The sequence below is a fragment of the Rhinopithecus roxellana genome, chromosome 6, assembly GCF_007565055.1.
Source record: "Rhinopithecus roxellana isolate Shanxi Qingling chromosome 6, ASM756505v1, whole genome shotgun sequence".
NCBI classification, from domain to species: Eukaryota; Metazoa; Chordata; class Mammalia; order Primates; family Cercopithecidae; genus Rhinopithecus; species Rhinopithecus roxellana.
This window is the reverse complement of record NC_044554.1, coordinates 58,633,147-58,759,833: the sequence shown is the minus strand read 5'-3', so window position 1 is coordinate 58,759,833 and position 126,687 is coordinate 58,633,147. Positions and strand designations below refer to the sequence as shown.

The 126,687-nt window shown below is 43.1% G+C and overlaps 3 protein-coding genes and 1 pseudogene across 4 annotated transcripts; 3 read left to right on the top strand and 1 right to left on the bottom strand.

Moving 5' to 3' along the window:
• The first annotated feature begins 43,959 nt into the window (after positions 1–43,959).
• Positions 43,960–57,829, top strand: LOC104657861 (aldo-keto reductase family 1 member B10). The gene is made up of 10 exons (XM_030932577.1): positions 43,960–44,361; positions 47,329–47,496; positions 48,612–48,728; positions 49,718–49,795; positions 53,359–53,481; positions 53,766–53,872; positions 54,307–54,388; positions 54,949–55,032; positions 55,677–55,759; positions 57,466–57,829. The coding sequence occupies exons 1-10, from the start codon at positions 44,296–44,298 to the stop codon at positions 57,506–57,508; spliced, it is 951 nt and encodes a 316-aa protein (XP_030788437.1). The 5' UTR covers positions 43,960–44,295; the 3' UTR covers positions 57,509–57,829.
• A 12,446-nt stretch (positions 57,830–70,275) lies between these two features.
• On the top strand, positions 70,276–84,455 carry LOC104657860 (aldo-keto reductase family 1 member B10-like). The gene is made up of 10 exons (XM_010357731.2): positions 70,276–70,638; positions 73,270–73,437; positions 74,548–74,664; positions 75,610–75,687; positions 79,564–79,686; positions 79,974–80,080; positions 80,515–80,596; positions 81,129–81,212; positions 81,861–81,943; positions 83,653–84,455. Exons 1-10 carry the CDS (start codon positions 70,573–70,575, stop codon positions 83,693–83,695), a joined length of 951 nt encoding a protein of 316 aa, XP_010356033.1. The 5' UTR covers positions 70,276–70,572; the 3' UTR covers positions 83,696–84,455.
• Positions 70,474–118,378, top strand: LOC104657859 (aldo-keto reductase family 1 member B10-like). The gene is made up of 11 exons (XM_010357729.2): positions 70,474–70,528; positions 104,867–104,976; positions 106,811–106,978; positions 108,055–108,171; positions 109,161–109,238; positions 113,929–114,051; positions 114,335–114,441; positions 114,875–114,956; positions 115,488–115,571; positions 116,221–116,303; positions 118,014–118,378. The coding sequence occupies exons 2-11, from the start codon at positions 104,911–104,913 to the stop codon at positions 118,054–118,056; spliced, it is 951 nt and encodes a 316-aa protein (XP_010356031.1). The 5' UTR covers positions 70,474–70,528; positions 104,867–104,910; the 3' UTR covers positions 118,057–118,378.
• LOC104657871 lies at positions 98,083–99,030 on the bottom strand (annotated as a pseudogene). Its single transcript, XR_004057996.1, has one exon. The product of XR_004057996.1 is annotated as a ferritin heavy chain pseudogene (transcript).
• Positions 118,379–126,687: the final 8,309 nt, after the last annotated feature.

Below are 126,687 nucleotides of genomic sequence, written 5' to 3'. Positions count from 1 at the left end.
CCTCTAACTAGGGATTTTCCACTTGAATCAATTAAGTATTTTCTTTGTCTTGCTTCTATAAACACCTTACAAAAGTTTTCCCTTGTGATCTCTCGGTAGAGCCCGGAACTGCTTGGGATCTGGTGCTGCCGAATTCATGAATTGCTGCTTGTTCAAATAAATGCTTCAAATTTTTTATGTGTCTAAGCTTACCTTTTAATATCCCCAAGGCCCTACCTCCAAATACCATCATATTGGAGATTATGGCTTCAATGGGGACATGGGGGAGTGGGGGTGGAAGGGGACAGTTTTCACAGCGGGGTCCTATTTGTCCTAGCTCTTGAGTAACACTGTGCAAAGAGTTTGGGGACAGCATCTAAGAAGGTACTGGGGAAAGGGAGAAGAAAATATGGCCAGAAAAGTAAACTGGTACAGATTACTTAGTTCTTGAGTGCCAAGCAAAGGAGCCTTAACTTCTTCTTGTGGATATGGAATATTCTGGGAATTACATCAGAAAATCAGAGTGTGTGCATTGCAGAGTAGTAAAGGCGATGCTGCCCTGAAGAAACAGTGATGGAATTTTCACTAAGTAAATAGATGGTTCTGTTGATTCAGCACTGACTGGTGTGAGTGTACATACCATTGGTTATTGTAGGTGTCCTTCTCTTTGTTTGAATGTTGGGGCTATTTCTTTGTTCAATTCTCCCAATGTTTTCTAAGTAGCTGGCAATAATTTCTAAAATTCTTGCCTAGCTTAGCTATGCTACGGGAATCCAAAAGAAAGGATATTTTTGTTTCAACTTGAGCTAGAATTGTAAACTGTACTCAGGGAAATCTGGGCATGGTAGTGATGGGGATGGGAACACTAAATATTAGTACTCAAAGTGGAAGGAGAAGCCTAGGGGACAGAGGTAGCTTCTTGGTCAACTTCTCCTCCCTGTCTCGAGTTTCCATTAATTAATTAATTTATTCACTCCTCAATAAGTGTGTATAAATATATTTGCATTCAGTTTTATAAATAATTTATATTATTTATATATAATAAATATCAAAAATGCAACTTTGTGGTTTCTCTTCTCTTTGTTTCTTTCTTTTTTTCTTTTCTTTCCTTTTTTTTTTTTTTTTGGAGACAGGATCCTGCTCTGTTGCCCAGGCTGGAGTGCAGTGGCATGATCTCAGCTCACTGCAACCTCAACCTCCTGGACTTAAGCAATCCTCCCACCTCAGCCTCCAGGGTATCTGGGACCACATGTGTTTGCCACCATACCCAGCTACAACATTTTTAAAAACATGTATGTATGAGCCATCTTTTTCTTTATGAAAAATTGTGTGGTTTTCTGATAGTTTTTTATTTTTATTTTTTATTTTATATTTATCTGTCGCCCAGGCTGGAGAGCAGTGGTGTGATCTTGGTTCACTGTAACCTCTGCCTCCCAGGTTCAAGCAATTCTCCTGCCTCAGCCTCCTGAGTAGCTGGGTCACAGGAGTGCACCATGACACCCGGCTAATTTTTGTATCTTTAGTAGAAACGGGGTTCCACTATGTTGGCCAGGCTGGTCTTGAACACCTGACCTTGTGATCCACCTGCCTCAGCCTCCCAGAGTGCTGGAGTTACAGCCACTGCACCCGGCCTGTTTTCCCAGAAAGCCTGACACCCGTGTCTGTAGTCCTGTGGCTGTGCTAGTCGCTTTTAACTGTCTGACAGGAGCCTGGTGTTTAGCCCCTGAACTCTAAGGAAAAATAGGACAGAATAGCAAGTGAAAGGGGTCCGATGGTACTCACCATGTGGCAATATCCCAGACAAGCCCCAAGATACGTACAGAGTTGGTTCCTTTTGCTGGGTTTGTGGTCTTGCTGACTTCAAGAATGAAGCCATGGACCTTCGCGATGAGTGTTACAGCTCTTAAGGGTGATACGGACACAAAGAGTGAGCAGCAGCAAGATTTATTGTGAAGAGCAAAAAAATCTTCCACAGTGTGGAAGAGGACCAGAGTGGGTTGCTGCTGGTGGCTGGGGTGGCCAGTTTTTATTCCCTTATTTGTCCCAGCCCATGTCCTACTGATTGGTCTCTTTTACAAAGTGCTGATTGGTCGATTTTACAGGGTGCTGATTGGTCCATTTTACAGAGTGTTGATTGGAACATTTTACAAACCTCTAGCTAGCTACAGAGCACTGATTGGTGTGTTCTTACAGAGCACTGATTGGTGCATTTTACAAACCTCTTGTAAGACAGAAAATTTCTCCAAGTCCCCACTTGACCCAGGAAGTCCAGCTGGCTTCATCTCTTAGTGGCACATGCCTGTAATCCCAGCTATTGAGGAGGCTGAGGCAAAAGAATCACTTGAACTTGGGAGATGGAGGTTGCAGTGAGCCAAGATCATGCCATTGCACTCCAGCCTGGGCAACAGAGTGAGACGTTAGCAACAGAGCAAGACTTCATCTCAAAAATAAATAAATAAGTAAATAAATAAATAAGATCACTAACTATAATGGCAAATACTCTGTAACCATAGACGTATCAGACATGTTCTTTGCCACACCAATAGACCAAGAAGACCAGGAATATATTACCTTTACCTGGGAACGCAAATAATACCAATTTAAAAGATTACCACAGGGATATTTAAATAGTCCAATAACAGCTCACTCCATTTTATTATCACACATAGATCAATCAAAATACACAAACTAATGATATTATACATAGATGACATTACAATGGTAAACAATGGCCAAGAAAAACTTACCCAAAAGAAATCTCAACACACTTGAGATCACTGAGATAGATTATTAATATAGATACAACTACAAGTCCAGACACCAACTGCAAAGTTTTAGGAGTACAGTGGTTATCAGAAGGGATAAAAATTCTGACCACAGTGACAGATGGCTCAAAAGCCCATAGGGCACCAAAAAATAAACAGGAAGCATAGACTAGTAGTTTTCCTTGGATACTGGAGACAGCCTATACCTTACCTAAACATCATCCTAAAACCAATAAGATAACTAGGAAATCCCAAGACTTCACATGGGGACAAGAACAAACACAAGCACTTGAAACACTCAAAGACTACATCACCACATTCCAAATGTGACGTTACCCATCTCCAGATTCAGAACTTAGGTTGGAAATTTTAACGAGCAATGAACATGGAACATGGTCATTATAGACAAAGAAATCAGATTCTAAATCCTACTGGTTAGATTTTGGACAACAAAGTTTCCATATTCTAACAACAAATACAGCCCATTTGAAAAATGTATATGGGGCTGGGTGCAGTGGCTTATGCCTGTAATCCCAGCACTTTGGGACACCCAGGTGGGTGGATCATGAGGCCAAGAGATCAAGACCATCCTGGCCAACATGGTGAAACCCCGTCTCTACTAAAAATACAAAAATTAGCTGGGCATGGTGGTGTGCACCTGTAGTCCCAGCTACTCAGGAGGCTGAGGGAGGAGAATCGCTTGAACCTGGGAAGCGGAGGTTGCAGTGAGCTGAGATGGCGCCACTGCACTCCAGCCTGGTGACAGAGTGAGACTCTGTCTCTCAAACAAACACACGAACAAAAAAAAAAAAAAAAAAAAAAAAAAAAAAAAATATATATATATATATATATATATATGGCTTACATATGAAGCCCTCAAAAACACTGAGCCTCTGACTGGCAACAGCAATATTACCATTAGATACCATACGCCTCTCCTTCATGGAATAAAACTGAGTCCTGAAAAATAAAAAAAAAATTGACATGTATCCAAATTGACCCAAAGCTGTTCACATGAAAATGGTATATTCAAGATGGAGACACAGGCTTTAAGGGTCAACCAGGTCTCCTCACTGAAGAAATTCACAACACCGAAATAGATGTGCCAAAATTTATTCCGAGAGTAGGTACAATTTATGCTAACATAGGAAAATTGGGCCCAGGCTAGTCAAACTTCTTACTCAACACCTGGTTTATAGACAAAAAGGTCTCTGTGACCCAAGGCCAGGCCCAATGGACAGCAGCAGCACTCAGACCTCAGGACCAACCAGTCCTGAAGGAGGCAGGTCAATCACTCTCAGCAGAACTAATTACAGCTGTTCTAGCAGTCAGGCACTCAGAAAATCAAAATAAAATTTACATTTTTACAGACTTGCGGGCATAACCCTGCGGCCACATAAAAGAAGACAAAATAATTTCAAAATTAACTTCAAAAAGAAGACAAAATGGTAAAGATACATGGTCCAAATCTTACTGGGAGCAACTATATGAATTATCAAACAGAATTAAGATATTTGTGGCACATGTTTCAGCACACCAAAAAGTTAATTCAGAGTCCATAAAATTTAATAAACAGGAAGAAGCATAACCATTAATTAACAAGAAGCATAACCATTGATATTCAAAACATACCCAAATTAAAACTACACAGAAATCCAGACAACTCAGGGAGACATTCATTACACCTCCACAACTCAGGAGAAAAATCAGATAGTGACTGGGAGAAACCTTAAGTAACCCTGATAACTAGAGTGAAACAAGATATGACTTTAAAATTAAACAGACACCAGACACCATTCCACAAACACTCCTACCATTACATAAAGAAAAAGGACATTTAAGCACACAGTCAACGTATAGGTGGCTATCAGACAGAAATCAAAAAGTGACATGGCACCAAATTAAAAAGGCCAGAGCTAATTGTCAGCAATGTAAAACTAACCTAGACAAATATAGATATGCTAAATTCATAGATACATAGTAATATACACCTGATGTCTTTAATTTCCGCTTCAAGATAGATTTTATAGCATCATTAAATCACTCCTATCCACAAAAATATGCAGTAACAATGATGGATACATATACAGGAATTGGTGCAGCAATAGCAGCTAGCCACCCTACTTACTAAATAAACCATCTCACCCTTAGAAAATTGGGCAGCTACTATAGAACCCCTAAAATAACTGAACATGATCAGGGAACTCATCTTACATTAAGGACAACAAAAGCATTGGCAGATCGATGGGATATACAATGAAATATTACCTACCCTATAATCTGACAGCAGTGGGGTATAGAGAAAGACTGAACGGACAACTAAAAAGAGAATTAAAAACCTTCGACAAAATGAGTACATTCCAATAAGCTTTTAACCTGGCATGTTTCCATTTAAATCAAAGAGAAAGACTTAACAAAAGCAGCCCCCACTTATATCTTAATCAACTGACCTTAATGGTCACAAAAGATAAGGAAAGACGTAATGCAAATATTATATCTTACAAGGCAAGCACTAAACTAAATGACAACACTATCTCCCAACAGGACATTGTGGCCAGTGGACACAGAAACACTTATTGGACAAAATAATTTCAAAATTAATGGTAAAGGTATATGGTCCAAACCTTACTGGGAGCAGAGGAGAGGAGCAGAGGAGAATCACAATTACACAAAATCTTCCATCTCTCTCCAAATTCTCACTATACTTAGACATGTTATCACACTTTCTGCAGTATTGTTACACTGTTTTCTTCTAGTCATGCATTAATATTTTCCATAAGAATAAGTGAAGGCATGCTTCAATTCAATCCCATTTTACTTGCCACTAACCTAATATTTTTAACTTCAACATCACTTCAGCCAGGTGCGGTGGCTCACACCTGTAATCCCAGCACTTTGGAAGGCTGAGGCAGGTGGATCACTTGAGGTCCAGAGTTTGAGACTAGCCTGACCTATATGGTGAAACCCCATCTGTACTAAAAATACAAAAATTAGCCGGCCATGGTGGTGGGTGCCTGTAATCCTAGCTGCTCAGGAGGCTGAGGCAGGAGAATCATTGGAATCCAGGAGGCAGACATTGCCGTGAGCCAAGATCACGCCACTGCACTTCAGCCTGGGCAACAGAGTGAGACTCTGTCTCAAAAAACAAAAAACAAAAAACAAAAACCAAAAAAACCCCCCAAAAAACCAATGATGACTTCTAGTCATCACCGAAATAATTAAATACTGTACCCACTTAAGACACCAAAATGGCTACAAATTAGTGTCAATTCTCAACTGGTCTTATCACCTTTCTCATTCACCTCATATTAGCCATCATAGTGACTTTGCTGTCTTGTTACTTACATTGTCACCAGAGAGACTGTAAACAGACAAATGAGACTAACACAAGTAAATACATCCCTTGCAGGCAAATTACAAATTACACTGTCTGCTTCTTAAGAGTGTTATTTGATTAACCATTTGCACACTGACAGCTGTAGTGCACTCCCAGCATACAGATTTAGCATCTCCAAGATCTCCATCACCCTCATGTATCCCGTCTTGCCCTCTTTCCTCTTCAGTTTCAGCCTCATTTTCACCACCTACAGCTCTCAGACCCACTTCACTGATTTCTTTCAGGAATTAGCTAAAGTGGACTGGCCCATGCAGGCTGGCAAAGACTGGAATTTCATACCAGACTTTGCAGAACCTAAGTGCCACTGCCACCTTCCTACTCCTTACATTTATGAATTAAATGAAGCATCAGCAGCCGTTCAAGGTTTAGCTGAAAGTGTACACCCCAATGATTGCATTGGTCTTGCTTGAATGCTAACCCTTTCTAGAAGTTGTATTGTTAAACTGCTTAATAGGAGAGAACAAACTCCACATAACTACCTTACTTTGTTGAATCTATGCCAATCTAACCCAGCAGCCATACCACTGCTGGAAGCAACCCTTGACTATAATATTAAAGAAGGAAATAATTACAATGAGACTTATACATAGATTATCATATCTTTGTTTGCAGTTAATACTACTTTGTTTGCAGTTTAATGCCTATATATCTGATCATTAATACCAAATACAGGATTGATATAAATAGCTTAAAATATGTTAGGCGGTATAGAAGGGAAATAGTAGATACTATCACTACTGCTACTATTACTTCTACTTCTAAAGAGACCATTAAAATCCCTAAGCTTCAAACACACACATATCCAACAATGCCAACTCATACAGCACCTGAAATTATAGGATTAACAGAACACATTTCATAATATATACTTTATGAAAACATACCATTTTTGAACAATTGTTGGAAAATCAAGGGACTGATAAAGGAATACTTAGAGCTTCAATTAGACCATTTTGTTCATATTTGTTTGACCAAAGCGATGCCTGAAGAATTTCTACACATGCATCAAATCAATGTATCTTTTTTTTTTTTTTTTTTTTGAGACAGAGTCTCACTCTATCACCCAGGCTAGAGTGTAGTGGCACAATCACTGGCACACTGCAGCCTTGACTTCCTGGTCTCAAGTGATCCTCCCACCTCAGCCTCCCAAGTAGCTGGGACTACAGGCACATGCCCTCATGACCAGCTAATTTTTTGTACAGGTGAGGTTTCACCATATTGTCCAGGCTGGTCTCTAACTCCTGGGGTCAAGCGATCTGCCCTCCTTGCCCTCCCAAAGTATTGGGATTACAAACATGAGCCACCATCCAGCCAATGCGTCTTTATAGAAGCTTTGCACACATTTCTAAACACCCCTTAGAAGAATGTATAAATGACGTGACTAAATGTGACACACCCAATTTATGCAGCTACAACCAAGCATTCAATAACACCTCAAACCAATAGACAGCACACATAATGGATACCGAAGTGCTAATAGAAACAGACATATCAATCAAGATAGATCATTGCATAAGAAGCAATAAATCAGACCAAACAGCAATCACAATACCACAGATGGAATCATATATTGCAGGATCTAACATGACATGCTTGAATATAACACACTTCTACAAGTAAGTCATTTGTTAATACTTGATATGAACTATGAAGGAAACGAAGAAATCCAGGCTTGAAGGAAATGAAGATGATGATTATGAAGTAGGTCCAAGGGATGATACTACACCAGATATTGCTACCACATGAACCACTTCATATTACATATACCCACATTTCATACCTCCACAGGAAAAAGTGCCAGTGTTACTGGGATACACATGAGACTATGTCAGAACAACAAGGATATGATAAACAGCTAATTTTACCAAATTTATCTCCACTAGGTAAATATCATCTAAGAAAACAGCTACAGATATTTGTAGCAATTGGAATTATTTCAATTATTACTTCAATTCTTTCCACAGAGATGAAAGACATAATAAGAGGATAAGACACATTGTAATTATTATCTAAGTAACTTTTGTTCACTTTCCATTTTTAGAAAGTTTTGCTTTCATCCAGCCTGTTCATCTTATGATTACTATGCCAAAAGGCAAGATTATTTGACAGGACCACAATTCTTTAGTAAGGCAAAAAAAAATTCTTACCAGCAGAACTAGATTGTAAACAAAGATTGTACCCCATAATCTTAACTGATCCTATCACTTTACACACACTACTTGTGAAATACACACTAAAACAACTTAGGATTATGTAGATAAAGCTTGTCCTGAATACAAGTATATTGCTTTCAAGCGTACAAGTTAAACACCACAACCGACGAACTTACAATGTACAGAATCAATGCTACCCAACAAGATATATATTTTGAGGCACAACCAGCATTAATATACTTTAAACTTAACTTGACATACACTAAAGCTACATTTCATTATCCCACGGGTGAAAAATCTTAGCCTCATCCATTCTTCAGTATAAATTACTTATCAACATGGCTACAGATGCCAAGACCAACAGGCTTTAAAAATCAAACTGAACCAACAGACACAGCCCAATTCAGGCAGCTTTGGCACAACACAACACATACTAAATTTACATTAGATAGAAAACTTCGCTATGATATATCAAAACTACATTTAGGCAAAGAGTTTATAGAAAATGTAGACAGATATGTTACCGTAACTGGAAAGTCTACTGTATCATGGGATGCAACAGAAACCAAAACATGCTCATTTTGGACACAATTGTGAAAACTACACTGGCTCCCCATCATCATAGTAGATATAGCAACATACAAAATACCTGCTAAATTTACTGACTGTTGAAAGTCAACATCTTCTAGAAATCCTGGGTGGTCTTGGACATCATTGGAAACAAGTATTTTTGATAAATTATGACAAACAAAATGGGAACAATTAATATTCACATGTACTTACAGACCAGACAACTATAACTTGCTATTATCTAAGTACTTGGACCATTTATATCCGCATACGAAACAACAGAGATTATTAGCATATTCTGTACAGGAAATGAACCAAGAAATATGACTATATTAAACAAATTTACCAGCAAAACCAAATATGCACAAAATCAAGATATTTTTCCAAAGTGTCCATTGAAAATTCAGGGTGATTTAAACAACAATATATAATTTAAATCAATTGGTTGGAAACACTAGGAACCAAAATAAATATGAACAAAGTCATAAAAATAAACCCAGATATGTCAAATTACTTTTTCTCCATGATCTAGCCATCTAATGGATCATGGAATAAAGTTACGTGGTCAGTGCAACATCCTATTTACCAAACCATAACCAGACTAGACTCCCACTTACCTATATTTGTAGCTAAAGACACCTCTTTTGCAAAATGCTCTGTTAAACCCTGGAACTCTGGACTATGCATAATTGACAAAGGATGCTGGAATGAAGCACATTGCTTGTGAACACACCACTGGAAACCACAGTGGACCAAAGGCATAACAAACTCTCCACCTAAATTATTAGAATCAAATTTATTGAAACAAATTCTAATTAACTCATTAAAATTAATTTACAAACCAACAGCTAGGAGAGTAAGAATAAATTTCAAAATAGAAGAATTTAAAGTCACATATGTCCAACCACAATGTATACAGTTTGAGGGACAAGGATATGACAAAAAGGGACAAGGTATGACAAAAAGCTCATTTTACCAAATTTATCTCCACTAGATAAATCTCACCTAAGAAAAGTGCTATGAATATTTGTAGCAATTGGAATTATTTCAATTATTGATTGAAATTATTATGTCTACTATTTCCACAGAGATAAAAGACATAATCTACAAGTAGCTGGCTTAGAAAATCTACAAATAACTGCCCCAGTCATTTCAGGAATACAAGAAGCAGAAATTCAGGAAGTTAAAACGGACCTATTTGATCTTTAACATAAACAACTTCTACATAGAATAGCAATACCAAACACAAATAACATAGCATTTAAACAAGATTTAGATGGTTTACACAGAAGATGCACCTTTTTCCAAATGATTAAAAAGATCTTTAGCCATACCTGTTGTGAAGGCTCACGGTCAAATTGAAATTCAATGGATATATTAAAACCTGGATTCTGGAATTGGCCTAAATATATTTGGGAGCATTCACAGAACTTTGCCATCTTCATTGTAACCACCCTGTTTGCTTACTATTTACTTAAAACCTGCCTTTGTAAAACAAAATTTGTAAACAAGCTGCCAAGAGGAAATTAATTCCCATGGTGACTTGTCATTTTCGATTTTTGTAACACTCCCTCAAACATTGTTTGCATTGTGTTTACTAAAATCACAGGGTGGATTGTGTGGAGCCTCCTTGACACAACTAACTCCACCTTAGAAAAATACTCCAGTGTATATTTCATAGGGCACTTCGGCAACATGGATAAGACGTAGGGGTTATTTCTTGGTTCAATTCTCTCAATGTTGTCTTAGTAGCTAGTAATAATTTCTAAAATTCTTGCCTAATTGAGCTATGCTAAGGGAATCCAAAGTAAGGGTATTTTTGTTCAAACTTGAGCTGGAATTGTAAACTGTACTCAGGAAAATCTGGGCATGGCGATGATAGAGACGCTAAAAGTTGGCCTTCATGAGATCAACATTTTTAGCTCCCCACATGAGTGAGAATATACAATAGAAATATAAAGCCTTGAGTAGAAAACATTTGTGGGAAAAATTTTAAAGTAATTGAAATGAAGTGCAGGGTTATTTAGAAATCAGATACTGATAGTAGGAAAAATCAGATGACTAGGTATGAAAAGAACACGAGAGATATGTAGAAACTGACAAAGTAGGAAACTGTTGGCAACAAATGAGGAAAAGCAAAATGAGTTTAGGAATTAAATTGTTTTGGAAAATGATTAGATGGCTTTCACTTTTACTATACCAATATTGTAATTGTTATCTAATTACAGGCTGTGGACTAGGCTATAAACTGGGTTTGTTTTGAGAATAATCTAAGTAATCTAAAAATATCAGTACTAAAAAGTAGAGAAAAGGATTTGTTTAGTTATCTGGCCTTTGTAAAGATCTAAACACTAAACAACTAAACAGATCTAAATTACATTAGAACTTAAACAGTTGTGAAACAATATCAACCACGTAAGTTCAAATTTAGTTAAAATAATTTAGTTTGCGTTGCAGTGTTCTTCTTTTTCAATTGTAATTAACTTTGCATTTATTCCAACATGTCAGTAGCACAATTATGATAAACCTTATATAGAACCAATAAAAAAGTAAAAATGACTTGGAGATTGAAAATTTCCCCTTTGGTTCTTTTTTGGACAACCTCAAATGTAAACTTCCTCATAGATAAATCAACTTTGACATGACCCATTATAATCTTTTCCAGATAGTTTCTTTGCAGGTAAATAATAGCCTTTGCAGGTAAATAATATGATGCTGTCAAGAGTATCAAACTTTTAGCTGGGTATGGTGGCTCATACCTGTAATCCCAGGACTTTGAGAGTGTTGGAAGCCAGGAGTTTGAGACCAGCCTCAGCAATAGAGCAAGACTCTATCTCTATTGAAAAAACAAACAAAAAATACTATTGAACTTCTAGTTGAGGATTAATGAATCTTGATTATGGCAAAAAAAAAAAAAAAAAAAAAAAAGAGAGAAAGTAGAATGATGCTTTTAGATTCTGATGAATTCCCATGTCTATGCTTTGTACCCAAGTAGCGTCGTCTTAGCCCTGCCCTGAAAGGGGAGAGTGTGGCTCATTCATGCAATATTATTAGGTTGATAAATTGGGTTGATGATATCAGACTACAAAGGGTTGAAGTGTATCTGGGATCTAGAGATACTCTCAGAGGGATTCAGGAGACTAAAACAATTTTTTATAATGATACTAAAAGCATTTTTCTTTTTTATTGTCATTCTCTCACAAGTGTATAGTGGAGTTTCCAGAGGCCACATGGTGTGTGATATTCCAATACAGTGAATGAAGAAGGTATGAAAATCCAGCTGTCTTCTATTAAGCCATACATTAATGAGTTTTATAAAAATGCAAAGTAATGCCATTCTTCTCACTAAAGTTTTGTTTTGGAAAATATAGTTGCATTTTCATAAAACGTTATTTGTATAACATATAATGCTTATTTTAAAAAAGTATTAATACATAAATTTGTTTAAATTTCTGAGTTTTAGTTTTTAGTATGGTAAGTATTGATATATAACCCACATTAAACAAAAGCTCCTTGGGGTCTTCAATAATTTTTTTTTTTGAGGTAGAGTCTTGCTCTGTCACCCAGGCTGGAGAGAAGTGGTGCAATCTTGGCTCACTGTAAGCTCTGCCTCCCAGGTTCAAGCGATTCTCCTGCCTTCAGCCTCCCCAGTAGCTGGGAGTACAGGCGTGTGCCACCAAATCCAAGTAATTTTTGTATTTTTAGTAGAGATGGGTTTCACCATGTTGGCCAGGATGGTCTGGATCTCTTAACCTCGTGATCCACCCACCTTGGCCTCCCAAAGTGCTGGGATTACAGGCGTGAGCCACCGCACCTGGCCTCAATAATTTTTAAGAGTATAAAGTGGTCATGAGACCCAGAAGTTTGACCACTGCCATAAAGTTCCACTGCTATTCCTCATTCAACGAGGAAACATCCACAGCATCCCTAATAGTTGGTCACTCAACCTAGGAACAAGTAATTCCATTCTGTTTTTTTTCTACTTTCAGATCTACAGTAATAATTAACCTTGTATTGTTTGATGCCAACTTTTGTGTTTTTACATGTAAGTAGATGAAGATGATTATTTATATACAATATGTGAATATAATAGGACTCTTCAGGTAGTAGTTAATCTCAATATTCTTAAAACAATATTATTAGTACTACTTTAAACATTTTTTAAAAACTTTTATTTTAGCTTTGGGGGTATATGTGAAGGTTTGTTACATAGGTAAACATGTGCCATGGGGGTTTGTTGTACATATTATTTCGTCACCCAGGTTTAAGCCCAGTATCCCATAGTTATCTTTTCTGCTCCTCTCCCTCCTCCTACCCTCCCTGCTCAAGTAGATCCCAGTGTCTGTTGTTTCCTTCTTTGTGTTATCATTTAGCTCCTGATATGGTTTGGCTGTGTTCCCACCCAAATCTCACCTTGAATTCTCATATGCTGTGGGAGGGGCCCAGTGGGAGGTAATTGAATCACGGAGGCAGGTCTTTCCTGTGCTATTTTCATGCTAGTAAATAAGTCTCATGAAATCTGATGGTTTTAAAAGGAGGAGTCCCTGCACAAGCTCTTTTCTCTTGTCTGCTGCCATGTGAGATGTGCCTTTCACCTTCTGCCATGATTGTGAAGCCTCCCCAGCCACGTGGAACTGTAAGTCCATTAAACCTCTTTCTCTTGTAAAGTGTGTAGTCTTGGATATGTCTTTATCAGCAGTGTGAAAATTGACTAATACAGCTCCCAGATACTTTCATTCTTTTTTTTTTTTTTTTGAGACGGAGTCTCGCTCTGTCGCCCAGGCAGGAGTGCAGTGGCCGGATCTCAGCTCACGGCAAGCTCCGCCTCCCGGGTTTACGCCATTCTCCTGTCTCAGCCTCCCGAGTAGCTGGGACTACAGGCGCCCGCCACCTCGCCCAGCTAGTTTTTTGTATTTTTTTAGTGGAGACGGGGTTTCACCGTGTTAGCCAGGATGGTCTCGATCTCCTGACCTCGTGATCCACCCGTCTCGGCCTCCCAAAGTGCTGGGATTACAGGCTTGAGCCACCGCGCCCGGCCGATACTTTCATTCTTAATGAGTGCATGGATTTGGGAGGCAGCTTGTCAATTTGTCAGACAACCTTAATCATCATGTCTTTATTCCATGCCCCACAGAACTCCTGGAACCATCCTCTTTCTGGTCTTAGCGCTGTCATAAAAGTTTCATAACAGTCCTTCAAATTCTGAAGAAAATATCATATCTCACCCAGTTGTTTATTCTCCAAACAAATCATTTCCTGTTGTTTTGACTGTTCTCCATCTGACATGACTTTTAATCTTCTCATTTGTCTGGATTTTCATGGTCCTGGCACACATAGCAAGAAGAGAATTTCTTTGGGAAGGATCTTACTGGAGTCAAGGGCAGTAGGAGTATCAGCTTTCTCAGTTTGTCATTCTATATTTCATACTATTGTTCTTACTTAATTACCGGTAGCAAAAATCTTATTTCTTTTTATTGAGTTTCTCCAAGGATTAAGTCTCTGCCATTCTGTTTGTACAGTATTCGTCAAATCCGAACTGTCATTCAGACCTTGGGTTTATTCCCAAATTTCAGCCTATCACATTTTAAGTCTCCCCTCAAATCAAAAGCGGTAAAACTTTCTTCTATCTTCTCCCATTCTTGGAATAAAGAATGTGAATATGATATTTTAAAGCAAGTAAGCCAAGTAAAAATTCAAAGTTATATTAAAAAGAGAAAGATGAAATAGTAATGATAATAATGGCCTACTTACTCAGTGCTTATAGAAAGGATAAAAGATAGAATGAAGAGCAATCTCACTTCTTTTAAGGAAAAAAACAAAACAATCTTTATTGTCTTTTAGGTGAACTGCCTGAAATGATTGCACATGAAAAAAAAATCTCTTATTGGCTTTTATCTCCAAAGAAAATGTTATGCAAATCACTGTCCTCAATTCCCCCATTCCTATCTAATTTTAAGCACTGAGTATACCAAGTATTTATGGTTACTTTGGCCCCCAGATTAATTGATCTCATAGAAATTGTTAAATTAGCCTTTGAGTCTCATCAACTTTGTTGTGGGTCAAGTGGAAGTTATTTATTGTGCTCAACCACCACAGGCAAACGGCAAACTCTTCAAAGTGTCTCAAAGTGAAGACAGGAGGGTACAGCCATGCCCGTTCCATTCGGGTGATTTAACAACTTCATTTTTGAAAGTGAAAATCCAAAACCTATGTACACACATTTTACACACACACACACAAACACACACGCATATATAGGTTCCTATATATAGGTTAACATAACATACATAGGTGACTATATATGCGTGTGTGTATATATATCTAGAGAGAGAGAAATATTTAATACAACTATGTTTAAAACATAGCTAGTGTTCTATACTATTCACTTTTGAGTGAATTACTCTGAAGAATAGTCACTTAAAGATTTAAAGAGCCTGGCGCGGTGGCTCACGCCTATAATCCCAGCACTTTGGAAGGCCGAGGCGGGTGAATCACCTGAAGTAAAGAGTTTGAGACCAGCTGGTCAACATAGTGAAACCCCGTCTCTACTAAAAATAAATTAGCTGGGCATAGTGGCATGCGCCTGTAATCCCAGCTACTCAGGAGGCCGAGGCAGGAGAATCGCTTGAATTTGGGAGGCAGAGGCTACAGTGAGTCAAGATTGTGCCATTGCACTCCACCCTGGGTAACAAGAGTGGAACTCCGTTTCAAAAACAAAAAAGATGTAAAGATGTTGGTAAATTTGAGTAAGCTAAAACCACATGAAAGTCTATAATGTTATTAATTGTTATGAATAACATGTTATAAGATGTTATTAATGAAAGTATTGAGAATTGCTGTTCTTAATTTTGGTGGGGTCCTTTTTTTGAGATTGATACTGTCTCTATATTCACTGAACGTTCTAACACGTGTGTATGTGTTATATACATATACATATATATGCATTATAGATGCATACATATACATCTATAACAGCATGTGTCTTAGTCAATTTCCTTTGCTATAAAGGAGGAATACCTGAGACTGGATAATTTTTTTTAAAAAGAGGTTTATTTGGTTCATGGTCTGCGGGCTGTACCAGAAACATGGTGTCGGCATCTGCTTTAAGGATTTCTACTCATGGTGGAAGGGGAGAGGGAGCAGGCATCACATGGCAAGAAAGGAAGGAAAAGAGAGGGGAGGGAGGTGCCAGACTCTTCTTAGCGATCAGACCTCAAGGGAATGAATAGAGTGAGATTTCACTCACCACCACAAGTATCCACCCCCATGACACAAACACCTCCCACCAGGTCCCACCTCCAACACTGGGGATCAAATTTCAACATGAGATTTGGAGGGGAAAATGTCCAAACTACATTAGGATTTTTTAAAACTTTTATTTTAGGTTCAGGGGTACCTGTGCAGGTTTGTTAAATAAATAAACTTGTGTCGTATGGATTTGTTTTACAGATTATTTCATCACCCAGGTATTACCTGGGGAGAGGATAAAAGCTTTTGTCATATTTTCTGAGAGGTGATGGCAAGGGAATGATACATGAAAGGCTGAAAGCTTGATAAGGGAAGTAGTGGACTGAGAAAAATGGCAAGTGATACTGCTTCAAAACTGAGACTTTGCCCTTAGTGCACTTTTCAAATCTATTTTGCAGCATCTAAAGATCTTTCGTTTTAGAATTGGGAAATGTTAAGTCATTCAGCTCGGCCTTTCACAAGAAACCATGATGGTCTCAGTCATTCAGCCTCTGAATATCTCTAGTGATAAGGATGTTACTACTTCCTGTAGCTACAATATTATTATGTGAAACCCAAGTCTACCTTAACTAACCACCTTAACTAAGACTCATTGTCTTAAAGGGAGAGCATCAGGATAAATAGGGGCCTAATACCTAGGTGATGGGTTGAGAGGTGTAGCAAATCAGCATGGCATATGTTTACCTGTGTAACAAACCTGCACGTCTTGCACATGTACCCCAGAACTTAAAAGAAAATAAAATTAATATAAAAAGAAGGAAAAAAAGAAAATTCCTATCAGTTTTTTTTTTTTTTTTTTTTGGGTGGGGGTAGAAATTGGCAAACTGATTCTAATATTTATATGGAAGGACCTAGAATGGCCAAAAAACTTTGAGAAAGAACATTATTGGAGGACTAACACTAACAATTTTAAGACTTATTATAAAGCTACAGTAGTTAAGGCAGTGTTGTATAGTTTTTAGAAGATAAAAAAAGAGAATGTCTTCCCGATCTCATGTAAAAGAAAGCATCTTAGAGAAGATATAAAGAGCACTAAATGAAAAGATTGATAAATCTGATCCCATCAAAATCCAGTATATTTTTCATATGAATATACTGTAAAGAGCATACAAATTTGAACCCCAGAATGTTTCAGGATATTTGCAACACATATATAATTAACAAAGGACTGTTACCAGAATATATAAAAGACTCCTACAATCATTAAGGAAACAATAACCAAATTAAAAAATCGGAAAAGACTTGAGCAGATATTTAATAAAACTGGAGACCCCAATGGCCAATAAACATATGAAAAAGTATTAAACTTTATTAGTCATTAGTGAAAGGCAAATTAAAATCACAACCAGATACCATTACAAACCGCCTAGATTGGGAAGAGTTACAGATGATATTTATTGTTTGTGAGCAACATAATTTTTCATACGTACCTGAGGAAAGCACATTGGTAATCATTTTGAAAAATAATTTGTTATCTAGGAAAGTTGAAGATATGAACATTTGTACTTCAGCAATTTCTGTCCTAGGGAAACTTACACATGTGTATCCTAGTGCCTATGTGTACAAAGATGTTCACAGCAGCATGGGTAGTAACAGAGAAAGCCTAGAAACCACATAGATGCCTATCGGCAAGAGATTGGATAAGTACATTGCAATATATTTATACAATGGACTATCAAGATGAAAATAAAATTTTAATTAAAAGAATGAATGAAATTACAATTAAATGAATGAAAGAAACTTCATCTTTCATGATGAAATGAGGCTAATTATTTATGCTGTAAATAATATAATGTAAATGTTAATATTAATATATAAATAATACATAAGTAAATATATTTTAAATATTTAATAATATATTTAATATATGTTGTATCTATCGTTTATACATTGTATTAGAGTTCTCTAGAGGGACAGGATTAATAGGATAGATGCAGATATGAAAGGAGGTTTATTAAGGAGTATTGACTCAACACGCTCACATGGTGAAGTTTCACAATAGGCCATCTGCAAGCTGAGGAGCAAGGAAGCCAGTCCAAGTCCCAAAACCTCTGAAGTAGGGAAGCTGAAAGTGCAGCCTCCAGTCTGTGGTGAAAGGTCTGAGTCCAAAAGCTGAAGAGCTTGGAGTCTGATGTTTGAGGGCAGGAAGCATCCAGCACAGGAGAAAGATGTAGGCTGGAAGACCAAGCCAGTCTAGTCTTTCCACATTCTTCTGCCTGCTTTATAATCTGGCTGTACTGGCAGCTGATTAGATGGTGCCCACCCAGATTAAGGTGGGTTGTGCCTCTCCTAGTCCAACTGACCCAAATCTTAATCTCCTTTGGCAATGTTTGGACGAACGGAGGCAAGATGGCGCAGTTCCGGGTTCTTCACCGTCAACTTTCCCGCCCCCGGGAAAGGCACGGTCGACTGCGGCAGGTGCAACCCGACCTCCGACGGAGAAAAACCGGAACAGCCTAGCCACGCCCACTGCCCGGCCCCGACCCGCCTATATCCCGCCCACTGCCCGCCCACTCCCAGGCCCAGGACATAAAAGCCGCTCCCGGCGGGCGCACTGGGTGCACTTCCTCAGCCCTCACTCCTGTGGGGACTGCAGGAACTCCGCCGGAGAGATCCACCAGGTGACTCCCCGGGCCTCCCCTGCCGGAGACCGACGGACCTCACCCCTCCCCCACACCTTCTTTCCTGAAGCTGGGGACCAAAAATAAATGTGCAGTTTTGCTCCTAGCCTTGCCTACTTGCTGGTCATTTAATACTTGCCCTGGTTTCCTGGAAAGCAAATCAGCTTCCTGGAAAGCAAATCAGCTTCCTAGAAAGCAAATCAGGCAACACCCTCACAGACACACCTAGGAACAATACTTTGCATCCTTCAATCCAATCAAGTTGACACTCAGTATTAACCATCACATATATTTGTATCTTTCATATATCTTCTTTATATATATATATTTATATACATTTATATATATTTATATCTTCTATATATAGAATATCTTCTATACATCTTTATATATATTTTCCTCTGTATATTCTATATATATATTTTCTATATATATTTCTATATATCTATTTCTGTACATATCTTCTATATATATAGAAGATATCAATATATATTTAATTTTACTTTTTGTAGAACCCCCTGAGGGTACCTCACAGCCCTTGCTGACTGTGTCAATGTCCATGGGCAAATTATTCCCAAAGCCATCAGTCCTCAAGGAGCAGAGGGAAGCTGGGTTCCATACTAAAGTGGAGAGAAAGTTCTCTATCCACTGTATTTTGTACTTTGTTACATAGATACCAAAGCACCACTATTTGAGCCCCAAGTCTTACAAAATCTCTCACCAAAACAACTTCTTCAATTTTTACTTCTAATTCCTTCCTCCAAAGGGGCTCAAAACAGTCCAACATGACTGAGGGTGAAGAAGGAGGCAGGCGGTGTGGTGAGGACAAGAGACAATGCCATCCTCTATGAATCTCATCTCCAACTGCCAATGAAAAACAACTGTCCTGACCCCAAACAAAATCAGCAAACCTTGCTCTCCTCTTTCTTTGTTCAACAACAACAACAACAACAACAACAACAACAACAGCAATGAAAAATACTCATTCTTAGAACAGTTAGAATTTGCTTAATAATTTTAGAATTTGAGCTGTATATTTGCCTTGGTAAATTATCATACACATTTTCTCCCTGGCTGGATTTCCAGAGGCAGGCTCCCTGAACAAAATACATCTTTCTTACTTCCTTTATTTTTATCCAAATATTCTCTGAGACTCATAGATTTCTTGTTCAGGTGTACTTTTTTCTTTCTTTAGCATCTAGTGTTTCCGTGAAATGTATTTCTTTATAAGAACTCACGCCCTTGATTAATCAAATTCCAATTGATTTGTATTAAACTGTCCTCATTTTCTCCATGCAATACTATTTGGGTACCTGAGGTCCATAAGTAGGGTGGCCAACTCATCCTGGTTTGTCTGGGACTTTCCTGATTTTAAAAGCAAAAGTCCTATGGTTTGGGAACCCCTGAGGCTCAAGCTAGCAGGGAAGGTTGGTCACCCTAGTCAGGGTTTTTCCTAGTAGGTGATCCTATCATGTTTACCCAAGAATTTAAAGTTCATCCCTTCTTTGATGCTTTCTGTCATTTTTGTTTTATTCATTGTATTGAATTTTTACTGGTTTCTCCATAAAGTTCCCTGTTTTTTTCAAAATTATAAGGTTCACAATCCATTATATTTGGAGGAAACTTACATAATATCTGGTCAAACTCATTGATCTACAGATGATCAAACTGAGGCTCAGAGAGAAATAATCTGCTATATTCACACATCTTAAATCCAGAAGTGGTTATACATCACAATAATAGTATCTATAATAATAATAGTGACTAGGCCGGGCACGATGGCTCATGCCTGTAATCCCAGCACTTTGGGAAGCCAAGGTGGGTGGATCACGAGGTCAGGAGTTCAAGACCAGTCTGGCCAATATGTTAAAACCCTGTCTCCATTTAAAAATACAAAAATTAGCTGGGCGTGGTGGTGCGTGCCTGTAATCCCAGGTACTCAAGAGACTAAGGCAGGAGAATTGGTTGAATCCGGGAGGCAGAGGTTGCAGTGAGCTGAGATCGTGCCATTGCACTCCAGCCAGGGCAATAGAGTGAGACTCCATCTCAAATAAATAAATAAATAAAACAATAGTGATGAATACTTCTGTGTCCCGAAGTCTTCCTGTTTCCTGGGTACAACTTGTTCTTTAAGGCCAAGTAAAAATTTCCTCAAACTCAGATCTCATCTATGTCAAGTAACATGGCTTCTTTCCCATCTCTAGTATCCTTGGGGTTCTCACTGTTCTGCTCGGTACCCCTGGTACCGGGCCCTAGGCTCTGCTGATTCGGGATGCCTGACCTGCTTTCACCTTCTGCATGTGCTCTTTTCCACACAATGTTGCTGGAGCCCCACTGCATGGGACCTTGGCAGCTGAGGCCCTAATTTCCCTTCCAATATCCCTCCTTCCAAAGTTGTCATCACCATGGGTGACCAGGTCAGTGGACTAAGGTCCTCTTCCTACCATTGTTAACATTAAAAAAAATGAATCATACGCTATCTGGACTTGCACTCTTAGTTTCTTAAAACTATTTTTCTGGCTGAGCGCAGTGGCTCGCGCCTGTAATCCCAGCACTTTGGGAGGCCGAAGTGGGCAGATCACTTGAGGTCAGGAGTTCGAGAGCAGCCTGGCTAACATGGTGAAACCTCATCTCTACTAAAAATACAAAAATTAGCTGGGTGGGGTGGCACATGCCTGTAATCCCAGCCACTAGGGAGTTTGAGGCAGGAGAATCACTTGAACCCAGGAGGCAGAGGTTACAGTGAGCCGAGATCGTGCCACTGCACTTCAGCCTGGGCAACAGAGCCAGACTCTGTCTCAAAAACAAAACAAAACAAAACAAAAACAAAACAAAAAACCAACCAACCAACAAACAAACAGAAACACTATTTTTCTTTAACTCATCCTTCAGTGACACACAGGCACAAATCTTCCATACCTTGGAACTAGTTTCACTGGTCTAGGGTGGAGAACCATGTGAGAGATCCCACAGAGCACCTTCCCTGGCAAGGCTCTGTGGCTCACGCTTGCAATCCCAGCACTTTGGGAGGCTGAGGCGGGCAGATCACCAGAGGTCAGGAGTTTGAGATCAGCCTGGCCAATATGGTAAGACCCTGCCCCTACTAAAAATACAAAAATTAGTCGGGCATGGTGTCACACACCTGTAATTTCAGCTACTCTAGAGACTGAGGCAGGAGAATCACTTGAACCTGGGAGGCTGTGGTTGCAGTGAGCCCAGATCATGCCACTGCACTCCAGTTTGGGCAACAGAGCGAGACTCTCTCAAAAAAAAAAAAAAAAAAAGAAGAAAGAAAAAAAAGCACCTTCCCTGAATCATACTTCAGGTACATATGCAAGCACATGACTCACTGCTACCTTTAAGAGAATACTCTGCCCACCCCACATACGGCACAAGAAATGAGCAGTCATCTTTCCTTCTCTTTTTATACCTGGGTCAGAAGTCTTTGTTATGGGACTATTGCTTCCAACACATCCTATCATGGCTTTGTCCAGGAAATGGATCAAATCCATGCAAAGAGGTTCCCAAGGCCCCTAGAATTTACCTGGGTCTCCAGATGTGCACATCACACCTTCTCGGGATCCTCACTATGTTTAATTATCTATAATAGTAATATTTAAAAATATCTATAATAATTCTTAAGACCCTACCTTAGTTGCAGTGGTACAATTTTCATGATATTAGTATGAAGATAGAGCAATTTCTACCCCAAGCTGTGCTCATATGATTCATGTGGTATTAATATAAAGATGGGGGCCAGGCGCAGTGACTCATGCCTGTAATCCCAGCACCTTGGGAGGTTGAGGTGGGTGGATCACTTGAGGTCAGGAGTTTGAGACCAGCTTGGCCAACATGGGGAAACCCTGTCTCTACTAAAAACGAAAAAATTAGCCAGGCGTGGTGGCACACGCCAGTAGTCCCAGATACTCGGGAGGCTGAGGCATGAGAATAGCTTGAATCCAGGAGACGAATGTTGCAGTGAGCTGAGATTGCGCCATTGTACTCCAGCCTGGGCAACATAGTGAGCCTCTGTTTCAAGAAAAAAAAAAAAGATGGCTATTATAATTATGGAAATATGCTACAGTGATGATTTTCTTACTCCCCTGAGGGAGAGGGAATGAGCTTCTTCTTTATTCTGCAATAAATACATGATTGTCTTGATCTCTGTACTGTTGCTTTTCTGTTAATTTTTAGATAATAAGAAAGTCTATGTTCAGCTCTCTTGAAGTGGGCCTAGCCTGAGTACACAGCAGCCTCCTGGGGAGCTGCAATGAGCACCCTGGTGGACTGCAGAGGGAAGCTGGAGAGGATGGAGGGATAATGCTATGGTCTGACTGTTGGTGACTCCCAAAATTCATATGTTAGAACCTAATCCCCAATGTGATAGTATTAAGAGGTGGAGCCTTTTGAGAAGTGATTAAGAGGGTTCCACCTTCATGAATGGAATTAGTGCCCTTTCAAAAGAGGTTCAAGCAAGCTCCCTTGCCCCTTTCTGCCATCTGAAGACATAGCAAGAAGGCAATATCTTTGAAATGGAAAGCAAGCCCTCACTAGATGCTGAATCTGCTGATGTCTTGACCTTTGACTTTCCAGCCTCCAGAATTGTAAGAATACATTTCTGTTCTTTATAAATTACCTAGTCTGAAGTATTTTGCTATAGCAGGCCTCATAGACTAAAACAGATTCATGTTCCTTGTCACCCCTGGCTTTGTCCCAAGCTTTTAACCTTTATTCTATACCTAAACAATTCCCAGTGAATAAATCACAGCAACTTTTGGGACAGTGTCTCCCTGGGCCAGCCTGAGCCTGGCCAATGCATCTTCCCTCTGGAAGTCACAGCCAAGCACTTCTAGGGGCATCCTGAGGCTTCTGTCTTAGTCCTGCTCTGCATCTGGTGCTCTAGCAATGAGAAGACTTGGGCCTGGCTGCATGTAAATGTTTCTCCTAGGAGGGCATTTATTTTCAGTAACAAAGACACCCCCAGTGACAAGGTTCTACTTCAGTAAGTCTTGGGGCCATCCAAGGAGGTCTGGCTCCATGTCAGCTCCTGCCCACAGGATCACACTGTCTTCATTTTGAAGAACTGATGAACCACTCTGACGTATCACTTGGAGACAGACATTGGCAGAGGAAGAGGAAGATGTTCTTAAATATCATGTGCTATGCTCACCTGTGAACAAAACTTTGCACATGCTGTGTGAGGTTTGACCCATAAGATGAATGCTGTACAAGTCAGAAGTGTTTAGGAGAGCCATCAAGATGCCATACTGAAATTTAGACACAGGCTGTGTCCATAAAGAAGCACAGGTTTTACTAAAAAGGACAAGTTGTATCTACCTCAAGTATTTTTGCTTTTGAAGAATGACCACTTATATGGCTTGCCAACATCTTCTTGGTTCTCTTCTGTAAGGCCTTTAAAAGTCATCTGGAAAAGTACCTGTGGTCTCTCTCATTTTTACCCATTCTTGCCATAGGAACTGTATCTGTTCATTTACTCATTAATTATTTACTCGTCAGATAATACTATCTTCACAAGAAACTGTGGTGAGAGAATGTAACTGTGCTTGGTTCCTGCTCTTAGGAAGCTTTCAGACTCAAGCAAGAGGATAAACACCTATATAATATATAATGGTACAGGTGGTCTGAGTAAAATGCTAAGAAAGCACAAAGGATTTCATGATTAACTCCTGCATTGTACCTGCAGGGGTTGAAAAGGACTGTATTAGTCTGCTCTCAACACTGCTGTGAAGAAATACCTGAGACTGGGTAATTTATAAAGGAAAGAGGTTTAATTGACTCACAGTTCTTCATTGTTGGGGAGGCCTCAGGAAACTTACAATCATGATGGAAGATTGAAGGCAAAGGAGAAGCAAGCACCTCCTTCACTGGGTGGCAGGAAGCAGTGAGTGCAAGCAGGGAAAGTGCCAGATGCTTATAAAACCATTAGTTCTCCTGAGAACTCACTCATTATCAAGAGAGCAGCATGGGGGAAACCACCTCTCCATGATCCCATTACCTCCACCTGGTCCCACCCATGACATGTGGGGATTCTGGGGATTACAATTCAAGATGAGATTTTGGGTGGGGACATTGCCCAACCATATCAAGGACTTTACAGGGGAAGGTAGACCTGGATAGATGAGAGGGCCTTGTCAGGCAGGGAAGGCAAAAACAGTTACAGAGACCACACCAATGGCAGGACCGACACTGTTCAAGACCCAGGCAGTCTCTAACCTCAAACCAACAGTAATGGTGTGAGCACACATGTGCCGTGTGGTGGCCAAAAACAATGGCTGCCTCCTCTTCCTCACACCTCTTGTTGTTAGGCATTTTTCTATCCTTAGCAGGCCAAAGTGACCCTTCCTGGAGAACACAGGAAGCAGATGATTTTGGATTTATTCATTCCACAGGGAACTGCACTTACTATATAATTACACTGTCCCAGGCCCTCTGGGGGAAACAAGGAAGCATTAGGGACTGTACTTGTGCGAGAAGAATTTATAGTCTTATTAGGAACAGCACAATACCAAGGCAAAGTTGAAACTGTGAGTCACAGAAACAAAGGCCAGAGCTTCTGTTCACTATGGGTATGTGAGGCCTTCCATATTTTATGAGATACAATATACAATACTGAACCTCATAAGCCCAAAAAATAGCTCTCTAAACTTTTCTATAATTTTCTCTAGGAAATTAAGCTCAACCTATTTATAAAAATGTGCTCACACTGACTAAAGCTTGTTAGACTCTGAAATTCAATGATAATAGTTATGACGCTGATGGCAACGTATACTAGTGATGAGTAACCAACCATCCCCGATGTTGTATCAATAATTCAATGTCAACAGCATCAGTTGTTTTCTATTTCTATATATACCCAAGAAGTTACCGTCACCATCACAGCTATAGTTTTGATGACACTATAAATTCCAACTTATGTTTTATTTGAAATATTGATTGTCTATCCTAGGTCCAGCACTTTTTCAGGTGGGAAAATTCAAAAGAAAATGACAGGAAGAGGAAAATACCCTTTGGATGGGACATATTTAGTATCATCTCCCAATATACTCTACCTTGGGATGGAGACATCTCTGTAATTGGAATAACAGAACCTCTTCCCCCACTCTCTACCAATTCACCCTCAAGATTTCAGTTCAAGTTTCAAGCTTTGAAATGGAAATGTCCTGAGGGAGGTAGCTGTTAGGTCTGGGTCATCAGGGACTCATGGATATCATTTAGCTCCAAATGAATAAGTTTTCAATGGGCTTAATTATAAAGAAGGGAGCAGAGAACCCCCCTCATGGGGACTGGGTCTGGGCTTGGGAGACCTGAAACAGCAAGGTGGGTAGTGGAACAAGGAAGGATTGGGGGAAGCTGTAGGTTGAGGCAGGCCCTGTGAATATAGTGAGTGTATATATATATATGAATGAGATGGAGCCTCACTCTGTCACCCAGGCTGGAGTGAAGTGGTGCGATCTCAGCTCACTGCAACCTCCACCTCCGGGGTTCAAGTGATTCTCCTGCCTCAGTCTCCCAAGTAGCTGGGATTACAGGTATGTGTTACCATGCCCAGCTAATTTTTTAGTAGAGACAGGGTTTCCCCATGTTGGCCAGGCTGGTCTCTACCAGGCGGGTGGTGATGCACCCGCCTCGGCCTCCCAAAGTGCTGGGATTACAGGCGTGAGCCACAGTGCCTGGCCATGAGTTTATATCATAATTGCTTCTTAGCACAGAGGAAACAAGAGAGTGCGCAGTATGGGCGAACAAGGATGCAGAGAGGAAGGGAGAGTGCTAGAGTGAGAGCAACAGAGAGACAGAGGAGCTAGAGAATGCACTTATTTTAGAGATACCTCCAGGGCTCGATCTAGGGCAGGCCCTGGTATCAGTTCCTCCCCTTCTCCTTCTGCTTGTGGGTCCCTAAGGAAATTCACAAGAAATTCACACAGTGAATTTCTTCCTGTCCTATGTTCTGTTTTCTTTCACCTGTGAAAAAGGGAGAGGGAAAGTAAGGTAGAGAATAAAGGCAGGGCCAAGGGTAATGAGGGAAGAAAAGAAAGCCTGGGGAGGCATCAGCAGGCCTTGGCCTCTGTTATCTGTTTCCTGAGAGCACAGAACGTCTCATTCCTGTGGGTGCTCATTCCGTTCTCTGTGGCCTTTATAAAGGCCGTGCAGTTTTTCAGGTCAGTGCAGTAGATTCCTACATCATTATCACAAGCTCCCACAGTGACGGTTGTTCTTCCCGAAGGGCATCTCACCTGGCCCTGGGCCCAGAGCCACCTTCAAAGACCCATCTATGGGGCCTGGGAAGCCTTCTCTTTTCTCTCTCCGTTTTTTTTTTTTTTTTTAAGACGGAGTTTCGCTCTGTCACTCAGGCTGGAGTGCAGTGGCGTGATCTCCGCTCACTGCAAGCTCCACCTCCTGGGTTCATGCCATTCTCCTGCCTCAGCCTCCAGAGTAGCTGGGACTACAGGTGCCTGCCACCGTGCCTGGCTAATTTTTTGTATTTTTAGTAGAGACGGGGTTTCACCGTGTTAGCCGGGATGGTCTCAATCTCCTGACCTCGTGATCTGCCCGCCTCGGCCTCCCAAAGTGCTGAGATTACAGGCATGAGCCACCTGTCTGGCTGCCTTCTCTTCTCTTACCAAAGCAACTCTGAGACTACTACTCAAAATGTCTTATTCTGCAGAAAGACAAATATCCCTCAGATATTTGTCCCTCAAATATCCTTCAAATATTCTGCAGAAAGACAACTATCCCTCAGAGGCTTTGAGCACCAAGGAAGAGCATGGCTTCTCAGCTGACCTCGGCGTATATTTCTCACAGGTGACACATAAGACTTTCTTTCAGACCCAGGACGTAGGCACACAGCTTCTCGGTCAGCCTCTCAAGTTTCTCAAACCCTGATTGTGGGTGTGGGGACTTTGTGCAAGCCAGGGGTATGTTCATGGAGCGGGTAGTGTTGAAGGCCTGTTTTTCAGACCCTGGACATCTGCACATAGCTGCTCCACTGGCCTAGGGGCATGTCAGGTGCTTGGTGGGTTGAGGAGCTGTTCTCCTTGGGGGAGAACACACAGTCATTTGGCTGGCACAAAAGCAGGTTCTTCCTGGGTGAGACTGCTAGATTATTCTTCCAGCTGTATTGCAGATAGCATGGGTTTGTTTCACTGTTGTGCAGGACAAGAGTCATAGCCAATCCTGGGACCAGCCTCTGTGCAGCTGGGTGCCATGTGGGCTTGGTGGAATGAAGATAGAGCCCTAGTGCTAGAGAGGCACAATGACAATGACCCCAGAGCAGGGCACACTCCAGCAGTAGCTCTGTTCTGAGGATGGTGCTATGCTGCAGCAGTGTGGCTCAGTGAGGTAAGGGGGAGTGCACATCTTATGCTCTTCACCTGGAGTGACACAGCTGAGTGAATTCTCAGCAGCTCTCCAAACTGGACTCAGGGCTTACGAGGATGTGGGATTCTTCTGCAGTAAGGATTGGATGTGTTTGCAGTGTCAAGGGGTGACAGGGATTCTACTGTTTACCTTTTTCCACTAAGAGGTAGTCCTCTTATCTCTGGGCCGGTCTGATCCAGGTGGGTGAGATGGGGCTGCAGAGGCCAGGTGCCTCCATCCTGTCCTCCTGGGCCTCCAACCACCTCAGAAGCATCTCCACTCCCCTGCTTCACTCCATCGCTCTTCTTTTAGCACTCCAGTCAAATTTTAGCTGTCTATTTATTGCCTCGGTCCTTTCTTGTAGGGAAGATAAGGGTCAGGCGTCTCCAGTCAGCCATCTTGCTAATGTCACTCTTCTATTCAATCAAAGTTGTATGTGAAACAGGAGCCTTCAGAGATAAAACCTCCAAAACCTAGGGAAAACTGTTTTTATGCTTAGGTTTGATGAAGGATGAACAGCTGTTTAGAAATGTGATTGCACAAAAGGATGTGCTCTAATGGCAGTATACTAAGAGCAGGTAGGAAGCCCAGCAAAGCCAGTCTGTTCAGATTCTTCTTGGCCACTCTGTTGAGCATTCCTTCCTCCTGGCCATATGGCAGGACCCCTATGGAATGAGTCTTATGGCCTACTATCTGATAAGGCAGATCAGCTCCTACATAGAAAGGCGGGAGAAAGGTTAGAGTAATATTTTTAGGTTTTATGACTCGCCTTGGGTAGAGGAAATTCTGGTTTCTATGAATCACTTTAGGGGAGAATGAGAGGCAAGAGACAGGAGGGTAGGAGAAGATCAGAGAGAACTTGTTTCTGAGCCTGCTTTCAGCCCTTCCAATTTTCTTTTGTTCAAAGTGCTAAACTTGAGATACGGTTTTCTGAGCCCCAACAATCTTTTTGCGACAAGTCACCCCAATGTTCCCTTGCTCAGCTGTCATGTGAAGACAAATATAGCAGGGTGGTTAAAAACACACTATGAGGTCCCTAATCTCCTGAAGAAGAAATCTCAGGTCTGCCCAGCTAAGGCCACACGAAGTGCTTCCCCTTTGTGAAGGCTGAAATCAGCAGGAACCTTCCCCTGTGGGGAGCGAGGCTGGCACAAGGAACAGGGTAGGTTTCCAGGCAGCATGTGTAGGTAGGGAAGTGGTGCTGACATCGCTGCTTCTCAAACATCAACATGAACAGGTATCACAAGGGAATCTTGTGAAAATGTAGAGTCTGACTCAGAGGGTCTGGGGTAGGGTCTGATATTCTGCTTTTCTGTCAGGTTCCTAGGTGATGCCAATGGTGCCAGTCCTCTAAACATACTTTGAGAAGCCAAAGAGGGACATGGAATGGGAAATGGTGAGGATTCAAAGACTAAGTTTTCCTGCACTGGGAGATTGTCTTGGTCCACCTCTGCACCTGGGCTTGAGTTCCAGATTGTGTTCTAAATGGATTTTAATTTTTTATGCCCATGTAGACTTTGTTAAACCTTGTTCCCTTTCTCCAGAAAGCATGATCTCAGGGCAAGTTTTGTGACTTTCCTAGAAAGTCACAGGACATAGGTATGTGCTACCCTCTGCTGGTTGTAGTCTGACATGCACACAAGCCACCGCAGCTCTGGATTTGATATTGAATGAGGTTTCCCGATCACACCTGAAATTGTCAAGGCAGTTCTAGGCCAGGAAAGGGATTAGATTCACTCCTTCAATCTTGTAGGTTTGATCTGTAACAAATCTTTATTTTGTTTTTTTGTCGTTGTTGTTTTGTTTTGTTTTTGTTTGTTTTGTTTTGAGATGGAGTATCGCTCTGTTGTCCAGGCTGGAAGGCAGTGGCGAGATCTTGGCTCACTGCAACCTCTGCCTCCAGAATTCAAGCAATTTTCCCTGCCTCAGCCTCCTGAGTAGCTGGGATTACAGGCACCTGCCACCATGCCCAGCTAATTTTTGTATTTTTAGTAGACATGGGGTTTCACCATGTTGGCCAGGCTGGTCTCGAACTCCTGACCTCAAGTGATCCACCCGCTTTGCCCTCCCAAAAGTGCTGAGGTTACAGGTGTGAGCCACCATGCCCAGCCTTGCAACAAACCTTTAGATACACACCTTTTCTGAGCTTTACCACAGTGGTGGGAACTTGCTTCTATTGTGAGCAATGGGTCTAGGGTGAATTGATCTAACACAAAGGTCTAACACATCTTCAAACAATGTGTTAGATCTGTTAAGGCACTCGCAATCATCTAGTATTGGGTGTTTCAGAAATACTTTGAAGGTTTTTTTCGCCAAAGAGAAAAGAAATAATATGTATGCTAAAAAAGCATTTCACATTATTCTGGTATGCCACCCCTTTTCTCTGCTGAGAACCACCACAGTATCATTTTACATATGAAGAAACTGAGACTCAAAGCGGCTAATCAATAGGTCACATTGATAGCAGAAAACCTGGCACTAGGACCTAAGTCCTGGCACACGCTGCCTCCTTGGGATTCCCAGGTCACTTCCAATGCTGCCTCACTCTGTGTGAGATGGTGATGACACTCCTTCAAGACCAGAATGGGTGACTCTCCAGAGCTTTACAACTCTCTTCTGCCCAGTAAGTCAGCTTGGCAAAAGTAGCTTCTCTGGTCAGAAGGAGAAGAAAGAGGCGACAGCAGGGAAGACTACACCAATTATTTTTAATAGAAGTTCTGTAGGAATAGACCCAGCCGTGGCTCTTTCCAGGCCTAGTTTGACAAGGATGATGCTGGTATATATATACAGCCCCCAAGAGACCCTAGAACTGGGAATTTAAGCCCAGTTCTTCTAAAAGAAGCTCACTATGGAAGATAGGGATAAATGAGATGGTGGGTAGTGCCACCCCCATCCCCTTAGTAAATAGTAAAACAATACCCTTCCAGTTTCCATCTTAAAACAGAGAGGGACTCCAGTTGTGACCTTAATACAGCAGGTTTCTTTACATAACCTAGTTAGTAGAGATTCATCAGCAGACCACTAGGGGGAGTGTGGTCTGATTATGGGGAAAAGCGCCAAGAAGAAAGCAAAAAACAACATGGCTACAAGTAGCCACCAGGAAAAGAGGGTGGAGAGTGATAAATAGATAGATAGGGGGAAAAATCTAAGCGGACAATTCTGCCTGTCTGTTCTTTACTGCCTGCCCTCCTCTGAAACAATTTTACATCTTCTTCAACACCTTCAAGTTCAGCTGAGGATTTCTTTCAATATTTCAAGACGTCAGACCCATCCTGAAAATAGACAAGTGCCACCTACTCGTCCGACTGTCAATTCCACCACCTCCTTCCATCCTCTGCTGTTCTATACACAAAAGAAGTTTTCCTCCTGTTACAGAAGGAGGCATGACCGTGGTCCTACCCAGGACTTTCTAAGGGATGGGGGAGGAAGAATAGGTTTGGTGGTTTGGTGTATCTATTCTCAGATGCTCATGGAGTCTAAGCTGGTGCCTCTTATACCCTGCTGGTCATATAGACATATTCTTGCCATATAGTCAGCCCCAGGGCCAGACTTCTCTTGTGGGGGGCGGGAGGGGGGGGGCTCTTGTCCATGCCAGGTGCAAGTCATGCATCTCATCTGGGAGTTACATTTCTGATTTCAGTTAGACAGTTCAGGTGATTTCCAGGCCTGCCAGAATGAACCCTAACAGTACAATCCACCCTAGACCCATGGTCAGCCTTTTTACAACAAAACGATTACTTTTAGTTTGACAGCAATGTCAAACTCTGCCTCTCTCCTCCACTTTATAAGGACCCATCTGATTACACTGGGCCCACCTCAATAATCTGGGATAATCCCCTCATCTCAAAGTCAGCAGATTGGCAGGCTTAATTCCATCTGCAAACTTAATTCTCCTTTGCCATGTAACCTAATATATTCACAGGTTCTGGGGATTAGGGCATGAACATCTCTGTGGCGGTGGCATTATTTTGCCTACCACACCCTGTGTTATTTCTCATAAGAGTATAAACTTCACTTTGAGAGGCCGAGGTGGGCGGATCACGAGGTCACGCGATCTAGACCATCCTAGCTAACACAGTGAAACCCCGTATCTACTAAAAATACAAAAAGTTAGCTGGGCGTGCTGGCGGGAGCCTGTAGTCCCAGCTACTTGGGAGGCTGAGGCAGGAGAATGTTGTGAACCCGGGAGGCGGAGCTTGCAGTGAGCCGAGATCACGTCACTGCACTCCAGTCTGGGCGACAGAGCGAGACTCTGTCTCAAAAAAAAAAAAAAAAAAAAAAAAAAGTGTAAACTTGAGGCTATATCTCTGTTATGTCTGGAGTACACAGGATTCAAAATGTTTGGAGTCCAAGTCAAACTCCTTTCCTCTAGGTATATGGCTTTAACAAATATTGCTTCCTAAGGAAAGAGGCTCTACAACAGGGCCCATCTATTCCCCATGGGAAACACTCTAATCCTTTTCCAAATTTGTCAAATCACCATGAGTCACACTATAGAAAGAATGGTTTGCACTGAGTCATGGTGCTTAAGCCATGGAAGAACATGTTGGTAGGTTGCTTTCTCTAATTAAACATTTTCATTGTCTGGGTGGCTTATAAGTCTTCCATAAATATGTAACTTGAAATTCTGCTGTGAGATGCCCTGGTCATTGTGTCGGGGATACCTGAAACTCCGTTTGAATTAAGACATCTAATAACCCAGATGTGCTGGCATGCAGGCTCATTCCCATTTCTGGATTTGGGCATGTCATCTTAATAGCTGCTATAATTGTCAGTCCTGTACTGTCATGCCAGGTAACTTGCCATCTTTGTCCTTTATCCTGAAATAGGATGCTTCTAGTTTCCCTATTTATATTAGAAGGTCTTTTTCTTCAACAGTCTTTCCTTATTAAAAATGAATTCTGCCTGGTCAACGATTTCTAGCCCAGTTCGCAATCCTCCTAAAGCTCTCTTTCTTTGGGTGGGCTGATGCTGTTTGAGCCACCAGATACATTGTTGCCATTGATTACTCATTGCTTTAGTGCAATTTGGAAATAAAGTGGAGATCCAAAAGTGTTGAATTCTTCAGGGTGAGGACGTGTAAGTAGTAGTGACCCTAGGTGAATTTTGGTTTGTATATATTGTAATGCTTCTCAGAACCATGCATGTCTAATTGCTGGCTTTTCATTCTCAGGAATGCAGGATCACCAAGTTGTATATTATTACTATCTCTGTCAGTGATCCAAGTATTTTAATTGTGCCTTCACCTCTTCATGGATTTTCTTTTTCTACTCACAACAGCTTTTTTAAAAACATAATTTTATAACAGATGGCGCATTCAATGGATAATTTATATCCCAATACCTTTGTTAAACCTTCACTAATCACAATTAATGGTCATGCAATGTTCATTCAAAAGATTATTGATCAGTGTTCTCTGAATTTGACAGGGGAAATATTCTGCTGCTTTCTAACATAAGTCCTTAGTAGGCTCATTAGTTTGACCTTGAAGCAGCTCACGTCTTGGTTTTTTAAAAAAGGAGGAGTTCTCAGCAGACAGAGTTCTCCCTCCCAAGGGGAATCTGGATCAAAACTTATGAGAAAATATTATTCTCTTGCTCTAGCCTCTGCGAGGCACCAAATTGCAGGTAGATACCACAATCATTTGTTGACTTTTTCCTCTCAACGACAATCTTACCTTTCTTTCATTTATCATTAATTTTCATCTAAACATTTTCCCACAAATGAGGTCCCTGTCTTCAGCCACTGGACAATTCCTATTGGTGGTAGCAGTGTGGGACATGCCAGGGCTTCCCTTTACATTCATTTGCAATCACTGAGGGTCAGACTAAATAAGTACGGAGACAGAGGGCCATCTTGTCCACTAAGCAACAAAACAATTGCAATAGCCCCACTTTAGTGAGGTGTAGGAAAAGAATAATCCTTTTTGGTAATTTACACAAGAATAATTGTATCAATCCCCAGGGAATTCTTGCAATTAGGTTCTATTTTATAGGTATAGTATCTTGTTTTGGAGTATTACATGCCTGTGGGACCCTTTGCTGTATGAATAGCTCTGGTTCAGGGACTAGCAAGTTTGACATTCAACAAAGAAATTGTGGTGAAGAAAGGAAGAGTTGGCTTCGAGTTTCTGTATTGTCTCCTATTTCCTAATCCACTACAAAAGTGTAGCAATTTATCTAATGGCAACTCGCCTTTAAATATTCTCATGTCAACTTGCAAAACATATCGCTGAAGATTGTAGACCAGCTTTTCAATCCTTTTGAAAGCAGAGGCTTTAGTTGTTCATTCGAACTTTCTATAAACCTATTAATTTGATAGTGATAAGAAATACAATAAATTCATTGAATGTGATGCTTCTTGGGCCCTTGTTGTACTGTGTGGGTAGTGAAATGTTTGCTTTAATTTGATGAAATACAACTAGGTGGGCAAAACTGATGTAGAATGCTTTTTTGTTGTTGTTAGTATTCTTTTTTAAAATTGTAGGTGCTAAGGGAAAAGAGGCTACTTGCTAGTGAATAAAATGTATCCCTCCTGTGGTTTGGTTTGCCTGATAGCATGTTCCTGTATGTATCATTTCCCTTTTAAGATGGAACTTCTTTGAGCTTTGCACTCCCGTTGGAGTGCTTCGCTTTTCTTCTCTTCTCTCTTCTTCCTCCTTTCCTTTCCTTTCCTTTCCTTTCCTTTCCTTTCCTTTCCTTTCCTTTCCTTTCCTTTCCTTTCCTTTCCTTTCCTTTCCCTTCCCTTCCCTTCCCTTCCCTTCCCTTCCCTTCCCTTCCCTTCCCTTTCTCCTTCCCTTTCTCCTTCCCTTTCTCCTTCCCTTTCTCCTTCCCTTTCTCCTTCCCTTTCCTTTGCCCCAAGTCAGACTCTTGCACTGTCACCTTGGTTGGAGTGTAATGGCATGATCTTAGCTCACTGCAACCTTTCCGCCTCCCACTTTCAAGTGATTCTCCTGCCTCAGCCTCCCATGTAGTTGGGATTACAGGTGCCCACCACCACGTCCGGATAATTTTTTGAATTTTAGTAGAGACGGAGTTTCACTACGCTGGTCAGGCTGGTCTCAAACTTCTGACCCCGTGATCTGCCCGCCTCAGCCTCCCAAAGTGCTGGGATAACAGGCGTGAGCTAACGCGCCTGGCCAGATTGCTTTTCTGATATCACCCACAGCATGATGGGTATTTCCAGTCTTAATGTTCTTCAGTTATTTGGGTTATCTCAATGCCCAATAACAAACAAGTATCTGTTTTCCAGGAGTACAGCAGAGAGCAGCATTTGGTAATGCTCTAGCCCCCCAATTCAAAGTTGGTGAGTAGCAGTCATGGACTTCTGCTGGAGAGTTCACACAGCTTGAATATGGGGAGCCAATAGTCATATCACGTTAGCATGATGATTGTGTGTTCCCAGTGGAACCACTGCCTCCTGCAGTCATAAGAAGGCTGTTGTTTGGGTTCCCAATCAAATGCATCCTTTTCCGCAGTGATTTTATGTATTGGGACCAGCAGTGTTCATAACTCAGGGATATGATTTCTCCAAAAGCCAAATAGACCCTCTGGGTACTGAGCCTCTTAGTTAGTCTGAGGGTGAGGAGTAATTTGTTTTTGGTGGTCTGTGGTATGTTATGGGTTATTCCAGCACATATTATCTCCCCAAAACTTCCACAGTCTGTGCACGGCCCCTCGATTTTAGCAATCGTCTCCAATTAGAGATATGCTTTATAAGCTTAATTACTTTGTTCTTAACTTGATCTTCAGTTTCAGAAATAATCATGTCATCAATATAATCTATAATTAGTATATTGTCCAATTGTATTAGATTTGGAACTCACCTTAACAGTTAGTGAAAATACAGGTGCGGTGGCTCACACCTGTAATCTCAGCACTTTGGGAGGCTAAGGTGGGTTGATCACGTGAGGTCAGGAGTTCGAGACCAGCTGAACCAATGTAGTGAAACCCTGTCTCTACTAAAAATACAATAAACTTAGCCAGGTGTAGTGGCGTGTGCCTGTAGTCCCAGCTACTAGGGAGGCTGAGACAGGAGAACAGCTTGAACCCAGGAGGCAGAGGTTGCACTGAGTCCAGATCATGCCACTGCATTCTAGCTTGGGTGACAGAGCGAGACTGTGTCTCAAAAAAAAAAAAAGAAAAAGAAAGAAAGAAAGAAAAAGAAAGAAAGAAAGAAAGAAAGAAAGAAAGAAAGAAAGAAAGAAAGAAAGAAAGAAAGAAAGAAAGAAAGAAAGAAAGAAAGAAAGAAAGAAAGAAAGAAGGAAAATACATGGGAGAGTTGAAATATTTTTGAGGTAGTACAGTAAACACATGAGGGCGATCATTCTACGTCAGAGAAAATTGTTGGCTCACCTTGGTGACTGATATGGAGAGAGGTGAATTAGCCAGATTAATTACAGATCAATTACCAGTTGTCTTTACTTTGTTGTATCAGTAGAAGAGTCTGGACCAGGTCAGGCACTGGTAAGGCTGTTGGGGACACAGTTTTGCTTTTCCTCTATTCTATTGTGAAGTGAACTGCCATGCCATGAACGGGTCAGCCTTTCTTACTGACCACGACAGGCTATTGTACATGGTGTTTGTGTACACTAACACATGTGCATCTAATATTTCCCGAGTTAGGGCTGTCATTTCTTATTGATTGTTGATAATGTTTCAGATTTACTATTTGAGTTGGCTTAGGCAACTCTCAAGGCTCCCAGTTTCCATGTCCAATTAATACTGAACAAAACCAAATCTACAAGTTATTTTTTTAATCTTACCCAGTAGGGGGAGGAATTTCCTTTTAGAGATTATATCCATACCAGTTGTATTTTCAGATAACGGAAAAACCAGTATTCCATGCATTTTATCATATATTCTGATATTAATCAGTTTAATTTGCATTCTTTCCACAGTCACATCCCCATGTCTCCCTAAATGAATTCTATTACCCCAAACAGCTCTTTACCAGGGCTAGACAGTAATATACAGTGTGCCCTTGCATCGAATAGAAGTAAAAGAAGTTGAACAATAAGAACACAAAGACACAGGGAGGGGAACATCACACACTCGGACCTGTCGGGGCTTGGGAGGCTAGGGGAGGGATAGCATTAGGAGAAATACCTAATGTAGATGATGGGTTGATGGGTGCAACAAACCATCATGGCACATGTGTACCTATGTAACAAACCTGCATGTTCTGCACATGTATCCCAGAACTTAAAGTATATATGTGTGTGTGTGTGTGTGTGTGTAAAGAAGTAAAAGAAGAGTTTCTTCTCCATCCCAGGCCACTTTCACATTTGTAAAAGGCCTTGGATTCCACAGCTAGATGGGATTCAAACGCTAAGAAAGGCTCTCATGATCCAAAATGGCAAGGCTTACAAATCTACAGGTGACTATAGGAAAAGAAAACAATAGAGAAACAGCCTAGAAGTGAGACTGTTTGTAATAGTCAAAGGCTGTCTCCAGCAAGGGGTCTGGAGGAGCTGGTCTGGGCTCCAAGTTTTCTTCCTTTCTCCAAGGGTTGTACCAGGACATTCTTGAATCAGAACCACAAATATATGTACAGAATCCATTAGAACTAAAGAGTCAAAAATGGAATCTAATCTTTCTGCCTACATCAGAATTTTCTTGTTACATAACTAGAAAGAAGGACAGAGCCCTGTAAGAATTTATACTGAGATGCACATCACCAATTTCAATGTTATCAACAACAAAACTGACACAAACTGCCACGCAACTCCTCAGACCCAAAGTCACAAAGAAACACTGCCAATCATTACGGTTCACAGCTTATGCCAGGGAGATGCCTTTATTATTTTAATAAGATGTATCAGGCTAATTCAGGCCTGCTGAAGTTAACTCTTACAGCACTTGCAGATATAAATAAATTTTTAAAAAATCTCCATTTATGTTACATAAAGTTCCAGTGGAATTTTATATTAGATGTTTAATGGTTTATCAAAAATTTAAGTATTTATGCTTAAAAATTATTTTTGTATAAATACTAATTTTAATAACTTGATTCAGAAGAAAATATTTCTAACCCCAGAACCTTATGATCACAGGAAATAAAGCATAAACATTTTAATGATTGTAAGTCATTGTGGGATAAATTTTCTGAGGCTTTCATGTGTATGAATATTATTATAGTCTCCCATTTAAATGGCAGTTTGGCTGGATCGAAAATTCTGAGTTTAAAGTTCTTTTTCTTCACAACTTAAGAAAAATATTTCCCCATTGCCTTTTTGCATTCAGTACTCTAACAGGGGTAAGAAGCAGACTGCTCTGAAAATAACCTGATTTGTATATTTGAATTTGAAACTATGCATATTTGGCTTTGGAACATAATTCTAAAACAAAACATTTGAAAAGGAACTCCTGGAATTTAAAACCAAAATAGAATTGTCAAAAAAATACATCTTAGGCAACCGAAATCACTAGGCTAAAGGGAAATGTCAAGTTGGGAACTGCTAAGACGAACCTGCCTCCCATTCTATTCAAAGTCACCCCTCTGGGCCTGGTGCGGTGGCTCACATCTGTAATCCCAGCACTATGGGAGGCCGAGGCTGGTGGATTACCTGAGGTCAGGAGTTCGAGACCAGCCTGACCAACATGGCGAAACCCGTTTCTACTAAATACAAAACATTAGCCAGGCATGGTGGCACATGCCTGTAATCTCAGCAACTTGGGAGGTTGAGGCAGGAGAATCACTTGAACCCGGGAGGCAGAGGTTGCAGTAAGCTGAGATCGCACCATTGTACTCCAGCTTGGGCAACAAGACTGAAACTTCATTTCAAACAAACAAAGCCACCCCTCTGCTCACTGAGATAAATGCGTATGTGATTTCCTCTTTTGGAGAGGCTAATCAGAAACTCAAAAGAATGCAGCCATTTGTCTCTTATCTACCTATGATCTGGAAGCCCCCTCCATTTCTGGATGGAACCAGTGTTCATCTTACATATGTTAATTGATGCCTCATGTCTCCCTAAAATGTATAAAACCAGGCTGTGCTCTGACTATCTTGGGCACAGGTCATCATGACCTTCTGAGGCTGTGTTGTGGGTGTGTGTCCTCAACCTCGGCAAAATAAACTTTCTAAATTAACTGAGACCTGTCTCAAATTTTCAGGGTTCACAGAATAAATAAGCCTAAAGGTTCTTAAACTGTTTTCAATACTTTAAAATTGTTTTCAGTAATTAGAGTGTGTAGGTTGTGTTGTGTTTTTAGTACTATTGCATGTACATTGTGAAATCAAGCAAATTAGCAATTATGTTTGTATCTTTGGGAAGTGAGATAGTCAGTGTGAGAGAATGAAGAAACATAAGAGAGGTGAGATTAAGCCTTGCAGTTCTTAACTTGAATCAGAAATGTCCATTTGAAGTCATGATTTTTTTTTTTTTTTTTTTTTTTTTGAGATGGAGTTTCACTCTTGTTGCCCAGGCTGGAGTGCAATGGTGTGATTTCGGCTCACCGCAACCTCCACCTCCCAGGTTCAAGTGATTCTCCTGCCTCAGCCTACCGAGTAACTGGGTTACAAGCGTGCACCAGCACGCCTGGCTAATTGTTTCTTGTATTACTCAACATACATGGTAGGTTTTTAAAAAGTTATTTCCTACCTCTTTCTACTGAAAAGGCTTGGAAGCAAGATTCAATTCAATTGCAAAGAATGGTTCTAGTTCCCAAATTGTGGTTTCTAAATATCAGTTTCCACTAAAAGGAACCAAGTCTCCTTGGATAAATGTAGGTCTGGAACAGGAAAGCAATGAAGTTACCAAAGACTATAAAGAGTACATGAAAAGAATGCAAAAGCCAATTTGAAGTGCTCTTAGTGGCAAAGAGGATAATTTGAGCATCAATAATAGCAATAGATTATAACATTGAATATATTTAAATTCATGAATTCAAAGAACACTAAATGACAACTAATCGGTCATCTTGGAGGGTGCTTGGAAACCTCATTTTAATAACTAAAATAAAAGAATGAATCAATCATTATTCAGTGTTCCTATACAAACTATACCTCAGGGTAGCCAAATAAATTTCTCCTTAAAGAAGTATGCCAGCTAATACATGAAGAAAGAATGGTGGAATTAGTATTTCACTGTTTTGTAATGTAATGAAATAATGGATTTAAGGAATGATCATCAATGACTACTGTAAATAATACACATAAATAAATACAAATAAAGAGGCAGCCAGTCATTCCACTGGAACAGAAGAACACAGCATATAGGAAGTAACCAAAAAACAAAACAAAACAAAAATTGGATCTGAATTTTATCAAGCCTCTAGGTCTTATTAAGTGTTGCCAAGACATTCGGGGGATAGAGTGACATGATAAATACATTTCTGGGAATGCGATAATCAGCAGAATCCGGAGGGTGGGAAACTAGAGAGAGAAAGTGATTTTTTTTTTTTCAGACAGTGCCTTACTCTGTTATCCAGGCTCCCAGGCTCAAGCAATCATCTGGCCTCAGCCTCCTGAGTGGCTGAGACTACAGGCATGTGCCACCATGCCCGGCTAATTGTTTATTGTATTTTTCATAGAGACAGGGTCTCACTATGTTACTCCTGGCCTCAAGTAGTCCTCCTGCCTCAGCCTCCCAAAGAGCTGGGATTACAGGTGGTGTGAGCCACCACACCCAGCTATGATACAATTTTTAAAACAAATAGAGCACAAGGAGAGAAAGTGAGGACCTTGCATATTTTCAAAATATTTCATAATAAAAAGATTTTTGAAAAATAAAAAACAAAACTTTGGTGCTCTCAAATAAAGACAAAAAATGTTAACATACAAGGTGGATTCAGATTTTGTGATCCTGACGTTGTACAATTAGGGTTTTCTTTTAAAGAAAAATAATACAAAATTAAGAATTCAATGTTAGGTACAAAGTCTAAGATGGTGCTCAGGCAAGTGAGGGCGACTGAAGGTCAAGTTTTGTTAGTTTCATGGTAAATCCACCTCCGTGATCACAGCTTTGCAGCTCCTGACCCTCTGGTACCTGCATACCACTCTAGCTTTAACTCTGCTGGGCACCCGTAAGTCTACTCTCTGAACATCCCCACACTGGCTTCTTCCCGTTCTTCCAATGTATCTTAGTCTCTTCCAGCCCTTGTCTCACACTGTTCTGCCCAGAAACTTCTCTTCACTCCCACAATTCTTGGAATTGTTCTTTTCCTCCCTGTTTCAGGTATATTCGTTGCTGTTTCCTCTGTTTCTTGAAGAAATGGATGTGAGAATGAAAAGTGGCACTACTCCTCATTCATTTTCCTTCTATAAAATAATTGTCTCTCAATTTGCATATATTTATTTTTAACAAAGTAATTTATGCACATAGATTCATCGGATTGAAAAAATAAGAGTTTCTTAAAGGTGGAAAACCAGGAATACATTGGTAAATTCATGAAGCTAGAAAGTAGCTAATCAAAACTCTTATGACAACTTCTGGGGTTAATTAAGAATAGCCATAATTCTTTGTAACCAATCCCCTCAAGAGGTGGAATCTATTTCCTTACTCCTTGGCCCTGTTCTGGCCTTGAGACTTGCTTTGATCCATAGAAGGTGACAGGTGACTCTGCACACATTCCGAGAGTAGGCCTCCTACAATGCTGCTACCTATGAACAAGTCCAAGTTAGCCTCATGGAAAACGAAAAACATGTGAAGAGGGGTCCCTGCCTTCCCTGACATCCCAGTCCACCCCAGTGAAGCCCACAGAGGTGAGGAAACCCAGCTGATACCATGTGGTTCTGAGACCAGCATATCAGCTGCTTCCTGCCCAAATTGCCAACCCACAAAATCACGAGCAAATAAATGGTTGCTGTTATAACCAGTTGGTTTGTTACACAAAAACAGCTAATCGATATACCTTCTTAATCTCAATTATCTAAAAAAGATCTCCCTCCTCACTGATTCATAGCTAAGTGGTTCTCCAAGGAATATTATTATGAATAATACACGTTTCTTTCTTCTGTGCATCACATGAAAATGGTCAGAATCAAAATGAAGTCACTAATATTAAAAAACAAACAAAAAAAAGACTCTAACAAATACAGCTGGGAAGGCCATGAAAGGAGGGTTCTAATGGTTGTATACCTGAAAGCCAAAACTACCAAGACTGCAAAAACCACAACCTTCAACAAAGCCCATTGCAACTCAACACAAAACATACTCTGCAAGGACCTGTGAACGACTGCCTGTCCAACCTCAGACTAACACTTTCATGACCGATCTTTGTAGCCAAGGCTAATTATTTCAAAGCAATTAGATAATCCTCATTTCTTCCTTGAAAAATTTTTGTCTTCCTTTATTTCCCCAAATGTACACGTACTTTCCTCTGGCATGCGTATTCCCATTGCAGTGCTCTATTCCCAGAGAAATATTTTTCTTTTAGGGACCTCTCTCTGTTATTTAGCTTGACGGTCACTAAGGATTTAATATTTCAACAATACTAGCACTGCATGTCATCCAGTATACACTGGGAAAATAAGGCGCCCCATGTGCAGATCCAGGAGACTTCGTGGCCACCAGATGATGAGGCATGTGTGTATTTATTTATCTGTTTTTGAGACAGAGTCTCTCTCCGTCGCCCAGGCTGGAGTGCAGTGGCATGATCTGGGCTCACTGCAATCTCTCCCTCCCAGATTCAAGTGATTTTCAGGCCTCCAAAGCAGCTGGGACTACAGCTATGTGTCACTATGCCCGGCTAATTTTTGGATTTAAGTAGAGACAGGGTTTCAACATGTTGGCCAGGCCGGTCTCAAACCCTGGAGCTCAAGTGATCCACCTTCCTCGGCCTCCCAAAGTGCTGGGATTACAGGCGTGAGCCACCATGCCCGGCCCATGCATGTATTATTAATGTCGAAGTAGATAATTTAACAAACATCAATGAAATTTAAGATACTTCACTCATAGGTGCAAAATATCATGCCAATGGCCCTCTATGAGCTGTCATAAGCCACAGCCTAGAGGTTCAAGTCCATTTCAATTATCAATCAAACCCAACTCATAAACAAGAACGCGAAGAAGACAGAAAAACCCACTACCCGCAAGGTGAAGCTGATGCTGTGACGTGGCCCTGGCCTGTCATGGTGTGTCACAGCACGGCCCAGGTCTGTATCATGTTCCCTAGATTGCTGCCTACCAACTAGTTACAGCTGACTCGAATCAGCTCAGGATTTGACCATCTCTGCATTGAACCTGCAATTGCAACTTTCAAAATGGAAACACTGCTTCTCACCTCTCCTCCCTAGACTCCATTTCACAGAGGAAACCATCACAGGGAAAGAAAGCCGCTGTTTTTTCTTCCTTCTTTGCTTTTCTTTGCTTTGTCTCTTTCTTTGTCTCTCTCTCTTCTCTCTTCTCTTTCTTTTTCGTTCTTTCTTTTTTGAGATAGGGTCTCACTCTCTCGCCCACGCTGGAGTGCAGTGGCACGATCGGCTCACTGCAACCTCCGCCTCCCAGGTTCAAGCAATTCTCCTGTCTCAGCCTCCCAAGTAGCTGGGATGACAGACATGTGCCACCGTGCCTGGCTAATTTTTGTAGTTTTAGTAGAGAGGGTTTCACTATGTTGGCCAGGCTTCTGTCCCTCCCTCCCCCAACTCTTCTTTCCTTCCTTTCTCTCTCCCTGCCTACTTTCCAACTTTTGGGTGTGTTAAATTTGTTGAGTCATGGTGAACAAGCAGAAACTCTAATGATGCTGTTACCAAACAGAGAGCTTTGCACAAGGGTGCGGTGATTAATAATTCAGTCACACAATCCTCAATCTCACAAAAGCTTGGAATGGATTTCCTGTTTGCTTATGGCAGGAAAGCTACTGTGGCCAGGCTCCAACTCCTCCCACTATAGATAACACCAGCCTTCAAAAGCAGCATGTAGCCAGGCCGGTAGTTCATGCCTGTAATCCCAGCACTTCGGAAGGCCGAGGTGGGTGGATCACCTGAGATCAGGGGTTTGAGACCAGCCTGTCTCTACTAACAATATAAAAATTACCTGGAAGTCCCACTGGGCGCCTGTAATCCCAGCTACTCGGGAGGCTGAGGCGGGAGAATTGCTTGAATCGAGGAGACCGAGGCTGCAGTGAGCTGAGATCGCACCACTGCACTCTAGCCTCGGCAACACAGCAAGACGGTATCAAAAACAACAAAAAGCAGGAGGTGAGACTTCTACCTGCTCACTCAGAATCATTTCTGCACCAACCATGGCCACCTTTGTGGAGCTCAGTACCAAAGCCAAGATGCCCATTGTGGGCCTTGGCACTTGGAAGGTAAATATGCAAATCTTTGCACACCCTTCTTCCCTGGAGGGGCGTTTGGGTGTTTTCTCTTTCTGCATTCAGCCAGGAAAGCCTGGAGGTCGGACAGGGGTTTGGAGAGGTGAGATTCAGTCCTGCAGTCAGGACTCTGATTGCTTTCTTTTCTCAGAGCTGATTCAGGCTGCAAAGCTCCAAGGCTGGCTTTCCCAGCAGTGCTGAGAGCTTCTCTAGCAAGTATCAAAGTTCAAGCAGCTGTTGGACTTAAAATTGTTTTCCAGGGCAGTTTCTCTGTCTGGCTCTAGGACACTTAATTGGGCTCAACATTTCCCCAGAGTCTTGGCTGTGGCTTTGTTGTGGGCTGGGTGGTTGCGGAGAGGATGCAGAGCCAGAAATCCCTGGCACCCCTTTGCAGATCAGGGTGTGAGACTTGGGCTAGCAGAATCCATATGACCTGGGAGCTTGTTAGAAATGCAGAACTGGCCGGGTGTGGTGGCTTATGCCTGTAATCCCAGCACTTTGGGAGACCCAGACAGGAGGATTGCTTGAGCCCAGGAGTTGGAGACCAGTCTGGGCAACATGGTTTAAGACCCCATTTCTACAACAAATAAATAAATTAGCTGGGCATGGTGGGACGCACCTGTAGTCCCAGTCACTTGGGAGGCTGAGGTGGAGATTGAGGGTTGAGTCTGAGAGGTCAAGGTTGCAGTGAGCAGCGATTGTGCCACTGCCCTCCAGTTTCGGCTTTCTCACTTTCTTGGAGTGAGATCCAAGGAAGAAAGAAAGAGAGAGCGAGAAAACGCAGAGTCTCAGGCTCCACCCCAGGCTACCTAATGGGCATCTGCACTTTAACAAGATCCCCAGGTGGTTGCTGTACACACTGAAATCTGCAACGTGCTGGAGCTGCCGAGAGCCTGGGCTGGGAGTCCTGAGCTCCATGTGGCCATGTTAATGTCAGCTGGCAAAACGTCGTAAGGCACATCCAGGACTCAGTGAGGCAGGTTCCTGAGCCTCTCTTAGGCTAAGTTTGAAGTTGTTCCGTCACCACCTCACTCTGCCTTCTTTGCCATTTCCATCCATGATGGCACTACCCTAACTAGCGACCAGAAGCAGTCTTTGGAATTCCTCTTCTCTCCTATCCCTCATGGCTAATGTCCCTGCTGAGTCTTCTGCCTCTGGCTCTTTCCTTCTGTGCACCCTGACTTTTCCCCTCTCTTGTGCCGAGCTGGAGGGTAGGACACTCTGTTGCCACACTGGGTCATTCTCAGGATACATTCTTGGTCTATCTGGATGAACAGATCACTTCCAGCTTGATTCATGCACAGCGTCTCTTGCTTGAATAGCAAGATTTGCCCAAAATCAGAGCTTCAATCCTATGTAAATGGAACAGATAATCACTTCCAGAACTCCAGGGAATCTGCCCACCCTGGGTAAGTTTACCAGACAGTTTCACAATGTTGGAATTGAATGTAAGAATTACGAAAGGCGCCGTCTTCAACACGTGGAGATGATAGATAAAGGATTGTGAACTTAGCAGTGGAGGTGAAGGATGGTGTAGCATAGTGGTTGGGGGCACAGGGGTGTTTCTAGATGCCTGGCAGCAGCCCGTTTCTTGTCCAGGTGGTAGGGTAGCTGTGCATCTCTGTTTTGTGTTCTTTTCAATGTTTGTTATCTCACAGTAGAAGAGGTTAGAAGAGGTTTAAAAGACTATTTTTTGAGAGATCAATTTTTTTTTTTTTTTTTTTTTTTTTTTTTTTTTTGAGACGGAGTCTCGCTCTGTCGCCCAGGCTGGAGTGCAGTGGCCGGATCTCAGCTCACTGCAAGCTCCGCATCCCGGGTTTACGCCATTCTCCTGCCTCAGCCTCCCGAGTAGCTGGGACGACAGGCGCCCGCCACCTCGCCCGGCTAGTTTTTTGTATTTTTTTAGTAGAGACGGGGTTTCACCGTGTTCGCCAGGATGGTCTCGATCTCCTGACCTTGTGATCCGCCCGTCTCGGCCTCCCAAAGTGCTGGGATTACAGGCTTGAGCCACCGTGCCCGGCCGAGAGATCAAGTTTTAAGTGCTTTTTGCCCCAATCATTGGCTTGGTTAGGTTAGAACAAATATGTGATAATTCTATTTCCTTTCTTTTCTTTCCTTCCCTTCTTTCTCTCCCTCTCTCTCGTTCTCCCTCCCTCCCTCTTTCTTCTTACAGGAATGGAAAACAAACTCTATTCCTATAAGGTTTTCTATTTCTCCTTTTTTTCTGAAGGGATCCTTGTATAATGAATGGCCTCTACTGAGCCTTACTGTGTGTCAGGTGATGTGCTTAACTTAACATTCATTGCAGCATGTCATCACCACAAAGGCCTCATGAGGCTGGTGCTATTTTTTTTTTTTTTTCCATTTTGCAGACAAGGTTTAGAGAGATTGAATCACCTGCTTAGGCCCACATATTCAGAAAGTGTTGGAATCCGGATTGATGCTGTAATGACCATTATCCAGATCCTTATCACCGTTTGGGGATGTTGTCTGAAAATTCCTCTGGGTTATTTAGAGTCAAGCTTTCATCTGGGTCTTCAGCAAGTTGCAGTGGAGCCATCTGCACTCCCCGACACACCTGAAGACATTTCAGGACTAACCTGGATGAAAGGGAACTGACTTTAACTAGGACAGGACATAAGGAGATAATCATAAAATTAATTCACTTTCCTCCTTTTGAAAACGTTTGTAAAGTGTGTATCCTCCCGGATATCGCCTGGCAAAGGAGACCCCAGTGAGGCCTTGGTTTGGAGAAACTGGGCCATGTGGGGCAGCCTGTTGAAGGTGGTCTGGGGACAAGACAATATGTTGGTTGCTGAGTGTGGTATAATTCCAGCTACTGGGGAGGTGGGAGGATTGTTTGAACCTGGGAGTGTGAGCCCAGCCTGGGCAACATGGCAAGTCCCCATCACTTAGAAAAAAAATAATACATGTGTGATGGGCTTTTCTTTTGCCTTTCAGTCTCCTCTCGGCAAAGTGAAAGAAGCGGTGAAGGTGGCCATTGATGCAGGATATCGCCACATTGACTGTGCCTATGTCTATCAGAATGAACATGAGGTGGGGGAAGCCATCCAAGAGAAGATCCAAGAGCAGGCTGTGAAGCGGGAGGACCTGTTCATCGTCAGCAAGGTGCACATGGTGCATTGGGTGGGAGGCCTTCACTTCAAGGCAGGCAGAAGTATCTGGGTCGGGTCGGCAGCGAGAACTCTGTCAGCCTTTTCTACATGTAGCCCTTTTCATCCCTGCCTTGATAACATCTGTGGATACAATTCTATCCATACTCCAAGCCGTTATTGATATTTGAACATGTCGTTGCTGCACCACCTGCCTGCGGGTTGGTTTTCCCATAGTGGGCTTGTCTCCATGGAGCCCTGCACTGCCCTGGGCCTCCCTGTTCCCCATCAGAGGGATCCACCATCTGCCCAGAGGCAGTCAGAGGCCAAGGGTGCAGGCAGGGCTTGATGTGTGGCCTCCTGTCAGCACTGTGGTCTCCCTGTCAGCACTGTGGACGTGCGACTATGTCCCTGAGGCTGTCAGCCAGAGGGCATTTTGGAAACAGTAGGAACATTTTTCTATTGTCACATATGATTTTCTTCATTAAGTCTATCTATAGGTGAGGTACACAATGTTTTAAAAAAGAAGGGGGTGTTGGGTGTGAGGGGGTTGAGAATCACTGGATTTACATTATACACAACTTGCTGAGAAAACACTAGTTCTAGGTACTTGGATATTGCATACATCATACATCTGGTGGGACAAATAGACCCCACTGTGTAGCAGCCAAGTGTGGATAAAGCCCTTACAAAGGTGTCATGTGGGGCCTGACAGGCTTGATAAGGGACCTATCAGATAGGTCAGATAAAGGACCATCTTTTCCCGAAGGCCTAGGAATGCTTGACTTTTAAAAGTTACACGCAAGTCCTGCTCTCAGAGAGCCCACAGCTGAGGAAGAGACTGAGACAGGTAAACACATTTCAAATCTGTGGCCACATTTACTTAAATGATCTGAGAGACATATAGAGTACTAGGAGAGTTGAAAAAGTAAATTGGTTTTAACACTTAAGACATGTCATTGATGTGCTGAGCCCTGGTGATCTTCCACACTGTGTCGTGGATCTTAATCAGCTTTGTTATCAATGGCCTGTGCCAGGTTAGATCAGGGTGCAAATCAAAAGGCAGGGACAATGGGTATACGTGGCCCTTCCTTCTCCAAATATTAACAGCTCATTGCTACCCTCTTGCAGTTGTGGCCCACTTTCTTTGAGAGACCCCTTGTGAGGAAAGCCTTTGAGAAGACCCTCAAGGACCTGAAGCTGAGCTATCTGGACGTCTATCTTATTCACTGGCCACAGGGATTCAAGGTTTGAGCGACTCCCTTTCTCAGCCTCTAGTTTCTGAGCAGGTGTCAGAAAATAGTAGCTGTACCGGGGCTGGGGATGATGTGGACTGGAGCAGGAGACCTTGCACTTCATAATTGGGAATGGCAGGTGGTCAGGAAGAGACCTTGGAGCAGAAAGACGCTGGCGTGGAAGGGAGGCTGAGGCCATGTGTGCTGCTGAGGTGGCCACATGCCTGTGTTTTCTTGCAGTTATGTCTGAGAGAAGCCATGATTTCTGGCAGCCCAGACAAGTTGCAACAGCCCTATCACCTTTGTCTTGATTTCACGCCCCAGTGTTGCCCTCCCAGGAAATCCCTTGGGTTACTCTGGCTTAACTATATTCCAGGGCTTAATAATTTTATTAAGCAAAGCACACCCCGGGAGTGGCATCTTGGAGAAAAGCCCAAGTGGGGTGATGCTTGAAGGAAGCCAGTTGTCATCGCGGCTCCCATTGCCTAGGGCTCTGCTCTACCTGCTCCTGAGGGGTAGGAGAGACAAATTTCCAGCTCTCTCCCCTCCTGACCAGCTGGAGTGATGATGGCCTGCCATCCCTTATTCCATGTCTCTTCTAGAGGCTGCAAGGATAGAAGCTGGCCAATATCTTCTCCAGAAAACCACACCCTGGAGATCTAATCCTTATCCAGTGATGTTCTTGTGGAAGTTTGCCCTTGGGTGTATACAGGATCTAGGTGTATGAGGTTAATGTCATGGTGATAACGGTGGCTTCTGGAATGTACTAACAGCAGATCTTAACGTCAATCCAGTGGTTTCTAAAATATATGGATTAATATGCTATAGTTGATATAGAGATTTTATTTAAACTCACATTGTTGTAGTATGTACTGCATGCAGAGCCTGAAAAACTGGTATGCACATGTGGTACTTAGCAAGAGTCAGGACCCTGAAACCTTGTTTAACAGAACCAAGTGTCGTGATGCAGATTCCAGTAAACTTTTCGTTCTATATTTACAGTCTGGGGATGACCTTTTCCCCAAAGATGATAAAGGTAATATCATCGGTGGAAAAGCAACGTTCTTGGATGCCTGGGAGGTAGGTTCCAGCTTCCTATAAGTGTGCTGGGAGAGAAATCTTCAGTTATCCATGAGACTTCCCATTGACATGAAAGAAGCCATGTGCCTGATGCTTTCTAATTTCATCATTGTGATTCTCTAGCTCTTCTAATATCTTCCTCATCACCTTTGGCTTTTGGGTGCATCCAATACTATTTATATTTCAATTCTAGAACTGAGTCTTCAAATAAGACTGGAAATACAATGGACCCCACTTTGGGGAATACACATGGTGTTCTCAAACCAGGGCGAGCCATTTGGAACAGGAGGTTTGGGCCTGGGTTTGCTCATAGCAGCTGAGTAACCTAGGGTCAGTTTTGTAACTCTTTTAGGGCTGAGTTTTCTCGTCTTAAAAAAGAAGTCTTATAACACATACTACTCATATATATATTTTGAGGGTGCGATAAAGATTAAGATGGTTAACATGCCAGGAACATTAGTCACAGTAGCCATTTAATTATCTAAACCTATAAGGCAGGGTTCACATCCCCCTTTATAAATAATGACATTTGAAGCCTAGATTGATTGGTGACTTGCGCAGGTCATGTCACAATGTGTGTGACAGAGCTGGAATTGGACCCAGACTCATCTGAATCACAAGTCCAACCACCAAAGCCATCAGCGTGGTGCTTGCCAGGCAGTGAACACACATCCAGAAATCAGGGAGCCTGAATGCCCTGCTTCCCAGATGACATCATGACCTGTTTCACATCATTCACATTCAAAGTGAATTAAGGGATCAGTGTTTTCTCTGATCATTTTTTATTATACTATTATATCCTTTTGCAAATGCTAGTAGAGAACGAAGTGGAGGAATGAGTTATAAATGATCAGTGGCATCTGACTCCAAGAGTTCATGGTGTCATAGTGGCAGCTTCCTGTGTAGGGGTGCATGTAGTTGCGAGTTTCTATTGTGTTTTACAAGGGAAAATATATTAAGCCTCACCTTTCTGAAATGCTTAGAATTGACATGATTCAATTAAATGTAGCTTTTTCTGTGTATTGTTGGTTCAAAAACATTAATCCACAAAACACAGCATTCTTTTTTAAAGACAGAGTCTCACTTTGTCACCCAGACTGGAGTGCAGTGGGTTCATCTTGGCTCACTGCAACATCCCTCTATCAAGTTAAAGCCATTCTCCTGTCTTAGCCTCCTGAGTAGCTGGGACTACATGTGCGTACCACCACGCTCAGCTAACTTTTGTATTTTTAGTAGAGACAGGGTTTCACCATTTTAGCCAGACTGGTCTCGAACTCCTGACCTCAGGGGATCCACGTATCTCAGATTCCCAAAGTGCTCGGATTACAGGTGTGAGCCACCGCACCTGGCAGTTTGCATTACATTTGATCAGTTTTCTTGCCTTAGCTCCTATGATGATATTAAGTATGGCAAGTATGTAAGTGTAGCCTGCATCTCACAGTGCTATGTTTTCTGAATGAACACGAGAATGACTGTTAAATAAAACATTTGAAAGACATGAAAAGATATCAGTGATCAAGGTCACAGGCTCTGATTTGAAACGAGCAGACTTGAATATGAAAGCGCTGGATGTTTCTGTAGACCCACAGCCAGTTCAGTAGAAACCTCATTGACCACCCTGAAGCAGAGGGGAGGAAAAAGTATAAAGAAGTCAAGTTCAAAGACAGGCAAACTAACCTGACCTATGATGTACAATAGCTTTTATATTATCTAATTGCCCCGTCAGAAGTTTTGGGAACCTTATGTCTTCATAGCATCTAAACTCTACTGCCCAATTTGAATAACTTCATCTATACTAGTGGTTCTCAATGTGGCTATTCATTAGAATCACCTGAGGAGTTTAAAAATCCCAATATCGAGGCTACAACTCAGACAAAAATCTGTAAGAATCTCTGGGGGGTGAAACCCAGCCACCGATATTACTTTTTTTGGTTTTTTTGTTTTTTTGTTTTTTAATTCAGAGAGAGTCTTGTTCTGTTGCACAGGCTGCAGTACAATGGCAAGATCATAGCTCAGTGCAGCCTCGGACTCCTGGGCTCAAGCAATCCTCCCAAGTAGCTGGGATCAGAGGCACATGCCACCACATCCAGCTAATTAAGAAAAATTTTTCTGATAGAGACAGAGTCTTGCTATGTTGCCCAGGATGGTCTCGAACACCTGGCCTCAAGCAATCCTCCTGTCTCAGCCTCTGATAATGTGTATCAGAAAGATATACATTATTAGTATGTATATTATAAGACTTTTTGTAAGAAGAGAATACTAAGGCCTACAAGAGTTAAAAACTTACCCTAGGTTGCTGAAACCCAGGCCCAAACCCCCTGTTCCAATCCTATCCCAAAGTGCTGAGATTACAGTCATGAGCCACTGCATCCACCGGTAGTTTTTAAACTTCCCTGGCGATTCCAAGTTGCAGCCAAAGTTGAGAAGGGCTGAATAAAGAGTGCCCTGAACATGTCATGTTCATCCCTGCCTCTGAGCTTTGCTATTGCCTTCCTGTCTCATATGCTCATGTTTTTCCCCTCTTTTCTCTCTCTCTCTTTTTCTTTTTTTTCTGAGGTGCAGTTTAAACTCTACCTGAAGGTCTGCCCTGACAGCTGCAGGCTGTGTGAATCTCTTCCTTCTCTGCCCTTTCTGACTCTGTCTATGCCCCGGTCATGTTATCTGAGGCAACCTCAGTGTCATGGTTGATAGCTCCACAGAAGGGAACCCTAGCACTTTAACTGGACTATAAGAATCCCGGAAGAAGGAAGCACATTGTATACTTTTACATCCTGACAACTTCTGGAACATGTAATAGATGGCTAATAAATACATGTTGCATTGGAGGCTGCTGCTAACATATATGATATCATTGGGCAAGTTTGGAAAATGCCCAATATAGGCTAAAAGTTATACAAAGATTCCCTTCCTTGGGGGTCCCTGTAGTTTCTGTACTGGGAAGCATGGCTGGATATGCAGACGGTGGGTCAGGTTTCAGCCCCACACAACTCCTTGCCCAGGTGCCCCTGCCAGGGCATAATCTATATGCATGACCTTCCTGCAAACTCAAGCACAGTTGGTGTGGGAGAAAGTGACACAGGACCCATAAGTGAGGCTTCTCCACATGCTGCAGCCTCTTCCTGACTAACACAGCTTGCCCAGGTTTGGGTGTACAATGCACACACAGCAGTAGCTACCCGCTGTCATTTGGATTTATTAAAAATAAAATCATCTCATAAGCTTGCAAATGTTCATTTTTTATTTTTTGCATTACAAAACTTTCATATGTCCCCTGTGTACAGAAGTATAATTTTGTATGTGTTTCTTTACGTGTAAGGTGAGAGTGGCAAGAATATAAAATCTTTACCTGTTACTCTTAGTTTTTCTTGGGCTGGGGAGGGGCAGTAGGACTGGAACATTCACTGATGGGCACCCAGGCCCTGGACTGAAACTTCCTGTGAATGCTTCAGCTAACCCTGTTGTGGTGGATCCTTTAGCAATTTCTGCCCCAAGTAGGACTAAGGCAAGCCAGGATCCCTGTAGTCGCTCTGGGGCTGCCCAAAAGATATTCCTTTCTATGACAGGCCATGGAGGAGCTGGTGGATGAGGGGCTGGTGAAAGCCCTTGGGATCTCCAATTTCAACCACTTCCAGATTGAGAAGCTCTTGAACAAACCTGGACTGAAATATAAACCAGTGACTAACCAGGTAAATTCTGTTTAGTATAAGGGTAAATAAAGGTCTTGCCCTATTACTTCTTAAACATCGGGAGGAACGTTCAATGCTATGCCCGGAGTCTCACCTCAGGGGTCAGTGATCAGGACACTTGCGGGAGGTATGAGGCTGACCTCATGGGTGTGTTAGCAAGAATCTCAGTGAGTAGGTGTTTGGCCTTTGCTTGGTGGTCTTTGGGTGTCTGTATAGAACTCCCTATGAACAACTCAAAAAGCCAGCCAGCTTTCCCCGTGATGAGGATTTGTTTGCTGTTGCAGGTTGAGTGTCATCCATACCTCACGCAGGAGAAACTGATCCAGTACTGTCACTCCAAGGGCATCACCGTTACAGCCTACAGCCCCCTGGGCTCTCCGGATAGACCTTGGTGAGGCTTCCAAGCAGTGGATCCTTCTCTTGATAATGTTAAAAACGTTATGTTATGTTTGGTAAATATTGGTATGAGACCATAAGTCACTCTAAAGAAAAACGTGTGTAAGGTAATGCATTTGGTACAACCAAATGGGATGACAGTGGGAACAAATGGGAATTGAAGAGCAACAACAACAGCAACAACAAAAACATGGGCGTCGTGTTTGACCCTCTGGGAATATTTCCAGTTCAACCACCCGAGGATGAACCAGGCTTTGCAAAATGCTGAGGCTTCAGAGTCCGGGGGAAGGACCCAAGCTTCCAGGTCCTCCTGCCTGTCTCCCAGATGGAGAGGCTCTGATGATCAGTCTTGAGACCCTCATTGGAGTGGTGTCCATCTGTACATGGTAGCCATGGTGATTGTTCACATCAGCATCTTTCTGCCTCTAGGGCCAAGCCAGACGACCCTTCCCTGCTGGAGGATCCCAAGATTAAGGAGATTGCTGCAAAGCACAAGAAAACCGCAGCCCAGGTACCATATTTTTATTTTTCTTGTTATCCAACAACTCTTTTTTCCAGTCTCAGGTTTCATTTCTTGTGTTGTCCTCAAGTAACTCCTTAAAGGGGAAGAACACAGGAGCTGAAGCCCTCTAAAGTGTTTCTTTCGAAGTCTGTTGGAACCTCCAGGAAACACAAGAGCTGTCACTGAAAGAAAGATAGCTTCTGCCTCACAGCTTCCTGTTAAGCCCAACAGCCAATTCACAAGGCATGGCTTTAGAGTCTAGGGATATGGGTTCAGATGCCAACTCTACCTCTGACCAGCCTTATGACCCAAGAACCTCTGATCAGCCTTATGACCCAAAGAACCGCTTTCTTTATTCCTCAAAAATGAAGATCACAGGGTTGTCCCTAAGAGGAAGGGAGAGAATGAGGCGGGCGGCTGGCACAAGTCTAATAGCTGCAAAGGGCTCCGTCAGTATCAGCGATTGTACCTGAAGCCACAGTGAGCTGCAGAGATGTTTTATTCTTCCTTTCCATAAAAGGAGGGGTCCTTGTAGCTGAGTGGAAACATGATGTCCCCTTTCCGCACAGGTTCTGATCCGTTTCCATATCCAGAGGAATGTGATTGTGATCCCCAAGTCTGTGACACCAGCACGCATTGTTGAGAACATTCAGGTAAGGTCCCGGCAGGTCGGCCCTGGTACTTCTCAGTGGGGTGGGGCAGAGGCAGACCCTCTCACCAGGATTCTTACTTCATTCCTGCACTGCCTTTGGCCTCCATTCCCACCACCCTATCATTTTCCAGTCTAGGGTGCTAGGCTCAGTATACCTGAGATGAATGACCCATGGGCTTAGGACATGCTTGGGACAGTGCCTGGTGAAGCCCTGTCAGGTGTGAGCACAGCTGTGCCTCACAGCACTGAGAAGACCCTCAGTTGCCCCTGAGCAGCTAAGCCCTGGGCCACCACATGAGCAGACTGTCCTGGGCTCCCTGCTCATCTTCCGGCAGCAGAGGAGGTGTAAACTGCCCTTGGAGAGCTGTCTTCTAGAAGGGCGCATCATGGAGCACAAGGCCTGTGCACACCTGGGGCTTAGTGCCTGTGAGCCTGGTCTCCCACCCCCAAAACATTGAGCATTACAAATACTGCGGTCTTTGTGTAGGACTTGATTTAGAGAAAAACTTGTATCCCATGGACATAATGGGAAAAACACCTGTGACCAGTTTGTGCTGCTAGAACTCCCTGCTAGAAGGACCGGCAGTCTCCAGTCACAGCAGTAACGGCCTTACCGATGATGTACTCGAACTCCTATCTTTCCAGGTCTTTGACTTTAAATTGAGTGATGAGGAGATGGCAACCATCCTCAGCTTCAACAGAAACTGGAGGGCCTGTAACGTGTTGCAGTAAGTGGCATGGAGTTAACTAGGAATATTGCCAGAAGTTTTTCTAAACTGGTAGAAAGTTAGTTGAAAGGATTAGAAGGCTGCTGGGACTACTTGTGTCTTCAAATACAATTTTGGGGCAGTTTTGAAAGTTAAAATTGGGGTGCCTGGGAATCACTGGGAGGGACACACCTCTAATTGCTGCTGATTGTCTGAACTTCTGGATGTAGAGCTAGAATTGTAACAGAAGGTGTGTTGTCAATAGGCAGGAGGCGAGCATTCATTTATTCATGCATTCAATAAATATCTAGTGGTCTTCTATGTGCCAGGCATTTTCCAGATGCTTGGGATATCATACTATGCAAAGCTGCTGCCTCCACGTACTTAGGGAGGGAGGGAAGAAGACAGAACAGAAATAAATCAACCCAAAATTTATGTGTCAGACAGTAACAAATGCTAGACAGAAAAATAAAGTAGGGCAAAGTGGGTAGGAAGTAGTGGGTGGTAGTGGGATGGATCCTTTATACGGGGTGGGTCAAGGGAGGCTTTGCTGTGAGGAATATGCCACATGCATATTTGGGGAAGAGCATTCTTGGCAGTGATAACAGCAGGTGCCAAGGCCCTGAGGAGGGATTGTGTTTAGAGCATTCAAGCAAGAAGGCCGGGGAGGCTGGATTAAATAATCTCCAAATGCCTGTTAAAGGAGGTGGCGGTAACTCTACTTTAAATGTCAGATATGTGGTTGAAAGAAAGTTTCACTCTGGCTAGGTGGGAATCCTAAATCATCTTTTTACAATCAATACTTTCTGATTAATGTATCTAATTAAATATATCCAAGAGAGTTTTCTGCCATTTATTACTGCGAGGTCTGCAAATCAATCACAATTTGAATTTCTTCCAACGTTTCTACAGCCAAAATGATTTTTCAGCTTTTAAAAATGGTTTCAGTATCTCAAGCGTAGCTTTCATGTCATGAAATTCCATATCTATCCTGCCCACCCTTAGTATCACAGCAGCCTTTCCTCATCTTATAATGACTTATTTTTATCAGTGCTTAACAAAGTAGCAGCTGCGTAGTGTAAAAAGGAAGGGTGAACATAAAATGGGACTCTCCCCAAACTGAACCGCTGACCTTCCAATGAACATCATTTCCGGTGGAGGCAATGGCTTGGTGGCTCAGGAGTAAGTCCACCTGGCCTCAGATCCAACTCTAACACTGGTTTCTTAGCTGTGTGACATTGGGTAAATTTCCTAGTTTTACCTAGTTGGCTTCTTTACCTATAAAGTAGGATGATAATACTAAACGCAGCTAACATCCATTGAACCTTAGCTGAGAATGTGCCAGGGTCCTGAGCCCTTTGCTGGTGCAATTATCTCATTTAATACTCATAACAATCCCCAAGCTGTCAATTCTGCTGGTGTTTCCTACCTCATGATGTTGTGACAGTGGATTGGGACACTTGTCAGTTGCCTCACCTGACACCAGGCTTACTATGAGTTGTCATTCCGAGTTGTTTCCAGTGCCCTGGTCACTGTCTGTCCTCTTTCCTATCAAAGCTCTCATATCAAATTGAGGGAAGGTCAAGGTGTGAGCACCCTTCTTGTGTTCTTGCAGGGAGGAGGCTGAGAGAGCACAGATACCATAGAGTCCACCAGAGAAGACTACCTTCTTACCCAGAGTTGTTGCTTTGATGGAACAGTTTCTATTTTTTTTTTTGTTTCTGCAGATCCTCTCATTTGGAGGACTATCCCTTCCATGCAGAATATTGAGTTTGAATCTCGGGTGACATGACACAGGGAATTCTCTTTCTTCACTGAAGTGTGACTATCTCCACTCACGTCCTATTTTAGCCGAGCTTATCTGAGATCACAGTGAACTTCGTCCTGCTATACACCAGAATCGAGGTGCTGTTTCAGACATGTATTTCTGTATGTGCAACTAGGATCAGAATATCACAGGAAAACATGGCTTGAATAAGCAGATGACAATTTTTTCCAGTTATCTGATCTGAACAAATGTTTGTTGAGCACAAGAAACTGCCAAGACTGAGGATGTAAAGATCAATAATAAAAAATAATGATGGTAACCAAGATGGATTGAGAGTGGACTATGTTCCCATACAACATGAAGTGTTTTCCTGTGGGTGAAGTCACTGAATCCTCTGAGAATTACTGTCTACCCCTCTGAGGTAGGTACTCTTAACATTTTAGGAGAGAGAGAGGAGGAACTTGTCAAGGCCACGCCAGTAGTAACTGACTGAACCAAGTTTCAAAGGCAGGCAGGCTCTGGGAGAGCTCACAGCGATCGATGGTCATCCTCTTCCTCCTGAGTCTTTTCCTGCCACCTTTCCCCCTTGCCTGTCTCCACTCATTCCCTGTCTTGCTCTCCCACCTTGTCTTCAATACACCAACATGCCAAAGAGTCAATGGTACAGTCTGCAAACTCCACAAAGATGCTACTGTTCACTGAGAGATATGTGACATTTCCTTGGGAAGTAGCGTGGAAATACAATAAAGATGCTTACTATTGACATTAACCTGGAACATTTCTGTTTGTCCTGTAATAATCGCTTCTTATGAAATATTCCAGCTATATAGAAATGTACAGAAAATAAAGTAATGAGCCTCTGGTCACCCACATTATAATATTAACAAGTGTTAGCCGGGTGTAGTTGTGTGCACCTGTAGTCCCAGCTACTAGAGAGACTGAAGTGGGAGGGTCACTTGAACCCGGGAGGTGGAGGTTGCAGTGAGCCAGACTTGCACCACTGCACACCAGCCTGGGTGACAGAGAGAGACTCTGTCTCAAAACAAAAAAGCAAAAAACAAATGCTAACATTTTGCCATATTGTCTCCAAACCTTAAAAAAAATTTAAAGAAATTAGGGGTTACCAATATAGTCAAGGACCACTTTGTGCCCGTCTGATCCCCATTCCCCTGACTCTCGCTCCAGTAGCAGATGCCTATCCTAAATTGGTGAGTCCCCTCACCCTCTGATTGGGGCTGGGGGGTACACCTACATTCCCAGGCTTCCTTGCTATGTTATAACTTCCCCTGGGTTTGCTCAGTGAGAGGTACTGTTAGGAGCTTGAAGGGCTGGAGAAGGGAAGAGCCAGGCATTTCTCTCTCCCTCTCTCCCTGTCTCTTGACCTTGAGTGGCATCTCCAGTAGAAAGCACATTCCTCTGTGGGCCCAGCTTTTTCCAGGCAGCCTCCACCTTGATTCTATCTCCTACCAGACTAAGCTTCTGGGTTGAGGGAGCAGCACTCTTTGTCTTTCTTCCTTAGGAGCGAGGATCTCTTCCTGCTGCTGCTAAACCGAGTTGCCTCATCTTCTCCTTTCGATAGCCCAGCTGTTCTATCACGTGTAAGTGATCACCTATTATAACCAATTATTTGAATCAAACATCCAATATTTAAAAATCTTAGCACAGTTTCTTTTCTCCTGGCCAGACTTTTGCCTGGTATACTTCCCATCCACGTTTTTGTATTTTTAGAAAATGTGTTCACATCCACACACAATGTCATAGACTGGGTGCTTTTAAAACGAATATAAAATGTATACAATTGATACACAGGAAGCAATTTCAATGCAGAGCACAGTGATATCTCCTTAGTGAGCATTTGGTGAAAATTTTCTTCTTCATGTGACTGTGATTATGACTCGCTTGATAAAAAGCTTAGGTTATAGGAGAAAATGATTGGGTTTCTTTTATGTGGCTTTTTTTTTGTTTGTTTCACTTGAATTTAACCAAACAGAGGTAAATTTAAAAAGCTAATGTGAAGAAATGCTGTGTTGTAAAAAGCAACTTCTTAGTTATTCTGTAGAATAAGTTTGTCTTTGTAGAGAATGAGTCTTGCTCTGTTGCCTGGGCTAGAGTGGAGTGCAGTGGCATGATTATAGCTCACTGTAATCTTCAATTCCTGGGCTCAAATGATTCTCCTGCCTCAGCGCCATGAGTAGCTCAGAGTACAGGCACAGGCCACGATCTCCTGCTAATTAATTTTTGTAGAGACATCATCTTGTGATGTTGCTATGTTGCCCAGGCTGCTCTTGAACTTCTGGCCTCAAGTGATCCTCCCACCTCTGTCTTCCAAAGTGATGGAATCACAGGCATCCACCACCTCACCAGCCAGTGATCTGATTATATTTTCAGTTTTTATATCTCGAGTAATGAGAACCTTGCAGGTCTCATGGTCCTCAGTGTCACAACTGTAACAAATACAAGGCATCCATCCTAAAATTTGTTCACTATTTAGTCCCAACTGGTCGGAAATAAAGCCACCATCCTCTACAACTAAACCAAAGCTGCCATTATGGGGAGAGAATCTAAGGTATACACTACAGATGTGTGTTAAATAACTCTTATGATAATGTAGGGAATTTGCCTTATGAAGAGAAAGGAAGGGGAGTAACCACAGAGCGGAAGATGGTAAGGTCGGTGTGGAAAAGGAAGGGAGCTTGTCATGGGAAGCAGGGAGGCAAGGAGTGAGGCTCTTATGTTTCAAGTATTCTCTCCACTCATTGCCTAAGAGAGGGCTAGACAGATGGGTAGCAACTACCATGGATATTCTAGAATCACTGCGACTGTCCTACTGGGCCCAGGTAGTCCAGAGGGCTAGACTTCCCGTGTTGTATTGAAGTGAGATCTGGCAAATGCTGACCAGATGATGCCAAACTATGCCTGGGACCTAAAGGGATTTGGATCTCCCAGCCAGACCCCTTAATGTCTGACTTTCCGGGTCTGCTCCAGTCATTTCAACAACCTTGCAACAACTCTGCATTTTACATGATTACAAATTTGGACCCAGCTGGGACTAGTGGTTCACACCTGTAATCCCAGCACTTTGGGAGGCTGAGGGAGGAGGATCACTTGAGGCCAGGAATTTGAGACTAGCCTGGGCAACTTAGTGAGACTGTTGCTATATGAAATATTATTTAAAAATGTGGAGCCTACTTATTGCATTATTGTGAGATTTAACTGTACATTATAGTTAAAAATGTACAGACCAAGAGGCTTCTGCAGAAAATAATTTTCACTAAAATTTGAAAGAACCCTGAGGAGTGAAGACTGTTGGAAAGAAGTTTTTTTTTGTTTGTTTCTGTTTTTTGTTTTTTTTTTTTTTACTTTAATGAGAGTGCATGACTATCGCAATGTAAACTCTGAACACACAATTATGCAAAAATATGCCTGTGGCAGTGGATCATGCCTGTAATTCCAGCACTTTGGGAGGTTGAGGAGGGTGGATCATTTGAGGTCAGGAGTTTGAGACCAGCCTGGCCATCATGGCAAAACCCAGTCTCTACAAACTTATCTAGGCATGGTGGCACACCCCTGTAATCTCACTCAGGAGGCTGAGGCAGGAGAATTGCTTGAACCCAGGAGGCGGAGGCTGCAGGGAGCCGAGATGGTGCCACTGCATTCCTGCCTGGGTGACAGAGTGAAATTCCATCTCAAAACAAAAACAAATAAACAAACAATAGGAAATAAACAGACCTGGACAAAACCATTAGGCAATTTTCTTATAATCAATAGAGCTTATTCATATCAATAAGAGAAATCTAAGATGCCCAAAAGAAATTTGGTACATAAAAATTGACCATTAAATGACGTGAAAAATTGTACAGACTAGTAATAAAAATGCAAATTAAAATAAGCCTTTTTCACTATCAAACCAACAAAACTTAGAAATGAAAGGAAAATCTATCTAGAAAGATATGACTATTTGTGTAACAGAGTTTTTTTCTACATTGTTTGGCAACAAGTTTATTATTGTTATAATTTTACATAATTTTCAAAATTTCCACAATAAGAAATGAACTTTTACATTCTAGAAAGGCATTAAGGATTTAAAAAATAACAGATTTACCTCAATTAGTTATTTTATACATCCACTGGGAAAACCAAATTAAAAAGACACTTTTATTTCAAATTATTCTCATTTAACAAGTCTTTCAATTTTTGAAAATACATATTTTGAATGTACAATGCAGTGGAATTTGATTACATTTAATTTTAAATTCTACCTAACTCATTTGTTTTTCCTCATTTGTTGTCAGCGTTTTCCCAGAAACTTCATGAAAGTTTTGCACCCTTAAAATCTTAGAGTGTTGCCTTCCAGCACTTTTGTTGGTTCAAAAATGTCAACCCCCAGATAAGTTAGGGAGAGTTGGTGGGGACCAAGAGGACCTTGACCATTACTGAAAAATTACACAGGAGAGGTACTTATGCCTCAGGGTTTTGCCCTTGCTATTCTCACTGCCCGGGATGCTCTGCCCTCAGGTATTAGAATAATTCTCTGACTTGTATTTCTAATTTCCTTGCTGATTGATTGTCTTCTCAGAGAGGCCCTTCTTCATCATCCTATTCAAAATTAACCCATCTCAGGCCAGGCGCGGTGGCTCAAGCCTGTAATCCCAGCACTTTGGGAGGCCGAGACAGGTGGATCATGAGGTCAGGAGATCGAGACCATCCTGGCTAACACGGTGAAACCCCGTCTCTACTAAAAAATACAAAAAAACTAGCCGGGTGAGGTGGCGGGCGCCTGTAGTCCCAGCTACTCAAGAGGCTGAGGCAGGAGAATGGCAGGAACCCGGGAGGCGGAGCTTGCAGTGAGCTGAGATCCGGGCACTGCATCCAGCCTGGGCGACAGAGCGAGACTCCGTCTCAAAAACAACAACAAAAAAAATAAAGCAAAATAAAATAAGATAAAATAAAATTAACCCATCTCCTCTGATATTTCCTCTTGGCCTTCTGTGTTTTCTTCTTCTGCATAGAATGTGTTTATCAATATGTTATATATTTTATATATTTGCTGTTTGCTTGCTTACCCTGTTTCTACCCACTAGAATGTAAGCTCTATGAGAGAAGGGATTTCTGCATTTTGTTAATTATTATATTCCCCTGCCTCAATAATATCTGGTGAATAAATGGATAGATGGAATGTGTGGAACAATGGATGGACGAATGGATGGATGGATGGAGGGAGGCATGGATGGATGGATGGAAATAGGGAAGGAAGGATGGAAGGATGAATGGAATGAAGGATGGGTGGAAGGATACATGGATTGGGGTTGGATGAAGGATGGATGGATGAATGGATGGATGGATGAATGGATGTGTGGGATATGATGAGGTTTCTCTTCAAATAATGTGATCAATCTTTTATTCTCTAATTCATAGTAACCCCTCCACCTTTTTTCCTTTTTCAACTTTTTCCCTTTTTGCCTTTGTTAGATGCCCAGGCATGCCACAGTACCAGGCGTTATCAGTAGCAGCTCACATTCCATTCCTTATTTGGAAGGAGGACTAAGTTTTGAGCTCTTTACAGACACTCCTTCCCCTTTATTCTGTTTTTTTTTTTTTTTACATGCTCACCTGATCTTAAGAAATCAAATGTTTAGTCAGCCGGGATAAGTTTAAATTGTACAACCCGACCCTGGCCAATGGAGGAAGGGTACAGGGGCAGTACTTGCGTCAGGAATAAAGGCTCTGGTGCCCTTTTGTTCATGTGTGCTCTCATGGCGACTGGCCAAGGAGGCACCCCTCGGCGCAGAAGTAAAATTGCTTTGCTAAGAATCCTTTGTTCAAGTGTTCAATTTCCTTAAGATTTTGAGCGTTACTCCTAACAGTTCTGGCGCCCAACTTTGGGGCTCGAACATTCTCCTTTGGGAGGGAGGCCTACAGTCACCCCACCCAAAGGGGATGCATCCTATTGTCTAGTTACCACACCCCTAGCATGAGGGAGCTCACGGTCCACTTGTTGTAAGGAATAAATCTGGATTCTCAGCAAAGCGGGGAGGAGAGCCTTGCAAGACCGAATCAATAAGAGGAGCAGGTAATTCTTGTGCGTGGAATAAGGTAGGAGACTTCGCGAAGGTGACAAAGTATTTTCTAGGTGGTCAGGATAAGTTGGAGGCTGAGAGTGTATTAAGGGAGGAGACCACCCCTCATATTGTCTTATGCCCGATTTCTGCCTCCAAAGAAAGAAGAAGTAAAAACTAAAAGGCAGAAATGAAATCCACAGGCAGACAGCCCGATGCCGCATCCTGGACCTGGTAGTTAAAGATCCACCCCTGACCTAATTGGTTCTGTTATCTACAGATTACAGACATTGTATAGAAATGCACTGTGAAAATCCCTATCTTGTTTTGTTCCGATCTAATTACCAGTGCACACAGCCCCCAGCCACGTACCCTCTGCTTGCTCAATCAATCACCACCCTCTCACATGTACCCCCTTAGAGTTGTGAGCCCTTAAAAGGGACAGGAATTGCTTACTCAGGGAGCTCGGATCTTGAGACAGAAGTCTTTCTGATACCCCCGGCGGAATAAACCCCTTCCTTCTTTATTTGGGTGTCTGAGGAGTTTTGTCGGCGGCTCGTCCTGCTACATTTCGAATGAGACTAAGTATGGTGGTTGTGTGGAGTGAGTGAGTCTTGTCTGTGGCCTCATGCTGCCATCTATCAACTAGAGGCAGGAACAGACAGAGCAGACAAAGAGGAAGGGGGAGGGTAGAAAATCCAAACAGGTGTGGTTGGAGCCTTTCCCCAAAGCCTCAGTCAGCCTCCAGGAAGGGGGAGGGTAGAAATCTCTAACAGGAGGGGTTGGGCCCCCTCCCATAATCCCTAAGATAGGGAACGGAAAACTAGAGAGTCTAGAGAGGATGAAATTCCTTCTGATAGCCCCTTGGGGCTTATGCTAAAGTCTTGAAAAGATAATAAGAGAGCCAAGTATAAACAAAAACAGTAGATGATAAAATATTGTTGTTTTATTTGAGTTCAAGAATCCATCCTTAAGCCTTCACTTTTCTTGCCAAAATTTAAGTCTAATGAAGAGCGGACGTGTCATCTCTTAATCGAACATGTTAATGATAAGAGCCCTGTCTCTCAGGAAAAATCGATTCCGCCCTCTGCTGGCGGCTGGGACCAGTTCTCCTTTACCCTTCAGACTCCGGAGGGAGAAAGTCAGAAGCCAATGTTTCTAAAAGGGAAAGAGACATCCTAGACAACGCCTAGACAATCCACACCTACTAACCATGGGATCCTCTAAATCATCTTCCTTCCTTCAGCGCCCCCAATCCCGCTCCTCCTGTTCCTGTCTCGGGTCCCTCTGGCTGCGGTTTCAGGTTACTCCATATCCTTTTCAGGCCATGCTCCAGACTGTGCTGTCCCTCCAACTGAGGTTTTAGGTTACTCCCTAGCGGCTTCAGGCCACGCCCCACCAAGTTACAACTGTATTAAATCAAAAAGCAAGGAGGTAGATCACTAACTCGAAAATTTTAAAATATGAGGCTATCTTACTGGAAAAAGAGATGATTTAATATTAACTACTAATAATGCAGTTCATCCAGCAGGTTTTTAACGGGGGATCCAAACTTAAAAGGAGAGCACGCATGTTTGAATCTAATTAATTACCATATCAAAGTTCAAGCCTACTTCGGAAAAACTCCCTTCAAGACAGGACAGCACTGATTCATAGATGGATCCTCCCAGGTGATTAAAAGAAAAAGACATAATAGGTATTCAGTGATTAACGGAGAGGCACTTAAAAAGTAAAATCAGGAAGGTGGCCTGATCATTGGTCTGCCCAAGGGTGTGAACTGTTTGCACTCAGCCAAGCTTTAGGACATTTACGAAACCAAGAAAACACTCTCTGTACTGACTATAAGTATGCCTTTGGGGTGGCACACACATTTGGAAAAATTTGGATGGAGAGGGGTCTTATCAATAGTACAGGCCAGAATTTAGTTCAAATAGAACTGATGCTCCTGTCCTCAACAATCTCCAACTGCCAGAAGGGACAGCTATTGTACATGTCCCAGGGCACCAAAAGGACTTGCCTTTCACAAGTCGAGGAAATAATCTTGCAGATCAAATAGCAAAACAAGTTGCCATTTCTTCCATTTAACTCCATGCCTTCCTTCTCCTACTGCAACCCCCGTTTTCTCTTCCATTGAAAAAAAGAAGTTGATAAGAATAGGAGCTAAAGAAAACTCAGAAAGGAAATGGATATTATCAGATCAAAGGGGAATGTTGTCAAAACCTCTCATGAGGGAAGTCTGTCTCAATTATGTCAAGGGACCCATTGGGGACCCCAAGCAATGTGCGATGCAGTTCTCCGGGTTTTTGTGTGTATAGGAATTTACACCCTGAACAAACAAGTTATAGATAGTGGCTTAATATGTAAAAAAAACTAATAAGCAGGTTCTAAGTAAATGGCCCTTTGGAGGAAGAAATCTGGGGCTGAGACCATTTCAAAGTGTTCAGATTGATTACACTGAAATGCTTCCAATTGGTCGGTATACTTATTAGTAATAATAGACCACTGTACCCACTGGGAGAGGCAATCCCCTTCTCATGTGCAACTGCCAGCAATGTAGTTAAAGCATTAAGTGAAAACATCACACTCAGATTTGGACTAATAGAAAATATTGATTCAGATAATGGAACCCATTTCACTGTGCATGTCATTAAGAAGTGAGCCCAGGCACTAGATATGCATTGGGAATACCATACCCCTTGGCATTCATCTTCCTCAGGAAGACTAGAGTGGATGAATCAGACTCTAAAAAACCACTTAAGTTAGCTTTAGAAACTTGATTGCCATGGACTAAATGTCTTTCTATTGCTTTGTTAAGAATCCAGGCTGCCCCTCGGAGAGATATTAGCCTGTCACCTTATGAAATGCTCTATGGAATTCCCTACTTACACTGCCCTGCTGACATCCCTACGTTTGAAACAAAGGATCAGTTCCTCAAAAATTATATGCTTGTTCTATCCTCTACCTGCTCTTCCCTTAAGACTGAAGGTCTCCTAGTACAGGCGTCGCCCCTGGAGTTTCCAGAACATCAGCATCGGCCTGGAGACCACGTTCTCATCCAAGGGTAGAAGGAAAGGAAGCTTGAACCAGCCTGGGAAGGACCCTACCTAGTGCTCCTAACTCCTGAGACTGCAGTCCGGACAGCAGAAAGAGGATGGACTCATCACACCCGAGTCAAGAAGGCACCACCACCTCCAGAGTCATGAACTGTCCCTCCAGGGCTGACCCCCGCCAAATTAACTCTAACAAGAGCTTAATAATCACTTGTTTATTCTCTTTTTTCTTTTTTCAACAGAAGGTCATCTTGTCATCAGTGTAACTCAGGCTAGTCATTTTTTAACGCTTCTGTTCGATGCCTATTCAGTCATCCATGTGGAGAGGAGCAGGCTCAAACGAAGCTATCCCATGTTGATAAGTGTCTATGTCCATACCACAAAAAATCAAGCAAGTGTAAGTATGGAGATCAAAAAGTCCCTGTGGTGACTGGGCAGATGTTTGGTGGACTACTAAGTACAAAGGGTGGACAGCCAAGCCCCCAGCTTCAAACAAGTTATGAGGACTGAAACAAAAATCTCCAATTAGTCCGTGGTCCCACCCCACTAAATTGTAAGCCATTACACTGTAACCCCTTGTGGCTGATTATAAATAATCCCCAGACCATGGCCAACAGCCATCTATATTCGAACAGTATGGGTTAGGAGCAGACGTTGAAGGACAGATTCATTTCTTAGAGAAACGGATGTGAGAAGGAAATATGACACTACTTCTCATTCATTTTTCTTCTACAAAATAATTTTCTCTCAATTTTTTATGTATTTATTTTTAACAAAGTAAAGCGTCTTATGGACATGTATTCATCAGATTTAAAAATGAGAGTTTCTTAAAGGTGCAAAACCAGGAATAGATTGGTAAGTTCATGAAGCTAGAAAGGAGCTAATCAAAGTTCTTATTAAACCTTCTGGGGTTGATTTAGAATAGCCAAAATTTGGCCAGGCGAGGTAGCTCACATCTGTAATCTGAGCACTTTGGGAGAGCAAGGCAGGCAGATCGCAAGGTCAGCAGATTGAGACCATCCTGGCCAACATGGTGATACCCCATCCCTAATAAAATACAATAATTAGCTGAGTGTGGTGGTGTGCACCTGTAGTCCTAGCTACTCAGGAGGCTGAGGCAGGAGAATCACTTGAACCCAGGAGGCAGAGGTTGTAGTGAGCCGAGATTGTGCAACGGCACTCCAGCCTGGGTGACAGAGAGAGACTCTACCTTTAAAAAAAGAAATTAGCCAAAATTCCCTGTAACCAATCCCCTCAAGAGGTGGAATCTATTTCCTTACTCCTTGGCCCTTTTCTGGCCTTGAGACTTGCTTTGATCAATAGAAGGTGACAGAAGTGACATTGGACACATTCTGAGAGTAGGCCTCCTACAATGCTGCTACCTATGAACAAGTCCAAGTTAGCCTCATGGAAAACGAAAAACATGTGTAGAGGGGTCCCTGCCTTCCCTGACATCCCAGTCCACCTCAGTGAAGCCCACAGAGGTGAGGAAACCAAGCTGACAGCACGTGGTTCTGAGACTGGCTTATCAGCTGCTTCCTGCCCAAACTGCCAGCCCACAAAATCACCAGCAAATAAATGTTTGCTGTTATAACCAGTTGGTTTGTTACATGAAAACAGCTAATCGATATACCTTCTTAATCTCAATTATCTAAAAAAGATCTCCCTCCTCGCCGAATCATAGTTAAGTGGTTCTCAAAGGAATATTATTATGAATAATATACATTTCTTTTTTCTGTGCATCATGTAAAAATGGTCAGAATCAAAATGGAGTCACTAATGTTAAAAAGCAAACAACAAATACAGCTCGGAAGGCATGAAAGGAGGGTTCTAATGGTTGTACAACTGAAAACCAAAATTACCATGAAAGACTGCAAAAACCACAACCTTGAACAAAGGCCATTGCAACTCAACACAAAACATACTCTGCAAGGACCTCTGAACAACTGCCTGTCCAACCTCAGACTAACACTTGCATGATTGATCTTTGTAGCCAAGGCTAATTATTTCAAAGCAATTAGATAATCCTCATTTTTTCCTTGAAAAATTTTGTCTTCCTTTATTTCCCCAAATATACACATAGTTTCCTCTGGCATGCATATTCCCATTGCAGTGCTCTATTCCCAGAGAAATATTTTTCTTTTAGGGACCCTCTCTCTGTTATTTAGCCTGACTGTCCCTAAGGATTTACTATTTCAACAATACTAGCCCTGCATGTCATCCAGTATACACTGGGAAAATAAGGAGCCCCATGTGCAGATCCAGGAGACTTTGTGGCCACCAGATGACGAGTCATGTGTGTATTTATGTATCTATTTTTGAGACAGAGTATCTCTTTGTCGCCCAGGTTGGAGTGCAGTGGCACTATCTGGGCTCACTGCAGTCTCTCCCTCCCAGATTCAAGTGATTCTCAGGCCTCCCAAGCAGCTGGGACTACAGCTATGTGCCAGCATGCCTGGCTAATTTTTGGATTTTTAGCAGACACAGGTTTTTACCATGTTGGTCAGGCTGGTCTGAAATCCTTGAGCTCAAGTGATCCACCTTCCTTGGCCTCCCAAAGTGCTGGAATTACAGGCATGAGCCACCATGCCCTGCCCATGCATGTATTATTAATGTCAAAGTAGATAATTTAACAAACATCAATGAAATTTAAGATATTTCACTCACAGGTGCAAAATATCATGCCAATGGCCCTCTAAGAGCTGTCATAAGCCACAGCCTAGAGATTCAAGTCCATTTCGATTTTCAACCAAACCCACCTCACAAACAAGAATGTGAAAAAGACAGAAATACCCACTACCCGCAAGTTGAAGCTGATGCTGTGACGTGGCCCTGGCCTGTCATGGTGTGTCACAGCATGGCATAGGCCTGTATCATGTTCCCTAGATTGCTGCCTACCAACTAGTTATAGCTGACTCTAATCAGCTCAGGATTTGACCATCTCTGCATTGAACCTGCAATTGCAACTCTTAAAATGGAAACACTGCTTCTCACCTCTCCTCCCTAGACTCCATTTCACAGAGGAAACCATCACAGGGAAAGAAAGCCGCTGTTTTTTCTTCCTTCTTTGCTTTGCTTTCTCTCTTTCTTTCTCTCCCTCCTTCCTTCCTTCCTTTCTTTTCTCTTTTCTTTTCTTTTTTTTGAGACAGGGTCTCACTCTGTTGCCCAGGCTGGAGTGCAGCGGCACCATCTCGGCTCATTGCAACCTCTACCTCCCAGGTTCAAGCAATTCTCCTGTCTCAGCCTCCCAAGTAGCTGGGATTACAGACTTGTGCCACCGTGCCTGGCTAATTTTTGTATTTTTGGTAGAGAGGGGGTTTGACCATGTTGGCCAGGCTTCTTTCCCTCCCTCTCCCTACTCTTCTTGCCTTCCTTTCTCTCTCCCTCCGTACTTTCCAACTTTTAGCTGTGTTGAGTTTGTTGACTCAGGGTGAACAAGCAGAAACTCCAATGATACTGTTACCTAAGAGAGAACTTTGCACAAGGTTGCCGTGATTAATAATTCATTCACATAATCCTCAATCTCACAAAAGCCTGGGATGGATTTCCTCTTTGCTTCTGGCAGGAAAGCTACTGTGGCCAGGCTCCAACTCCTCCCACTTAAGATAGCACCAGCATTCTTAAGCAGCACGTGGCCGGGCTCTTAGCTCATGCCTATAATACCAGAACTTTGGAAGGCCGAGGTGGGTGGATCACCTGCGGTCAGGAGTTTGAGATCAGCCTGTCTCTACTAACAATATAAAATTTAGCCAGGAGTCGCAGTGGGCACCTGGAATCCCAACTACTCGGGAGGCTGAGGCAGAAGAACTGCTTGAACCCAAGAGACCGAGGCTGCAGTCAGCTGAGATTGCACCACTGGACTCCAGCCTCGGCGACAGAGCAAGACGGTATCAAAAACAACAACAAAAAGCAGGAGGTGAGACTTCTACCTGCTCACTCAGAATCATTTCTGCACCAACCATGGCCACCTTTGTGGAGCTCAGTACCAAAGCCAAGATGCCTATTGTGGGCCTGGGCACTTGGAAGGTAAATATGCAAATCTTTGCACACCCTTCTTCTCTGGAGGGGCGTTTGGGTGTTTTCTCTTTCTGCATTCAGCCAGGAAAGCCTGGAGGTCGGACAGGGGTTTGGAGAGGTGAGATTCAGTCCTGCAGTCAGGACTCTGATTGCTTTCTTTTCTCAGAGCTGATTCAGGCTGCAAAGCTCCAAGGCTGGCTTTCCCAGCAGTGCTGAGAGCTTCTCTAGCAAGTATCAAAGTTCAAGCAGCTGTTGGACTTAAAATTGTTTTCCAGGGCAGTTTCTCTGTCTGGCTCTAGGACACTTAATTGGGCTCAACATTTCCCCAGAGTCTTGGCTTTGGGTTTGTTGTGGGCCGGTTGGTTGCAGAGCGGATGCAGAGCCCCAAGTCCTTGGCACCCCTTTGCAGATCAGGGTGTGGGACTTGGGCTAGCAGAATCCATACGACCTGGGAGCTTCTTAGAAATGCAGAACTGGCGGGTGTGGTGGCTTATGCCTGTAATCCCAGCACTTTGGGAGACACAGACGGGAGGATTGCTTAAGTCCTGGAGTTGGAGACCAGTCTGGGAAACACGGTAAGACCCTATTTTTTACAAAGAATCAATAAATTAGCTTGGCATAGCGGCATGCACCTGTAGTCCCAGCCACTTGGGAGGCTGAGGTGGAGATTGAGTGTTGAGCCTGAGAGGTAAAGGCTGCAGTGAGCAGTGATGGTGTCACCGTTCTCCAGTCTGGGCAGCAAAGTGAGATCCAAGAAAGAGAGAAAGAGACAAAGAGAGAGAAAGAAAATGCAGAGTCTCAGGCTCTACCCCAGGCTGCCTAAAGGGCATCTGCACCTTAACAAGATCCCTAGGTGGTTGCTGTACACATTGAAATCTGCAACGTGCTGGGGCTGCAGAGAGCCTGGGCTGGGAGTCATAATCTCCACTGGGCTGTGTTAATGTCAGCTGGCAAAACATGGTAAGGCACATCCAGGACTAAGTGAGGCAGGTTCCCGAGGCTCTCTTAGGCTAAGTTTGAAGTTGTTCCATCACCACCTCACTCTGCCTTCTTTGCCATTTTCATCCATGATGGCACTACCCTAACTAGCGACCAGAAGCAGTCTTTGGAATTCCTCTTCTCTCCTATCCCTCATGGCTAATGTCCCTGCTGAGTCTTCTGCCTCTGGCTCTTTCCTTCTGTGCACCCTGATTTTTCCCCTCTCTTGTGCCAAGCTGGAGGGTAGGACACTCTGTTGCCACACTGGGTCATTCTCAGGATACATTCTTGGTTAATCTGGGCAAACTGATCACTTCCAGCTTGATTCATGCACAGCGTCTGTTGCTTGATTAGCAAGATTTACTCAAAATCAGAGCTTCAATCCTATATAAATGGAATAAATAATCACTTCCAGAACTCCAGGGAAACTGCTCACCCTGGGTAAGTTTACCAGACAATTTCAGAATTTTGGAATTGAATGTAAGAATTATGAAGGGAGCCGTCTTCAACATGTGGGGATGATAGATAAAGGATTATGAACTTAGCAGTGGAGGTGAAGAAGGGTGTAGTGTGGCGGTTGGGGGCACAGGGGTGTTTCTAGATGCCTGGCAGCAGCCCGTTTCTTGTCCAGGTGGTAGGGTAGCTGTGCATCTATGTTTTATGTTCTTTTCAATGTTTGTTATCTCACAGTAGAAGAGGTTTAAAAGACTATTTTGTGAGAGATCAAGTTTTAAGTGCTTTTTGCCCCCATCATTGGCTTGGTTAGGTTAGAACAAATATGTGATAATTCTATTTCCTTTCTTTTCTTTCCTTCCCTTCTTTCTCTCCCTCTCTCTCGTTCTCCCTCCCTCCCTCTTTCTTCTTATAGGAATGGAAAACAAACTCTATTCCTATAAGGTTTTCTATTTCTCCTTTTTTCTGAAGGGATCCTTGTATAATGAACGGCCTCTACTGAGCCTTACTGTGTGTCAGGTGATGTGCTTAACTTAACATTCATTGCAGCACGTCATCACCACAAAGGCCTCATGAGGCTGGTGCTATTTTTTTTTTTTTTTTTTTCCATTTTGCAGACAAGGTTTAGAGAGATTGAATCACCTGCTTAGGCCCACATATCCAGAAAGTGTTGGAATCCGGATTGATGCTGTAATGACCATTATCCAGATCCTTATCACCGTTTGGGGATGTTGTCTGAAAATTCCTCTGGGTTATTTAGAGTCAAGCTTTCATCTGGGTCTTCAGCAAGTTGCAGTGGAGCCATCTGCACTCCCCGACACACCTGAAGACATTTCAGGACTAACCTGGATGAAAGGGAACTGACTTTAACTAGGACAGGACATAAGGAGATAATCATAAAATTAATTCACTTTCCTTCTGTTCTATTGAAAACATTTCTAAAGTGTGTATCCTCCCAGATATCCCTTGGCAAAGGAGACCCCAGTGAGGCCTTGGTTTGGAGAAACTGGGCCATGTGGGGCAGCCTGTTGAAGGCGATCTGGGGATAAGAGAATATGATGGTTGCTGAGTGTGGTATAATTCCAGCTACTGGGGAGGTGGGAGGATTGTTTGATTCTGGGAGTGTGAGACCAGCCTGGGCAACATGGCAAGGCCCTATCGCTAAAAAGAAAAAATACATGTGTGATGGGCTTTTCTTTTGCCTTTCAGTCTCCTCTCGGCAAAGTGAAAGAAGCGGTGAAGGTGGCCATTGATGCAGGATATCGCCACATTGACTGTGCCTATGTCTATCAGAATGAACATGAGGTGGGGGAAGCCATCCAAGAGAAGATCCAAGAGCAGGCTGTGAAGCGGGAGGACCTGTTCATCGTCAGCAAGGTGCACATGGCGCATTGGGTGGGAGGCCTTCACTTCAAGGCAGGCAGAAGTATCTGGGTCGGGTCGGCAGCGAGAACTCTGTCAGCCTTTTCTACATGTAGCCCTTTTCATCCCTGCCTTGATAACATCCGTGGATACAATTCTATCCATACTCCAAGCCGTTATTGATATTTGAACATGTCGTTGCTGTGCCACCTGCCAGCGGGTTGGTTTTCCCACAGTGGGCTTATCTCCATGGAGCCCTGCACTGCCCTGGGCCTCCCTGTTCCCCATCAGAGGGATCCACCATCTGCCCAGAGGCAGTCAGAAGCCAAGGGTGCAGGCAGGGCTTGATGTGTGGCCTCCTGTCAGCACTGTGGCCTCCGCCACTGTGTCTCTAAGGTTCTCAGCCAGGGGGCATTTTGGAAAACAGTAGGTGCATTTTTCTATTGTCATATATGGTTTCCTTTATTAAGTCTAGTAAAAGGTGAGGTACACAATGTTATAAAAAAGAAGAGGATGTTGAGTGTGAGGAGGTTGAGAATTCCTGGGTCTGTATTATACACAACTTGCTGGAAAAAAACAAAAAAAAAGAAAAATCACTGTTTCTAGGTACTTGGATATTGCATACATCTGGTGGGACAAATAGACCCCACTGTGTAGCAGCCAAGTGTGGATAAAGCCCTTATAAAGTTATCACTTGGGGCCTGACAGGCTTGATAAGGGACCTATCAGATAGGTCAGATAAAGGACCATCTTTTCCCAAAGGCCTAAGAATGCTTGACATTTAAAAGCTCCACGCAAGTCCTGCTCTCAGAGAGCCCACAGCTGAGGAAGAGACTGAGACAGGTAAACAAATTTCAAATCTGTGGCCGTATTTACTTAAATGATCTGAGAGACATATAGAGTACTAGGAGAGTTGAAAAAGTAAATTGGTTTTAACATTTAAGACATGTCATTGATGTGCTGAGCCCTGGTGATCTTCCACACTGCGTTGTGGATCTTAATCAGCTTTGTTATCAATGGCCTGTGCCAGGTTAGATTAGGGTGCAAATCAAAAGGCAGGGACAATGAGTATAACGTGGCCCTTCCTTTTCTCACTATTAACAGCTCATTGCTACCCTCTTGCAGTTGTGGCCCACTTTCTTTGAGAGACCCCTTGTGAGGAAAGCCTTTGAGAAGACCCTCAAGGACCTGAAGCTGAGCTATCTGGACGTCTATCTTATTCACTGGCCACAGGGATTCAAGGTTTGAGCGACTCCCTTTCTCAGCCTCTAGTTTCTGAGCAGGTGTCAGAAAATAGTAGCTGTACCAGGGCTGGGGATGATGTGGAGTGGAGCAGGAGACCTTGTAGTTCATAATTGGGAATGGCAGGAAGAGACCTTGGAGCAGAAAGACGCTGGCGTGGAAGGGAGGCTGAGGCCATGTGTGCTACTGAGGTGGCCACATGCCTGTGTTTTCTTGCAGTTACGTCTGAGAGAAGCCATGATTTCTGGTAGCCCAAACAAGTTGCAACAGCCCTATCACCTTTGTCTTGATTCCGTGCCCTGGGACTGCCCTCCCAGGAAATCCTTTGGGTTACACTTGCATAAGTATATTCCAGGGCCTAATTATCTTCTTAAGCAAAGCACACCCCGGGAGTGGCATCTTGGAGAAAAGCCTAAGTACGGTGATGCTGGAAGGAAGCCAGTTGTCATCGCGGCTCCCATTGCCTGGGGCTCTGCTCTACCTGCTCCTGAGGGGTAGGAGAGACAAATTTCCAGCTCTCTCCCCTCCTGACCAGCTGGAGTGATGATGGCCTGCCATCCCTTATTCCATGTCTCTTCTAGAGGCTGCAAGGATAGAAGCTGGCCAATATCTTCTCCAGAAAACCACACCCTGGAGATCTAATCCTTATCCAGTGATACTGAAATGAAAGTTTGCCCTTGTGTGTATACAGGATCTAAGTGTATGAGGTTAATGTCCATGGTGATAACGGTGGCTTCTGGAATGTACTAACAGCAGATCTTAAAGTCAATCCAGTGGTTTCTAAAATATATGGATTAATATGCTACAGTAGATATAGAGATTTTATTTAAACTCACATACTTGTAGTATGTATTGCAGAGTCTGAAAAACTGGTATGCACATGTAGTATTTAGCAAGAGTCAGGACGCTGAAACCTTGAGTAAACTTTTCATTCTGTATTTACAGTCTGGGGATGACCTTTTACCCAAAGATGATAAAGGTAATATCATCGGTGGAAAAGCAACGTTCTTGGATGCCTGGGAGGTAGGTTCCAGCTTCCTGTACGTGTGCTGGGAGAGAAATCTTCAGTTCTCCATGAGACTTCCCATTGATATGAAGGAGGCCATGTGCCTGATGCTTTCTAATTTCATCATCGTGATTCTCTAGCTCTTCTAATATCTGCCTCATCACCTTTGGCTTTTGGGTGCATCCAATACTATTTATATTTCAAGGCTAATACTGAGTCTTCAAATAAGACTGGAAATACAATGTACCCCACTTTGGGGAATACACATGCTGTTCTCAAACCAGGGTGAAGCATTTGGAACAGGAGGTTTGGGCCTGGGTATGCTCATAGCAGCTGAGTAACCTAGGGTCAGTTTTGTAACTCTTTTAGGGCTGAGTTTCTCTTCTTAAAAAAGAAGTCTTATAACACATACTACTAATATGTATTTTGAGGGTGTGATAAAGATTAAGATGGTTTACATGCCAGGAACATTAGTCATAGCGACCATGTGATCATCTAAACCTATAAGGCAGGGTTCACATCCCCCTTTATAAATAATGACATTTGAAGCCTAGATTGATTGGTGACTTGCGCAGGTCATGTCACAATGTGTGTGACAGAGCTGGGATTGGACCCAGACTCATCTGAATCACAAGTCCAACCACCAAAGCCATCAGCGTGGTGCTTGCCAGGCAGTGAACACACATCCAGAAATCAGGGAGCCTGAGTGCCCTGCTTCCCAGATCACATCATGACCTGTTTCACATCATTCACATTCAAAGTGAATTAAGGGATCAGTGTTTTCTCTGATCATTTTTTATTATACTATTATATCCTTTTGCAAATGCTAGTAGAGAACGAAGTGGAGGAATTGAGTTATAAATGAACACTGGCATATGACTCCAAGAGTTAATCATGTTATCTTGGCAGCTGTCTGTGTAGGGGTACATGTAGTTGCGAGTTTCTATTGTGTTTTACAAGGGAAAATATATTAAGCCTCACCTTTCTGAAATGCATAGAATTGACATGATTCAACTAAACGTAGCTTTTTCTGTGTATTGTTTGTTCAAAAACATTAATCCACAAGCACAGTGTTCTTTTTTTAAGACAGAGTCTCACTTTGTCACCTAGGCTGGAGTGCAGTGGCTTCATCTTGGCTCACTGCAACATCCCTCTATCGAGTTAAAGCCACTCTCCTGCCTTAGTCTCCTGAGTAGCTGGGACTACACGTGCGTACCACCACGCTTGGCTAACTTTTGTATTTTTAGTAGAGACAGGGTTTCACCGTGTTAGCCAGACTGATCTCAAACTCCTGACCTCAGGGGATCCACCCATCTCGGCTTCCCAAAGCGCTCTGATTACAGGCGTGAGCCACCGCACCTGGCCATTTGCAATACATTTTATCAGTTTGCCTTAGCTCCTATGATGATATTAATACGGCTCATGTGAGGCCGGGCGTGGTGGCTGAAGCCTGTAATCCCAGCACTTTGGGAGGCTGAGATGGGCAGATCACGAGGTCAGGAGATCAAGACCATCCGGGCTAACACGGTGAAACCCCGTCTCCACTAAAAAAAAAAATACAAAAAACTAGCCAGGCGAGGTGGTGAGTGCCTGTAGTCCCAGCTACTCGGGAGGCTGAGGCAGGAGAATGGCGTAAACCCGGGAGGCGGAGCTTGCAGTGAGCTGAGATCCAGCCACTGCACTCCAGCCTGGGGGACGGAGCGAGACTCCGTCTCAAAAAAAAAAAAAAAAAAAAAAAAAAAAAAAAAAATATGGCTCATGTGTCAGTGTAGCCTGTGCTCACAGTGCTATGTTTTCTGAATGAATACAAGGATGACTGCTAAATACAACATTTGAAAGGCATGAAAAGATACCAGTGATCAAGGTCAGAGGCTCTGATTTGAAACGAGCAGACTTGAATATGAAAGCGCTGGATGTTTCTGTAGACCCACAGCCAGTTCAGTAGAAACCTCATTGACCACCCTGAAGCAGAGGGGAGGAAAAAGTATAAAGAAGTCAAGTTCAAAGACAGGCAAACTAACCTGACCTATGATGTACAATAGCTTTTATATTATCTAATTGCCCCATCAGAAGTTTTGGGAACCTTATGTTTTCATAGCATCTAAACTCTACTGCCCAATTTGAATAACTTCATCTATACTAGTGGTTCTCAGTGTGGCTATTCATTAGAATCACCTGAGGAGTTTAAAAATCCCAATATCGAGGCTACAACTCAGACAAAAATCTGTAAGAAACTCTGGGGGGTGAAACCCAGCCACCGATATTACTTTTTTTTTTTTTTTTAAATTCAGAGACAGTTTTGTTCTGTTGCACAGGCTGCAGTACAATGGCAAGATCATAGCTCAGTGCAGCCTCGGACTCCTGGGCTCAAGCAATGCTCCCAAGTAGCTGGGATCAGAGGCACATGCCACCACATCCAGCTAATTAAGAAAAATTTTTCTGATAGAGACAGAGTCTTGCTATGTTGCCCAGGATGGTCTCGAACACCTGGCCTCAAGCAATCCTCCTGTCTCAGCCTCTGATAATGTGTATCAGAAAGATATACATTATTAGTATGTATATTATAAGACTTTTTGTAAGAAGAGAATACTAAGGCCTACAAGAGTTAAAAACTTACCCTAGGTTGCTGAAACCCAGGCCCAAACCCCCTGTTCCAATCCTATCCCAAAGTGCTGAGATTACAGTCATGAGCCACTGCATCCACCGGTAGTTTTTAAACTTCCCTGGCGATTCCAAGTTGCAGCCAAAGTTGAGAAGGGCTGAATAAAGAGTGCCCTGAACATGTCATGTTCATCCCTGCCTCTGAGCTTTGCTATTGCCTTCCTGTCTCATATGCTCATGTTTTTCCCCTCTTTTCTCTCTCTCTCTTTTTCTTTTTTTTCTGAGGTGCAGTTTAAACTCTACCTGAAGGTCTGCCCTGACAGCTGCAGGCTGTGTGAATCTCTTCCTTCTCTGCCCTTTCTGACTCTGTCTATGCCCCGGTCATGTTATCTGAGGCAACCTCAGTGTCATGGTTGATAACTCCACAGAAGGGAACCCTAGCACTTTAACTGGACTATAAGAATCCCGGAAGAAGGAAGCACATTGTATACTTTTACATCCTGACAACTTCTGGAACATGTAATAGATGGCTAATAAATACATGTTGCATTGGAGGCTGCTGCTAACATATATGATATCATTGGGCAAGTTTGGAAAATGCCCAATATAGGCTAAAAGTTATACAAAGATTCCCTTCCTTGGGGGTCCCTGTAGTTTCTGTACTGGGAAGCATGGCTGGATATGCAGACAGTGGGTCAGGTTTCAGCCCCACACAACTCCTTGCCCAGGTGCCCCTGCCAGGGCATAATCTATATGCATGACCTTCCTGCAAACTCAAGCACGGTTGGTGTGGGAGAAAGTGACACAGGACCCATAAGTGAGGCTTCTCCACATGCTGCAGCCTCTTCCTGACTAACACAGCTTGCCCAGGTTTGGGTGTACAATGCACACACAGCAGTAGCTACCCGCTGTCATTTGGATTTATTAAAAATAAAATCATCTCATAAGCTTGCAAATGTTCATTTTTTATTTTTTGCATTACAAAACTTTCATATGTCCCCTGTGTACAGAAGTATAATTTTGTATGTGTTTCTTTACGTGTAAGGTGAGAGTGGCAAGAATATAAAATTTTTACCTGTTACTCCTAGTTTTTCTTGGGCTGGGGAGGGGCAGTAGGACTGGAACATTCACTGATGGGCACCCAGGCCCTGGACTGAAACTTCCTGTGAATGCTTCAGCTAACCCTGTTGTGGTGAATCCTTTAGCAATTTCTGCCCCAGGGAGGACTAAGGCAAGCCAGGGTCCCTTTAGTCCCTCTGGGGCTGCCCCAAAGGTATTCCTTTCTATGACAGGCCATGGAGGAGCTGGTGGATGAGGGGCTGGTGAAAGCCCTTGGCATCTCCAATTTCAACCACTTCCAGATTGAGAAGCTCTTGAACAAACCTGGACTGAAATATAAACCAGTGACTAACCAGGTAAATTCTGTTTAGTATAAGGGTAAATAAAGGTCTTGCCCTATTACTTCTTAAACATTGGGAGGAACGTTCAATGCTATGCCTGGAGTCTCACCTCAGGGGTCAGTGATCAGGACACTTGCGGGAGGTGTGAGGCTGACCTCATGGGTGTGTTAGCAAGAATCTCCGTGGGTAGGTGTTTGGTCTTTACTTAGTGGTCTTTTTGTCTGTGTGTGTGTTGAACTCCCTATGAACAACTCAAAAACCCAGCCACCTTTCCCCGTGATGCGGATTGTTTGCTGTTGCAGGTTGAGTGTCATCCATACCTCACGCAGGAGAAACTGATCCAGTACTGCCACTCCAAGGGCATCACCGTTACGGCCTACAGCCCCCTGGGCTCTCCGGATAGACCTTGGTGAGGCTTCCAAGCAGTGGATCCTTCTCTTGATAATCTTAAAAACATTATGTTATGTTTGGTAAATATTGGTATGAGACCATAAGTCACTGGAAAGAAAAACGTGTGTAAGGTAATGCATTTGGTACAACCAAATGGGATGACAGTGGGAACAAATGGGAATTAAAAAAGCAACAACAACAGCAATAACAAAAACATGGGCAACGCGTTTGACTCTCTGGGAATATTTCCAGTTCAGCCACCCAAGGATGAAGCAGGCTTTGCAAAATGCTGAGGCTTCAGAGCCCGGGGGAGGAACCAAGCTTCCAGGTCCTCCTGCCTGTCTCCCAGATGGAGAGGCTCTGATGATCAGTCTTGAGACCCTCATTGGAGTGGTGTCCATCTGTACATGGTAGCCATGGTGATTGTTCTCATCAGCATCTTTCTGCCCCTAGGGCCAAGCCAGACGATCCTTCCCTGCTAGAGGATCCCAAGATTAAGGAGATAGCTGCAAACCACAAAAAAACTGTAGCCCAGGTACCATATTTTTATTTTTCCTGTTATCCAACAACTATTTCTTCCAGTCTCATGTTTCATTTCTTGTGTTGTCCTCAAGTAACTCCTTAAAGGGGAAGAACACAGGAGCTGAAGCCATCTATAGTGTTTCATTTGAAGTCTGTTGGAACCTCCAGGAAACACAAGAGCTGTCACTGAAACAAAGATAGCTTCTGCCTCACAGCTTCCTGTTAAGCCTTACAGTCAAGTCGTGAAGCATGGCTTTGGAGTCTAGAGATAAGGGTTCAGATGCCAACTCTACCTCTGATCAGCCTTATGACCCCCAAGCTGCTTTCTTTATTCCTAAAAAATGAAGATCGCAGAGTTGTCCCTAAGATGAAGGGAGAAAATGAGGCGGAGGGCTGGCACAAGTCTAATAGCTGTCAAGGGCTCAGTCAGTATTAGCGATTGTACCTGAAGCCACAGTGAGCTGCGAAGATGTTTTATTCTTCCTTTCCATAAAAGGAGGGGTCCTTGTAGCTGAGTGGAAACATGATGTCCCCTTTCCGCACAGGTTCTGATCCGTTTCCATATCCAGAGGAATGTGATTGTGATCCCCAAGTCTGTGACACCAGCACGCATTGTTGAGAACATTCAGGTATGATCCCGGCTGGTCGGCCCTGGTATTCCTCACAGAAGTGGGGCAAAGACAGACCCTGTCACTAGGCTTCTCAACTCATCCCTGCACTGTCTTTGGCCCCTTCCGTTCCCACCACCCTATCATTTTCCAGCCCAGGGATCTAGGCTCAGTATACCTGAGATGAATGATCCATGGGCTTACGACATGCTGGTGACAGTGCCTGCTGAAGCCCTGTCGGGTCTGAGCACAGCTGTGCCTCACAGCACTGAGAAGACCCTCAGTTGCCCCTGAGCAGCTAAGCCCTTGGCCACCACATGAGCAGACTGTCCTGGCCTCCCTGCTCATCTTCCGGCAGCAGAGGAGGTGTGAACTGCCCTTGGAGAACTGTCTTCTAGAAGGGCGCATCATGGAGCACAGGGCCTGTGCACACCTGGGGCTTAGTGCCTGTGAGCCTGGTCTCCCTCTGCCTGGAACACTGAGCACTACAAATACGGTGGTCTTTGTGTAGGACTTAATTTAGAGAAAAACTTGTATCCCATGGACATAATGGGAAAAACACCTGTGACCAGTTTGTGCTGCTAGAACTCCCTGCGAAAATGACCGGCAGTCTCCAGTCACAGCAGTAACGGCCTTACCGAAGATGTACCGGAACTCCTATCTTTCCAGGTCTTTGACTTTAAATTGAGTGACGAGGAGATGGCAACCATCCTCAGCTTCAACAGAAACTGGAGGGCCTGCAACATGTTGCAGTAAGTGGCATGGAGTTAACTAGGAATATTGCCAGGAGTTTTTCTAAACTGGTAGAGGGTTAGTTAAAAGGATTAGAAGGCTGCTGGGACTACTTGTGTCTTCAAATACAATTTTGGGGCAGATTTGAAAGTTAAAATTGGGGTGCCTGGGAATCACTGTGATGGACACATCTCTAATTGCTGCTGATTGTCTGAACTTCTGGATGTAGAGCTAGAATTGTAACAGAAGGTGTGTGTTCGATAGGCAGGAGGCGAGCATTCATTTATTCATGCATTCAATAAATATCTAGTGGTCCTCTATGTGCCAGGCATTTTCTAGATGCTTGGGTTATCATACTATGCAAAGCTGCTGCTTCCACATGCTTAGGGAGGGAGGGAAGAAGACAGAATAGAAATAAATCAAATCAAAATATATGTGTCAGACAGTAACAAATGCTAGACAGAAAAATAAAGTAGGGCAAAGTGGATAGGAAGTAGTGGGTGGTAGTGGGATGGATCCTTTATACGGGGTGGGTCAAGGGAGGATTTGCTGTGAGGAATATGCCATATGCATATTTGGGGAAGCGCATTCTTGGCAGTGATAACAGCAGGTGCCAAGGCCCTGAGGTGGGATTGCGTTCAGAGCATTCAAGCAAGAAGGCCAGGGAGGCTGGATTAAATAATCTCCAAATGCCTCTCAAAGGAGGTGGTGGTAACTTTACTTTAAATCGTAGACAAGTGGTTGAAAGAAAGTTTTCACTCTGGGTAGGTGGGAATCCTAAATCATCTCTTTACAATCAATACTTTCTGATTAATGTATCTAATTAAATATATCCAAGAGAGTTTTCTGCCATTTATTACTGTGAGGTCTGCAATTCAATGACAATTTGAATTTCTTCCAATGTTTCTATAACCAAAATGATTTTTCAGCTTTTAAAAATGGTTTCAGTATCTCAAGCGTAGCTTTCATGTCATGAAATTCCATATCTATCCTGCCCACCCTTAGTATCACAGCAGCCTTTCCTCATCTTACAATGGCTTACTTTTATCAGTGCTTAACAAAGTAGCAGCTGCGTAGTGTAAAAAGGAAGGGTGAACATAAAATGGGACTCTCCCCAAACTGAACCGCTGACCTTCCAATGAACATCATTTCCGGTGGAGGCAATGGCTTGGTGGCTCAGGAGTAAGTCCACCTGGCCTCAGATCCAACTCTAACACTGGTTTCTTAGCTGTGTGACACTGGATAAATTTCCTAGTTTTTCCAAGTTGGCTTCTTTACTTATAAATTAGGATGATAATACTCATCTCAGCTAACATCCATTGAATCTTAGCTGAGAATGTGCCAGTGTCCTGAGCCCTTTGCCGGTGCAATTATCTCATTTAATACTCATAACAATCCCCAAGCTGTCAATTCTGCTGGTGTTTCCTACCTCATGATGTTGTGACAGTGGATTGGGACAAGACTTCTCAGTTGCCTCACCTGACACCAGGCTTACCATGAGTTGTCATTCCGAGTTGTTTCCCGTGCCCTGGTCACTGTCTGTCCTCCTTCCTATCAAAGCCCTCATATCAAATTGAGGGAAGGTCAAGGTGTGAGCACCCTTCTTGTGTTCTTGCAGGGAGGAGGCTGAGAGAGCACAGATACCATAGAGTCCACCAAGAAGAATACCTTCTGAACCAGAGCTGTTGCTTTGATGGAACACAGTTTCTCTATTTTTTTGTTTCTGCAGATCCTCTCATTTGGAGGAGTATCCCTTCAATGCAGAATATTGAGGTTGAGTCTCCTGATGACATTACACAGGGGATTCTCTTTCTTCGCTGAAGTGTGACTATCTCCATCAAGTCCTATTTTAGCCAAGCTTATCTGAAATCACAGTGAACTTCATCCTGTTGTAGACCAGAATCGAGGTGCTGTTTTAGACATGTATTTCTGTATATTCAACTAGGATCAGAATATCACAGAAAAACATGGCTTGAATAAGCAAATGACAATTTTTTCCACTTATCTGATCTGAACAAATGTTTGTTAAGCACAAGAACTCTGCTAACACTGAGGATGTAAAGATCAATAATCAAAAAATAATGATCGTAACTAACGTGGATTGAGAGAGGACTATGCGCCCACACAATGTGAAGTGTTTTCCTGTGGGTGAAGTCACTGAATCCTCAAAATAACCCACTGAGGTAGGTACTATTAACATCTTACGAGGGAGAGAGGAGGAACTTGTTCAAGGCCCCCCAGGTAATAAGTGACTGAACCAAGTTTCAAAGGCAGGCAGGCTCTGGGAGAGCTCACAGCGATCAATGGTCATCCTCTTCCTCCTGAGTCTTTTCCTGCCACCTTTCCTCCTTGCCTGTCTCCACTCATTCCCTGTCTTGCTCTCCCACCTTGTCTTCAATACACCATCATGCCAAAGAGTCAATGGCACAGCATGAAAACTCCACAAACATGCTACTGTTCACTGACAGAGATGTGACATTTCCTTGGGAAGTAGCGTGGAAATACAATAAAGATGCTTACTATTGACATTAATCTGGAACATTTCTGTTTCTCCTATAATAATCGCTTCTTATGAAATATTCCAACTATATAGTAATGTACAGAAAATAAAGTAATGAGCCTCTGGTCGCCCACATTATAATATTAACCAGGGTTAGCCGGGTGTAGTGGTGTGCACCTGTAGTCCCAGCTACTAGAGAGACTGAGGTGGGAGGGTCACTTGAACCCGGAAGGTGGAGGTTGCAGTGAGCCAGACTTGCACCACTGCACACCAGCCTGGGTGACAGAGAGAGACTCTGTCTCAAAACAAAAAACAAAAAACAAATGCTAACATTTTGCCATATTGTCTCCAAACCTTTAAAAAAAATTAGGCCGGGCGCGGTGGCTCAAGCCTGTAATCCCAGCACTTTGGGAGGCAGAGGCGGGCGGATCACAAGGTCAGGAGATCGAGACCATCCTGGCTAACATGGTGAAACCCCGTCTCTACTAAAAAATACAAAAAACTAGCCGGGCGAGGTGGCGGGCGCCTGTAGTCCCAGCTACTTGGGAGGCTGAGGCAGGAGAATGGCGTGAACCCAGGAGGCGGAGCTTGCAGTGAGCTGAGATCTGGCCACTACACTCCAGCTTGGGCGACAGAGTGAGACTCCATCTCAAAAAAAAAAAAAAAAAAAAAAAAAAAAAATTAAAGAAATTAGGGGTTACCAATATAGTCAAGGACCACTTTGTGCACATTCCCCTGACTACCTCTCCAGAGGCAAATGCCTATCCTAAATTGGTGAGTCCCCTCACCCTCTGACTGGGGCTGAGGGGTACACCTACATTCCCAGGCTTCCTTGCTATGTTATAACTTCCCCTGGGTTTCCTCAGTGAGAGGTACTGTTAGGAGCTTGAAGGGCTGGAGAAGGGAAGAGCCAGGCATTTCTCTCTCCCTCTCTCCCTGTCTCTTGACCTTGAGTGGCATCTCCAGTAGAAAGCACATTCCTCTGTGGGCCCAGCTTTTTCCAGGCAGCCTCCACCTTGCTTCTATCTCCTACCAGACAAAGCATCTGGGTTGAGGGAGCAGCATCCTTTCTTTGTCCTTCTTCCTTAGGAGTGAGGATGTCTTCCTGCTGCTGCTAAACTGAGTTGCCTCGTCTCCTTTCCATAGCCCAGCTATTCCATCATGTGTAACTGATCACCTATCATAACCAATTATTTGAATCAAACAAAATGTAAAAATCTTAGCACAGTTTCTTTTCTCCTGGCTAGACCTTTGCCTGGTATACTTCCCATCCACATTTTTGTATTTTTAGTATATATGTTCACATCCATACACAATGTCATAGATGGGATGCTTTTAAAATGTATATGGAGGCACACCCATGATGGCTGAATAGGAACAGCTCCAGCCTCCAGCTCCCAGCATGAGTGACACAGAATACAGGTGATTCTGCATTTTCAACTGAGGTACTGGGTTCATATCACTGGGTTGTGTCGGACAGTTGGTTCTGGTGTGTGGGTGCAGCCCGACCAGCAACAGCTGAAGCAGGGCGAGGCATCACCTCACCTGGGAAGCGCAAAGGGGAAGTGAATTCCTTTTCCTAGCCAAAGGAAATTGAGACACAAAACACCTGGAAAATCGGGTAACTCCCACCCTAATACTGTGCTTTACCAAGGGTCTTAGCAAACGGCACACCAGGAGATTACATCCCACCTCTGGCCCAGAGGATCCCACTCCCACGGAACCTCCCTCGTTGCTAGCACAGCAGTCAGATCTAACTGCAAGACGGCAGCAAGGCTTGGGGAGGGGCACCCGCCATTGCTGAGGCTTAAGTAGGTAAACAAAGCCACCAGGAAGCTCGAATTGGGTGGAGTCCACCACAGCTCAAGGAGGCTAGCCTGCTTCTGTAGACTCCTCCTCTGGGGACAGGTCATAGCTAAACAAAAAGCAGCAGAAACCTCGGCAGAGGTAAATGCCCCTGTCTGATAGCTTTGAAGAGAGCAGTGGATCTTCCAGCATGGAGGTTGAGATCTGAGAACAGACAGCCTGCTCATGTGAGTCCCTGACCCCTGAGTAGCCTAATTGGGAGACATCCCCCACTAGGTGCAGACCAACGCCTCACACCTCACAGGGTGGGGTACACCCCTGAGACGAAGCTTCCAGAGCAAGAATCCAACAGCAACACTCACTGTTCAGCAATATTCTATCTTCTGCAGCCTCCGCTGCTGATACCCAGACAAACAGGGTCTGGAGTGGAACCCAAGCAAACTCCAACAGACCTACAGCTGAGGGTCCTGACTGTTAGAAGGAAAACTAACAAACAGAAAGGACACCCACACCAAAACCCCATCAGTATGTCACCATTATCAAAGACCAAAGGCAGATAAAACCACAAAGATGGGGGAAAAAGCAGTGCAGAAAAGCAGGAATTTCAAAAAATCAGAGTGCATCTCCCCCTCCAAAGGAATGCAGCTCATTGCCAGCAACGGAACAAAGCTGGATGGAGAATGACTTTGATGAGTTGAGAGAAGAAGGCTTCAGTCGATCAAACTTCTCAGAGCTAAAGGAGGAACTACATAACCAGTGCAAAGAAACTAAAAACCTTGAAAAAAGATTTGGTGAATGGCTAACTAGAACAACCAATGTAGAGAAGTCCTTAAAAGAACTGATAGAGATGAAATTCATAACATGAGAACTATGTGACAAATGCGCAAGCTTCAGTAACCGACTCGATCATCTGGAAGAAAGAGTATCAGCGATTGAAGATCAAATGAATGAAATGAACTGAGAAGAGAAGTGTAGAGTAAAAAGAGTAAAAAGAAATGAACAAAGCCTCCAAGAAATATGGGATTATGTGAAAAGACCAAATCTACATCTGATTGGTGTGCCTGAAAGTGACAGGGAAAATGGAACCAAGTTGGAAAACACTCTGCAGGATATCATCCAGGAGAACTTCCCCAACCTAGTAAGGCAGGCCAACATTTGAATTCAGGAAATACAGAGAAAGTCACAAAGATACTCCTCGAGAAGAGAAACTCCAAGACACATAATTGTCAGATTCACCAAAGTTGAAATGAAGGAATAAATATTAAGGGCAGCCAGAGAGAAAGGTCGGGTTACCCACAAAGGGAAGCCCATCAGACTAACAGCAGATCTCTCAGCAGAAATTCTCCAAGCCAGAAGAGAGTGGGGGCCAATATTCAACACTCTTAAAGAAAAGAATTTTCAATTCAGAATTTCATATCCAGCCAAACTAAGTTTCATAAGTGAAGCAGAAATAAAATCCTTTACAGTCAAGCAAATGCTTAGAGATTCTGTCACTACCAGGCCTGCCCTACAAGAGATCCTGAAGGAAGCACTAAACATGGAAAGGAACAATAGGTACCAGCCATTGCAAAAACATGTCAAAATGTAAAGTCCATCAATGCTAGGAAGAAACTGCATCAACTAGTGAGCAAAATAACCAGCTAATATCATAATGACAGTATCAAGTTCACACATAATAATATTAATCTTAAATGTAAATGGACTAAATCATCCAATTAAAAGACACAGACTGGCAAATTGGATGAAGAGTCAAGACCCATCAGTTTGCTGTATTCAGGAGACCCATCTCACATGCAGAGACACAACTGGCTCAAAATAAACGGATGGAGGAAGATCTACCAAGTAAATGGAAAACAAACAAAAAACAAAAAAGCTGGGGTTGCAATCCTAGTCTCTGAAAAAACAGATTTTAAACCATCGAAGATCAAAAGAGACAAAGAAGGCCATTACATAATGGTAAAGGGATCAATTCAACAGGAAGAGCTAACTATCCTAAATATATATGCACCCAATACAGGAGCACCAGATTCATAAAGCAAGTCCTTAGAGACTTACAAAGAGACTTAGACTCCCATACAGTAATGATGGGAGACTTCAGCACCCCACTGTCAACATTAGACAGATCAACGAGACAGAAAGTTAACAAGGATATCCAGGATTGAACTCAACTCTGCACCAAGCGAACCTAATAGACATCTATAGAACTCTCCACCCCAAATCAACAGAATATACATTCTTATCAGCACCACATAGCACTTATTCCAAAATTGACCACACAGTTGGAAGTAAAGCACTCCTCAGCAAATGTAAAACAACAGAAATTATAACAAACTGTCTCTCAGAACACAGTGAAATCAAACTAGAACTCAGGACGAAGAAACTCAATCAAAACCACTCAACTACATGGAAACTGAACAACCTGCTCCTGAATGACTACTGGGTACATAACGAAATGAAGGCAGAAATAAAGATGTTCTTTGAAACCAATGAGAACAAAGATACAACATACCAGAATCTCTGGGACACATTTAAAGCAGTGTGTAGAGGGAAATTTATAGCACTAAATGCCCACAAGAGAAAGCAGGAAAGATCTAAAACTGACACCCTAGCATCACAATTAAAAGAACTAGAGAAGCAAGAGCAAACACATTCAAAAGCTAGCAGAAGGCAAGAAATAACTAAGATCAGAGCAGAACTGAAGGAGATAGAGACACCAAAAAACCCTCAAAAAAATCAATGAATCCAGGAGCTGGTTTTTTGAAAAGGTCAACAAAATCGATAGACCACTAGCAAGATTAATAAAGAAGAAAAGAGAGAAGAATCAAATAGACACAATAAAAAGTGATAAAGGGGATATCACCACCGACCCCACAGAAACACAAACTACCATCAGAGAATACTATAATCACCTCTACGCAAATCAACTAGAAAATCTAGAAGAAATGGATAATTTCCTGGACACTTACACTCTCCCAAGACTAAACCAGGAAGAAGCTGAATCCCTGAATAGACCAATAGCAGGCTCTGAAATTGAGGCAATAATTAATAGCCTACCAACCAAAAAAAGTCCAGGACCAGACGGTTTCACAGCCAATTCTACCAGAGGTACAAGGAGTAGCTGGTAACATTCCTTCTGAAACTATTCCAGTCAATAGATAAAGAGGGAATCCACCCTAACTCATTTTACGAGGCCAACATCATCCTGATACCAAAGCCTGACAGAGATACAACAAAAAAAGAGAATTTTAGACCAATATCCCTGATGAACATCGATGCAAAAATCCTCAATAAAATACTGGCAAACCGAATCCAACAGCACATCAAAAAGCTTATCCACCATGGTCAGGTGGGCTTCATCCCTGGGATGCAATAGTGGTTCAACATATGCAAATCAATTAATGTAATCCAGCATATAAAGAGAACCAAAGACAAAAACCACATGATTATCTCAATAGATGCAGAAAAGGCCTTTGACAAAATTCAACAGCCCTTCATGCTAAAAACTCTCAATAAATTCAGTATTGATGGAACATATCTCAAAATAATAAGAGCTATTTATAACAAACCCACAGCCAATATCATGCTGAATGGGCAAAACTGGAAGCATTCCCTTTGAAAACTGGCACAAGGCAGGGATGCCCTCTCTCATCACTCCTATTCAACATAGTGTTGGAAATTCTGGCTAGGGCAATCAGGCAAGAGAAAGAAATCAAGGGTATTCAGTTAGGAAAAGAAGAAGTCAAATTGTCCCTGTTTGCAGATGACATGATTGTATATGTAGAAAACCCCACTGTCTCAGCCCAAAATCTCCTTAAGCTGATAAGCAACTTCAGCAAAGTCTCAGGATACAAAATCAATGTGCAAAAATCACAAGCATTCTTATACACCAGTAACAGACAAACAGAGAGCCAAATCACAAATGAACTCCCATTCACAATAGCTTCAAAGAGAATAAAATATCTAGGAATCCAACTTACAAGGGATGTAAAGGACTTCTTCAAGAAGAACTACAAACCACTGCTCAGTGAAATCAAAGAGGACACAAACAAATGGAAGAACATACCATGCTCATGGATAGGAAGAATGAATATTGTGAAAATGGCCATACTGCCCAAGGTAATTTATAGATTCAATGCCACCCCCATTAAGCTACCAATGACTTTCTTCACAGAATTGGAAAAAACTGCTTTAAAGTTCATATGGAACCAAAAAAGATCCTTCATTGGCAAGACAATCCTAAGCCAAAAGAACAAAGCTGGAGGCATCACGCTACCTGACTTCAAACTATGCTACAAGACTACAGTAACCAAAACAGCATGGTACTGGTACCAAAACAGAGATATAGACCAACGGAGCAGAACAGAGGCCTCAGAAATAATACCACACATCCACAGCCATCTGATCTTTGACAAACCTGACAAAAACAAGAAATGGGGAAAGGATTCCCTATTTAATAAATGGTGCTGGGAAAATTGGCTAGCCATAAGTAGAAAGCTGAAACTGGATCTTTTCCTTACTCCTTATACGAAAATTAATTCAAGATGGATTAGAGACTTAAACGTTAGACCTAAAACCATAAAAACTCTAGAAGAAAACCTAGGTAATACCATTCGGAACATAGGCATGGGCAAGGACTTCATGTCTAAAACACCAAAAGCAATGGCAACAAAAGCCAAAATTGACAAATATGATCTAATTAAACTAAAGAACTTCTGCACAGCAAAAGAAACTACCATCAGAGTGAACAGACAACCTACAGAATGGGAGAAAACTTTTGCAATCTACTCATCTGACAAAAGGCTAATATCCAGAACCTATAAAGACCTCAATCAAATTTACAAGAAAAAAACAAACAACCCTATCCAAAAGTGGGCAAAAGATATGAACAGACACTTCTCAAAAGAAGACATTCATACAGCCAACAGACACATGAAAAAATGCTCATCATCACTGGCCATCAGAGAAATGCAAATCAAAACCACAATGAGATACCACCTCACACCAGTTAGAATGGCAATCATTTAAAAATCAGGAAACAACAGGGCTGGAGAGGATGTGGAAAAATAGGAACACTTTTACACCTGTTGGTGTAAACTAGTTCAACCATTGTGGAAAACAGTGTGGCAATTCCTCAAGGATCTAGAACTAGAAATACCATTTGACCCAGCCATCCTATTACTGGGTATATACCCAAAGGATTATAAGTCATGCTGTTATAAAGACACATGCGCACGTGTGTTTATTGCAGCACCGTTCACAATAGCAAAGACTTGGAACCAACCCAAATGTCCATCAGTGACAGACTGGATTAAGAAAATGTGGCACATATACACCATGGAATACTATGCAGCCATAAAAAAGGATGAGTTTGTGTCCTTTGTAGGGACAAGCATGCAGCTGGAAACCATCATTCTCAGCAAACTATTGCAAAGAACAGAAAACCAAATACCGCATGCTCTCACACATAGGTGGGAATTGAAGAATGAGATCACTTGGACACAGGAAGGGAAACATCACACACCGGGTCCTATTGTGGGGAGGGGGGAGAGGGAGGGATAGCAATAGGAGATATACCTAATGTAAATGATGAGTTAATGGGTGTAGCACACTAACATGGCACATGTATACATATGTAACAAACCTGCAGGTTGTGCACATGTACTCTAGAACTTAAAGTATAATTTTAAAAAAGTATATAAAATGTATACAATTGATACACAGGAAGCAATTTCAACCCAGAGCCCAGTGATATCTCCTTAGTGAGCATTTGGTGAAAATTTTCTTCTTCATGTGACTGTGATTATGACTGACTTGATAAAAAGTTTAGGTTATAGGAGAAAATGATTGGGTTTCTATTATGTGGCTTTTTTTTGTTTGTTTTTTTCACTTGAATTTAACCAAACAGAGGTAAATTTGAAAAGCTAATGTGGAGGAATGCTGTGTTTTAACAAGCAACTTCTTAGTGATTCTGTTCTCTGTCTTTGTAGAGAACGAGTCTTGCTCTGTTGCCCAGGCTGGAGTGGAGTGCTGTGGCATGATTATAGCTCACTGCAACCTTCAATTCCTGGGCTCAAATGATTCTCCTGCCTCAGCGCCATGAGTAGCTCAGAGTACAGGCACAGGCCACGACCTCCTGCTAATTAATTTTTGTAGAGACATGATCTTGTGATGTTGCTATGCTGCCCAGGCTGGTCTTGAACTCCTGGCCTCAAGTGATCCTCCCGCCTTTGCCTTCCAAAGTGATGGGATCACAGGCACACACCACCTCACCAGCAAGTTATCTGATTATATTTTCAGGATTTATATCTCGAGTAATGAGAACCTTGCAGATCTCATGGTCCTCAATGTCACAACTGTAACAAATACAAGGCATCCATCCTAAAATTTTTTCACTATTTTGTCCCAGTTGGTCAGAAATAAAGCCACCATCCTCTACAACTAAACCAAAGCTGCCATTATGGGGAGAGAATCTAAGGTATACACTACAGACATGTGTTAAATAACTCTTTTGATAATGTAGGGAACTTGCCTTATGAAGAGAAAGGAAGGGGAGTAACCACAGAGAGGAAGATGGTAAGGTCGGTGTGGAAAAGGAAGGGAGCCTGTCGTGGGAAGTAGGGAGGCAAGGCTCTTATGTTTCAAGTATTCTCTCCACTCATTGTCTAAGAGAGGGCTGGAAATATGGGTAGCAACTACCATGGAGATTGTGGAATCACTGTGACTGTCCTGCCGGGCCCAGGTAGTCCAGAGGGCTAGACTTCCCGTGTTGTATTGAAGTGAGATCTGGCAAATGCTGGCCAGATGATGCCAAAGTATAACTGGGATCTAAAGGGATTTGGATTTCCCAGTCAGACCCCTTAAAGCCTGACTGTCCAGGGCTGCTCCAGTCATTTCAACAACCTTGCAACAACTCTGCATTTTACATGATTACAAATTTGGACCCAGCTGGGACTAGTGGTTCACACCTGTAATACCAGCAGTATGGGAGGCTGAGGCAGGAGGTTCGCTTGAGGCCCGGAATTCGAGACTAGCTTGGGCAACATAATGAGACTATTGCTATATGAAATATTATTTTAAAAAATGTGGAGCCTGCTTATTGCATTATTGTGATTTTAACTGTACATTATAGTTAAGAATGTACAGATGAAAGAGGTTTCTGTAGAAAATATTTTTCAGTAAAATTTGAAAGAACCCTGAAGAGTGAAGATTGTTGGAAATAATTTTTTTTTTTTGCTTTAATGAACGTGCAAGACTATAGCAATGTAAACTGTGAACAGACAATTATGCAAAAATATGTCAGCGGCGTCACTCACGCCTGTAATCCCAGCACTTTGGGAGGTTGAGGAGGGTGGATCATTTGAGGTCATCATGGCGGAACCTGGCCATGATGGCGAAACCTGGTCTCTAACAAAACTACAGAACTGATCTAGGAATGGTGGCACACCCCTGTTTTCCCACTCAGGAGACTGAGGCACGAGAAACGCTTGAACCCAGGAGGCGAAGGTTGCAGTGAGCCAAAACTGTGCCACTGCACTCCTGCCTGGGTGACAGAGTGAAACTCCATCTCAAAACAAAAACACACAAACAAACAAACAAACAAAAAATAGGAAATAAACAGACTTGGACAAAACCATTTGGCAATTTTCTTATAATCAATAGAGCTTATTCATATCAATAAGAGAAATCTAAGATGCCCAAAAGAAAGTTGGTACATAAAAATTGACCATTAAATGACGTGAAAAATTGTACAGACTAGTAATAAAAATGCAAATAAAATAAGCCTTTTTCACTTCAAACAAACAAAACTTAGAAATAAAAGGAAAACCTATTTAGAAAGATTTGAATATTAACAGAGTTTTTTTCTATGTTGTTTGGCAACAAGTTTATTTTTATTACACTTTTACATAATTTTCAAAATTTCCACAATAAGAAATGAACTTTTACATTCTAGAGAGGCATTAAGGATTTAAAAAGGAACAAATTTAACTCAATTAGTTATTTTATACATCCACTGGGAAAACCAAATGAAAAAGACACTTTTATTTCAAATTATTCTCATTTAACAAGTCTTTCGATTTTTGAAAACACGTATTCTGGATGTAAAATGCAATGGAATTTGATTATATTTAATTTTAAATTCTACCTAATTCATTTGTTTTTCCTCATTTGTTGTCAGCGTTTTCCCAGAAACTTCATGAAAGTTTTGCACCCTTAAAATCTTAGAGTGTTGCCTTCCAGCACTTTTGTTGGTTCAAAAATGTCAACCCTCAGATAAGTTAGGGAGAGTTGGTGAGGACCAAGAGGACCTTGACCATTACTGAAAAATTACACAGGAGAGGTACTTGTGCCTCAGGGTTTTGCCCTTGCTATTCTCACTGCCCAGGATGCTCTGCCCTCAGGTATTAGAATAATTCTCTGACTTGCATTTTTAATTTCCTTGCTGATTGATTGTCTTCTCAGAGAGGCCCTTCTTCATCATCCTATTTAAAATTAACCCATCTCCTCTGATATTTCCTCTTGGCCTTCTGTGTTTTCTTCTTCTCCATAGCATTTGTTTATCCATATGTTATATATTTTATATATTTGCTGTTTGCTTGCTTACCCTGCTTCTACCCACTGGAATGTAAGCTCTATGAGAGAAGAGATTTCTGCGTTTTGTTAATTATTATATTCCCCTGACTCAATAATATCTGGTGAATAAATGGATAGATGGAATGTATGGAACAATGGATGGATGGAGGGAGGGAGGCATGGATGGATGGATGGACGGAAACATGGAAGGATGGATGGAAGGATGAATGGAAGGTTGAATAGAAGGAAGGATGGGTAGAAGGATACATGTATTGGGGTTGGATGAATGATGGATGGATGGATGGTTGTGTGGGATATGATGAAGTTTCTCTTCAAATAATGTGATCAATTTTTATTCTCTAATTCATAGTAACCCCTCCACCTTTTTTCCTTTTTCTCCTTTTTTCCTTTTTGCCTTTGTTAGATGCCCAGGCATGCCACAGTACCAGGCGTTATCAGTAGCAGCTCACATTCCATTCCTTATTTGGAAGGAGGACTAACTTTTGAGCTCATTAGAGACACTCCTTCCCCTTTATTCTCTGCTTTTTTTTACATGCCCACCTTATCTTAAAAAATCAGATGTTTAGCCAACCGGGATTAGTTTAGATTGTACGACCCGACCCTGGCCAATGGAGAAAGGGTATGGGGCAGTACTTGCGTCAGGAATAAAGGCTCTCGTGCCCTTTTGTTCATGTGTGCTCTCATGGCGACTGGCCAAGGAGGCACCCCTCGGCGCAGAAGTAAAATTGCTTTGCTAAGAATCCTTTGTTCAAGTGTTCAATTTCCTTAAGGTTTTGAGCATTACTCCTAATAGTTCTGGCGCCCAACTTTGGGGCTTCAATACTCTCCTTTCGGATGGGGGCCTTCGGTCACCCCACCCAGAGGGGTGCATCCTACTGTCTAGTTACCATGCCCCTAGGGTGAGGGAGACCATGGCCTACTGGTTGTAAGGAAAAAATCCAGATTCTCAGCAAAGCGGGAAGGAGAGCCTTGCAAGACTGTGGCAATAAGAGGAGCAGGTAATTGTTTTTTTCTTTTTTCTTTTTTATCTTAGTAATTTAAATTTATTTATTTATTTTCTTTTTAAAATTTTTTTTCTTTTTTATTATACTTTAAGTTCTAGGGTACATGTGCACAATGTGGAGGTTTGTTACATATGTACACACGTGCCATGTTGGTGTGCTGCACCCATTAACTGGTCATTTACATTAGGTATATTGCCTAATGCTATCCCTCTCCCCTCCTCCCACCCCACAACAGGCCCCAGTGTGTGATGTTCCCCTTCCGGTGTCCAAGTGTTCTCATTGTTCTGTTCCCACCTATGAGTAGGAACATATGGTGTTTGGTTTTTTGTCCTTGCAATAGTTTGCTGGGAATGATGGTTTCCACCTTCATCCATGTCCCTACAAGGACATGAACTCATCCTTTTTTATGGCTGCATAGTATTCCATGGTGTATATGTGTCACATTTTCTTAATCCAGTCTGTCATTGATGGACATTTGGGTTGGTTCCAAGTCTTTGCTATTGTGAACAGTGCTGCAATAAACATATGTGTGCATGTGTCTTTATAGCAGCATGACTTAAAATCCTTTGTGTATATACCCAGTAATGGGATGACTGGGTCAAATGGTATTTCTAGTTCTAGATCCTTGAAGCAGCTAATTCTTGTGCACGGAATAAGGTAGGAGAAAAACGATGATTTAATATTAACTACTAATAATTCAGTTCATCCAGCAGGCTTTTTAAAGGGGAATCCAAACTTAAAATGAGAGCACACATGCTTAAATCTAATTAATTACCATACCAAAGTTCAAGCAGACTTAGGAAAAACTCCTTTCAAGACAGGATGGCACTTATTCATAGATGGATCCTCCCAAGTGATTAAAAGAAAAAGACATAATAGGTATTTAGTGATTAACGGAAAGATGCTTAAAAAGTAAAATCAGGAAGGTGGCCTGATAATTGATCTTCCCAAGGGTGTGAAGTGTTTGCACTCAGCCAAGCTTTAGGACATTTACAAAACCAAGAAAAAACTATCTAAGTATGCCCTTGGGGTGGCACACACATTTGGAAAAATTTGGATGGAGAGGGGTCTTATCAATAGTAGAGGCCAAGATTTGGTTCAAATAGAACTGATGCTCCTGTCCTCAACAATCTCCAGTTGCCAGAAGAGACAGCTATTGTACATGTCCCAGGGCACCAAAAGGACTTTTCTTTCACAAGTCGAGGAAATAATCTTGCAGATCAGATAGCAAAACAAGTTGCCATTTCTTCCATTTAACTCCATGCCTTCCTTCTCCTACTGCAACCCCCGTTTTCTCTTCCATTGAAAAAAAGAAGTTGATAAAAATAGGAGCTAAAGAAAATGCGGAAAGGAAATGGATGTTACCAGATTAAAGGGAAATGCTGTCAAAACCTCTCATGAGGGAAGTCTGTCTCAATTATGTCAAGGGACCCACTGGGGACCCCAAGCAATGTGTGATGCAGTTCTCCGGGTTTATGGGTGTATAGGAATTGACACCCTGGCCAAACAAGTTATAGATAGTTGCTTAATATTTAAAAAAAACTAATAAGCAGGTTCTAAGTAAATGGCTCTTTGGAGGAAGAAATCCAGGGCTGAGACCATTTCAAAGTGTTCAGATTGATTACACTGAAATGCCTCCAATTGGTCGTTATACTTATTAGTAATAATAGACCACTGTACCCACTGGGTCGAGGTAATCCCCTTAATAATCACTTGTTTATTCTCTCTCTCTTTTTTTTTTTTTACAGAAGTTCATCTTGTCATCAATGTAACTCAGGCTAGTCATTTTTTAACCCTTCTGTTTGATGCCTGTTCAGTCATCTGTGTGGAGAGGAGCAGGTTCAAAGGAAGCTATCCCATGTTGATAAGTGTCTATGTCCATACCACAAAGAATCAAGCAAGTGTAAGTATGGAGATTGAAAAGTCCCTGTGGTGACTGGGCAGATGTTTGGTGGACTACTAAGTACAAAGGGTGGACAGCCAAGCCTCCTGCTTCAAATAAGTTATGAGGACTGAAACAAAAAACTCCAATTAGTCTGTGGTCCCACCCCACCAAATTGTAAGCCATTACACTGTAACCCCTTGTGGCTGATTATAAATAATCCCCAGACCATGGCCAACAGCCCTATGTATTCGAACAGTATGGGTTAGGAGCAGATGTTGCAGGACAGATCCATTTCATAGAGAAACGGATGTGAGAAGGAAATATGACACCACTCCTCATTCATTTTTCTGCTACAAAATAATTTTCTCTCAATTTTTTTTTTTTTTTTTTTTTGGTACCAGATTTCTTTATTTGAAGGAATGGTACAAATCAAAGAACTTAAGTGGATGTTTTGGTACAACTTATAGAAAAGGTAAAGGAAACCCCAACATGCATACACTGCCTTGGTGACCAGAGAAGTCACCCCATTGCTATGGGGAAATTAGCCTGAGGCTTAGCTTTCATTATCACTGTCTCCCAGGGTGTGCTTGTCAAAGAGATACTCTGCCAAGCCAGATTCGGGTGCTCCCATCTTGCGCAAGTTGGTCACGTGGTCACCCAATTCTTTGATGGCTTTCACCTGCTCATTCAGGTAATGTGTCTCAATGAAGTCACACAAATGGGGGTCATTTTTGTCAGTGGCCAGTTTGTGCAGTTCCAGTAGTGACTGATTCACATTTTTTTCCAAATGTAAAGCACACTCCATCGCATTCAGCCCGCTCTCCCAGTCGTCATAGTCTGGTTTCTTAATATCCTGAAGGAAGATTCGGCCACCTCGTTGGTTCTGCAGCTTCATCAGTTTCTGGGCATGTTCCCTTTCCTCATGAGATTGGTGAAGAAAGTATTTGGCAAAGTTCTTCAAAGCCACATCATCGCGGTCAAAGTAGTAAGACATGGACAGGTAAACGTAGGAAGCGTAGAGCTCCAGGTTGATCTGGCGGTTGATGGCGGCCTCTGAGTCCTGGTGGTAGTTCTGGCGCACCTGAGAGGTGGACGCGGTCGTCATGGTGGAGGCTAAGGACAGGCGGCGGCGGCGGTGGCTGCGCGGCGCTGGAGCGGCGGCCGGGGGCCTTGGGGCCGTCCGAGGACACGGTGAAGAGGTGACGGAGGGCTGGCTATGGGCGGCCGGCCGGGATGGGGGACGAGCGCCGGGTTCCGTCCAAGCACTGTTGAAGCAGGAAACCCCGACGACTCTTGGCGAAGAACGTCTCTCTCTCAATTTTTTATGTATTTATTTTTAACAAAGTAAAGCATCTTACGAACATATGTTCATCAGATTTAAAAAATGAGAGTTTCTTAAAGGTGCAAAACCAAGAATAGATTGGTAAATTCATGAAGCTAGAAAGGAGTTAATCAAAGTTCTTATTAAGCCTTCTGGGGTTCATTAAGAACAGCTCAAATGTGGCCAGGTGTGGTGGCTCACACCTGTAATCCCAGCTCTTTGGGAGAGCAAGGCAGGCAGATCGCAAGGTCAGCAGATTGAGACCATCCTGGCCAACATGGTGATACCTCGTCTCTAATAAAATACAATAATTAGCTGAGTGTGGTGGTGTGCACCTGTAGTCCTAGCTACTCAGGAGGCTGAGGCAGGAGAATCCCTTGAACCCAGGAGGCAGAAGAATCCCTTGAACCCAGGAGGCAGAGGTTGTAGTGAGCCAAGATTGTGCGACGGCACTCCAGCCTGGGTGACAGAGCGAGACTCTGCCTTAAAAAAAAAAAAAATTAGCCAAAATTCCCTGTAACCAATCCTCTCAAGAGGTGGAATCTATTCCCTTACTCCTTGGCCCTGTTCTGGCCTTGAGACTTGCTTTGATCAATAGAAGGTGACAGGTGACTCTGCACACATTCCGAGAGTAGGCCTCCTACAATGCTGCTACCTATGAACAAGTCCAAGTTAGCCTCATGGAAAACGAAACACATGTGAAGAGGGGTCCCTGCCTTCCCTGACATCCCAGTCCACCTCAGTGAAGCCCACAGAGGTGAGGAAACCAAGCTGACAGCACGTGGTTCTGAGACTGGCTTATCAGCTGCTTCCTGCCCAAACTGCCAGCCCACAAATCACCAGCAAATAAATGTTTGCTGTTATAACCAGTTGGTTTGTTACACGAAAACAGCTAATCGATATACCTTCTTAATCTCAGTTATCTAAAAAAGATCTCCCTCCTCACCGAATCATAGTTAAGTGGTTATCGAAGGAATATTATCATGAATAATACACATTTCTTTTTTCTGTGCATCATGTAAAAATGGTCAGAATTAAAATGGAGTCACTAATGTTAAAAAACAACAAATACAGCTCGGAAGGCCATGAAAGGAGGGTTCTAATGGTTGTACAACTGAAAACCAAAATTACCACAAAAGACTGCAAAAACCACAACCTTGAACAAAGGCCATTGCAACTGAATAAAAAACATACTCTGCAAGGACCGCTGAACAACTGCCTGTCCAACCTCAGACTAACACTTTCATGATTGATCTTTGTAGCCAAGGCTAATTATTTCAAAGCAATTAGATAATCCTCATTTTTTCCCTGAAAACTTTTTGTCTTCCTTTATTTCCCCAAATATACACATAGTTTCCTCTGGCATGCGTATTCCCATTGCAGTGCTCTATTCCCAGAGAAATATTTTTCTTTTAGGGACCCTCTCTCTGTTATTTAGCTTGACGGTCACTAAGGATTTACTATTTCAACAATACTAGCCCTGCATGTCATCCAGTATACACTGGGAAAATAAGGTGCCCCATGTGCAGATCCAGGAGACTTTGTGGCCACCAGATGATGAGGTATGTGTGTATTTATTTATCTGTTTTTGAGACAGAGTCTCTCTCTGTCGCCCAGGCTGGAGTGCATGGCAGGATCTTGGCTCACTGCAATCTCTCCCTCCCAGATTCAAGTGAGTCTCAGGCCTCCCAAGCAGCTGGGACTACAGGTATGTGCCACCATGCCTGGGTAATTTTTGGATTTTTAGCAGAGACAGGGTTTCACCATGTTGGTCAGGCTGGTCTCCAACTCCTGAGCTCAAGTGATCCACCTTCCTCGGCCTCCCAAAGTGCTGGGATTACAGGCATGAGCCACCACGCCCGGCCCATGCATGTATTATTAATGTCGAAGTAGATAATTTAACAAACATCAATGAAATTTAAGATATTTCACTCATAGGTGCAAAATATCATGCCAATGGCCTTCTATGAGCTGTCATAAGCCACAGCCTAGAGATTCAAGTCCATTTCAATTTTCAAGCAAACCCACCTCATAAACAAGAACGCGAAAAAACACAAAAACCCACTACCCGCAAGGCGAAGCTGATGCTGTGACGTGGCCCTGGCCTGTCATGGTGTGTCACAGCACGGCACAGGCCTGTATCATGTTCCCTAGATTGCCGTCTACCAACTAGTTATAGCTGACTCTAATCAGCTCAGGATTTGACCATCTCTGCATTGAATCTGGAATTGCTACTTTTAAAATGGAAACACTGCTTCTCACCTCTCCTCCCTAGACTCCATTTCACAGAGGAAACCATCATAGGGAAAGAAAATCCTTGTTTTTTCTTCCTTCTTTGCTTTGCTTAATCTCTTTCTTTCTTTCTCCCCTTCTTTCTTTTTCAGACAGGGTCTCACTCTGTTGCCCAGGCTGGAGTGCAGTGGCATGATCTCGGCTCACTGCAACCTCCCCCTCCCAGGTTCAAGCAATTCTCCTGTCTCAGCATCCCAAGTAGCTGGGATTACAGACATGGCCACTGCGTCTGGAGTTGGTTCCTTCCGGTAGGTTCGTGATCTCGCTAACTTCAAGAATGGAGCCACACATCTTTGCAGTGAGTGTTACAGCTCTTAAAGATGGCACAGATCCAAAGAGTCAGCAGCAGCAAGATTTATTTTGAAGAGCAAAAGAACAAAGTTTTCACAGCATATAAGGGTACCCAAGTGGGTTGCCTCTGCAGGCTGGGATGGCCAGCTTTAATTCCCTTAATTTTCCCTGACCACTTTCTGCTGATTGGTCCATTTTACAGAGTGCTGATTGGTCCATTTTACAAACCTCTAGCTAGCCACAGAGCACTGACTGGTGCATTTTACCATCCTAGCTACAGAGTGCTGATTGGTGCATTTTACAATCCTCTCGTAAGACAGAAAAGATCTCCAAGTCCCCACCCAACCAAGAAGTCCAGCTGGCTTCACCTCTCACCACCATGGCCAGCTAATTTTTGTATTTTTCGTAGAGATGGGGTTTCATCATGTTGGCCAGGCTTCTTTCTTAGTCTTTCTTCTTTCTTACTCTTTCTTCTTTCTTTCTTTTCTTTCTTTCTCTCTTTCTCTCTTTCTTTCCTTCCTTCCTTCCTTCCTTCCTTCCTTCCTTCCTTCCTTCCTTCCTTCCTTCCTTCCTTCCTTCCTTCCTTTCTTTCTTTCTTTCTTTCTTTCTTTCTTTCTTTCTTTCTTTCTTTCTTTCTTTCTTTCTTTCTTTCTTTCTCTTTCTTTTTTCTTTCTTTCTTTCTCGCTCTCGCTCTCTTTCTCTTCTTTCTTTTCTTTCTTTCTCCTTCCTTCCTGCCTGCCTGCCATTCTGCCTTCCTGCCCTCCTGCCTTCCTCCCTTCCTTTACTCTCCTTCTTTTTCTTTATCTTTTCTCTCTTCTTTACTCTTCCCTCATTCCTTCCCTCCCTCCCCCCACTCTTCTTTCCTTCCTTTCTCTCTCCGTCACTACTTTCCAACTTTGGGCTGTTTTGAATTTCTTGACTCATCATGAACAAACAAAAGTGCCGATGATACTCTTACGTAAGAGAACTTTACACAAGGTTGCCATGTGTAATAATTCTTTCACACAATCGTCAATCTCACAAAAGCCTGGAAGCGATTACCTGTTTGGATAGGGCAGGGAAGCTACTGTGGCCAGGCTCCAGCTCTTCCCACAGCAGTTAGCACCAGCCTTCTTAAACAGGATGTGGCCAGGCACAGAAGCTCATGCCTGTAATCCCAGCACTTTGGAAGGCCGAGGTGGGCGGATCACCTGAGGTCAGGAGTTTGAGACCAGTCTGTCTCTACTAAAAATACAAAAGTTAGACTGGAGTGATGGTGAGTGCCTGTAATCCCAGCTATTCGGGAGGAGAGTTGCTTGAACCCGGGAGATGGAGGTAGCAGTGAGCCGAGATCACACCACTGCACTCCAGCCTGGGAGTCAGAGCAAGACTCCGTCTCAAAAACAAACAAACAAAAAGCAGTGACTGGTGAAGCCAGCTGAACTTCCTGGTCGAGTGGGGACTTGGAGAACATTTCTCCCTAGCTAGCAGATAGTAAATGCACCAATCAGCACTCTGTAAGAATGCACCAATCTTTCATCCCATCTCATCCCATCTTTCAGGCACTCTCTTGAATGATTCCTAATAGATACAAAACGGTTTTTTTCTCCAATGGGAAAACAGAACACAGAGAGCCACTCAGTTTGCTCCCAACACCCCTTTCCAGACACTCACTGGATTTACCTTGGCAAGCCCTCTAGGAATATGGGAAAATGAAAACAACAAACTCACACACCTTTTTAACATACACACCCTGTTCTGACTACCCAGCAAGGCATATTCTTCTTCTGTGTAATGTCAACCTATATCTGCCTCCCCACTAAGTGGACAGGCACCTGCACCTTAGTCTTCCTAAGTCCCAACATTAACATTGCCCCAGGAAATCAGACCCTATCAGCGCCCCTCAAAACTCAAGTCTGTCAGCACAGAGCCATACAACTAATACCCCTACATAATAGGGTTAGGAATGGCCACTGCTACAGGAACCAGAAGAGCCAGTTTATCTACTTCATTATCCTCCTACCACACACTCTCAAAGGATTTCTCAGACAGTTTGCAAGAAATAACGAAATCTGTCCTTACTCTACAATCCCAAATAGACTATTTGGCAGCAGTGACTCTCCAAAACCGCCGAGACCTTGACCTCCTCACTGCTGAGAAAGGAGGGTTCTGCACCTTTTTAGGGGGAGAGTATTGTTTTTACACTAACCAGTCAGGGATAGTACGACATGCCACTCAACGTTTACAGGAAAAGGCTTCTGAAATCAGACAGTGCCTTTCTAACTCTTATGCCAACCTCTGGAGTTGGGCAACATGGCTTCTCCCCTTTCTAGGCCCGTGACAACCATCTTGCTATTACTCACCTTTGGGCCCTGTATTTTTAACCTCCTTGTAAATTTGTTTCCTCTAGGATTGAGACCATCAAGCTACAGATGGTCTTACAAATGGAACTCCAAGTGTGCTCGACTAACAACTTGTACTGAGGACCCTTGGACTGACCCGCTGGCCCTTTGACTGGCCTAAAGAGTTCCCCTCTGAAGGACACTACAACTGCAGGGCCCCTTGTTCACCCCTATCCAGCAAGAAGTGTCTAGAGTGGACATTGCCCAATTCCCTACAGCAGTTGGGATGTCCCGTTTAGAGGGAGGATTGAGAGGTGAAGCCAGCTGGACTTCCTGGGGCGACTGGAGACTTGGAGAACTTTTCTGTCTAGTTAAAGGATTGTAAATGCATCAATCAGCACTCTGTGTCTAGCTAACGGATTGTAAATGCATAAATCAGCACTCTATAGAAATGTACAAATCAGTGCTGTTGTCCACCTAAAGGATTGTAAATGCACCAAGCACCACTCTGTAAAATGGACCAATCAACACTCTGTAAAATGCACCAATCAGTGCTCTGCAAAATGGACCCATCTGCAACGCATGGGCGGGGATAAATAATGGAATAAACAACCTGCTTGGGTTCCCTTCCAGCTGTGGAAGCTTTGTTCATTCCCTCTTCATAATAAATCTTGCTGCTGCTGACTGTTTGGGTCTGCACCACCTTTAACAGCTGTAACACTTGCCACGAAGCTCTGTGGCTTCATTCTTGAAGTCCGCGACACCACGAACCCACCAGAAGGGAGAAACTCCAGACACATCTGAAGGAACAAATTCTGTACACACCATCTTTAAGAGCTGTAACAACCACTGCGAAGGTCTGGGGCTTCATTCTTGAAGTCAGTGAGACCAAGAACCCACCAGAAGCAACCAACTCTGGACACAGCAGGAGGTGAGACTTCTACCTGCTCACTCAGAATCATTTCTGCACCAACCATGGCCGCCTTTGTGGAGCTCAGTACCAAAGCCAAGATGCCCATTGTGGGCCTGGGCACATGGCAGGTAAATATGCAAATCTTTGCACACCCTTCTTCTCTGCAAGGGTGTTTGGGTGTTTTCTCTTTCTGCATTCAGCCAGGAAAGCCTGGAGGTCGGACAGGGGTTTGGAGAGGTGAGATTCAGTCCTGGAGCCAGGACTCCGATTGCTTTCTTTTCTCAGAGCTATTCAGGCTGCAAAGCTCCAAGGCTGGCTTTCCCAGCAGTGCTGAGAGCTTCTCTAGCAAGTATCAAAGTTCAAGCAGCTGTTGGACTTAAAATTGTTTTCCAGGGCAGTTTCTTCTGTCTCTCTAGGACACTTAATTGGGCTCAACGTTTCCCCACTTGGCTGTGGGTTTGTTGTGGGCCGGGTGGTTGCAGAGAGGATGCAGAGCCCCAAGTCCTTGGCACCCCTTTGCAGATCACGTTGTGGGACTTGGGCTAGTGGAATCCATATGACCTGGGAGCTTGTTAGAAATGCAGAACTGGCCGGGTGTGGTGGCTCATGCCTGTAATCCCAACACTTTGGGAGACCCAGACGGGAGGATTGCTTAAGCCCAGGAGTTGGAGACCAGCCTGGGCAACATAGCAAGACTCTATTTCTACAGAGAATCAATAAATTAACTGGGCATGGTGGCATGCAGCTGTAGTCCCAGCCACTTGGCAGGCTGAGGTGGAGACTGAGTGTTGAGTCTGAGAGGTCAAGGCTGCGGTGAGCAGTGATGGTGCCACTGCCCTCCAGTCTGGGCAACAGAGTGAGATCCTGTGTAAAAGAAAGAAAGTGAAAAAATGCAGAGTCTCGGGCTCCACCCCAGACTCCCTAATGGGTATCTCCCCTTTAACAAGGTCCCCAGGTGGTTGCTGTACGCATTGAAATCTGCAGCATGCTGAGACTGCCAAGAGCCTGGGCTGGGAGTCATGAGCTCCACCGGGCTGTGTTAATGTCAGCTGGCAAAACATGGTAAGGCACATCCAGGACTCAGTGAGGGAGGTTCCCGAGCCTCTCTTAGGCTAAGTTTGAAATTGTTCCATCACCACCTCACTCTGCCTTCTTTGCCATTTTCATCCATGATGGCACTACCCTAACTAGCTACCATTCCTATAAGGTTTTCTATTTCTCCTTTTTTTCTGAAAGGATCCTTGTATAATGAACGGCCTCTACTGAGCCTTACTGTGTGTCAGGTGATGTGCTTAACTTAACATTCATTGCAGCTTGTCATCATCACGAAGGTCTTATAGGCTGGTGCTATTTTTTTTTTTCCATTTTGCAGACAAGGTTTAGAAAGATGGAATCACCTGCTTGGGCCCACACACCCAGTAAGTGTTGGAATCCGGATTGATGCTGTAATGACCATTATCCACATCCTTATCACCGTTTGGGGATAGTGCCTGAAAATCCCTCTGGGTTATTTAGAGTCAGGCTTTCATCTGGGTCTTCAGCAAGTTGCAGTGGAGCCATCTGCACTCCCCGACACATCTGAAGACATTTCAGGACTAACCTGGATGAAAGGGGAACTGACTTTAACTAGGACAGGACATAAGGAGACAATCATAAAATTAATTCACTTTCCTTCTCTTCTTTTGAAAACTTTTCTAAAGTTTGCCAGACATCCCCTGGCAGAGGAGACGCCAGTGAGGCCTTGGTTTGGAGAAACTGGGCCATGCGGGGCAGCCTGTTGAAGGTGGTCTGGGGATAAGAGAATATGTTGGTTGCTGACTGTGGTGTAATTCCAGCTACTAGGGAGTTGGGTGGATTGTTTGAACTTCGGAGTGTGAGGCCAGCCTGGGCAACATGGCAAGCCCCATCTCTTAAGGAAAAAAAAAAAATATATGTGTGATGGGCTTTTCTTTTGCTTTTCAGTCTCATCTCGGCAAAGTGAAAGAAGCGGTGAAGGTGGCCATTGATGCAGGATATCGCCACATTGACTGTGCCTATTTCTATCAGAATGAACATGAGGTGGGGGAAGCCATCCAAGAGAAGATCCAAGAGCAGGCTGTGAAGCGGGAGGATCTGTTCATCGTCAGCAAGGTGCACATGGCGCATTGGGTGGGAGGCCTTCACTTCAAGGCAGGCAGAAGTATCTGGGTCGGGTCGGCAGCGAGAACTCTGTCAGCCTTTTCTACATGTAGCCCTTTTCATCCCTGCCTTGATAACATCCGTGGATACAATTCTATCCATACTCCAAGCCGTTTTTGATATTTGAACATGTCTTTGCTGTGCCACCTGCCTGCGGGTTGGTTTTCCCATAGTGGGCTTGTCTCCATGGAGTCCTGCACTGCCCTGGGTCTCCCTGTTCCCTATCAGAGGGATCCACCATCTGCCCAGAGGCAGTCAGAGGCCAAGGGTGCAGGCAGGGCTTGATGTGTGGTCTCCCTGTCAGCACTGTGGTCTCAGTGACTGTGCCCCTGAGGTTCTCAGCCAGGGGGCATTTTGGAAAACAATAGGGGCATTTTTCTATTGTCACATATGGTTTTCTTTATTCAGTCTAGTGAAAGGTGAGGTACACAATGTCATAAAAATGAACAGGGTGTTGGGTGTGAGGGGGTTGAGAATCACTGAATTTACATTATACACAACTTGCTGAAAAAACACTGTTTCTAGGTACTTGGATATTGCATACATCTGGTGGGACAAATAGACCCCACTGTGTAGCAGCCCTTATAAAGTTATCACTTGGGGCCTGACAGGCTTGATAAGGGACCTATCAGATAGGTCAGATAAAGGACCATCTTTTCCCGAAGGCCTAAGAATGCTTGACATTTAAAAGCTACACACAATTCCTGCTCTCAGAGAGCCCACAGCTGAGGAAGAGACTGAGACAGGTAAACAGATTTCAAATCTGTGGCCACATTTACTTAAATGATCTGAGAGACATATAGAGTACTAGGAGAGTTGAAAAAGTAAATTAGTTTTAACACTTAAGACATGTCATTGATGTGCTGAGCCCTGGTGATCTTCCACACTGCGTTGTGGATCTTAATCAGCTTTGTTATAAATGACCTGTGCCAGGTTAGATCAAGGTGCAAATATAAAAGCAGGAACAATGAGTATCATGTGGCCCTTCCTTTTCCCAGTATTAACAGCTCATTGCTACCCTCTTGCAGTTGTGGCCCACTTTCTTTGAGAGACCCCTTGTGAGGAAAGCCTTTGAGAAGACCCTCAAGGACCTGAAGCTGAGCTATCTGGACGTCTATCTTATTCACTGGCCACAGGGATTCAAGGTTTAAGCGACTCCCTTTCTCAGCCTCTAGTTTCTGAGCAGGTGTCAGAAAATAGTAGCTGTACCAGGGCTGGGGGGTGGTATGGGCTGGAGCAGGAGACCTTGCACTTCATAATTGGGAATGGCAGGTGGTCAGGAAGAGACCTTGGAGCAGAAAGACGCTGGCGTGGAAGGGAGGCTGAGGCCATGTGTGCTGCTGAGGTGGCCACATGCCTGTGTTTTCTTGCAGTTATGTCTGAGAGAAGCCATGATTTCTGGCAGCCCAGACAAGTTGCAACAGCCCTATCACCTTTGTCTTGATTTCACGCCCCAGTGTTGCCCTCCCAGGAAATCCCTTGGGTTACTCTGGCTTAACTATATTCCAGGGCTTAATAATTTTATTAAGCAAAGCACACCCCGGGAGTGGCATCTTGGAGAAAAGCCCAAGTGGGGTGATGCTTGAAGGAAGCCAGTTGTCATCGCGGCTCCCATTGCCTAGGGCTCTGCTCTACCTGCTCCTGAGGGGTGGGAGAGACAAATTTCCAGCTCTCTCCCCTCCTGACCAGCTGGAGTGATGATGGCCTGCCATCCCTTATTCCATGTCTCTTCTAGAGGCTGCAAGGATAGAAGCTGGCCAATATTTTACCCAGAAAACCAATTTTTTACCCAAAAAAATCCTTATCCAGTGATATTGCTGCGAAAGTTTGCCCTTGGGTATATACAGGATCTAGGTGTATGAGGTTAATGTCCATGGTGATAACGTTGGCTTCTGGAATGTACTAACAGCAGATCTTAAAGTCAATCCAGTGATGTCTAAAATATAAGGATTAATATGCTACAGTATATATAGAGATTTTATTTAAACTCACATTCTTGTAGTATGTACTGCAGAGCCTGAAAAACTGGTATGCACATGTGGTACTTAGCAAGAGTCAGGACCCTGAAACCTTGTTTAACAGAACCAAGTGTCGTGATGCAGATTCCAGTAAACTTTTCATTCTGTATTTATAGTCTGGGGATGACATTTTCCCCAAAGATGATAAAGGTAATATCATCGGTGGAAAAGCAACGTTCTTGGATGCCTGGGAGGTAGGTTCCAGCTTCCTGTAAGTGTGCTGGGAGAGAAATCTTCAGTTATCCATGAGACTTCACATTGATATGAAGGAAGCCATGTGCCTGATGCTTTCTAATTTCATCATCGTGATTCTCTAGCTCTTCTAATATCTTCCTCATCACTTTTGGCTTTTGGGTGCATCTGATACTATTTATATTTCAAGGCTAATACTGAGTCTTCAAATAAGACTGGAAATACAATGGACCCCACTTTGGGGAATACACATGCTGTTCTCAAACCAGGGTGAAACATTTGGAACAGCGGGTTTGGGCCTGGGTTTGCTCATAGCAGCTGAGTAACCTAGGGCCAGTTTTGTAACTCTGGTAGGGCTCAGTTTTCTCTTTTTTTTCTTTAAAGTCTTATAATACAAAGTACTAATGTATATCTTCAAGGGTGTGATAAAGATTAAGATGGTTTACATGCCAGGAACATTAGTCATAAAGCCCATTTAAATCATCTAACCCTATGAGACAGGGTTAACATCCCCATTTATAAATAATGTAAATAATGACATTTGAAACCTAGATTGTTTGGTGACTTGCCCAAGTCATGTCACAGTGTGTGTGGTAGAGCTGGTATTGGAACCAGACTCATCTGAATCACAACTCCAACCACCAAAGCCATCGGCATGGTGCTTGGCAGGCAGTGAACACACATCCAGTAATCAGGGAACCTTGTAATTCCAGCAGTTTGGAAAACTGAGGAGGGCAGATTACGAGGTCAGAAGTTCGAGACCAGTGTTGCAGCAGAGTGAAACCCTGTCTCTATGAAAAATTCAAAAAATTAGCCAGGTGTGGTGGTGTGTTCCTGGAATCTCAGCTACTTGGATGGCTGAAGCAGGAGAATTGTGTGAACCTGGGAGGCGGAGGTTGCATTGAACTGAGATTACACCATTGCACTCCAACCTGGGTGTCAGTGCAAGATACCTGCTTCTCAGATCAAATCATGACCTGTTTCACATCCTTCATATTCAAAGTGAATTAAGGGATGAACGTTTTCTCTGGTCATTTTTTATTATACCATTATGTCCTTTTGCAAATGCTAGTAGAGAACGAAGTGGAGGAATAAGTTATAAATGAACAGTGGCATCTGACTCCAAGAGTTCACCATGTTATCTTGGCAGCTGTGTGTCTAGGGATGTATGCAGTTGTGAGCTTCTATTGTGTTTTACGAGGAAAATATATTAAGCCTCACCTTTCTGAAATGCTTAGAATTGACATGATTCAATTAAATGTAGCTTTTTCTGTGTATTGTTTATTCAAAGGCGTTAATCCACAAGCACAGCATTCTTTTTTTGAGACAGAGTCTCACTCTGTCACCCAGGCTAGAGTGCAGTGGCATGATCTTGACTCATTGCAACCTCCCTTTACTGAATAAAAGCCATTCTCCTGCCTCAGCCTCCCGAGTAGCTGGGACTACATGTGTGTGCCGCCACGCCAGGCTGTTTTTTGCATTTTTAGTAGAGATGAGGTTTCACTATGTTGGCCAGGCTGGTCTCGAACTCCCAACCCCAAAGGATCCACTGTCTTGGCCTCCCAAAGTTCTGGGATTACAGGCATGAGCCACCGCACCCACCCGTTTGTAATACATTTGATCAGTTTTTCTGTCTAAGCTCCTATGATGATATTAAGTATGGCAAGTATGTCAATGTAGCCTGCGTCTCACAGTGCTATGTTTTCTGAATGAATACAAGGATGACTACTAAATACAACATTTGAAAGGCATGAAAAGATATCAGTGATTAAGGTCAGAGGCTCTGATTTGAAATGAGCAGGCTTGAATATGAAAGCATTGGATGTTTATGTAGACCCACTACCAGTTGAGTAGAAACCTCATTGACCACTCTGAAGTAGAGGGGTGGAAAAAGTATAAAGAAGTCAAATTCCAATACAGGCAAACTAACCTGACCTATGATGCACAAAAGCTTTTAAATTATCTAATTGCTCAATCGAAGTTTTCAGGAAACTTATGATTTCATAGCTTTTAAACTCTACTGACCAATTGAATAACTTCATCTACGCTAGTGGCTCTCAATGTTGGCTATGCATTAGAATCACCTGAAGAGTTTAAAAATCCCAAAGTCTAGGCTACAACTTGAAGGGGTGGCCTGCCCCTCCACACCTGTGGGTATATCTCATCAGGTGGGACGAGAGACTGAGAAAAGAAATAAGACACAGAAACAAAGTATAGAGAAACAGCAGTGGGCCCAGGCGACCAGCACTCAGCATACCAAGGACCTGCACCGGCACCGCTCTCTGAGTTCCGTCAGTTTTTATTGATTATTATTTCCATTTTCTCAGCAAGAGGAATGTGGTAGGAGAGCAGGGTGATAACAGGGAGAAGGTCATCAGGAAAACATGTGAGCAAAAGAATATGTGTCATAATTAAGTTCAAGGGGAGGTACGACGCCTGGATGTGCATGTAGGCTAGATTTATGTTTCTCTCCACCCAAACATCTCAGTGGAATAAAGAATAACAAAGCAGCATTGCTGCCAACATGTCTCACCTCCTGCCATCAGGCGGTTTTTCTCCTATCTCAGAATTGAACAAATGTACAATCAGGTTTTATACCGAGACATTCCGTTCCCAGGGGCAGGCGGGAGACAGTGGCCTTCCTCTATCTCAACTGCAAGAGGCTTTCCTCTTTTACTAATCTACCTCAGCACAGACCCTTTATGGGTGTCGGACTGGGGGACGGTCAGGTCTTTCTCATCCCACAAGGCCATGTTTCAGACTATCACATGGGGAGAATCGTTGGACAATACCCGGCTTTCCAAGGCAGAGGTCCCTCTGGCTTTTCACAGTGCATTGTGTCCCTGGTTTATCGAGAGTAGAGAATGGTGATGATTTTTACCAAGCATACTGCTTGTAAACATTCTGTTAACGAGGCACTTCCTGCACAGCCCTAGATCCCTTAAACCTTGATTCCATACAACACATGTTTCTGTGAGCACAAGGTTGGGGCAAAGTGACTGGGTCAAAGTTACACATTAACAACGTCTCAGCAAAGCAATTTTTCAAGGTACAGGTCAAAATGGGATTTCTTATGTCTTCCCTTTCTACACAGACACAGTAACAGTCTGATGTTTCTTTCTTTTCCCTACACAACTCAGACAAAATCAGTAAGAAACTCTGGGGGAAGAAAGCCAGGAATAGGTAATTTTTTTTTTTTTTAAATTTAGAGAGTCTTGCTCTGTTGCCCAGGTTAGAGTACAATGGCATGATCATAGCATAGAGCAGTCTTAAAATCCTGGGCTCAAGCAATCCTCCCCACTAACTGTGATCATAGGCACTTGTCACCATATCCAGCTAATTAAAAAAAAGGTTTTTTTTGGTAGAGACAGAGTCTTGCTATGTTGCCCAGGATGGTCTCGAACACCTGGCCTTAAGCAATCCTCCGGTCTCAGCCTCCCAAAGTGCTGAGATTACAGTCATGAGCCTCTGCATCCACCAGTATTTTTTAAAGCTCCCTGGTGATTCCAAATTGCAGCCAAAGTTGAGAAGGGCTGGATAAAATGTTCCCTGAACATGTCATACTCATCCCTGCCTCTGGGCTTTGCTCCTGCCTTCTTGTCTCATATGCTCATATTTTTCCCCTTTTCTTTCTCTCTCTCTTTTTTTTTTTTTTTTTGAGGACCAGTTTAAACTCCACCTGAAGGTCTGCCCTGACAGCTGCAGGCTGTGTGAATCTCTTCCTTCTCTGCCCTTTCTGACTCTGTCTATGCCACGGTCCTGTTATCTGAGGCAGCCTCAGGGTCATGGTTGATGGCTCCATAGAAGGGAACCCTAGCACTTTAATTGGACTATAAGAATCCCAGAAGAAGGAAGCACATATATACTTTTACATCCTGACAACTTCTGGGCAGGATCTAAAACACGTAATAGATGGCTAATAAATACATGTTGCATTGGAGGCTGCTGCTAACATATATGATATCTTTGGGCAAGTTTGGAAAATGCCCAATATAGGCTAAAAATTATACAAAGATTCCCTTCCTTGGGGGTCCCTGTAGTTTCTGTACCGAGAAGCATGGCTGGATATGCAGACGGTGGGTCAGGTTTCAGTCCCACAAAACTCCTTGGCCAGGTGACCCTGCCAGGGCGTAATCTGAATGCATGACCTTCCTGCAAACTAAAGCGAGTTTGGTGTGGGCGACAGTGACTCAGGACCCACAAGTGAGGCTTCTCCACATGCTACAGCCTCTTCCTGACTAACACAGCTTGCCCAGGTTTGGGTGTACAATGCACACACACAACAGTAGCTCCCTGCTATCATTTGGATTCATTAAAAATAAAATCATCTCATAAACTTGCAAATGTTGATTTTTATTTATTTTTTGTTTTTTGTGTTACAAAACTTTTCATATTTCCCCTGTGTAGAGAAGTATAATTTTGTATATGTTTCTTTACGTGTAAGGTACGAGTGGCAAGAAAATAAAATCTTTACCTGTTGCTCCTAGTTTTTCTTGGGCTGAGGAGGGGCAGTAGGGCTGGAACCAATCACTGACGGGCACCCAGGCCCTGGACTGAAACTTCCTGTGAATGCTTCGGCTAACCCTGTTGTGGTGGATTCTTTAGCAATTTCTGTCCCAGGGAGGACTAAGGCAAGCCAGGGTCCCTTTAGTCCCTCTGCGGCTGCCCCAAAGGTATTCCTTTCTATGACAGGCCATGGAGGAGCTGGTGGATGAGGGGCTGGTGAAAGCCCTTGGGATCTCCAATTTCAACCACTTCCAGATTGAGAAGCTCTTGAACAAACCTGGACTGAAATATAAACCAGTGACTAACCAGGTAAATTCTGTTTAGTATAAGGGTAAATAAAGGTCTTGCCCTATTACTTTTTAAACATTGGGAGGAACGTTCAATGCTATGCCCGGAGTTTCACCTCAGGGGTCAGTGATCAGGACACTTGCGGGAGGTGTGAGGCTGATCTCATGGGTGTGTTAGCAAGAATCTCAGTGGGTAGGTGTTTGGCCTTTGCTTGGTGGTCTTTGTGTGTCTGTGTAGAACTCCCTATGAACAACTCAAAAAGCCAGCCAGCATTCCCTGTGACGAAGATTGTTTGCTGTTGCAGGTTGAGTGTCACCCGTACCTCACGCAGGAGAAACTGATCCAGTACTGCCACTCCAAGGGCATCACCGTTACAGCCTACAGCCCCCTGGGCTCTCCGGATAGACCTTGGTGAGGCTTCCAAGCAGTGGATCCTTCTCTTGATAATCTTAAAAACATTATGTTATGTTTGGTAAATATTGGTATGAGACCATAAGTCACTGGAAAGAAAAACGTGTGTAAGGTAATGCATTTGGTACAACCAAATAGGATGACAGTGGGAACAAATGGGAATTAAAAAACAACAACAACAGCAATAACAAAAACATGGGCGACGTGTTTGACCCTCTGGGAATATTTCCAGTTCAACCACCCAAGGATGAAGCAGGCTTTGCAAAATGCTGAGGCTTCAGAGCCCGGGGGAGGAACCAAGCTTCCAGGTCCTCCTGCCTGTCTCCCAGATGGAGAGGCCCTGATGATCAGTCTTGAGACCCTCACTGGAGTGGTGTCCATCTGTATATGGTAGCCATGGTGATTGTTCACATCAGCATCTTTCTGCCCCTAGGGCCAAGCCAGAGGACCCTTCCCTGCTGGAGGATCCCAAGATTAAGGAGATTGCTGCAAAGCACAAAAAAACCACAGCCCAGGTGCCATATTTTTATTTTTCTTCTTATCCAGCAACTCATTCTTCTAATCTCAGGTTTCATTTCTTGTGTTGTTCTCAAGTAACTCCTTAAAGGGGAAGAACACAGGAGCTGAAGCCCTCTAAAGTGTTTCCTTTGAAGTCTGTTGGAACCTCTAGGAAACGCAAGAGCTGTCACTGAAACAAAGATAGCTTCTGCCTCACAGCTTCCTGTTAAGCCCTACGGTCAAGTCGCAAAGCATGACTTTGGAATCTAGAGATATGGGTGCAGATGCCAACTCTACCTCTGATCAGCCTTATGACCCCCAAACTGCTTTCTTTATTTGTAAAAAATGAAGATCACAGGGTTGTCCCTAAGATGAAGGGAGAGAAGAGGCGGGGAGCTGGCACAAGTCTAATAGCTGCGAAGGGCTCAGTCAGTATTAGTGATTGTACCTGAAGCCACAGTGAGCTGCAGAGATGTTTTATTCTCCCCTTCCATAAAAGGCGGGGTCTGTGGAACTGAGTGGAAACCTAATGTCTCCTTTCCGCACAGGTTCTGATCCGTTTCCATATCCAGAGGAATGTGATTGTGATCCCCAAGTCTGTGACACCGGCACGCATTGTTGAGAACATTCAGGTAAGATCCCGGCTGGTTGGCCCTGGTATTCCTCAGTGGAGTGGGGGACAGGCAGACCCTGTCACCAGGATTCTCACCTCACCCCTGCACTGTCTTTGGCTCCCTCGCTTCCCACCACCCTATCATTTTCCAGCCCAGGGATCTAGGCTCCGTAGAGCTGAGATTAATGACCCATAGGCTAAAGACATGCTGGGGACAGTGCCTGTTGAAGCCCTGTCAGGTCTGAGCACAGCTGTGCCTCACAGCACTGAGAAGACCCTCAGTTGCCCCTGAGCAGCTAGGCCCTGGGCCACACACAACAGCAGACCATCCTGGCCTCCCTACTCACCTCCCAGCAGCAGAGGAGGTATGAACTGTCCTTGGTGAACTGTCCTCTTGAAGGGCGCATCATGGAGCACAGGGCCTGTGCACACCTGGGGCTTAGTGCCTGTGAGCCTGGTCTCCCTCCCCTGGAACACTGAGCACTACAAATACTGTGGTCTTTGTGTAGGACTTAATTTAGAGAAAAATTTGTATCCCGTGGACATAATGGGAAAAAACTCATGTGGCCAGTTTGTGCTGCTAGAGCTCCCTGCTAGAATGGCTGACAGTCTCCAGCCACAGCAGTAACGACCTTACTGATGATGTCCTGGAACTCCTATCTTTCCAGGTCTTTGACTTTAAATTGAGTGATGAGGAGATGGCAACCATCCTCAGCTTCAACAGAAACTGGAGGGCCTGTAACGTGTTGCAGTAAGTGGCATGGAGTTAACTAGGAATATTGCCAGGAGTTTTTCTAAACTGGTAGAGGGTTAGTTGGAAGGATTGGAAGGCTGCTGGGACTACTTGTGTCTTCAAATACCATTTTGGGGCAGTTCGGAAAGTTAAAATTGGGGTGCCTGGGAATCACTGCGAGGGATACATCTCTAATTGCTGCTCATTGTCTGAACTTCTGGATGTAGAGCTAGAATTGTAACAGAAGGTGTGTTGTTGATAGGCAGGAGACGAGCATTCATTTATTCATGCATTCAATAAATATCTAGTGGTCCTCTATGTGCCAGGCATTTTCTAGATGCTTGGGTTATCATACTATGCAAAGCTGCTGCCTCCACGTACTTAGGGAGGGAGGGAAGAAGACAGAACAGAAATAAATCAACTCAAAATACGTGTGTCAGATAATAACAAATGCTAGACATAAAAATAAAGTAGGGCAAAGTGGATAGGAAGTGGTGTGTGGTAGTGGGACGGATCCTTTATACGGGGTGGGTCAAGGGAGGCTTTGCTGTGAGGAATATGCCATATGCATATTTGGGGAAGAGCATTCTTGGCAGTGATAACAGCAGGTGCCAAGTCCCTGAGGTGGGATTGTGTTTAGAGCATTCAAGCAAGAAGGCCAGGGAGGCTGGATTAAATAATCTCCAAATGCCTCTCAAAGGTGGTGGTGGTAACTCTACTTGAAATGTCAGATATGTGGTTGAAAGAAAGTTTTCACTCTGGGTAGGTGGGAATCCTAAATCATCTCTTTACAATCAATACTTTCTGATTAATGTATCTACTTAAATATATCCAAGAGAGTTGCCTGGCGTTTATTACTGCGAGGTCTGCAATTCAATGACAATTTGAATTTCTTCCAATGTTTCTATAGCCAAAATGATTTTTCAGCTTTTAAAAATGGTTTCAGTATCTCAAGCGTAGCTTGCATGTCATGATATTCCATATCTATCCTGCCCACCCTTAGTATCACAGCAGCCTTTCCTCATCTTACAATGGCTTACTTTTATCAGCACTTAACAAAGTAACAGCTGCTTAGTGTAAAAAGGAAGGGTGAACATAAAATGGGACTCTCCCTCAAACTAAACCACTTACCTTCCTATGAGCATTATTTCCGGTGGAGGCAATGGGTTGGTGGGCTCAGGAGGAAGTCCACCTGGCCTTAAATTCAGCTCTAACACTGGTTTCTTAGCTGTGTGACACTGGGTAAATTTCCTAGTTTTTCCAAGTTGGTTTCTTTACCTATAAAGTGGATGATAATACTCATCGCAGCAAACATCCACTGAACCTTAGCTCAGAATGTGCCAGGGTCCTGAGCCCTTTGCTGCTGCTATTATCTCATTTAAAGTCATAATAATCCCCAAGCTGTCAATTCTGCTGTTGTTTCCTACCTCATGATGTTGTGAGGGTGGATTGGGACAAGACTTGTCAGTTGCCTCACCTGACACCAGGCTTACCATGAGTTGTCATTCCGAGTTGTTTCCCGTGCCCTGGTCACTGTCTGTCCTCCTTCCTACCAAAGCCCTCATATTGATTTGAGGGAGGGTCAAGGTGTGATCACCCTTCTTGTATTCTTGCAGGGAGGTGGCTGAGAGAGCACAAATACCGTAGAGTCCACCAAAAAGAATACCTTTTGAATCAGAGCTGTTGCTTTCATGGAACACAGTTTCTCTGTTTTTTCTGTTTCTGCAGATCCTCTCATTTGGAGGAATATCCCTTCGATGCAGAATATTGAGGTTGAATCTCCTGTGACATTACACAGGGAATTCTCTTTCTTTGCTGAAGTGTGACTATCTCCATTAAGTCCTATTTTAGCCAAGCTTATCTGAAATCACAGTGAACTTTGTCCTGTTGTAGGTGAGAATCGAGGTTCTGTTTTAGACATGTATTTCTGTATGTTCAACTAGGATCAGAATATCACAGAACAGCATGGCTTGAATAAGCAAATGATAATTTTTCCCACTTATCTGATCTGATCAAATGTTTTTTAAGCACCAGAAACTCTGCCAACACTGAGGATGTAAAGATCAATAATAAAAAATAATGATCGTAACCAAGATGTATTGAGAGTGGACTGTGCGCCCAGACAACTTGAAGTGTTTTCCTGTGGGTGAAGTCATTGAATCCTCAAAATAATCCCTTTGGGGTAGGTACTCTTATCATCTTATTGTTCACATTTGCTGGAAGAGGAAATTGAGCTACACAGGAGGGAGGAGGAACTTGCTCAAGGCCACCCAGGGCTTTTGCCCTTGCTATTCTCATTCCCTATGATGTTCTGTCCTCAGATATTAGAATAATTCTCTGACTTGTATTTTTAATTTCCTTGCCGACTTACCATCTTCTCAGAGAGGGCTTTCTCCTCACCCTATTTAAAATTAACCCATCTCCTCTGATATTTCCTCTTGCCCTTCTGTGTTTTCTTCTTCTCCTTTGCATTTATCAATACATTATGTATTTTATATGTTTTCTGTTTGCTTGCTTACCCTGTTTCTACCCACTAGAATGTAAGTTCTATGGGAGAAGAGATTATCAACAATATCTGTTGAATAAATGGATAGATTGAAAGGATGGAACAATGGATGGATGAATGAATGGAGGGAGGGAGGGAGGCATGGATGGATAGACGGAAACATGGAAGGAAGGATGGAAGGATGGATGAAAGGAAGGAAGGTTGGATGGAAGGATGATAGGAAGGAAGGATGGGTGGAAGGATACATGGATTGGGGATGGATGAATGATGGATGGATGGATGAAATGATGGGTGGATAGAAGGGTGGTTGGAATGATGGATAGATGGACAGAGGGAGGCATGGATAAATGGATAGAAGCAGGGAAGAACGGATGCATGGATGATGGATGGATAGATGGATGGATGGAGGGAGGGAAGGATGGATAGATGGAAGGATAGTTGGAAGGATGGATGGATGCATGGGAAGTGTTTTTACTCCAATTTTACTTTTTAACTCCAATTTCAGATTTTAAAAAACTGAAGCTAGATTTCTTAATTGTTACAACCCATAATGCCTACTCACATAATCTGAAGTAATTTCATGAATTCTACAGCTAGTCATACATTGCAGAGACTATATAACATCCTCGAACTGGAACTGAGAATAATTTTGGAGTCAGGGATGATATGTGGAGAATGTCAATCTTTAATTAATGATTAAAGTTATACTTCTGTTCTCATTCAAGTCTAATGGTGAGAGGCAAAATAGGAATTGAGGCACCACTAATATTCTCTCCTTTCAATTCTGTGTGTTCTACTCTGTGCTAGAAAATGGTGCATTGCCCTTACTAGCAGTTCCTTCCTATGTGTGAGTTGAACATGGCTTCCATATAGTCCCAGGATCTGCTTTCTACTAGGACACAGCATTCAGAAGACCTGAGAAGCAGTGGGCAGATAATGGCTATGGTACTATTATCCATTAACCAAGGGATGCTGACAGCTCAAGTGAAAAGCAGGGGTAAAGGCAGCCTATATATCGGACTCTCGGGGTATATTTAAAGGCTGTCCTGATTGGAAAAAAACTATACCCTAGTGCTTCAACCTTGGGATAACCCTGAAGACTAAAAAAATATAATGGCTCCTCTATATTTACTGATAAGCAGAATTCATAACCTTGCTTTCTTCCTATGAATAGCAATATTCTCATTATTCTAGTTTTTATTTCTCCATTAGTGTCTGTATTAGTTTTCCTAGTGAGAGACAGGACTAGCTGGATTTCCTAGGCCGACTAAGAATTCCTAAGCCTAGCTGGGGAAGGTGACCACACCCACCTTTAAACACAGTGCTTGTAACTCAGCTCACACCCGACCAATCAGGTAGTAAAGAGGGCTCACTAAAATACAAATTAGGCTAAAATCAGGAGGTAAAGAAATAGTCAAATCATATATCTCCTGAGAGCACAGGGGGAGGGAAAATGAATGGGATATAAACCCAGGTATTCAAGCAGGGAACGGCAACCCCCTTTGGGTCCCTTCCCATTGTATGGGAGCTCTGTTTTCACTCTATTAAATCTTGCACCTGCACAGTCTTCTGGTCCGTGTTTGTTCTGGCACGAGCTGAGCTTTCGCTCGCCACCCACCACTGCTGAATGATGCTGTCACAGACTCGCTGTTGACTTCCACCTCTCTGGATCCAGCAGGGTGTCTGCTGCATTTGTGATGCAGTGAGGCGCCCATTGCTGCTCCCGTTCAGGCTAGAGGCTCACCATTGTTCCTGTGCAGCTTAGTGCCTGGGTTCATCCTAATTGAGCTAAACACTAGTCACTGGTTTCCGCAGTTCTCTTCCATGACCCATAGCTTCTAACAGAGCTATAACACTCACTGCATGGCCCAAGGTTCCATTCCTTGGAATCTGTGAGGCCAGGAACCCCAGGTCAGAGAACAAAAGGCTTGCTGCCATCTTGGGAGTGGCCTGCCACCATCTTGGGCGCTCTGAGAACAAAGACCCACCTGTAACATTTGGTGGCCTGTACAGGGATTCTCTAAAGCAGTAAGTAATATCAGACCACTTTCACTTGCTATTCTGTCCTATCCTTCCTTAGAATTGGAGGAAAATACCTGGGATCTGTTGGCCAGTTAAAAACAATTAGCATGGCCATTGGACTAAAGACTCAGGTGTGAGGCTTCCTGGGAAAAGGCTTTCTAACAACCCCCAACCCTTCTGATTTGGGAGCATTGGTCTGCCTGGAACCAGCTTCTGCTTTCACAGCTTTCCTGGGGAAGCTGAAGGTTGACTAGAGGCAAAAAGCTGTCATCCTGAACTCCTGGCATCAGCTGGTAGAGATCATGGTGCAGTCAGAAGTCTCTACTCAACAGTCACCCATGCATGCACCCCTACCTCTCCTTCTGACCCATACCTCCTGGGTCCCAACCATGACTTTCTTGAAAGTGTAGCACCAAAATTCTTCTTACCTCTGAATCTACTTCCTCCAATCCCTGCCTCCTAGGTACTAATGCTTCAGACTTTCACTTGCTTTCCCAAGTATTAGAGCAAGTTTTATCTCCAAAGGGATCTAAGGAAGCTCTACGCTGTGTCCTTAGGCATCTAGGCTATGAACCCAGGGAGTCTTGTCCCTGGTGTCCCTCCCAATTTAGGCATACAGCTCTCAATATGGGCAGTTATGTGGGACCCATTCCCCACCACCCTTGCTGGGTCCTTAGAACTGATAACCCAGTACTTTAACAACTGGAACTCGGTCTACAACAACATAATAGATCAGGATGAAAATGAACTCAGTAAATGAAAGGCAGGCACATATTCCTATAGTGACAAACGGGGGCAATGAGCGAACATCCTTCCACTGTGTTTGCAGAATCTATCTACAAAGGCAGAGAAGAGAGAGACAGAGACAGAGAGGAGAGAGAGAGAGAAGGAGGGAGAGAGAGAGAGGAGAGAGAGAGACAGAGAGGGGAGAGAGAGAGAGAGAGGAGAGAGACAGAGAGATGGGGAAACAGCAGCAGAGAGAGGGGGGAAACAGAGAGACAAAGAGGGAGTCAAAGAGAGAAAGAAAGAGAAAACTAGAAGTAGTAAAGAAAAAAACAGTGTACCCTATTCCTTTAAAAGCCAGGGTAAATTTAAAACCTATAATTGATAATCGAAGGTATTCTCCATGACCCTATAACACTCCAATACCACCTTGATGTCAGTGTAAACAAGGGCATAGTCCAAAAACACTGAGACCACTGACAATCTGTAATGTTCCTATCAAAAATCCTTAACCCAGTAACCCGTGGATGGGCCAAATGCATTCAGTAGGCAGCGGCAACTGCTTTGCTAAAAGTAGCAAAGTAACCTTTAGAGAAAACCTCATTGTGAGCACACCTCAACAGTTCAGAGCTATCCTAAGTCAAAAAAAAAGCAAAAAGGTAGCTTACTAACTCAAAAATCTTAAAGTATGGGGCTATTCTGTTAGAAAAAGGTGATTTAACATCAACCACTGAAAATTCCCTTAACCCAGCAGATTTCCTAAAAGGGGATTTACATTTTAATTACCATGCAAAGATCCTTCCATACCTAGGAGGAACTCCCTTCAGGACAGGATGATAGATGGTTCCTCCTGGGTGACTGAGAAAAAAATCACAATGGGTATTCAGTAATTTTTAGGGAGACTCTTGTGGAAGCAGAGTTAGGAGAATTGCCTAATAATTGGTCTGCTCAACCATGCAAGCTGTTTGCACTCAGCCAAGCCTTAAAGTACTTACAGAATCAAAACTCTATCTTAATCCTGACTCAAAAGGTTACCTACACACTCACTGAAATGCATTTGCATAAGAACTGTTGTTTATGGGAACGCATCTTGATGGGGCAGCTGGGTTGTTATGAAATACTCAGGAACCCAGCCCAGCTCTAGAACTCACCCCTGAGTGCAAAGGCAATATTGGGCATGCTGGTAAAGGACCACTAGAATCTGGCAGCCCGGACCCCTTTCTTTGTAGTCAAGAAAGGTGGGAAACAGGTGCAGGACTGCTACATCGGTGAGTGTAACTAATCCGATAAGCAGAGGTCCATGAGTGGTTACGCACCCTGGAAAGGTGCGGAGACCAGCTCGGTCATGGAGACCATAACCCAGTGGCACTAGAGGAATTAAAGACACACATACAGAAATACAGAGTGTGGATTGTGAAATCAGGGGTCTCACAGCCTTCAGAGCTGAGAGCCTCAAACAGAGATTTACCCACATATTTACTGACAGCAAGTCAGTAATAAGCATTGTTTCTATAGATTATAGATTAACTAAAAGTATTCCTTATGGGAAACAAAGGGATGGGCCGAAATAAAGGGATGGGCTCTGGCTAGTTATCTGCAGCAGGAACATGTCCTGAAGCACAGATCGCTCATGCTGTTATTTTGGTTTAAGAATGCTTTACGTGGTTTTCTGCCCTGGGTGGGCCAGGTGTTCTTTGCCCTCATTCCAGTAAACCCACAACCTTCAGCAGGGGCGTCATGGCCATCACAAACATATCACAGTACTTCAGAGATTTTGTTTATGGCCAGTTTTGGGGCCAGTTTATGGCCAGATTTGGGGGCCTGTTCCCAACAGAAAGGAATAAGCATTAGGACCATAGAGGATGCTCTAGGACTAAAGTTCGTTAGAAAATGACTAGGGGTGCTGGCATCCCTATGTTCTTTTTTTCAGAAACGTTCCCCCCAAGGCAAAAATGCCCCTAAGATGTATTCTGGAGAATTCAGCCCAGTCAGAGTGTATGTACTTTTTACCTTCTCAGACTTGAAGCAAATTAAAATAGACCTAGGTAAATTCTCAGATAACCCTGATGGCTATACTGATGTTTTACAAGGGTTCGGACAATCCTTTGATCTGACATGGAGAGATACAATATCACTGCTAGATCAGACACTAACCCCAAATGAGAGAAGTGCCGCCATAACCGCAGCCTGAGAGTTTGGTGATCTCTGGTATCTCAGTCAGGTCAGTGATAGGATGACAAGAGAGGAAAGAGAACAATTCCCCACAGCCCAGCAGGCAGTTCCCAGTGTTGACCCTCACTGGGATGCAGAATTAGAACATGGAGATTGTTGCTGCAGACATTTGCTAACTTGTGTGCTAGAAGGACTAAGGAAAACTAGGCAGAAGCCTATGAATTATTCAATGATGTCCACTATAACACAGGGAAAGGAAGAAAATCCTACTGCCTTTCTGGAGAGACTAAGGGAGGCACTGAAGAAGCATACCTCTCTGTCACCTGATTCTATTGAAGGCCAACTAATCTTAAAGGGCAAGTTTATCACTCAGTCAGCTGCAGACATTAGCAAAAACTTCAAAAGTCTGCCTTAGGCCCGGAGCAAAACTTAGAAACCCCATTGAACTTGGCAACCTCCGTTTGTTATAATAGAGATCAGGAAGAGCAGGCAGAATGGGACAAACAGGATAAGAAAAAGGCCACCACTTTAGTCATGGCCCTCAGGCAAGTGGACTTTGGAGGCTGTGGAACAGGGAAAGCCTGGGCAAATTGAATGCTTAATAGGGCTTGCTTCCAGTGCAGTCTACAATACACTTTAAAAAAGATTGTCTGAATAGAAATAAGCCACCCCCTCATCCATGCCCCTTATATCAAGGGAATCACTGGAAGGCCCACTGCCCCAGGGGATGAAGGTCCTCTGAGTCAGAAGCCACTAACCAGATGATCCAGCAGCAAGACTGAGGGTGCCCAGGGCAAGTGCCAGCCCATACCATCACCCTCACAGAGCCCCGGGTATGCTTGATCATTGAGGGCCAGGAGGTTAACTGTCTCCTGGACACTGGCGCGGCCTCCTCAGTCTTACTTTCCTGACCTGGACAACTGTACTCCAGATCTGTTACTATCCAAGGGGTCCTAGGACATGCAGTCACTAGATACTTCTCCCAGTCACTAAGCTGTGCCTGGGGAACTTTACTCTTTTCACATGCTTTTCGAATTATTCCTGAAAGCCCCACTCCTTTGTTAGGGACAGACATCCTAGCAAAAGCAGGGGCCATTATACACTAGAATTAGGAGAAGGAAAAGGGGTAAATATATATACAGACTCTAAGTATGCTTACCCAGTCCTCCGTGCCCACGTATGGAGAGAAAGGGAATTCCTGACTTCCAAGGGAACACCTATCAAACATCAGGAAGTCATTAGGAGATTATTATTGGCTATACAGAAACCTAAAGAGGTGATAGTCTTACACTGCTGGGGTCATCAGAAAGGAAAGGGAAATAGAAGGGAACCACCAAGCAGATATTGAAGCCAAAAGAGCCATGAGGCAGGACTCTCCATTAGAAATGCTTATAGAAGGACTCCTAGTATGGGGTAATCCCCTCCAGGTAACCAAGCCCCAGTACTCAGCAGAAGAAATAGAATGGGGAACCTCACGAGGACATAGTTTCCTCCCCTCAGGATGTCTAGCCACTGAAGAAGGAAAAATACTTTTGCCTGCAGCTAACCAATGTAAATCACTTAAAACCCTTCACCAAACCTTTCACTTGGGCATTGATAGCACCCATCAGATGGCCATATCATTATTTACTGGACCAGGCCTTTTCAAAACTATCAAGCAGATAGTCAGGGCATATGAAATGTGCCAAAGAAATAATCCCTTGCCTTATCACCAAGCTCTTTCTGGAGAACAAAGAACAGGCCATCACCCAGGAGAAGACTGGCAACTAGGTTTTACCCACATGACCAAATCTCAGGGATTTCAGTATCTACTAGTCTGGGTAGATACCTTCACTGGTTGGGCGGAGGCCTTCCCTTGTAGGACAGAAAAGCCCCAAGAGGTAATAAGGCACTAATTCATGAAATAATTCCCAGATTCAGACTTCCCCAAGGCTTACAGAGTGACAACGGCCCAGCTCTCAAGGCTGCAGTAACCCAGGGAGTATCCCAGACGTTGGACATACAATATCACTTACACTGTGCCTGGAGGCCACAATCCTCAGGAAAAGTCAAGAAAATGAACAAAACACTCAAGCAACATCTAAAAAAGCTAACCCAAGAAACCTACCCTGCATGGCCTGCTCTGTTGTCTATAGCCTTACTAAGAATCCTAAGCTCTCCCCCAAAAGTGGGACTTAGTCCATATGAGATGTTGTATGGATGGCCCTTCCTAACCAATGACCTTGTGCTTAACCGAGAGATGGCCAACTTAGTTGCAGACATCATATCAACAAGTTCTTAAACCATTATGGGGAACCTGTCCCCAAGAGGAGGGACAGGAATTATTCCACCCTGGTGACATGGTATTAGTCAAGTCCCTTCCCTCTAACTCCCCATCCCTAGACACATCCTGGGAAGGAAACTACCCAGTCATTTTATCTACCTCAACCATGGTTAATGTGGCTGGAGTGGAGTCTTGGATACATCACACTCGAGTCAAACCCTGGATACTGCCAAAGGAACCCAAAAATCCAGGAGACAACGCTAACTATTCCTGTGAACCTCTAGAGGATCTGCACCTGCTCTTCAAGTGACAACCATGAGGAAAGTAACTAGAATCGTAGATCCCCCTGGCTTTCCCTTGTCATATTTTTTTTACTCTTCTCTTACCTGCTTTTACTCTCACTGCACCTCCTCCATGCCGCTGTACTACCAGTAGCTCCCCTTACCAAGAGCTTCTATGAAGAATGTGGCTTCCTGGAAATATTGATGCCCCATCATATATGAGTTTTTCAAAAAGAAACCCCACTTTCACCACCCACACCCATATGCCCCTGCACTTCGGGCCTACATTTCAATCCCTGTGTCTTTAAACTCCTTGTTAAGTTTGTCTCTTCCAGAATCAAAGCTGTAAAACTACAAATAGTTCTTCAAATGAAGCACCAGATGCAGTCCATGACTAAGATCTACCATGGACTCCTGGACAGGCCTACTAGCCCA

Excerpts from the sequence above, each read along its gene's own strand:
- LOC104657860 (XM_010357731.2), top strand. The coding sequence starts at position 70,573 with ATGGCCACCTTTGTGGAGCTCAGTACCAAAGCCAAGATGCCTATTGTG. Across the intron at positions 70,639-73,269 it reads TGGGCCTGGGCACTTGGAAG|TCTCCTCTCGGCAAAGTGAA; the intron begins GTAAATATGCAA and ends TTTGCCTTTCAG. Across the intron at positions 80,081-80,514 it reads GGCTCTCCGGATAGACCTTG|GGCCAAGCCAGACGATCCTT; the intron begins GTGAGGCTTCCA and ends TTCTGCCCCTAG.
- LOC104657861 (XM_030932577.1), top strand. The coding sequence starts at position 44,296 with ATGGCCACCTTTGTGGAGCTCAGTACCAAAGCCAAGATGCCCATTGTG. Across the intron at positions 44,362-47,328 it reads TGGGCCTTGGCACTTGGAAG|TCTCCTCTCGGCAAAGTGAA; the intron begins GTAAATATGCAA and ends TTTGCCTTTCAG. Across the intron at positions 47,497-48,611 it reads ACCTGTTCATCGTCAGCAAG|TTGTGGCCCACTTTCTTTGA; the intron begins GTGCACATGGTG and ends ACCCTCTTGCAG.
- LOC104657859 (XM_010357729.2), top strand. The coding sequence starts at position 104,911 with ATGGCCGCCTTTGTGGAGCTCAGTACCAAAGCCAAGATGCCCATTGTG. Across the intron at positions 106,979-108,054 it reads ATCTGTTCATCGTCAGCAAG|TTGTGGCCCACTTTCTTTGA; the intron begins GTGCACATGGCG and ends ACCCTCTTGCAG. Across the intron at positions 109,239-113,928 it reads CGTTCTTGGATGCCTGGGAG|GCCATGGAGGAGCTGGTGGA; the intron begins GTAGGTTCCAGC and ends TTTCTATGACAG.